Source organism: Gallinula chloropus (assembly GCF_964237585.1).
Source record: "Gallinula chloropus genome assembly, chromosome: 8".
In the NCBI taxonomy this organism is placed as follows: domain Eukaryota; kingdom Metazoa; phylum Chordata; class Aves; order Gruiformes; family Rallidae; genus Gallinula; species Gallinula chloropus.
Window position 1 is genome coordinate 23,741,881 of NC_140093.1, and position 144,179 is coordinate 23,886,059.

The following is a 144,179-nucleotide window of genomic DNA, read 5'->3' on the forward strand; positions in this document are numbered from 1 at the left end:
TCAAGACAATGCAGAGAAAGGCTGTGGTTTTCTATTAGATTATATAGGACTCTGCCTTAAAAGCAGAAGGACTATAAATCAATTTGTCAGTAAGATGGATATTGTTAACAGAAAGAAAATCCCACACATGCTACACTCAGTATCAAGTGAATATTCAGAAAATATTAAAAATTAAACCTTCTTGGGGAAAAGCTACAAAATGTATTGCAACTGACACAGCTCTAATAAGAATAATTGCCTGAAGCAGCAATCTCGAGTTGCTTTCCAATAACACTGAAGAAAAACAAAAAAATCCAACAAGCTTCCTGAATCACAGAACCCTGCAAATACCTGAAACACAGAGCAAACTTCAAGTAAAAACTAAAGGGAAAAGCAAACTTCAACCAAGCTAAGAGGTAAATAAGTACTTGCACTAAGATTGATTTCTGAGAGTCTGAAAAAAACATAATTCATAATCTTATAAGAGGTGTCTACCTACCTTTTATGATCAACAGAAGTCAGAAAGAAAAGAAAAACATACTGGGATGAAGTACTGGTGTTACCAAAAGGATTTCACACACAATCTCCTGATTCCTCAGCAACTGCACTTCTCTCTGCCCACTACAACTACACTTTTTTAAGGACTATAAGCAGCAGAAGAAGAATCTTTAAAAAATGCACATGAAAACTAAGAAAGTGTTTCTTATTTGCAAATAGCTAGTTTGGAAGGCAAGGAAGAGAAGCTGCATTGCATTGCATGCAGAAAGGTGATGACAGATGTCTGGGTGCAACAGTCTATAGGCTAGAGAGATGAAAGCAACACAGAAGTCTTTTTGAAGATTCAGTATATCTGCACATAAGATGAATGTTTCCTCCCTTTATGCTGCTTCTTAAGATGTGGTTGCATCTTCAACTTGAATCCACACTTCTGTCTGCATGCTCCTGCCCTTTTTTCCCTTTTTTGTGTCACCACCAGCAATCTTTGGTACGTGGCAAGTCAGACCAACTCGCTGATACAGCTGGAAGTTAATTTGTTTTCATCCTCTGCTGCTGCCTGCATGGCCACACAACTGCTAGCACCAACACAGGGAAGGCAGTGAACAATCATCTCTGTGGATGAGAAGAAAAGATTGGATTGCCCTTTTCAGCAGCAGCTACAGGTTCTTATGAGGTGATTTATGACAGTAAACCTAGGAATGCAAGATCACAGAATAGCCACTTTTTTCTAATCTTTCCTATTACTCTGAATGATGAGAAACCTAAAACACCCAGCTGCAATGAAGTACAGCACAAGCCACCTAGCATCAAGAGGCAATCTTCCAACAGAATCAGTTCAGTGCATTCACAAACTTACTGTGCTAAAGTGCCAAATATAGGCTGTATTTCACTCTTTGGAATTAATTAAACAACAGACATAACAGGACATAAATCATTGTGTGAATAGGGTATTATAAAACATGAATCCAAATACAGAATTTTGATGCAATTAGGCAAAAGCTAGTAAGACATAATTATGCTAACATAGCCTTTTAAGTGAAATTGGAAAAGCACACCATAATTTTAAAAAAAGAAAATCCCAAATATGTGCCAGTCTGCCTGAGTAGGCTTTGCTAGGTTGTTAGAATTGCTGACAGCTAGTGCTGTGCACCAACACAGGTTATATGCCCTCTGTATTAACTGATGAGCTCATGGCCTCTTGCCATACTGTACAATCTCTTCAGGTTTTATGGAGATCCAATCCAATCCAATTTGGATTCCTGGTCTTATATATGTACCTTTAGACATGTCAGAAAAATACAGCAATAACATAAAGTTTACCAAAATAACTGCCCCATTTTACACTCCTCTACAATGCATTTAACACCAGAAGCAGTTGAGCGGGTAAGTTAAACACAGCAGTAGAAAAAGACTGATGAAAGCCATGCCTGGCCTAAGGAGTAGAGAATGACTTTGCAATTCCCACTTCCATTCTGACTTGCACTGGACACGGGTGACCAGACTGAAGAGATGAATTATGCCTAAAATTTCAGTTTATGCTACTCGAGACATCGTTCAGCTGAACCCTTCCTGCAGCTCAGGATAGGCCATCAAACCCACCATGCAGTTACTCAGACAGGCCAAACATCACCAAGCACATTATGGGGCTTCTGCATCCCCCCAGCTTGGCCTTTTGAGTGGGAGAGGTGGCCTCTCACCTCACTACTACTGCCCTGAGAAGAGGGACCCATTCTCACCTCAGAAGTGTCTGCAGTGTTACTCTTTGCTGGGAAAACATTTATTTCCCCTCTTCATTATAAAAGCTCTGTTTACCTACCTGGTATATGTGTTGTACTCACACTGCCCCTCTGGTGCCATCTGGCATTTTGGGGGGACTCCCTCTAACTGGGGGTTTGTGCTTCGCAAGATTCAGGCCCAATTTCTTCCCCACTACCTGGGCCACCTCCCCTGGCCCCACAGAGACACAACTAAATCAAACCCCACCCTTCTTTCCTTCCCGCCTTTTACCTCACCCAGCTTTCCCTCCTCTGGAGAAAAAAAAACCCTCACTCAAACAAATGCAAAACACATTTGAGTGCTGGCCTGCAGCCCCATGGCCGATCCCCCCACCTCAGGTCAGCAGCCCAGTCATCTACTCTGCAGGTGGATGATGGCCTCCCGCCATTACTGACCCAGCCGGCCCTGTGGGGAAGCGCCAAGTGCCCCTGCCAGGCAGGCCGTGCCAGCAGGTGGGGAGCTCCATTTCACCACCCTTCCTAAATCTGAGTATGGACACACTGAATCTACACAGCCTGATAAACTCCACTGTGGTTTGGTCACTACCACAGAGCATCCTCCCACTAATACCTCCAAAGATGAGGAGTTACTTGTCAGGAAGCTCTCTGGCCTGTCTTTCCTCAGGTGGGTCCCAGGCCGGGTGCGGAAGGCAGCCATACCAGAGGCCGCTCTGGCAGGCAGGGGATAGCGCAGCTGTGGGTGTAGCTCCTGCAGGCCCCACTGCCCTATGGCTCCAGCACCTTTGCAGCCCAGGTTTCAAGCTATGGTTTCTCCTCATCACATTTTACGTTTGACTGAAAGGCCCACAGAGACATGGCTGCTGCTCAGTCTGATCTTTGCGAGCCTGTGTTGCTCTACCTTAGGGCTAGAGAATAGTCCTTGACTCAGTATTTCATAGCCTACATACACACCCAAGGAGAAAAGGGCCCAAGGGACAGCCCACATTTGTGATCCTGAGCCACTAGGCCAGCAAATAAGGCAAACACAATCTAAAACAGACCTAGAAATGGGGCTGTACTGAGCCCTAATGGAACTTCTGCAGAGCCCTGTGCCCAAGAAGGGCTGTGAGGGGAGCAGATACTTGCTCAGGATGGCAAATGTCTCCTGTCAGCAAAGCAGGCAAGGGGCAGCCATCACCGCCACCACGGGAAAGCTACGCAGCAGAACACTCACTCTTTGGCCTAGAAACAAAGGGTGCGTAGGCCCAATATGAATGCATTTTGTAAGCTTTAACACGCAGATTTTAGTTTTTACAGCATTTTACTATATGACATGGAGGCCAGAACCAAAAATTCACGAGAGGTAAGAGCTTCGTAACCTTACGGGTTGGTACTGAGATAGCTGAAAGCTTTACCTAGTGAACTCCCTCACTTCAGTGATTCTTTTAGTAACATCATCAAGTGAAAGAAATAAAATATAAAACAAAACTAAACAGAAACTAATTCAGAACAGACCTACTTTTTAAGCTAATCCCTAAAGAGATGAAAAACAGTCTAAGAGCTAGTAAGGATAACAATGGTTTTTATTTTGTTTTCCACTTCCTGATAGGTTTAAGAGTGGTTATATGTGACTGGAAATAAAGCTAATATAGTGCTATACAGAAAGGGCAGGGAGCAACCAGGGTCTTTTCAGAGGCTTCACTTGTAAGTGCTGTGGAGAGGCTTATAATCACAGGCCCTATGAGAGGCAGGAATGAGTGCTTGCCAGGGAGCTTGCAAGGCCAGCAGGTTTTCACAGAGCATAGCTCCTTGAGCCCTCCCTCATCACATGTGCTGAGCCAAAATTCACCGGGTCAAGCATGTAAGCAGCACAAAAGGAAAAGAAGCATTAGGTAACCCTGCCAAGCTGCTACAATACATCACCTTCTTTCCTGGACAAATACGTGCGAGGCTGCTAAGCTGTAAGAAATAAGCATCTCCCAAGAACCTGTGTGCACAGAAGTCAGTCCTAGCATCCTACCAGTAAACTCAGATGATAGTGTCATAAATCCATTAGCATGGTAGGATCACCCTCCATAGGAAAATGAAACTGATGCTTAATGCAGCAGTGCTTTGTAATCTCAAGTGCCTCGTTACCTTGTTCACCAGCCATCCTTTTATCTTTCAATGTACTTTTGGGGCACAACATGTTGGTACACCTGTAGATAAACTACTTTCACCTATTTGTTCCTTGGCAATAGTGACTGCATATAAACAATTCTAAATGCAGGAGTGGTCAGGGTACAGGCTTGTGCTAGATACAAAAAGTCTGTGACAAAACTAGAAAATGAACTTGCCTCACTGTGTTTTTAGCAAGCAATTATGTTTTCTGTAGGACACGCACTGTAGGAACTGCTTTTCAGTCCAGCACCTTGCCTTTTGAGGAAACCACTTGTAATGCATTAACTCTCTACAACCATCCTTCTAACCTGCAATACCCTCTACGTATTTGATAATTTGAGATATGAGAAAGATGGGACAAAATTAAGAGTACTAACCCTCTGGTGTAGGGCTTGTAAATATATTCACAAAATACAGCGAAATGGAAGTGAACTGACCATGACTAAATGTTTTAGTAAGAAAGTACACACACAAATAGAAATCAATACAATCAACAATTGCAGAGTGTACAGTAACACCGAGATCATCATTTAAATAAAATTTGTAAAAATCAAACTGCAAGGAAACAAAAATTTTTAATTTGCCATTTCATCTTGAAGAATCTGCTCAAGATTTTTCAGAGAGTCATAATCGGAGTGGCATAACTCCTAACTGGGTAGAGTGTTAGCTGGATATCCATGCCCAAAGACTTGTGGAGAATGGAATTCTCAGCATTATTGTTATGCACAATTGGAACAAGCCATAAGAAATGATGAATGAGAAACATTTACTGTCTCCTAGCTTAGTCAAATGTAAGAGTTTTTACTTGCTGAAGTGAGATGTTATCACCTACTTTATAAAACTATTAAATGAGCTAAACAGCTTTTTCTAGTCTTAAAAATCTGAAAAAAATCACATTTCTTTTCCTCTTTTATTCTCATGTGGGTACTATGGGAAAAAAAACCCTCTTCTCAAGAAGATCTTCCCTCCCTTCATCAGCAAGGGCAAGCAGCTCAGCTTGCCAATGAAACACAAATTTTCTTTGCACTGCTTAATGTGTATTGCAGATAAAGACATTCTGGGACCTCCTTGCTCTGCTTGTGCTGCAGAAACAGAGCAAACATCTGGCACAGGGACCTTGGGAGAGCTACAGGTGGCCAAGAGCAGCTTTGCTTGCCTAGAATTTCTTGAGTAAGAACCACTGACAGCTGAAAATCTGCTTCGAGTTTGACAGAGGAACTCAGAGACGTGTGCTGGAGCTGTGTTTCCCATGCATTGCTCCACAATTCCTGTTAAGAGTGAAATTGGACTTTTGATCCAACTTGGCCTGCCAAGACATGTAGGTTTTGTGATTTGAAGAACCCATTATAAATTCCGATTTATTTGCATTCTCCTTACCATTCCACACTCTTCCTGCTAATAGAGGGAGCAGCACTTCCAGATAAGCCCAGAGGCAACAGTTTCACACTGCTTTCTCGCAGAAAATGAATGGTTAGAGAAAAGGAGTTTCTCCAGGAGTTTCTCCAGAACAAAAGAAACTAAATCATTGAGAAATAAGTTAAATCTCGAGGCACTGGCAGCATAAGAAAGGAACACAAGGGGCATAATTCTGTGCCAGGAAACAGTTTCTGACTAAAAGATGTTGGAGAAAAAAATCTGCAACTTGAAATAAAAGCTTTGATATGCAAATATCAGGGCACCCTAAACACTCCAGTTTAAACCAATAAAGAAAAAAACCCCTAACCCTATTCATAGTTGATGATGGAAAGGAAACAGAGGCCTGGAAATACACCTAAGTTTTCTTTTGTTTTGTCTGCCTCTATAAAGTAACTTTTGAGAAACCCTTGCTAAACCCATGGAAAGCCTGCTTTCCATATTGCATGTTCTAATGAACAACTGTAAACCTAGAAGTACTGCCCAGGTGAACTTCTGGAACGGGTTAGAAGTGACCTGCAGTCAGCGAGGACCTGTAGGCAGTGAACTTCCATTTCCATTACAGACCAACAGGGAGAGCGTTCACCAAGGAACACAGTCACAGATTGATGGCAGGCCAAGGGAAGCTACAACTTCAGACTGTGCTTTAGCAACAAGAAGACTAACTGCTATGTAAAAATGCACCTTTAACCAACTGCTTTTAAATCTGGGGGCAAACCAGAGAGCTCTGTGTCAGGCAAACTGGAACTTTTTGGATGGGATGGCTAGTTGAATAGGAAATAAACCTATTGCACCCAAATTCTAAGTTCACTTTTTGCTGCTAAAAACAGAAGAATAATTTTGCTTTGACTGCTTTCTCCTCGCTTCTATTTAAGAGAGCCCTTTGGAAGTCTTTCTTCTCTTTACTCCATGATAGAAATTCATAGCAAGCTCCTGCCATGTTTTTCCATGAGAGCAGATTACGTATAGGCCTAGGAAAACATTCAAAAGGGAGCTCTGTGCAAACAGCAGAGAATTTAAATTCTCAGAACTCATTTAGCTTTGTTTTCCTTAAAAAGGAAAATCATGAAAGGGAAAGATCTTGATTAAATATATGACATCTGCTCTTTTTAGTTATCGCCTGTGTAGCAGCGATGGTGTGAATGTGGGCATGATTTCTGCAGGATACAAACAGAAGCACATTTACAAAGATAGTATCTTTAATAAGACTAATGCCATACACTAAAAAACAGGCCAGCTTTCAGGATATGCAGGCTGAAGCTTTGATCCTCAAAGCAAAACACAATTTTAAACTAGTGATACAAGTTTAACTTATGCAAGTTAATCAATTATATCATCAAAGAAGTTTGTACCTGCAACTATGAAGGGGGTGGAACACTGGAGAGAAGAAATTCAGTAAGCCATTAGTTCCTCTTACTGAGGGAAAGGCAGGCTCATCAGAAAAAAGAGGAACTGCTGGTGGTTCAGGAATGTGACAAATTATAATGGAGCACAGAACCAACACATTTATTGACTCTAAAATTTACATCTAGCAGAATCAAGTTTAATTCATAATCTGAATTTATCTTTGAAAACTGGCATTTGAGTTCAGTAGGGAAGAAAAAGCTGTGCCTGAAAGTGTCTCTTCTTTTGAATTTCAATGGGTTGGTCTCATAAAAGACATAACTTGTCCCTCTGGATTCTTTAATTATAACAAGACCACAAAAACAAAGAGAAGCTCACAAAATAAAGAAAAGTATTTTTATATTTCTACAAGTAAATTCCAAAGCCAGAAAGCAAACAAAACTTTAAAGCCTTAATTAAAAATCAAAGAAATAAAAAAGAGGGCATGATCCAATATATCCTTCCTATTACCAAGGCAAAAAGATTCCCTGATTGAAAAGGCTAGTATTTCAAAATGATTAGGAACATCTCTTTATGCTCAGCGAAATGCACATTTTTTGAAGAGAAATGTTTAGGGAATCTCTCTGGAGAGATCAAGCTTTTGAAAAAATAAAAAACCCTGATTTCAGCTTTCAGCGGAGAATACACAACACCCTAAACAAGCTTTCTATCACTGCTGCCCATTTATCACCCAACATGTGACAACTAAATGTTTGTTGCCCGTTCTGTGGGTGATGGGAAAACCAAGTAATGCCAGAAACCATATCTCAGATCTCAGTTTTCCAGGTCAGACTCAGCAGGAAGCTGGAGGTCATGGATCTCGAGAGGAGGAAGTTTCTGAATTACAACTGCAGATTTATTTCTCTTGTTTTTATGCCGGAGTGATCACAGACAGTAAAGTTCTGCACAGCATTCCTTACTGAGATGTGACAGGAACTAAGGTGGGATTTTAAACTCCAACAATAAGCAGCTCATTTATTAAAATTCAAATTTACTCCAATCTTCTGCAATGCTTTTGGACAGATCAAAGAATTTTGATTTAAAACAAATAAATATTACTTGAAATACTGCTGATCCTTATAAGAAAGCAAATTCAACTAAGCTCACTACAAGTTAAAGCACCCACAGTGTTTTTCCCCATAGTGAGGTCCCAGAGAACCAAGAGAAGTTGCATATAACAGGCAAACAAGATCCAAGAGACAAAGGACGTATTAACTGCACACAGACCAGCAGCTGTCTTTTGTGTATTTGCATGTATGTGCAGAATGAGTCCGTTTGGGGGCACTGGACTTAAATGCACAGTTACTAAATTAAAAACAGATGAGGTCAGTTTAACAAAAAGCCACTAATGTGACTTGTGTCTCAGCATACTTCTGAGTAGACTCTTGGGGTCATGAACAGTTAAGTTTGACAGTAAAGATGCTCTCCCCAGTGTGGATGGTGGGGGAAAGAATGAAATTCCAAGGTAGAAAAATCAAAATAATAATAATAATAATAATAATTTTAAAAATCCCTTCTTTCAGGCATGACATGGCACACACTGCCACTGGGTAACATCAAACATTTTACAAGAAATTATATTTTCATGAGGCTCAGCTAGGGAAACACAGTCTGATTCCCAAATATCAGTGAAGTAAAAAAATGCAGCAAGGTTAAAAATAATGAATAAATTCCTTGGATGAAGCCATGTTTCAGTGTTTACACTATTCTTATTATTCTTATTATTACTACTCTGTAATATACAGACTAGGAGGCAGCTGGCAGATTAAATTGCATCTATTGACAAAAGAGACCCAACTCTTCTCTCTGTAGGGTAACGTACTGGATAGCATCAGGGTTCCTGCATTACACCTGTGGAAACTAAATTGGGTTATGGGCAGCACTGGTTTCTTGCAGACAAATCCACTTGCTCTATGGTGAAAGTTTTCTGAAAGAGCCAACTATGATGCCCACAGTTCAGCACTGCTACCCATGAGTTAGCCAAGACCAGCCACAAGCCTGCTCCAACATAGCAACTGTCACAGAAAGAGAAGTCCTTGCTCTGCTATGCCAGCCACAAATACACCAACAGCTTTGTAGCTGTTTGGTGCCAGTGACTATGCAAATGGAGATGTTATTTGCATTACAGCAGCACTGCAGAAGGAACTAGATATAAACCAACAGTCCTACAACAGCATCAGAACCTGCACAGGCACTAGCTACTCAAGATTGAAGAAAAATTACTTCTGTTTTAGACATACATAAGGAAGTGACTAAAAAAAGACAAATCATCAAGGTCATAGAGTTGCTGGCAGAACCAAGATTTCAACCTAGATCTCTTTGAGACCAATTTAATACTCAAAACTGCCTTTCCTTTTTCAGAGGGCTTTTTTGAATGGAGGTTTATCTATGTAATTAGATGGTAGGACTTGGGAAAGATTTTAATAGCAGCAGCACTTGATGCCAGCCTAGGTATATACAGGTAACCTAATTTCTGGAAGAGTTTGGCTTTGATTTGTTCCATCTCTAGGTGCTTAGTGCAGGAGGATCCATGTCCTATTAATTCCCAAGAATGACATGCAGTTAAAATTTATCTATAAAAAAGGTAAAACTCCAATGCCCAGAATAATGATACAGACACTTCTACTGTGCTTGAGAAGTCACTTCCACATGTGTGCAATGAAACTCTGTCCCTGTGCCTTAGAGCCACTCACATTTTGCTGCACAAGGAGCAGCGCTTTGCCAGACTGATCTTCTTTGTGAAAAGAGCTGAAGTATTTTGCCATTAAAAACACGCCTTAGTTTCCCAGGTACAGGAGGAGCTGTTACTTGTGTCTCTGCTAATAAAGCTTTAACCTTCTGTTCTCAAAAAGACTGAATTTTTAAGTGGAGCTTGCAATCTGAATATGCTTAATAGCTTTTGCTTTTTAAAAAATAAATCTGGAGGAAACTGATCCAGGCACCACTGAACAGATGCTGACCTCAACGAAGTGCCTCAGTGGCTTATGACTGGTATTTGAAACTGTCAGTAGAATTTGTTGAACATGAGGACTGTCAGAAACATCAGCTCATTTTTGTGCTTTGTTTGCTCTTCCTTAAAAGTCTGAAGGCACCTGCCTTCTGTGCTGCAGGTTTCAAAGGCCACAGAAACAATACATTAACACCAAGAACATACCTGTCTCAACTCTAAGTATTGCCCAATATGTTAAAGTTATTAAAAACATGAGCTCTACTGTCACCTGGCGAGATGAGAGGCTACATAACTTGCAAGTCTTCACAGCTAAACAAATGAAACTAGACGTAGCTGATCCTGACACCTATTTTAAACAGGATTTGCAAGGACAACTCCAAATTGAAATGTAGACCCTTTTAAGCTCAGCTCTTTATGAATCGCTTGAGATATGCTGACACTGCTGTCTCACTGCTGCTTGGCACAATAAACTGCCCCACACTGAGCTCTGTTCCGCCAGCCACCAGGCCTCTATTTGGCTAGTACATAAGCTGGCTTGGGTACCCCTATACGTTACTGCAGTCTTAGCAAAACTGACAGAGCAGCTCTGCTCTTTGCCTAGCAGTTAATTCATTCAGTTCCATGGGGACAATACGTGGATACAGAGTGCTCCTTCATACAATTGCAGGACCTGGGGTCCTTCAGAAGAGTGTGAAGCACAGGCAGTCAGTGGTGGAGCTCTGGGATGCTGAGGCACTGCAGCAGGAGTTTAGTGGGGGAAAAGACACTCACAATTGTTTAAACTTTAAACATCAACACTAAACACACTGTGCAGCAGTGGAAATATAAACCTTTTTTTTCACCCACACCCTCCCTCCCCTAAATTTACTTGTACTTTATAACAGGGACTTAAAAAAATAGAAAAAAGGTAGAATAAGGTAAATGCTATTCTCTAGAGCTCTGGTCCTTTGTTCTCTGCCCCCACCATAATATATTCAAATTTGCTTCTATATACCTTCAGTGGGGTGTTCAAAAGCTTTCTATTTTAGAAACTGCCTGCAGAACACACCGAGTTCTTCTCTGAAGGAACAGCTGCAATCTCAAGGAAAAAAAAGAAAGTAGGGGGGACACAAAAGACATTCAAGCTGATGTCTGTTGTGTATTTCTCATGTCTCTATGTCTACAGGGAACACTTTCCAAGGAGGAAGGAGGTTTTTTGGTGTCTTTGAATCAAGCAAACAAAGGATTTCCACTTTGTGATCATCAGGCATTCTTTTATGAGATAAACAGGAATGGATAAAGACCCTACATTCCTTTAAGTATACAGAATAAAAACCACTGTGAAGATTTTAAAGATTTATAAACTAGAAAAATCATGATCAAGGAGCCAAACTGCCTAGCTTCCCCTTTGAATATCGCTCCCAGCCTCAACTAGACGCATTTTTTTCATTCAACTTTCTCACAACATTTACCTAGCTACACTTGCCAGCATGTCTTGCCAAATTAGAAAAACTGCTGCAGAAACCATCTGCTTGACATTGCTTACGTATCATAAAGAATCGCTCAACAGAGTGTATTGGAAATGTTTGGAGATCTTTACATGGGAACTAAAAGCAGCAGTGCTGACTCAGGCAGATCTCCTGCTGATGTCAGTGGGAACTGTACCTGAGTAAGTACTGCTGGATCGGAGACAAAGCTTGCTGCGCAGCGATCACCGCTGACTGACATGAGAACATATGGTTATAGTTTAACAATAACAACTGTAATGGAGATGAGAAGGAAATTTTATAGCATTTCTGGCTCGTTGCTCTTTTGTAACTATCAGAAACATTAAAATGATTTCTATGGATCTGTTTTTCCCAGGGAAGAATGAACAGAGAAACTTGTAAAGTTAAATCCTACCCTCAAGAAGAACAGCTCAAATCAATCTGTTCGGACAAAAACTAAATAAGACTTCGCAATTTCCCTACAGGTTGTACCACATTACCTCTGGATGAGAATGCAGACACTTCACAGCATTTCCCTTGGTCCAGTCTGAAGCAGAGACAAAGCCGTCAGTCTGGGAGGAGGGACATCTGTGTGACAACCGCTATACCAAAGTAGAAGGGCTTCTCAAGTTTGACCCCAAATGTAGGTGGTGTAAAATTACAGCTTTACTAAGTCTAAAAGCTACAGGTTTCCCCAAGGTTATAGCTCTTGGGAATCTTGATCACAGAAGCACACCTCTAAGTGGATAAATCAAGTCCCCTCCCTCTAAAGAGCTGCAGAAGGATGAAGAATGGTGAATGTCAGTAGTGCAAAAAAAATGATGAGAAGCTATGATGCATGCACAAATCTTAACACAGTTTTAACAGAAGGAATTCTGCATCCTCAATACTTCCCAGGAAAGGGCCACATTAAAGACCCAAAGCCCAGAGTAGATTAAATACTTCCTATTGCAACCAACTAATTCGCATGCACCCATAACAAATGTAGCTTCCAGGAATGTAGCCTATTCCTTGAAATACCACTCCCACGTTTTGCTATAAAGAGCTTCTATTAGGATTAGTTTACCAGCCATGGGACCACTTCCAGATCATGTCTAGAGAAGCCTTACTCCTGCTCAGAGACACAAAAGCTGAAAACCATTGTGTCTATTGCCTCTGGTTCTTCACGTGAAGAAAGCCAACAGTGGCTGTAAATTAAAAATACAGATGCAAGACAGACTTTGCTGCAATTCTTGAAGCAGCACAGCTTTGTAGTAAGCAATCATCCTGACCGAGAGTGCACTTCTGGGTAGGTATCTTGCTGCATTTAGGCTTCCAGGATACAGAGCCTGAGAAGCTTCAACTGCAGTGGCTGAAGAATGACTGTAACTTAGTGTTTGACCTCTGCTTTGGGCAGAAGCCAATGCATCACCACCTTATAAATTACTGCTCAATTCACTCCTGAAGCAGACAGTAAACAATATTTGTGTTCCAGTAAAGAGAATCGATGTAAGGAATGTACCACCCAGGCTGGAGTTTGGCGAGAGAAAAGAATATTGTGGGGTGAGGGGTGTATCCATTCTGGGAGGAAGTTCTCTGACTACTTGTTTAGCCTCAATAATTGAGTTAATTAACCTCCTAGAAGATAATCTTCAGCAGGAAAACTGCTGTGTATCATTAATATTCTCCATGGCACATCCTCCTTACAAAACTTCCATAGACCACGAAAAGTATCTCCAAAAAGACTCTGACCCCCCAAACCAGGGGGGTATCCAAACCAGGGGTGTATCCATCCACAGTATGCCAGCACACAATTAGGGAACAGTAAGACTAAAGCTATCATTCCTGTAAAACCAGCCCTCCTGGAAGACAACTAAATCTTAAGGAGGAGGGGAACCAAACACGTTTGAAATTTAAAATAAGGACGTTTGTTGAAAGGAATCATCCCAGAAGGGGCCCCAACTGCAAAATAATTAGGTTAATTAACATATAGAGGCAGCATTAATTTGTCTCATTATCAGTTCCCACTTTACTGTTAACAATCTGCCTTCTCTATTCCTTCACCTGACCCAGGCTGACAACACATAACACAATTGTATCTCTGCAGCTACTCAGAGGAACATGAAGTCAAGTTGCACAGAATAAAAGATTAATTTTAGGAAATGCTTACCAAAAACAGGCTTCAGTGGTGGGAAAATCTACCAGGATTACTATGCTGCCCTTGAACAGCTGCTTACCTTGCTTACAAGAGATCACTTGACACACATATTTTCCCTTTTGAGAGGGTTGTTATACTTTGCTATCTCCTTCTTCCTACGTACCTATTGAGACAAAAGGGTTGAATTAAGTAAGTGAGAAAAGTAAGAAATACCAATCAGAGCTGTAATTTCTTCCCTTTTGCAAGACTAAGGTAAGGAATACACCATGTACCTCTTGCCTTAAGTGACTGCAAGTCCAAAGTAAGCATCACCTTACACAGTTAGGCCCAGAAAGGTGAATACTTGTTACTGAATTTTTGGCATCCCTGTGTTACCTTGCCCTTGACATTTCCACTTCTGCTCATGTCGTTGTATCTTGTTTATCTCACATTTCTCTTCCCCAGCTGGAACTGTAACTCTGTTCCTCGGGGTGACCGAGAGAAGGGCAGCCACTTGTGGGGCTGTGGTTTTTCCTGCATCATCAGTCCACAGCCGTCAAGCTCCAACCTACCTCAAAACCACAGAGTCTCAAAGTGCAGCTTGGCTCAATCCTGAGGCTTCATTTAGAGAAATCTGGCCAGAATTGTGTTAAAAGCAAGAGTACAGCTATATTCAGAGCAAGCAAGATAAATCAGGCATAGGACATGACATTGCCTGCAATGCCTCTCACGCATGAACCCAACGCAGCAGCTCCAAAGAAGTGCTGAACAGGAACATTTGCACAGCTGCAGGAGGAACTGGACCTAAATCTTAGTTAACACTTAATCAAAGGAGACACGACTTTTATTTTGGACAGTAGACTTTATTAGAAATTTTCTCCTCATTCATCAGTAAATTCACATTAAAATATGCTGAAGGCAGCTCAGTCTAAACATCTGACATTCTGCCATAACAACAACTTCCAGTTTAAAAACTAGATAACTGATCAGGCAAATAACTTGAAACATGTAAGAAATGCAAACAGAAAGCAGCATCTTAAAAAATGGGATGAGCCTGAAAAATTAATACATTTCAGATGGAGTTGGAGGAAAAACCAAAAATCAGTCACCCCAAGATGGGAAACAATTAAATGAGAACTCCACAGACTCTAAACAGATAAATAAACATAACCACACATACATTAGAAAGAGAACCAAGTACTTAAGAGTTCATACCACATAAAAATTATAACTTTGTTCAAATAAAAAAAGTGACAAGCTTTCTAAAATACAAATATCCTAAATTCTTGGGATCGTGAACACTTTGTTATAAACTGCAGAACTTGGGAGGGACTAGATTTGGTCTTGAAAACAACGACTGCATCTTTCTGTTACCAAGTCCAAAAATTAATCCGACACATACACCAGATTCTTTCCTATTTTTTTTTTTTTTAAATCACATACTCTTTTTTTAGGCAATAATCTGCTTTTTTAAAGTATTAGAACTTGTAGATATTACAGGCCTGATTATGTTGAGTGCTGAACACTCAAAACTCTCAACAACCCCGGATACCGAAGTCAAGGTTTAAGTATTTTTCAGAAGTCAAATATTTTTCCTCTGCTAATTTATTTTTTCCTAATGGGTTGAGGTGTAGCACAGAGAAAGGGGGAAACAATTAAAAATCACATTATTGCAGAATGCTCTGTCCTGCACGACAGCAGACCTTGCAGGTCAGATTTTCTATTGGCATTTACCAGAGGCAACAAAGACAAACCAATATACTGCGAGATGAGAATAATGGCCTTCAGGACTGTAAACACAACAGGCAACAGATAACACATGAATCTCGATCAAATCAATGTTTTCACATTCTTTAGTAGTCCCCCACAGTGATCTGCTTTCACTGGTTCAAAAAAATATATTAAAAATTAAATAACACTTAAGTGTCCATCACGAAGATTTATATTTTGCTGTAAACAATTTTCTGCCATTTGCATTGATGTAGTCCAATGTGAGGCCAGAGGGTTCTAGACATCTTATTGGTACTGTAAATAATTTTTCAGAGACAGAGGCAAAGGTAGAATTTCTATGTCATGCAGGCGGTCTCTGCCAAGAGCAAAACGAATTGATCTTCGGCACAAGTCCATTAAAGGCAGGGGTTCCGCTGGAAAAAATAGAAGAAAGAAAATGAGGACTTACTTTCTCAGCATCTCCATTTACAGACAATGTTTTATTTATTAACATAGATTCTGTATTGTATTAAACAGTCATAGGGATAGTAATGGTACTGTGAAAAACACGACAACCAGGAGGCAATTAAGATAATCAATAGAAACCAAGATGAAATTCTATTCATTTCACCCACAGTAAGCGACTGTGAAGTTTCAGACTGAACTTCCTTATCTGTAATGCTTAAAATAATCATCCATAACCACTTTTCAGGCTTATCAAGTTGCAGAAGTTATCACATTTCCAGATTTCTAACAAGACCAAGAGCTTCTACTCTGTTTTTAACACAGCATTCCTCGTGTCATCTTAGCAGGAACTACACTGGCAACTTCTGACCTTTACATACCAACTCCTCCTTCATCCTAGAAACTGGATAAGATACTGAAGAGTAACAAAACTTTTCGTCAAGCGCTGCATTTCCTGCAACACTCACTTACCCTTTCTTTCTAGGAAGTTCGCTGGAAGGAAAAAAAAAAAAGCCTTCAAAAATGTAGCAGATATTTAACCTTTTCCTCCATGGAAAATTAGGGGAGGAGGATTCAGCTAACTACAAGGCAGGCTGTGTTTTTTCATACATATATAAACAAACACCCCACAAATAAACAAACTACATCTGCAGATGCTCTTAGCCTTATTTAACAGAAGAGAATTAAGTATCTGTCAGAAATGCCTGGCTGATAGCAGTTAAGATTGGAGACCGAAACGTTGACTTGCAGCTCCTCAAGGCACCTCAGCCCTGTATCCCGTCCTGGCCTGCACGACCCGCAGAACTGCGGGAACACCATAGAATTTCCACCGAAGAGAAGCAAGACGGGCTGCTACCACTGCAGAGCCTGCAGCAGAAGTGCTTTTGCAGCAGGAACTGGAATAAAGCTGTAAAGTCGTTACCCACATACAGCTACCTTCAAGAACAACTTTAACCAAATGGAATTGATTGAACATGTTGATTTCAACAGGTAAGAGCTGGTAAGACTGGTACTTTCTAATTGAGAAAAAAAAGGTTATGTGCCTAGATTATAGTTATAACCTTTTATAAACTGGAGAGATTATTTACAAGTGCTCAACGTTCATTGTACAGTGGTTTACTACCAATTCTTTAACTGACACTGTTCTAAAACCTACTAAAAAAAACCCAAAACAAGACAACATTATAAAGCACAAAACATCCAATTTAAGGATTGGTTTTATGTGCTGTAACTGTCTGCTCCAATGCTCCAGTGACACATCGCTGACTTAATGGATTTGCCATGATTTATCCTAGGATATTTGATTTGTATAGTCCACAGTCCACTATGGAGTTTCCCCAAAGTGTCTAGGGAAAAAGCTCAGAACGCAGTCTGTTGTACGCTTAAAGAGTGAAAAGCTTATTTAACTGTATAACCACTGCCGTCACTCACACATGGAGTCTACTTCTCTTTTAAAATCCATTTAATCTATACTTTTGTCTATTAAAAGATTAGGAGCCCTCACAATCCAGTAATAAAGTATATTTTCTGTACATCTGTGATCTTAGTAATTCTGGTTAATGAATTTTACAGCTTCATCCCTTAAGAATTAAGGTTCATAATTCTGCTATGTAAAAACTAATACTAAGTAGGAGCAAAAATAGCTCATGGATTCCAGGACACAGAATACAACACATCTTACAAGCCTTACATGGTAAACAACAGTTTTCTGAGTATCTCTGAGTATCTTCCCAGTGTCTCTGAGGTCCCATTAAGAAGATGTAAAATAAAGACTAAGAGTGTTTAAAGCCATTAACTGACCACACGGTCTCTTTTTTTTCCTAGACAAAGGAATAATGAAAACGCAGCCACCTGTACAGCCAGCCAGAGTTAATTCCAAACTTCAAGACACAATTTAAGGAAAGGTTAAAATATTTTTTCCAAGCTTGAAATGCTAAATGAACATCTCCTGTCTCACTTCTACAGGGAATTTCCAAATGCTAAAGAAAAGTGTTTGCAACAGCTGCCAGATTACACATACTGAATGAGCATGTGCACCTTGAAAATTTAACTACCTTCTTTTTATTCTCCATTCTATCCAACAGCAGTTGAAACCTACAACAAAAAAGAATACATTTGTCTTACAATCCTAAATAAAAGTGTTATTTTCAGGTATGCTGGCTGTAAGAACTTGAAGAAAAATCATAATAATAGCATTTAAAGTAAAAACCTTTTGCAGCTGTAAATAGCCCTAATTGATCAAAAATTAAATTCAGGAAAAGAAATAATCTTCGTTTTCAAACAGTTTAATGGGACAAATGTAATGCTGTTTAGAATTAAAGATCAACAATTTTGGGGCATCTTAACCCAACAGAACCATTATGAAACACCTGAAAGGTACCTTAATAGAAGCCTTTTCCCATCCATCTCAACTCATCTCACAATTTTACTATGAATTTTCCAAAGGAGGATCATTTTGGGGAGAGCCTGGGTTTGAAGAAGCACGAGTCAGGTCCTGAAAGCCACGCGAGTTCCAGGGGAAGGCATCTGTACTCATGCCGAGGAGGCAGAAGAAAGCTTGTATGAAGAGTGTGCAGAGCTTTGATCCTGTGCTTCTTGCTCCCAGCACCCAGGCACATCCCTCAGCAGCACCCTGCCCCAAAGCCGACACAACAGGCTCAGCCTTGCACCTTCTCCAGCACACCAGGCCCTGGGCTAGCTGGGTGCCACCATGTGCCCCAGCAGGTCCCCACCTTGGCAACTGGCAGAGAGCGCATCGGCAATGCCAGAGCAGCGCTGCCCTGCAGCACAGACCTAAGCAAGCGGTAATGTCGGAGATGCTCTAACAGTCATCATGTGCCAGTGTCTGCAGTGCAGCCTGGCTCCAGTATCTGGGCTCAGGCCAGGTGCCAAGTCCTAGCTGCAAGGTGCTTCCTGCACTGGAATCCCAGGGAAAGGTAAATGCGATGACAGCACAGCACAGCAGCAAGGAAATGGACCACTGCAAAGAGGTTGCTCATCATTGGCTGTAACAGATGAACTCACACACACATGCAAATACCAAAAGTGCCTCCGATTTTCAGGAAAATTCAGTCAGAAGTAAGTAACTTGGACCTTGCAGAAAGGAAAGGAAAAGGTCAACCATCCTAAGAATATACTGTGAAGCACACCCTGCCTAAAATACACCAAGTTTATCTGTGTGTATCCAAACGACGCAACAGCACATTCAAATGTTCAAACAGCATTCCCAAAATGCTATTTCCATTTGAGATCATACAAATGATGATGAGAATATTCTAATCATGCAAGAGATGGGAAGATAAATATTCCAAAGCCACATGATTAGCTGTAGGTTTGGCTACTCTTTCACAACATTAGATATTTACCTTCGAAAACCTTAAATTTAAGGATATTAACCCACTGTCAGAACATCTCACTACTTAGCCCACCTAACATGCATTATGTTTTATCTTGCCATATCTCACAATAGGATGGAACTGGAGCAATCAAACCACCACCCCCCCCCAGAACACAAACCAACCGTTTTTCCAAAGTTACATGAACTCCAGTAATGTTCTTGCCATTAGGAAAAGGAGGAATAAATTGCCGAGCTGGAATGCGAAATTGTAAAGAAAACATGATTCACAAGAATGGCTCTTTGTATTAAATTCCCAACCAGGCTAAGAAACTCAAAGCGAGACACTTGAGGGCAAGGGAGCAAGCTCTGCACAGGAAACCCGGTGCTTCCTCCCAGGCTCCAGCAGAGCTCAGGGAGAAAAGGGCAGCCACATCTCACTGGGTAACACATGCACTGAGCTCAGGCAGCTCCTGTCACCTGCCTAAACGCATTTTAAGGAATCATCTTCTCATTTAAAGTTTATTATGAAACCTCTACACTCAAAAGGTTGCTCCTCATAACTGTCCCATTACAGAGAACTATTTTCAAGAGGGAAAAAAAAAACCAGTGGAAAAAAACCAACTGTTCATTTATGTGCCATAGCTTAGCTCTCACGCCTCCCAGACCTGCACCGGTAGTTTACAAGAAGGCCCATTAAAAATCCCAGCTAGAAAAAGATGTTTGCTTCTGCTCCTCAGAAGTGTATCTGCAACTGGGTCACGGTACAGGGTGCTCCACCACAAACACCCCGTCCCCCTCGCTGCAGCTCCAGGCACACCGACACCTGGGAGCTGGGGTACGGCCCACAACTGTCCCCCTCCTCCCGCAGAGCTGCATCTCACCACATGGTGCACAAAATCGCTTACATGGCTATTTGATGGAACAGCTAATCACTTAAAAATAGCTTAAATGGCTATCCAGTAAGCTAGCTAAATAAAAAATAGCTATTTAGTATCTGTTTAGCTATTAATAACAAGAAATAGCTGTGTTTAGAGATCTAGATACATTCCTTCTAATGGCACACTGACAGTTTAAGGACAAAGGCAAAGCAACATTTGCAGCTAGAAACAACTGCGTGCTCATGAGGTCTCCCTGATATATGCATCTGTGATAGCAATTTGCACATCATTACCAGCTGAAAAGTTCATTTAGTTTTGGCAACCTGTAGTTATTTAACAATCTGGCACTCCAACAAGACTGCCTCATCTTTGTAAACAGGCTTTTTTAGTTGAGATACTGAAGTCTTTTAGCATCCAATAACACTAAATGTTATTAACTGCGACATTACATAAGGCTCATACAAAAGAGCAGCTTTTACCACACAACAGTTATTTGCCAAATGACAATACTCAGTTCTAAAAGAAATTTTTCAAGCTCTAACAGCACATAATGTTCATGGCTTACTCTAGGAAGAACATATTTTTATCTCACTTGACAAAATCAGAGCTGTCTGGGGAAAAAAAAAAATCCACAAAGTTAAGAAACAAAGGATGCTTTTCTGAGAAGCATCATCACCAAACATTAGATATTTTTAAATTATAGGTCTAATTAAGATACCAAATTATCTTGTATTTCAGTATTTTGGCCTTAAACGTCTTTAAAATCACTTCTATTCAGTGATTCACACTACTGTTACCAACTGCTGCAAGTCAACTTCGATTGAAAAAGCCCATATAAGTATAGTGTTGTAAGACAGAGCTGCAATCACATGTCGCGCACAAGTGGATGACACCTCCCCAGTCCCACCTTTGCTGTGCTAACAGCAGTGCTGCAAGGGATGAGCCAGCTCAGGGACCAGGCAGTAGCAGCACAGCCCTTCTGCCCAAGAACACCCATCACCTGGCAGAGGAAGAGGTGAAGTGGCACCAGCTCTTGAACAGGAAAGTAACCAACCTCCTGCAAAAGGAACACATGCCTGGTCTCGGAAGCCAGGAAAAGGCGTGGTGCCTCTGTACTATCCTAACCGGCCATAAGGTTTTCTACGTGTGTCACACGCTCCGCGGCTGCTGCCCAGTTCCCCTCCCTGCCCCCTCCTCGCTGCCACCGTCACTCAGGTTCCTGCCTTGCACTTCTCTTAACCACTCAATTCTCATTGCAGGCTTTGCCAAGATCAACAATCATTATCACTGTCAGAGGGATGATGTCCCCAAAAGTGTAACCCTTTGTCATGGAAAGGGGATCCCACAGGACATCAGATGACATCCCTGGACTGTCCCCGTTCTGGTGGGCCTCGCCCATTATCCAAGCGGGAAGGGAAAGCTCTCTCCAGCGCTTGTCACCACTCTGCTCCCCAACACTAACCTGTTTGGATGGACAATCTCCTGTCCCTCATGAGCACTCCTGAGTACCTGCCCTACTCCAGATTGCTGCAGACTTTCTAAAAATTCTACTGCTTGAATTTCTCCCCTTCCTCCAGATATTAAACCACCTGCTAAGGGCTAACATGGCTTAAGTGTTTCCATTAGGCTGATTTAAGATTACAGAAATTTGTAACCACCATTTAATTCTCACATATAATAAACACAAAAATATAAGTGAGCCAGCAGTTTTCCTTCCAATCTTTCTGCCAAAGCTTAATTATTGTTTTAATTTTGCACAGTACAGACCAAATTCTTTCCGCCACATAATACGGTACATAAATACACTCCCTGTGATATATTTATGGTTTCCCTGATGCAACTGATGGAAAATTTGAGTTGTGCTCCTTAAATGGCACAATCTAGAGAAAGGAAATTGCAGACAATATATTAAAGAACATGAGCTACGACCAGTCATAAAAAATGCTAATAAATCTCCTAACAGCAATGAAAATTCAGTCAAAGGATAACAGGATAAAAGAAATCGCTTATCTGTTTTTCCCACAGATGTCTTTAAGCTCTGCAGCCTAACCCAGCACACCCTACAAACGCACCACCTTTGAACATCACGATTTAATTACAGCTCAGGCGATCCAGAGGAATCGCCACTCTCAAGAATCCCGTGACTGGAAAGGGAACCCGGTGGTTTTTTCAGAGAACCCTGCTGGTTTTCTCTAGCTCCCACATTTATCTATTCGAGAGCACCAGGCTCTGGCACCCGGCTGCCAAACTCATGCTGGCTTTGCAGCAGTTGCACACTATGAAGCCATGAGCTCCCGCGTGGCAGCCGACGCTGGTGCCACAGGCAGAGCCCACGCACACACCATCCTTCGGCCCCTCTGCCGCCGCCCTCCCACCCGTGCAGCTTGTTCGCCTACAGCTGGAAGCCATCGCGCTCGCTTCTTCAAAAGCCTAACGGGCAGCAGATGGTGAGATTTGTGTTATCAGCCAAGGCTGATAAACAGCCACTGTCTCCAGCAGTTGTCTACTAGGACAAACAAAGCTCTATGTTGCACCGCATCAGCACCTTGCGTTCAGCGGACAGGGTGGGGAAGTAAAAATACAAAACACAGACACCCCTCTGTATCTGAGCGAGCCCACAGCCCACAAAAATTCAGTATTTGAAATTAAATACATTCAAGGGAGAAAGGAAGGCAAGAAAGCTGGAATAGGGGAAGGACACAGTGGTAAGCCTCCCCCCACTCCTCAGCTGCGTGGCCTGTGCTGGGCAGGGGGAGTGTGCATGTGTTTTACAAATACCCTTGGTTTTTAAGTGTTAAATGCAGTTAAGCACAGTTTAAAACTTCAGTCAGGCACAATTTTGCAGAATTAAGCTGAAAAGGCAGCAATGAACAAGCAAGATATTCTGCAGCATCATTTGTTTTGAGTTAATGCTCTCCAGCTGTGCTTTCTCGAGAGGAAAAGAGTTGAAAAGCAGAACAGAATGAAAACAAACCAAAACCAATCCCAAAATCCAGTGGCCTCTTGTTAGGGGTTGGATAAAGAATCTGCCGCTCACACACAAGCAGTACCTCCCTGCCATTTCTTTCTGCTTTTCAGCCTCCACAGGCTCCTACAAAGACACAGGACTTCAGCAGTGGGTCCTGGCTCCTGGCACCAGCGCACACACCTAAACCACATGAGTTCAGCGCAGGCTGAAAATCTATTCCTAAACACTTCCATTTAGCAGGCTGATGCATATGCTTAAACACTTCTTTTACTAAAAATCATATTGGTTATAGGAGTGGTTTGTTTAGATGAGTAACTGCTCCATGTTCGTTTGAAGGAAGGCTGTATTTATAGTCATATACACAGACAGCTGTAGCACAACTCCCTTCTGAGCAGCTCAGTGTGCTCTACAGCTCTTACCCTCGAGGTAGGCTTAGGATCCACCTAAAAAGGGCTCAAGATCACGCACATTTAGTATCTAGAACAGGAGTAATACAAAGCCTGGCCCGGGCCAAATCTACAAACTTACTTCACTGTGGAAACTTTCCTGAAAAGCTTCATTTTCCGAAATACAGCAGCTAATTTAAATGTACATATATATTGTAAAAATTCAGTTTCCAGTAGCAAAAAGAAATTAAATCACAAACATGCTTTATATTTGAAAGCATTTTAACACAGGTTCTTCAATTCACAGATTACTAAATTGTACATTATTACTAACTGTACATTATCCAGAAGCTGCAGAGTCAGATAATAATAAATTTTATGAGCAAACAAGCGGCTTTGTAAAAAAAGAGCGAAGCCATGTAATAAGCAGTTTGTGTTACAGCTAGACAGATTCACACGCTGCCAGAGAGCACCAACAAGAGCAGTGGTCACTTCCCCTCTGAAAGAGGAACAGTACATATGATTTCATTCCCTGTGCCTTTGGGAAAATGCAAATAGGAAGGATGAGATGGCAAGATTTGCTTTCTGATCTTGATTTACTGGTTGTTCTCCTCCCATGAGGCACTTTCACATAACAGCTCTTCTCTTTGTTCCTGAGCACAGTACGAAGGTAAATCTGAGAGTTATTTCAATGATACGTCAAATAAATACATGCTCTTTTAAAAGCAACAACAACAAATAGAAATGAAATGTTTGATGTTAGACATGAGCCCAAGCTACAACTGTTGGGCCCTAAGCTCCTCCCAGCTCAAACTTCCCCAAGTTTAACACACTAGGAATGAGGATTTGGCTTAGATTAATCTCTAATGTGTACTTTATAACTTTTACTCTTAGAAGGACATTCATCACCATTAAATTCAGCTTGTGTGCCAGGCTATAAAGAGAGAAGTTAAAATATATCCAAGGTGAGACAAGATTAAAGCTTGGATGAGAATACCACCGAGTAGATGCATTGGAGTTCAAAGACAATGCTGTTCAGAGGTTACAGACAGATTTATAGGCAAAGTAACAACTGAGAAAGTTGAAGGAAAGTTCAGGTTCCAAGGATGAACCACCCCAGCGACTACTGCAACGCGAATTCACACTCTGCAAACAATATGCGATAGGACTGACAGGATGAAACCATCTCTTGCATTTTATCTTCATGAGAAGTGCTTCAGAAACAGGCAAAGAAACAACCTGTGCACAGGTACAGACCTGTAACCACCTTTACAGCTGGGAACAAGTCTCTATTGTTGGGGTTGGAATCAGGGAGATATTTCAGGCGAGTCTTTTCCTATCCCTCCACTCATGGGCACATTTCTGCCTTAGCCATATTACAGCAGACTATGAGGTGTCTTGCTGGGAAACCTGATCATACCAATTAGAATATTCTAAAATTCAAACCTAAGTTTTCACCGCTATTCTTAAGCACATTTGTCATTCTGGGTTAAGCTAACCAAGTACACTATTTTAGGACAGACAAAAGGACAAAATGTTGGCATTAACATGCTGGACCAGGTGGGTACCTGGTCACCTGCCTGCCCCATCAGCCCTTCTCCCACTGGCCTGTTTTATCTACCTGCTGCATTCAGTGTGACACACTCACTGTGTGTGGCATGAAGTACAGCCCGTTGCCTTTTCTTGCACTGTGCCCAGCACTGCTGGAGCCTCATGAGACATTCCAAGTCCTGCCACTCTAAAAATAAGAGATGCTTATTCAAGACTCTCATTGCTTACAGCTAATTCTCAGCCGGAACTGATCACAGGAGCTTTCTGTATGACTGTTTAGCATTATACTAAATAACAAAGTCATTTACACTAGTTAGCAATTGAAGTGATTCAAAGCATCTTCTGCATCACATCGCCGCTTTCTCACCACTATGACAGGACAACAGAACTGATGACTCTCCTACTTAAAATTTAACACAAATTGTGCTGAGCTGTTTAAGACAATAAATATTTGACTACATACTCCTCCTGTCATTGTTACACGACATTTCCTCCGCTGCTTCAATTTAAATTACCCGCAGGCTCCAACATATGCAGATTTCCTCAAACTGAGCAAAAACAATGGCAGCAGCGTGTCACTGAAATTCTAATGCAACCGTGTACGAGCTAATGATCTCTAGGGGAGATGTGCAAACAACAGACCTGACTCATCACTCTAGTTCTGATATTAACAGAATTACATTGGAACAAACCTAGAGCAATGAAATTGCAATTAGGCTCAATATAATGAATTTGATCCTGTTAATTTAGTGCCATTTATATTTTCGATTTCTTGAAAGTAACTTTATTCTTGAGTGCCATCATCGTTAGCAGCAGAAAACAAGTGCTGGAGACAGTCTGAATTATTTTCGTAGTGAATTTAGGATTCCTCATCATTCCTGGTAGGCAAACCCAGCCAATGCTCTTTGAAGACCATAGGTAGAGCCTGCTGGGCCACCTTCACTCACCATCGCTCAGCTCTTCTCATCACAAGCTCCTGTTACCATCTTTCAAACTCGGCAAAGCTCTGCCTGATATTTCACACCACTGTGCCTACCGCCTATAACCGGCACTCCTGCCACGTGGTCTTACAAGTGGTTCAGGTAATTTGTAAGAAAGAGCATGGAAAGAGGATTTCCATTCTACACACTCATACTGCCACTGCATGGGTGGGGTGTGTCGATCAGCCTCGAGCCTAAAAGCCACTGGTGGGAGGGAGAGGTGAAGGGGTAGGCGGGCTAGGGAGAGTGGCTTGCTGATAAAGTGTCTTTTCTGTTCCTGGGCAGAGGAGGGGATCCAACATGACAACGAACAATTAAAACTCACGAATAAAAAACTCTGGTGTTTCACATGGGGTTGCTGGAGTCTCATAGCTAACTCAAGCTCTGCTCACACTGAATTTTTTTTACCTCTAGAGCCAGCATCACTGGGAGAAACTTTCCTACAGCTGGTCTCACTGGATACACTGACAGCTGGAGCCCTCTCTGAGCTGTCTTTTCTGGGCTGAACAGCTGAAAAGGGAGGTGGCAGCATCCTACCCCTCACAAGACTACTCGATACATTTCAAGAACTAGGTCTGCGGCTGCATAACACTCATGGCCCCACCCTCTTCCCACTCACCAGACCCAGGTAACACTTTTTCTCTGGACCTCTCAAACTACACACAACAGCTCTTCCACCAACGGTGCTCGCTTGCTGTTCCAGTGCATTCAGACACAAAGGAGAGGACTGCAAGAAGTGACTGGGGAGCTTTTACCTCAGCCCTCTCCTCCTCACACACCTCCCAGCTTCACACGTGGTTCTTCTGTCCTCACGCTTTGCGCTACCCGCTTGCGGCTTCACGACCGCCATCTGCCCAGGACATCGCTGATGTCCAACAAGATGAGGAGAAAACCGAGCACAGCTGAACCACCAGGCAGCGTGGCTGTCTTCTGGAAGGAGCTATAAAACACCACAAAGGGTCTGGGTTTATTGCTGCTCACGATTCATTATCAAATGCGCTTTGTCCATAAACAGCCTTTTCCAGCGCTCTCCGCCCCCGGCTGCCAGCTGGCTAATGCACTCGCACAGGTGTACATGAAAGCATCATTTACTCTACAGAAAAGCTATTAGGAACAAAGATTTATCTAGATTTTCAGATCCCCAAGTCAATCTGTAAGGCCAGCAATTACAAATTTGCATCTGGGAACAACAAAGCGAAACTGAGCGATTCACTCCCCTCTTTAACACACTCTCACGCCTGGTTCCTGCAGGAAGGGGCATCCCAGCAGCCCACTCCCACAGCTGATTTCAAACAGTGGAACAGAACGAATCGGATCGGCACCAAAATCCTCAGAGCATTTTTTAAGTGTTAGTACTTCCAGATACCTACAGCAATCCAGGCAGCAGCTTGAGGTACTCAGCGCACCACTGCATGTGTGCACCTATGTACACCTGTGTCCGTGTGTGCACAAACACCTCTCTGTGTGAGTATAAACATACACAAGAACATAACCTAGGAGTACAAAGGAAACATTTGAACCATCCTCTCCTTCCTACACACACACTTTACTTATTCTACATGGCAGTAAAACACCATAGAGTCTGGTGACAAAACCACTACAGTGATAAAATTTTAAATTTGAACCAAAGGAAGGAGGCAATAGGGCCAAAGCTCTGAGCTGGAAATAATATTATTCCTCTTCTATTAAGAACAAAGCTGTGATTAATAGCACAGAAAAATACTTCTAGAACTCTATGCTTGGGGCAGCTGTACAGTAATTTCTCAGTACAAAACAAACTCATTCCAACCCTGTTTCTGCACAAGAGGATACATTTTCCTATTTAGGCCTTGGTAAATCTTCAGGTTAACCCTTCCAAGTAGAAGTGAGAGTTCATGCCAGCCTGCACTCAGACACCACAGTAAATGACAGGATTCATCATGGCGTGAAGCAGGCAGCAGAGCTTACTGAGCACAGTAAGGCCATTTCAAGCCCACAAAAAGGGGTGGCATTTTTGGTCCATTTTGCCTTTGATATTTTGCTTAGTTTGGTATATGACAACGTCAAAATTACGTATTAAATTCTTTACTGGGAAAAATTGGGGGAGGGGGGGTGTTGGGTTTTTCTTATTAGTGGAATACCAGTTTGATGCTAAATTCCCATTATGTTTTAACAGATTGTGGCCAGACACCTTTAGTTTCACCCTGTGCTCCTACTCTCAAAGCAGTGTACCTCAGTGAACTGGGGTTTAAAAATGAATATCCCTTCTACTTGTGGATTGGCAAACATCAGGCACAGTATAGTTTGACTTTCTTAATCTAAAATCTAGGTGATGTCAGTGCAACAGATGAAATGCTAAATTATCAAAACACATTCTTTAACTCAGCATTTAATTCCAAGTACGAATCCCCGAAATATTAAAAGCAGATTTGGAGCTACACAAGGCACAAGAGAACACTTCCCACCAAATTCCTTCTGCTCCCTGTTGACTCAGCTTTTTTCACTCCACCAGCATTGTCAGCAAAGCCAAAGGGAATTTTGCCAGGGTAAACACTGCTAAATGGGGTCCCCCATCCATAGATATTTCACTTCTCCCCTGCTGCCAAGTCATTTGCAATGTCAATCTGCCTGCACGATGAGATGGATTTCCTCCCTCTCCCCCCCCAAGTACTCACAGTTTTGAAACAAACAGTGACACCTTGGACACAAGAATAGGCCCATATCATTTTGATGTCTTGGATAGGTCTTAATTAAGTTAATCATGTAAACAATGACAGCCTCCCAAAAAAAAAATCACTCCTGGTAGGGGTGGGAACAGCCATCCAGACCAGACTTCCTAGGAAGCACTCAATTTAACCCATCCTCTAAAACCCATTGCATTAGTTGTTCACTGTGGTTATGCTTCTACTCCCCTATGCAGGTGAGATCCAGACCTTGTCATTGTTTTAAATCATATTCAACCACCTGCAGAATCAAAACCACACCCAGAGAAGCCTGTAGTCAAACACTAAGGGAAAGAAAGTTTAAAGAGTTCCGGGTAACGTGACCCAATCATATATCCCAATGCCCAACATGCTCATACTTCACAGACTGGTTTGGGTTGGAAGGGACCTCAAAGCCCATCTGGTTCCTACCCATACATTCTCCACTAGCCCAGGTTGCCCAAAGCCCCATCTACCCTGGCCTTACACACTGCCAGGTATCCAGGGGTAGGCACAGCTTCTCTGGGCATCACCACTCTCAAAGAATTTCTTCCTAACATATAATCTAAATCTACCCTCCTTCGTTCTTGTCTTGTCCTTTAAAAAAAACAAATCAGAAAAACATCTTCAAAAAGCAGGGTTAATCAGGGTTAGTAAGTCAAGGAAGATGCCTTCCTTCACAGTTGAGACAGAACCAGAGAATGAAGACCTGAGGCATCACAGCAACAAAAAACAGACTGACTTTATCCTTCCAGGCATCTCCCACCTGCTCAGTGAGGGGAGAGGGGCAGTGACCAGCCAGAGCACTTCTCTGGGAACCCAAAAGTGCAGCTCCTCTATGTGCTGCTCTCTCAGTACACCCACACTGCTAGTGATGGAACAGAGACCTGGAGCACCTCCTGGCTTCCTCTGCAGACATTCCCAGGGCTGCAGACAGGGATGGAGGCAGGGCATGCTCCCTCCTGCCAACTGCCTGCCTGGGAAAATTGGGACATCAGGAGACTAAAGAAAACATTAAAAATTGACAAAGACAAAAGCAACTTGGGAGTGGTAAGCACTACACCAAGATCAGTGGAAAGCCGTTGATGAACAGAGGAAAAGGAAAAATACAGGTGTGTTCCTTCTGTAATGCAGTTTAGTGTTTGATTTTCAATACACACATTATACTTTACATCATCTCCGCTATTAATGACATTTGTATGTTGATGTCATGCATTTCATATTCTGAAGGAAATGCTTTTATAATATGTACTTTAATTTTATTTACTGACGCAATATCAGAACCCTGAGCTTTTTGATATGCATTTCCCTCTAACGTAGGCATTTCATTCATTGCCTGTCCTAGGAAAAGCTGAGCTTCAGAGAAAATTAAGGCAAACATCACCACATGGAGAGTCCTCAGAGCAATGCCAAATTATTGGCTGAAAGACAGCCACACTGACAACTGCTGTGCTCGGGCTTTCCTATGTTCCCAAAACACCTCCTGGGGAACACGACACATTAGACATAAAACAATAACAACAAAGATGGGCACAAATACTCTGCTACTATACAGCTAAACCCTTTGCTACACAGATGAAACATCCATAAGAAATTTGCAAGTCATCGTTAAAACTTGATGTCCCAACTAACTGTATTTATATGCACAAAGTAATCCAGAGCCCCCGAAGACAGGAAGATGAATCAACGACACAGAACACAAAAAGAAAACAAACCAGCAGCTTTTGAAGCCTCTGACTCTTTTCAGGATCCCTGAAAACTGCCTCTCACTCTGTGCAGGATCGCTCTGCAGACTTGATGTAGTGTGTGGTCTTAATCCTGCAGAGCCTCAGCAAAGCTCTACCTACCACAGCATTAAACTAGCTTTGGGAAGCTCTGCTCAAAAGGAAGTATAACTAGGAGCTGTTATCAGAAATCCCAATAATAATGATTCCCCCAAGCACCATAAACAATTCACAATGCTGAAAATTCAGTGCTTTTTAAAAACTGTAACAGTTTTGATGCCCCCCTGCATCTGCCACTCAAGAGAACTGAGGCTATCACTTCCAAAACCTGGCGTTCATCTGCTAAGAGCCAAACAGCACTGCTCATGCAAGGACACGGCACTGGAAATCTTAAGCAAGCCTTTAACCTTGGCTTCCAGAAAAGAGAACGTAAGTCTGTAGCTGCACCTATGTGACCCCATTCTCTCCAGCAGAAAAGGGCTGCTTCTTACTGCTGGGCTGGAGCTTTCAGCCGCGCAGGGAGCCCCAGTCGGGCAGCGGTGCCAGCTGCTGCTGCCAGCCAGCCGTGGCTCCCTTCCCACAGGCACCAGCCACCCTCAGCAGGGTAAGCGCACAGCCTGCATTCTGCACCGGCACGCTGCCTGTGCTGCAAACCAGGCTGCTCTGTAAGCCTGCCTTCAGAAAGCACCCTCAGGAGCCCAGATCAGCTTCTTCCTCCTTGAAATATCTCTTTTCCTTCTTGAGATGTTGAAAGCGACAGGCCGCAGCTCCGTAGCAGTAAGCATCTGCCAAGAAATCTTAAGCTTGCTATTTCTTCCTATACTATAAATCACTCTGGGGAAGCACCATGGACTCTGAATGTTTAACTTAAGTTTCTGAATGGTAAGCCACCAAGCTTTACCAGCCTTTTTGAAATACAATAGTGTTCTATCTGCAGAAACAAATTATATATTGCTTTTTCTATATTAATTATGCTATACAGATTAAAGGTGATACTAACAGAAGTTAAACTAGCCTTTATTATGGAAAACTTATATTTGAAACAGAACCACTAACACAAGGGTTAAAGTTTTAGGGAATGCATTAAAATGCTATGCAGAGATTAGCTCACTGGGCTCCAAAATGGCTTGTCAAATAACAGCAATTTTTAATTTTTTTTTTTTAATTGGAATATAAGAAGAGCTGACCTGTGGTCAGACAGCAGACATGCCTTCTCCTCTGCCAGAGCTTCCAATTTTGGCTTGTGATTCATTCCTTTGTTAATAATCTCCTAATCAATTGTTTTGTTCCAGGAAGGCCACTGTAGGTTAAGAATAACACATTAAAATGGTTTCACAGTATTTATAGAAAGATGCAGCAGAAAGGAAGGAACAGTTTAAATATAACGGAGACTGTGCATCACTAATGGCAGTTTCTGCAGGAGCTGAGCATCTGGACATCAGCCTGGGAGCTGAGACACAAAGAGGTACCAGCCAGCAATACAGGCTTTCACCTGGCATCAAATGATGGACTCGCTTGCTTTACCACCAAGGGATGATTTACACATCCAAGGGGCATTTCAGTTTCCTCTAAATGGTGACAGAAATCAGGAAAACAACTTACAAGCAGTGAAAGGGCAGAGTGCCACCTTCACTCGGGTGATTGTTCTATTCACACTTCAGCAAACGTTTAGGTATCCAATTTTAGATATTAGATGTATAATGAAGTAGCACTGAACACAGGCCTTTGTTGAAAACCAAACCACAGCACGTGTGAAGACACGGCAATCGCAGAGGACATATTCCTACCTCCAACACAGTTCTGACCTGATGCTGGCCAGACCACTTCAGTTCGTACAACAGAGTCAGCCCCACTGCACAGACAGGAGCTCAGTCCATCACGCTGCACAGCAACACTGAGACATTTTTGAACTGACATATTGGTGCTGCACGTAGATCTGACACATGTCTGGAGGGTCTCCTGCCTGGAACTTTAGCATTCTTCTCAAGTAGGTTAAAAGGACTCAGCCAAGTGCCAGCAACTCCTGCAAATAAGCCCAGAGATGAGGCTACTCACTCATTAGCACCAAGAGCTAGCCTGAGTACTGCTGGCAAAATTTTACTGCTAAATTAGTAGCAGAAATTTCTGCCAAAGCAATTATTCGTAATACTCTCCTCTTAGTTTGGTTTATCATGACAAGCATGAAAAGTATCACAGTGGCTGTTCATGCAGGCAGGAACAACACTGGAGCACTCCGGTTTGGATGTGCCCAGCCTAGTTCCATTATTAAACCATCCAGTCTTGAGGAGTGAAGCCAGGCACCACTCATTCATTCAGTCATACTTAAGGACCAAAAAAGAAAAAAAATCATCTCTTCCTTCAGCAGCTTTCAGCACAGTTGAACAAAACTGACCATGAAATATACGGAGATCCTAAGGGGTGGCTTGTTCTGAAAGCAGGCAGAACTTGTCAATGGGATGGGCACAGAAAGTGTCTTTCAGCAGTGAATTATGGAGTGTGAGTGTAAGGCAAAGCTCAGCCATACCCCTAGCTCCAACAGGAAGAAAAAACAGCCTTCAATTTTTATGATTCGGCATAAAATGAAATCCCTAATCAAGCTTCCTAGTGCAGAACTACTAAATCCTAGTATACGAATGGACTACACTAGTACATTTCTAGTGTCCTAACATCTGCACGCAGTAATTCAATATTTAAACCTGATTTAAGATTGACTGAATTTAGCTTGGAAAGAAAGATTAAGAGAACTCACACCACAGAACTAGTTACAGTGAAAGCAGTAATGAAGAGATGATGGGACAGACAAAAATCAGATGTCACAGCTCTCAGCATAAAAAGCAACTGCTTAGGAAACTACACAACTCTGGAAACAAAAGGGGTCCAAGATGAGTATCAGAAATGCACTGTGGAATAACCTCCCGAGCCAGAGTTTCATCATCTGAGTCTTGCCGAACAGGAAGGGTGTGTGTGGGAAAGATGTTAAAACCACTCTGCCCGGAACAACAAAGTCTTCTGGCAGATGAACAGAAGCCATTTACGCAAACAAACAAACAAACAAAAGACTGGATAGCCGAGTTTACTACCTCACTACTGTAAATGCAATATAGACTACTGCATTAATGACCCTTCCCTTACAGCAGCCCAAATTTCTTTCCCCAGTAACAAGTATTAGAAAGAGCATAAGAGGCTCATCCCTGACATACGTAACTACACTGGGTAAATGGGAAAAGGTGTAAGCAAAAAAATTCAATTTTCTATCCTTTTGTTATTCAAACAGGCACTGGAAAATGAATCATTAGATATACAACTATCATGTGAAGAGAAACACTGTCTGACCGTGATTTCTGCAGTAAGTTTCTGGTTAGCTTCTGCTCAAAGTCTATTTACACTGGTTTTGAAAAGATTGCTGATGATCAGTGGACCTAATCAAACACACCTTTTTAATTAGTTTCTTTTCTTTTGAATTTACTTCTGTTGTAGAAGTACCAGCTTTTACCATGGACCGATGCAAAACGTGCCTGTTCCGTGTCATGTTCGGGTTGGCAGCAGCACCTGGGCACACTGACCAGAGCACAAGCGGGGTGCTGGGCCCAAGGCAGAGCAGGGTGGGTGACAAAAGGCTGCCCAGAGGGGCAGCTCCTCTTCCCACCCAGATTCAACCCTTTCCCCTGGCTCTTAAAGCTTATCAGTGAGTGACTACCTCCAAAATTAAAGCTTGCCACTACCCCACCCATTCCAGACAAGAAAGGTGGTCCAAAGGCAGCGAGCATCAAGGTATAAACTGGTTTTCCTGGGAACCCTTCAGAAATCGCCTGGTCGGTTACACAAAACTACAGCCCTTGGTTTAAATTTTGCCTCAAGAGAACAATTCTTTTCCTCTGAAGCGTGAGGCTGCAGGAGCAGGGTGATGGATGACAGCACAGTGCACGGCCCAGCCAGCAGCCCCTGCCCGCACCGGGGCTGCAGAGCGATGCCCTAACCCCAGCGCAGCAGAGGCTGCAGCTACAAACTGTGGCTGGCACAGCTGTGAAGCAGCACTGTTCTGCCCAAGCATGGGGAGGCCAGTGTCAGGACACTTTCCATCCTCCTGGAAGTCTTCTGTGCAGGAGGAAAACAGGAGGAAGAGGCCCCAGGCTTCTACATGTGCAGAGCAGCACACGTGCATGTGCTCCGAGTCATCTCAGTGGCTGCAGCAACTGGTAATTACCATGTTTCAGAAATGGCTTGATTTCAAGTTGATAACACGCTTGTAACTATTAGCTTCTTCCATTACCAGATGGGCTGTATAACGTGAAAAATAAATTACAAAAACACTTCCCAGGGTTGCTTAAATGACTGATTTGTAGCTGCAGGCATCTAGCAAGTCGTGAATGATTATTGATGTAAAAGAGCAATTCTACTGGGGACAACAGTAATTAGTCTTTACAAAATGTAGTCGAACATCAGGGAGTAGAACAAGAAACATAATCTATACATCACAATTAAACAATTGTTAGAACTTGCAAATATCTAAACCAGACAAATACAGCATATAACATGCAGCACCTATAGATTTATAATCTTATCTGATGATGCCACTTTTCTTCTATGAGAAAGTATCAATTAAGTTGAGTCTAGCAAATCACACAATTTTGTCAGCCTAAATTACAGCTTCTACCACCATCACTGTCTCCAATCTTTCTCCTGTGCTATGAAAGAACGTAAGTTTCTCACGGTACCTATGGCAATGCTTAATGAAGTGAGCCAGGCAGCCAAGGAATAAACCAGCTATGTACTTGCTGTAATTTCTTGCATTTACATGCTTTCTGCGTGATAGCAACGAGTATTACAAAGTGACTGAATTATATACACATTTAGAAACTTTAATAACTGAGATACATATACACACAGGCACATATATGTATACATTGGAAAACATACAAATGACTGGGCAATTGTCAGCTTCCAGGAGAGAAACAGATCAATGTTTTTGAAGTTCAACAGGAAGCGAGCCTGGAAAGAAGCATGACTGTTTCCAACCTGGAAAACAACGACCCAAGGAATCCCACAGCACAGTCCCATTTCAGTGGGTTATCACACCTGCTTTCCGTGGGGCTTTCTGCCAGCACAGCCCCCTGGCCCCGCAGAGTTGGGGGCAGTTTGAGCAGTGCATCCACCCCATCCACTGCTCTCAATAACCACCTGTGTGCACTCTGGATGTTACCTGCCCTTTCAGCATGGAGCAATGGCTATAAATACCTCTTTGAGAGCACACCAGGTATTTGATTTTGGAGGCAATAGAAACATGTCAGGGGAAGGGAAGGCAGCACTGCTGCAGGTAGAGAACAGTTTCTTAGCAAGAGAACTATTCAGAGTGATGGGATGCAGCAGAGGGGGTTTGCCTATGTGGCAGTAAATGCCTTGGTTTTACTGCCTAAGCATTTGTTGCAGCACTGCCATCAAGCCAAAGCTGGGTTGGCTCTTGCAGACCAGTAGAGAATCCAGCCCTCCAGCTCTGGCCTGCCAACAACAGTAATAACAATGAATCGATGCAATACAGTATGTAACAAACAAATCCAAAAGATCCAGCACTGAGCTTTTCACGTGTTACACTGATAAATCTCACCTACTCCCAACTATTTTGGGGCTGGTCATAAATGTCACTGGATACCACAAAAAATGTCAGCGTTCCAGTCCAGCTACAGCTTCTCATGAATCACAAACAATTTTGTTAGGGTTCAGCTGTTCTTTATGGGGGTCAGCAGATGAAGTTAACCAGCTGAGAAACTGCTGAATATAACACCTTGAGAAAAAGCACAACATGTCACGACCTGGTTCACCTCCTGCTATCCAGATAGGCTTAGGCTTACTCAGCTATCATCACACACTTCATAGCCTGCCAACCAAAGTATTTCCTTTTAAAATAAACATCTGAATTACAGATTATAAAGAGCTGTCTGTTTCAGCAGATGCACTATCAATCCTTGCCGTTTTTAAAGTTCTGCCTTAGCCTACTTGTCGTGGCTTAACCCGGCAGGCAGCTAAAACAACCACACAGCCATTTGCTCATTGCTCCCGTAGTGGGATGGGGGACAGCATCGGGCAGAAGGTAAAACTTGGGGGTTGAGATAAAGACAATTTTACAGAAGAGACTAAGAAGACTAAAAGAATAAAAGAAATCAGCTACGAACAGTACAATTACCCACCCTCTGCAGACAACTGATGCTCAGCTAGTTTCTGAGCCGTGGTTACAGACCCAACCAGCTACACCCCCAGTTATATCCAGATCATGACATCGTGCAGTATGGAGTATCCCACTGGTCAGTCACAGTCAGCTGTGCTGGCCATGTCCTCTCCAAACTTCCCATGCACTCCCCAGCCCCTCAGTGGCACAGCAGGATGAGAAACTGAGAAGTACTTGATTTGGTATAAACATTGCCTGGCAACAACCACATCATCAGTGTGTTATCAACAGTATTCTCACCTAAATCCAAACCACAGGACTCTACTCACTACTAGGAAGAGAATTAACTCTATCCCAGTTGAAACCAAGACACTACTCAATGTTGAGAGTGTATGTTGCTAAAATTAACAGAGCAAGCCAAAAATCTCTCCCAGCTGTGCTGGATAGAGCAAAGAAGAACAGATTTAAGCTTTAATTAAGACATTCAAAAGGATATTCCATCTGGATAAACAAATACAGAAGGGCAAGTCTCTATTACCCAGCCATCCTGGGAAGGGTGCATGCATCAGTGTTTTAACAGTCTTCTGACCTTCAGAAATGCTATCAAGTACATGAAATGCAAATACAGGAAGGACTGCTAACAGTAGCCCTGCCCACACCTCTGCACCATGCTACTGGCAGGGACAGGCCTGAGTGGTGGCACATGTGGAACCAGCTGCAGATGTTTCCAAAGATGTCACCTGAACAAGATGTGCATCTCCCATGTTCTGTCCCACCTGCTGTGCCTGGAGATATTCACTCAGTCCAGAGAGAGAGATCTCTGCTTAAGAATCTGAACAGTGGAGCTGCTTTATCCATGCAATGTAACCGTCTCCTTAATTCACCACCATTTGTAGACCTGTGGTTAATCCACCCCCTTCAAACAGCATGGCAGCTAAGTAATAACAGGGGGAGAAAGACTCTCTAAAGGCCAAGAGAGGTAACTGTACCTTACTACAGCTAGTAAGGTCATGCGTTATTCCCGCATGGAGGACAGGAGTACACTCATCATCCGGGAGAGCTACTGGGAACTCTGAATCTCTCCCAGTCTGTAGCCAGTAAAAAGGCCAGCTGCACTCCTTTATCTGAACGCAAGTGAGAGTAAAGCGCTGCCACACGTAGGCAGAGGGATGGCTCCCAGGGCTCAGACTGCTGCAGCTGCCGCTGCAGAGCTCCCACCGGAACCCGACTGCTCTGCCCTGGGCACAAAGGACTCAGCAATGTTTAAGCCAACTGATAGTCCTAAACACAAGAAAGACTTTCTGCGTTACTAAGAGAAGGCAGAGCACGTGGCTGCTCTGCAGCATGCTTTCATGTGCCCTAATGCGCCCATCAGCACTTCATGCCAGCTCATACACAATATTTTAAATTAGTAAAATCACAGAAAACAGCTACCTTGTAGTAAAAGCAGCCCTTTTCACTTAAACTATTTACATCCACCCTCACACCGCATGTTTGCGACCTTCTTTCTAAAAATACACTTTTATAGTACGGTAGCTATTATTTCTCTACAGTATAATCATGGAAACTGCCTGACTGCATTGCTTCTGGCCCATATGTGTTAAATAAGTGAGCTCATTTTGTAGAATATTTCACACCCCAGCCTGAAATCTGCCTAATGCGGTATTTACTTTTCACTTGGGCTGTAAACTATTAAAACCACAAGGCCAAATCCTGCAGACAAAACTCACATTCACCAAAAGCCTGATTGAAAACCACAGAAATGTTGGGCAATGCTGTTCATGGTGAAGACAGTGTTGGTGAAGGAGGGCCAATCAACCTCAAAGAATTATTTCGTAGTTGTCATTAATGGGGTGCCTTCCCCTAAGACAGGCTTTGCAAGCTGCCTACCCTTAGCGTCTACTTGTCCTTTATTCTTTTCAGCTTACTGACACGAACATGAACAATGACTCCAGTAAAATATTCGTGTGTTAACCAACCACCTCTCACAAGCCCTGTCTCCAGACCTGATGAACTATTGATCTTTTTTCCCATTCTTCTCTACAAACCTAATGAACTATTGATTCGTTCCTCCTTCCCCTATTTCTGCTTCAGCTATGCACACCCCTCCTTCATGGTCTCAATTTCCTCTTCTGTACAGCCTCAGGCAGGGCACAAGCTCATCCTTCTCCATTTCAGCCATGCCTTTTTCTGTACCTGGAGAGCTGCTGTCTGAGGGAGCTGGTACACCCCAGAGAAAGCCCAGCTGCTGTGCAGAGTTTCATCCCAGTTCCTGCTTGTTTTGCCAGGCAGTGGAAGTATTTACTGTGCTCCACAAATAAACTCCCAAGTGATTTTTCCTATTCTTTAAAAAGCAAAAACTATAAGCCCAATCCCTTCCAATGAGGAAAATACTTATTGCTCACACACTGAAGCTGTCCAAACCTCTCTGCATGTTCATCCTTCTATCCATAACAGCCCCCTTCTGCTATGAAGGCAGCCAGGGTGCTGGGAGTTAGTTCCCAGCAGCTCCAGTCCCACACACCATCCTGCTCAGCACAGCCACACCGAGGCATAACCCAGCCTGCCACCAGCCCAGGCTGGGGGATGGCTTTAACCTCCAGAACCTCGTGACAAAGGCAGAGAGGTATGTCTAGTTTCACTGTTTACAAGAGATTTAGCTGTACTTTTCCCCCTGCCTCTCCCCGAATCCTTCCCTTGACTGTTGACAGCTGCTCTGCAGGCAGGGAAAGCAAGGAGCAAATGCCCCCAGCCTCACACAGCACAGAGGAGTGCATGGAGAAGACCAATCTGCTTGGCTGTTCCACACAGATCTGCCTTAACAGAAGTTTAACTAAGACCAAAAAAGTGAAGACTTCGTTTTGAAGAAAACTTCTTCTATTATTCTCTAAATGTATGGAAAAGCTGCGTTTGCCACCTGCCAGACACCTCAGCCACGAGCTCCCACCTCACACCCGCTCTTGGCCACCAGGCCGATGAATTCCTCCTTCACTGCAGCACCACTAGATCTCTTCACAGCTCTATGCAGCCCACTTTCCCTCCACAAATCCCTACCCTACCCTCCTCTCCAGAGGCTACAGATATTAAATCCCACAACAAAGCTCTGCTTTGAGCTCATTAGCAATTGTGACCTCAGACGAATGCCTGACTTGCAGTATCTTTGTAATATTTGTCATAATCCAACTGAAGCCAAGTGCTTCATCACATGAATGCACCAGTTCTGCCAGTCTCACATAGTTGGGGTAAATCCTTTATCTTTGGCTTGTTATTCTATTTACAGAAATAATAAAGAGTTTAAACATGAAACAAGAAGTTGCTATGGTTGATGACACAAGCATTATTTTTCCAACTGTATTCTAATTTTCAAAAACTACTTGATCCTTAATACTTGGAAACTTAATATGATTAAGGAAAGAATATGTTCTATATAAACTCAGAGTAACACCTCAAGCCCAAAGATTGGTAACCAAGCTTGGAAACAAACACACAAAAAACCCCAAACCAAAAACTCCTCTATTTTTGGAGGAATGAAAATTGTAACTGGTTCCTCACTAGAATCTTTTCTCTCAAAAAGAACTGCTGCCATCACAATGCAAGTATAAACACCGGTCATTCCTAAGCTGTGTTTGTTACTTACTGTGAAATACTTTCAAAGGGTTTGGTTTTTTTTTTAGCTCTGGTGTTATCCCATGATAATACCATGTGCTAGCATGGTCCCACCAAAGTGATAATGAAGCCAGACTGGAAATGGAGTAAATAGCTACAGATACATCGCTGTCATCTTTACCTCTGGATAAAGCTTAATGGTCACACAGTGTATGGCTTAGCAGGCAGTGTATTCCCATCCTTTGTGAAAGGAAATACAACTACATCCTCATCTCGTCCTGCTTAGATCTCAAGTTTTTCTTGGATGCCTGTTCTGTTTCTTTTGTTAAAAGGAGTTGAAAGACAGTATAGCATATTCTAAACTGAACAGCTATTCTAAATGTTCAGTTTTAATGGAAAGTTTCTCTTCCATTGCTATTTAGAAAAAAAAATTTTAAGAAAAAATTCTTCAATTTATTTCAGGAAAAAGCAGTTGCACTACCAAAGTACTGGGCTGTATGAGAGCACAGCAAGATACGCAGCATGCGAAAGAGAAAAAAAGTCTTACATAAAACAAAACAAAGGGATAAATTATAGTCTCACAATAACTCCCACAGAGCATAACAGTATGAGGACTTAATCTGGGCATGTTTCAGATAGAACCCAGAAGTTCCCCCTCCACTAGGAATGTTAATTTTGAAACTACATGGATCAAACTCTTGGACAGGAACACTAGGAAACAAATATTTCGGTAAAAAATGTTTCTAGAACTTAATCCTGAAGTAAGGACCCCAGAAAAACTAATTTGTAAAGCCTTATTTTGTCAGCACAAACTAGAACAAGACAATGTTAAAGAAAGAAATTTGGTTCCCATAGGTAAAACCATTCAAATTAAGAAGTTTGTGAAGAAACCTCCTCTGGTAGTGAAGGTCCTTGCTTTTTGCTAATCACCTTGGCAGTTTTATCACCCGTTGTACCTTCTTGGCTTTTGGTAAAATCCGCTCAGCCTTCACCATGAAACCATTATTTGTCTGGTTCAGCTTTGTTAAAAACATTTAAATGTGGCCATCTTATTGGCTGCTTAAAGCCAAATTGAAGTACAGCAAGTTTAAATGAACATGAAAAAAGAAATCTGTCACTAAGCCCTGGGCCATGCAGGCACAGACTGCCCCCTCCCTTAACACTTTCCATGGTCTGCTTTTGTACCCTACTTTTTGGTACCTAGAGGTACTAAACCCTTGTGCTTAACTGGGGAAAAAAGTCAGCAAACTTGGCTGCATAGCACATGTATGGGATACATTAATATCAATATATGAACATTAACAAGCAATAGACTCAAGCTTTAGAGTTTGTTTCCAAACTACACGCCCCCCCCCCCCCAAATTCTGAAACAGTTTTAAGAGCTCATGTTATTATGAATCATTTACCCAGCATATTATTTCCCACCCAGAACACCATTTGACTTGGTATTCTTGTCAATTTCTATGTGAGTACTTCAGATCTGCTACTATTAAATCATTTAATCAGCATGTGTCTCCAAACCTGGCTGCGGTAGCAGACCAAGTGAGAGAACCGACTGCGAAAAACAACAGTTGAATCATAAGCTACCAGAAATGAGAGGCAGGAAGAGCTCTACTTCATCAGCCCTATTTCTATAGTTCACCCAAATCCCAATTCCCACTCATTAAGGAGACCACAAACAGCTCCAGAGAATTATTTCCTCTATGCAGTTTGATTTTCATTGTGAAAGAGTTGCTCAAATTTTCCTTAACAGGCAACACCTCACTGTATCAGCAGCATCCACCAAAGGGTGACAGGAAACATGTAGACAGTGATGAGCTACTACCCAAAACTAACTTTCACACAACCTCCTCCTCTCCCGAAATACATGGTGCAACAAAAGCCTCACTGCTGTGGCTCAAACCCAAAGCATGCAGATGCTCACCAGATGCTGCCAGACTGGGAAGCAACGTAGGAAACGGAGCTTCAGCTGTTACAGCTGCTGTTGAAGTCAGCACAACGCCACTGTATTTCAGGACAGTACACACTTACTAGCAAAGATTGATGCTCTACAGATAACTATCCCAAATGCCCTTAAAAAATCCTCTCTGGAAAGTGGCCTCACCTTTCTACCACTTCTCAGGCTTAGGAGATGCACGGAGCAGCTTACCTTGCTCTGCCCAACGTGAGATGTCCTCTCTGTCAAGGCCAGTACAAGACACACAGATCACTCCTAAAAGACTGCTCACTGTGTAATGGGCAGAAAAAACGCCTCATTTTCTGAACTATGACTCTCATTTCTTTCTCTGTGGATATAAGTATTTCTGCAGATGTAGGTATCACTTACAATCATCCATCTATGCACATTCCAAAGTGTATTGTTTCAGTCTGAGGCTAATGATGTTGTAATAAATGTTTTAACTTGAAAAACTAACAAATCTATTATATCCCGTTACAAAAAAACTCAAACCATGGAAACCACTCCCCATGGAAAACACTCTTCACCTCAAGACACATCAGTGGTAGAGCCTATTCCAGAGTTCGTGGCACTTAGCTCTGCTAGGACACAACCCATCCTTTGGGATATACCTGGGCAGGCAACAGCCTTCAGCACATTTTACAAGAGGAGCCTTTGGTGTCTATGTCTCTGACTTGTTCCAGCATGGAAGAATACAGTACTACAAACTCTGAAGGAAAGCAACATGCTGCTTTTTTGAACACTCATCCCCATTCTTGCAGCAGAACAGTCAGAACGTTCATTAAATGCTGATGATCAAACAATCCTCCTCAGAGCCATGCAAAGTCTGCACGTCAGGAGCTCATCACGTGAAACAACCAAAAGAAATCTGACATTTGACAATATGAGGGAAGTGTATTTATTCCTGGAGCTGTGTTCCTTTGCTATCTAAATAGCATTTACAGTTTTATTTATGGCGCCTGATGCTTGCTAACCAAATCACTGAACAGATTGTTGATCACCCCATTTCAATAGCAATATAGGGAATTTAGACATGCATCAACTTTAAATTGCACCCTGAAAGCCCAATTTGCACTGCTGGGCAACCTAGCACCATTTCTTCTGATGGTTTGCAAATAAACCCCAAAACAAATGAACACGGCATAGTCATAAAACTGGTACAACTGCTACCATGTATTGCACGACTGAAAGTACTGTAATCACATCTTCTGCCATAAACACACCTAATGCCTTGACAAACACAGAGCTGACCTGCTGCCCATGGTGTTAGGAGGATTTATCAGCCTCTCCGGGTTGGCCAAGCGCTTTGCCTGGGCCCAGGGCTCAGCGTAGCGCAGGCAGAGTCCAGCACAAGTCTCTGCCAGCGGATTGACTGTGCTTGTTTGAGCTTGTTTGAGCTTGTTTGACAAAGGATACCTTAACATTAACGGTCAGAACAAAAAGAGTCAGAACCACCGTCTTTTGTCTTTTAAAAAAAAGACGTTGAAGCATGAATAAGAGTTGGGACAGTCAAAGAGCTAGTTGTGTGTGGCAGGCTGCAACCATCAGACAGGCAACTCCCGTTCCTCTCCTCTTTTCCTCCTCCCAGATTCCAAGAAACTCTGTGATAAATGTAGTTAATAAAAGCCTATTTCTGATGCATTAAAAGAGTATCTGACTGATTTAAAAAGAACAAACTTCCCTGCCCCTCAAAAATTTTAAATACATCTTGGCTACACAGACACACAAAAGAGAAGACGACACAGTGGGGAGAGGAGGGGGAGAAAGGGATTTTTTTAATCTCTTCTTTCACATGACTATGACATCCTTTGTGACCTTTAGATGACTGAGAATGCCACAGCTCTCTTACCAGTAAGAGCTGCTCCCTTGTAAGCTATGCAAGGGCTGGGAAGACTTTTCTGACAGTACAGCATCTCTTCTGGGGGCACTGCTGGACATCACTGCTCATCCTGTGCCTCAAAGCTTGACGATATTGACACTGAGAGGTCGTGTGTTTGTACACATGCACACCTAGACTCATGAGGTGCTTGGGAAGGCACACAAAGGCAGTGAATGGTCAGTTACAAAATAGCACCTGATTCTCTGCTTCTAAACATGTCACACCACTTCAGATCTCAGCACAGGTACAGGAGCAGGGAAGAGACACACCATGTTGTGTGAAAAGCATCCCCTAAGCACAACTTCCCACAGGCGGCCAAATATCAGCTCCTGGGAAATCCAGGCCAACTGTGGCAGCAGACACAGATGTTCTGACCTGCTGCCTCTCTCCCTGCTGCATTTTGCTAGGGAGCAGTGACCCCAAGGAGCTGACCAGCGTTGATCCTGGCTGGTGGATCCAACCTGGGACTTCTTTCAAATGAAATAAACCAAAAGTTAGCAGCCATCTGAGCTTATACAAATGACACTAACAAGAAGTTGCACAACCCTCATAGGGATACCTACAGCCTCAGAACATCATCTTCAGGCATTTTAACAGGAGAAAAAGAGATACAGGAAGAAAACGTGACACATTTCAGAAGCATGCTCCCCTTGATTACATAGAAATAACTGTGTTTTTATTAGATTTCATAAAATCTTAAAATGCTGTAGGTTTGGTTTTTCTTAATTTCATGCAATCATTCTGCAAGCAAAACAGCCACTGGACTGACAAAGCGAAAGTTGGGAAAAGACTGACCCCAAAAGACTACAGAGTCAGTTGTTCCTCAGTATTTCCAGTCCAAAAATAAGTTTTAAAGGGCTTATCAGTACCACCAGTCTTCCAAGCTCTTACTAAATCAGGACCTTCTGAAGTCCGGCCTTCCTGCCAGTGGCAGTTCAGCCCACAAGAGCAGCTTCACAACTTGCAACATGAAGCCTTTCACAATTTGGCAATTTTCTCTGCTGTGGCACTTCAAAAATCAGATTCAAGAAAGGGAAATATACACAATTATTCACTTTAAAACCCTATGGGGCTTTTTGTCCCCTAGAGATGCTGGGAAGACAGAAGCAGGCAGTGTCCAGCGCAGTGTGGGCAAGCTGCTGCACCCTGCAGTGTCAGAGAAAAGCAAGCAGGGACCCATGGCATCAAACACTTGCACACATGACCTATGCTGCCTCTTGAAGCAGGCAAAGAAACTCAGATACTGAGCTGCAATGAGGAGCCTCTGGTAACTTTCCATTTCTCAGTCCTCGCAGTCCAAGTACTGCCTGTGTTTATCCTAAAGCAGATCTGTGAGTTCACACACAGGGTCCTGACCACGCTGTGTTAACAGCGGGGGCCGGGAGCCGATACTACCGGTCCCAACCAGCAGCTGCTCCAGGATTATCACTTCCTTGAAAAGCAACAGGTGTTCACTCAGAAAAAAGTGGATTTACTCTCTGAGACCATCTTTCCGAAGGACCACTATCCATAGATAGGCACCTGGCCTGGATTCCATTCCTTCTCATACTCACATTCCCAGGATTTTAAGAAAAAAGTCTGATACTCTGCAACCATATGCTGATGGGCTGGCACCATCTTGGATCACAACCAGCCAGGGATGGACCCAACACCACCACTTGCACTGGAAAACAGCAGGTCTTCTCCACACAGACTGTGCCTGCAGTGCAATCTAAACACATACCGCGTATATTACATGCACAGAATTGCACAGGGACATCAAACTAAACACTAGACACATTAACACAAGCTGCTTCATCATAAATTTCAAAACCTACAACAATTAAATGTGAAGTTGTCAATAAAAATCTTACAGTGATAAATTGGTTTTTAATAAAAGACAAAAAAGCTGGAGACGTGGTTCAAAAAACATCCCGTAAATCCTAATCTGATAATTTCTCTAAAATTGCAGGATAATAGAATTTCAAGTTTCTGAACTTGTTTCCTTGGCTAGCAGAAGGATGAAAGTTACCCACAGCTATGGCAACACACCTGGAGAACTACAACACAACCAGTACTCCGGACACAAGGAGCTACAACGCATCAGCTGAAACCAAGAGATCGAGGGGTTGGAAATGTTAAGGAAAAGGGCATCGTGCCCTCAAGGAAAAGGAAATGCCAGACCCAGAGCCAGTGAAATAACTAATGGAAGCAGTTTTCAAACAAGTCAACTGCACTTCCTGCAAATCCTACTGACGCCAAGGGGAGCAGGATTACCTCCTGCACTACAGCACTAGGAATCCAAACCACACAAGGTTTGCTTTCGAATGTAACTCATACCCAGATGTTTAGAACAACAAGATGACCACAATACAGTACAACAGTTATCTCAACCCAGAAAAAGAAATACAAATTAGAAAAATAATTGCCTGTTCCAATGTGTATAAAGTTGTTCACAGTAACTTTTTGCACATTCCCCATTATCTTCACTATATTCAATAGCAGTCATGTCAAAGCTTTTTCCCAAGCTGAAATGAGACGTTGATGCAAGAATACCAATTTATCAACAGCCACAAGAAGCCCACACCACGACACCACTTGTGCTGGCAATTCAAGCTGATGCATGAATTACTGGAAAAGACAAAGAAACACTAAGCTCTTGATCTCCTCCTGGTTCTGACCTTTCTTAGCAGTAACGCCTGCCATACACCCCACTGAAATTTCATCGCTACAAGTATATGAAGTATGTTTCTGTTTGTTTGGTTTTACACAAAGAGAGACACCAATGCTCTCGAAAAATTATTCTGCACTGGCTTCGTGGACTCCATCCCATAAACATTGCATTAATTCATTCAGGCCAGTCACCAAAGACACAGATATCTCTGCAGCAGAGACTGAGAACACTATCAGCTTGTTCTGAATCAGCAGAGAAGCTGGCAGACCTTCAAGTCATCTGAAAAAAATTAGGTAGCTGCAAAAAGAATAAACTTCAAAGTGCTTGTTCAGAATTCCCTCTGGGAAATAGCACACACTTTGCACCAGCTAATTCCAACAATTAACTCGTAGGCATTGCTAATTTATAAACTAAATAAAATTTTATTTGCTTTTTAAAATGTATGTAAAATACTAAGACCTTACAGAAAGATACCATATTTATGCCATACTGCACAGAAGTAGGTTCACTGCTTTTCAGCTGCATCAAAGGATCCCCAAGAGGATGATTCAGCAGTTAACACAGTTCAACATTAAACTGCTGAATCTCTTTCCTCAGACCACACACAGTCTCCACCTTCCTCTTATCTTTATATTTCTGATTGCCTGAAAAACACTTAGTCACAATTCAAAAGAGGAAACCTCTTATTATTTTTACTTTGTGTATTAGAGTGGACTGATGCTCTGTCTGGTTTCAGTCCTATTCTTTAACAGTGTTGTGCTGGCCACAGTCACCTGTACATTGTCCCCAGCAGCATCATGTACAGCAGGGCTGCCTCAGACCTGCTCCCACTTCGAGGAGCGACACACTCTGTAATACCTAGAATGACATCCTACAGTATTAGGTTCCAAAAACGGAGTAAAATGAGGAAGCAAACCCCCAACAGTAGCACTGTTTGACCCATACCTCCTCCCACAGAGACACTATTTCCAGGACATTAAGGATTTCAAAACCCCAGTCTAGGCCCTCAGTCTCCATGCGCAGTACTTGGTGCCCAGGGCTGTCAGCATCGTACACCGAGTCCCTGGGACTGTGAACGCAGGGGAACCTTGGGAGCCGCCCGCCAGGCTTTCCAGCCCACCTGCTTCTAGACCCACATGCACAGCTCCTACAGCACATACATTTCATGTGAACATTTTAAACAGTTGTTAAGCAGAATTATAGACTTCTATTTTAATTTGAGAAGTTTCTAACAGAAGCAACAACTCTTTGAACAGGGACTACATACAGCAGCTTGAAAGAGAGGAAGAGGATTTGGTGGTTTTGTTATTTTAATACCTTGCACGTCATCCCTGCCTCCCGCAGCAGCACTAGCAAGACTATCAGAGACCCATATGAAAGCAACATCTTTGTTTCCATTTCAAAGCAGCAAAACCTAGACAGGATTTCTCAAATCTCATTTCCATACGCCAAGCAGAGAAATAACCTGCTGCTTCCAACCTACAGACCCAGTTGATAAAGGCATAAAAACAAAGTATACATATGCTCCCTGGGGCTTTTTGCTAAAGAGTTGATTTGCATGAGGCATTGCAAATTAGCCTTTTTCAAATTAATGCAAAATACCTAATTTACTCTGTGCACATATTTAACAGCCAATAAAGTTCATAATATCAGATTAAAAAAAAATTATTAATTGTAACAGCTGTTTTGGACAGGATTATTATGGCATGACCCCAGCCATACTAGTTGCTGCAGAAGGAAAAAGGGGTTCAATAAGCTCACGCTGTTAAAATGCTCCTGAAAAGCCACAGCTGGCCATCGGTAAACTGAGAGAGTGCAAGCTCCTCTTCATTCAGCCTACCCTGGATATCTGTTGTTGTGCAGCCAGACAGAAAATCACATCAAACTTTCATGCTATTCCTCACGTTTGGCCACGTTTCTGCCTTTGGGAGCTGGTATGTTGCTTTGACACCCTGGTAGATTTTAGCACTCCAAATAAACGAATGCACACACAGTGTGCAGGGGAAACTGCTCCAGTCCACACACTCGCACTTATTCCAAAGTTCAAATGAAGACACGTAATTCATAAGCCTTTAACCACAGAAATACAAATGCCATGCCTGTAAAAATTAAATACACATCCTAATTCAGACACATCTTTCTCAAGTATTTTTGCTAAACTTAAGTTAATGTCAGCCCAAGTTGTCTACAACTAACTAAAGCACTATGAGAACCCCGTTCCCCAGGCCACGAGTTTAGTCCCAGCCACAGAAACTGCTGTACCCTCATGCTTAGATTTCTGTTATTATTTTTTACAAGAAAGTGGTATTAAGACACTAGCCTAGAGGAACAGTCTGCAAGTTAATAGCTCCCGTACCGTTTGTGAAGGCAACAAACAGCACAGGAACACACACAGAGCCTGCACAAGAAAGGAGTATTACTCTTCGCTGTTGCAGCCATTAATCCCTTCCCTCCACCCCCTTCTCCCCCAGCTCTTTTCCAGAGAGACGGGTTCAGTTACCCTGTGTGATGTCAACGGTTATTTTGTGCTGATTACTGGAATCAAATCTCCAGACAGGATATATTTACAGCTGTCTACACTGTCTTACAATAAGCTGATGGATGACTCATCCTTCCCCCCTCTCCCCACCCCCAGCTGAATTCAGGAAGAGATGGAGGCAGCGACAGCCAGCAGGAAGCTAGGATACCTTCCCCTCCAGCCAGGGGACACTCCTCCATGAGGACAGGTGAGCTGCAAAGCTCTTGCTCTAAGTCTTTGCCCATGTATGCAATGACAAAAAAGTAATCCTAGAACATGTGTCATTTTTCACAGTTCAGCTAAACCCCCCGGTAAACAGGCGTTTATTGCAAGGGCTCGGTACCTGTGTGCGTGTGAGGGCTAACATCCCAGCATCAGGACAGCGCATCCCCTTGTCGTGACCACTGATGTTTAAGTTCTTGGCTTCTGTTTAATGGTCATAAATGTAAACACATCACAGGAAGATTAAGTGTCAGTAGAAGCACAACTAGACTTTTTCCATCAACTATGTAGATGGTACAGACTCGCCACTGGAATAAAAATATGACCAGATGACAGGCTGATAGCACAGACCGAGTGACAGAGACTGTCAACTCAGCAGGTCTGCAGGCAAAGAGCACGTCTGCTCTTCGTGTCAAGGGGGAAGGATGGGAGTTTTTGTTATTGCAGACAAATTTAAGAGAGGGTAAGTGTATTCATAGCATGCCTGCCTCTCATTTCTGTCAGCATCAGCAAAGTAAAATAACATTTGATGAAAGACTGAAAAAAGTTTGTGGTTGTTTTTTGTTTTAAACCGGGTAACTCAGTTTATAATCACAACTGATTATCTTAATGTGTGGTGTACCAACAGAAAAGTGAGTCTTTCCTAAGCCCTGACAGTACTTCTGGATCAGCTGGCTCACTGCAACATGTCTGTAGCCAACTGTTGCCACTGTTAGGTCTGCCTCTTCTAGAGATTTGGGCTAGGCACCAGGAATTCCTCCAGTCCAGTTAAGCATGTGTCTGCCAGCCACTGTCACCAAAGGAATCTGAGAACACCTTTGAAGATATTACTAGAGATGGTGCCCTGAACTGGGACCGGTGCTCAGCACAACCACAGCATCAGCACTTCCAGCTTCTCACAACATCCAAACATGCCTTTGCTGAACTCAACATAACACTGAAGTTCAACTTCTGGACTACCCTGGTGCCCCCAGACTGGGGGAATAAGCTGAGGTGTAAACATACAAATAATTTCCATATGAATCTCTTGAGCAATACAAGGAAGCCCTGCAGTGGTTTGTAACCTAACATGGAACTAGAATCCTCAAAAACCAAATAAAACATAATATTGTGTGCTACCTAAAAGGCATCCAACACACACATACTGACTGCATGGTTCTTCAGTTATAAAATTTGCTTGTTTATGGTTCAAGCTGTTGTCTGAAGTCAAGATGGAGCTGCTAAGCTACTCCATCAAAACACAAGATTTAGCTTACCAAAAAACACGCTCTTGAAATGAGGGATGGGAGAGGTGTTTAGCACTGAATGGCTTTCCTCATTTCTTGGAACCCCATTTCCCAGTTTAGGGCAACAGAAAACAACATGGAAGAGAAACCTCCCTCACCTTTATCACATAGCCATATAGAAAGAAAAAGCTGCAAGATATTTAATCTGGAAATGCTACCTGAAGCATACCTTCCAGTAACAAAATGGGAGTTCAAGCACATTCTTAGCCATTTCACGTTCTTTCACACACTTCACGGTGACCTGCTGACAACGCTACGCTCATATTTCATCATTCGTGGGAACCCTACCATGTAATAACTGCAGAACTGATAAATAATCATTGCCTCAGTCAGCCTAGAAGCCCAAAATAAAAGATTTTAGATGTGTTACTTTCCTTGAAAGCGTGTGTGGGGAAACATTTTTATCAAAATTAATAAACTGAAGAGAACAAGTGTCCAAAGAGCTTATTTTAGGCAGTTTTAGGTGAAGACCACATCTATAAATCCTTATCTTTCCTGTACAAATTATTATCCAATTTGTTACAAATACCAACATCCAGATTAATCTGTATTACAACCATGGATTAGCAGTAACAGCAGTAACACTTTTGAGGCATTTCCTGAAGAGCAATGCTGCATCTCAATCAGAAAGCTTCCAGTGTCATAAAGACGAGAAAAAGCTTCACCTGAAATATTTTTCTTTTTTAAAAAGCAGTGGAATCATATGCTAAGAAACCCAGCTCTTGTACATCATCTCCCCAACTGCACGTTCGCTACAAACGTCTGAACAGGTATTTAGAGCACGCAAAAGAAAACAAGAGGAGAGTTGCAGGTACACACACATCAACGCTGTGTTTTCAGTGCTTGATATCCAGGGTAAACAAACCCCAGCAGGTGTATGCAAAATCCAGACTGTGAAATTCTGCATACTGAATTAAACACTTACTGCCAGCCTTTAGGGGAAGTTTTGTCAACCAAAACTGAAGTTTATAAAGTCCATTCCTTCCTTCCTTCCCAGTGGCAAACATTCCCAGTGCTCCCTATAGCGACACAGAACCGCCACCTCCTTCTGACAGTGCTCCTGACTCGGACAGCGTTTCTGCTAAGTCACGGCCTTCCCTTGCCATCTGCAGAGGTGCAGGAAAGCTAAAATTATTCCTTCTTTCTGAAGGCAGCTTAGAGGGCTCCATTGATCCTCTCAAAGGACACAGCTAAGCTGTCACTAGCAAACAAAAGCGCTGATTTTCCCTAACCAACGGAGCCCAGGTGTGGAAATAGCACATAAAAGAACTAACAATTCTTCTTACAGGCCACCCCAGAAATAAAAGCAACCAACAACCTAGTTTCCAGACACCATAAAATACTGATATTACAACCCATTTAGCATAGTGATACAACCAGTCTAGCCCTGAGTACTAACCTGTCTTTGCGGTACAACTTGCTTTGCTCCAGGGAATACTGATTTTGTTGCATGACTATCATTTAGCAAGTCACCCAAAGTAATTATAAAATTTTACTAATTAGCAGCCTTGCTTCTCGATGTCACTTCAAGGTCAAACTAGAACCTACATCAAACTAGAATTACTAAAGGAAATCTCTTACTGACCAGGAGTTAAATTATCTTTCTGCCTCCCTCCCCAAACAAAAAAAGAAAATCAATTCTTTATGCAGCCCATATTTCATTATTGATTCAGAGATGACAGAAAATATCCTTAATTCCATTAGCTGCCATCTAAAAAGAAATGTTAGTAGGGACACGGTGCTTAGTGATAAAAAAAAGCAAAAAGAAGACAAGAATCCCACGGTGCCGCTCTGGGGCTGAGTCCACTCCCAAAGCCAGCCCCTGTTCCTGACAAGGAGTCTATTAAACCAGCCGTCCTCTGCCAGCCATGCATTATTCAAAGACCTCAGAGGCTCTGCAGACCAAAAAACTGTCACAGCTTTTCTGCCTTATCCAGCCAACCATGTAAATCACACAGCATTAAACGCTACTTTGCAACATATGTTCCTGAAAACCTTTAGCTTCAAGATCTCACAGGGAGACTTGTGATGCCTCACAGTGCCCAAGAGCCAGCAGAACACCTGCCCGCACCCATTCTCCACCCCCAAGATGGAGAATGCAATAGCCACATTATGTTCTTTGTCAGAGTTAGAAACCTGCTCTGAGTCACAACAGGCCCTTCACGTGGTGGGTGGCATTTTCAGAGGTACTCAACTGCACTCCCACTGAAAATCAGGGGCAGACCTGCCCTGGCAGTGGCAGAACAAAGCCAACGTTTGCTTCTGCTGAGACTGAATGGATCTCAGCAGCTCCCTTTCAGCTAGAAAAATCAGAATTGCCCAACTTCAACCCTGCACAGCAGCACCCAGACTCCACCCCCTTCAGATTCCATAAACCAAATGCAGTTCAATTAAGGTAGCTGGCAATTTCAGTTAAAAAAAAACGGGCCACAGCATATCTAGGGGAACCTTTTGCATGGCCTCGATGAAGTGTTGCAAAGGATGTGTCACCCTCACTGTTAACACACACAACTTCCAGTTCGTGTTTTCCTTCTAAGAAGCAGATGTCACCATACCCTGCACACATTACCTGAAACAGCTCTTCACCACCTTCTTCTCCTTGAAGACAGGCACCTCACCCAGGGCACAGCTCCGGGCTGAAGGAGCATTCGGTGGGAAGCAAACAGTGCAGGGAAGGGAGCGAAGCAGCTGACAGCTGCAGGGCAGGGGGCAACCTCCTCTCAGGTCTTCCAAGGTAAAGAACCTGGCTTTATTTACTCATTTATCTCCATATAGGTACCTACACATATGGAGAGAGAAAAAAAATCTGATACAGAAGTTGGGGTGGAGTTTTCTGAGTAACAAACCTTTCTAAGCAAAACACTTGCTGCTCAGCAGTGAAAGTTTGTTGCAAAAGCAACTAAACACTGCTGCAAAAGCAACAATTCCTTGTTACAAATGTAACAACTTTCCTAAACAAACCCAACAGTGCCCCTGTGTACATAATCTCAAGTAAGTTTCAATAAGGATTTCTGGTTTGGGTTGGTTTACACCAAGGCACACATGTAAATCACGATGCGTTCTCCATCCTCTCTGCTCACAGCAAACAGCAATTCTGCGCTGGTCAGGCCCCACCTGGAGTGTTGTGTCCAGTTCTGGGCTCCCTGGTATAAAAAAAGACAGGGATCTCCTGGAGAGTGTCCAGAGAAGGGCTACAAAGATGATTAAGGGCCTGCAGCATCTCCCCTATGAGGAAAGGCTGAGTGAGCTGGGACTGTTTGGCCTGGAGAAAAGAAGACTAAGGGGGGACCTTATTAATGTTTATAAATATCTTAAATACGGGATGCAGGGGGAATCAGCCAGCCCCTTTTCAGTGGTCTGTGGAGACAGGACAAGGGGCAATGGCCTCAAGTTGTAGCACAGGAAGTTCCACACCAACATGCGGAACAACTTTTCCCCAGTGAGGGTGAGGGAGCCCTGGGACAGGCTGCCCAGGGGGTGTGGAGTCTCCTTCTCTGGAGAGATTCAAGACCTGTCTGGATGCCAACCTGTGCAATATGAGCTGGGGAGCTGCTTTGGCAGGGGGGTTGGACCTGACGATCTCTTGAGGTCCGTTCCAACCCCTGTGATTCTGTGATTCTCTCACCAGGAACTGTGTGCCGAGGGAGGGGCGGTAAAAGGTCTCTTTAAAGTGTCAAAGCACAGGATTTTCTTTTCTCCCCAGACAAACTCAATGTATTTGTTCTACAGCATGATGGGATCCACGCTGCCTGCAAGCAAAGCCTGAGCATGATATGGATCCCAAGGAACCCCAACAGCTGAAGGAGAGAGATGCAAACCCAGAGAGGCGCTGGTGTTGGGTTTGGCCGCATCCCAACACAAGATTTTTAGCTGAAAGAAGTGCCAAGCTTTTTCCCTTGCCTTATGAACCTTCTAGGAGCATGTGCCTATGTTAACTCTACAGTAATCATAGCTACCTGAAGCAAGACTGACACAAGCATTTTCTCCACAAAATGTTTCTTTGTAATAAAGCAACACCAAGCAGAAAGTGAAATAGTAACAGTCTGTGTTTCTAATACAGTACTACTACAGTCAAACAATTTCTGTAACAAAATTTAATAGCAAATAAAAATTTACACCAACAGACAAATGTGTCAAAAATACTTTAAAAGTACAGGAACACACAACAACAGAAATAAGGATCTGATAGAACTTACACAGAGGTCTCTTCAGTCCATTTCCTGTGTTTCTTACAGAACTTCAGTTTTAAAATATGCTGATGCCCATCTGAACAGGAGCCATTCCCAACACGAAGCTCCAGTAGTTTCTGTACTGAGATTACCTTTAAAAAGGCTATCCTCAAAATCATCCTATACTCAAAAGGGCCCAGAGTGTTCTTACTCTTCTCTCATCAGCCCAGCACAGTTTCAGTAAAATATCAGACATTACACTATCCCAGTACTTCAGCACAAGAGCTTTTTAAGTAAGGCAAAGAATGACATCGGGCAGTTTTACATGCTCTTCCTGTCCCCTGAAGCCTAAGCATGTTCCAGGCAGCATCAGTAACTAAACTTGGCCCCTACGCACAGTAAGCAGTGTAGTCAAGTATTAAATGTCATTGGACAACACTGACCCAGCAAGTCTCTCATCTTGCAACTGCAATCCATGTTAGCTTGCTTTCAACGTTTTCACTTTCCTTAGGGGAAGCAAATTCTATGTCTGTGAGATATGAAAGACACCAACTATGGCTAAAACACCAAAACTGACACCAAAGTACATGTAACTCAGATGTGGAGGGGGGAGGATGAGAGAAACATGAGGAACATCACCCTTTCCTTCAAATACACCCTTCTTGCGCTTTTCAACCCAGACCACTACAGATGTTCACTCAGGCAACTCAACACAAACCCAAGAGATCTACATTACAATGAAAGCAATGCTTTCCACGGTCAAGTCGTTTGTATGATGTACACAACACCTTACCAATTCCCTTCCGTGGTATTTTCAGCACTTCAATGCAACCTTAGCGTCAGGAAAGAACACAAATTGGCTCAAAGCTCTAACACCATCACATATAATTTCTGAAGAGGTCAGTTTAATCAGTGAGACAGCAGCAGGGAACGTATGAGGAAGACTGCCCAGACCATACTGCCAAATCATACTACATGTTTAAAATAAATGCTCTTTTCTACCACATACTGAGACACAAAAATAAAATACAAAAGCTAAGGAGTTCAGGAACTCCTTTAGAAGGGCATACACTTGACTCCAAAATATATTTGTAATTCTGAAATTTAGAGTTACACCCAACAGTGTAGAAGCCAGAAGGGTGACCCAGATAACAAGCAGAATTTGTCTTGCTGTACTGGCCTATATAATGCTCTGCAAACCTCAGCAAATAGACAAACTGGTCAGAGAGGACAGACAGCTGCTCAAATTCTCACCTAAGACAGGCTGGCCCACTGCACTGGCTGTATCAGCACCACACCCATTTACAGCAACTGAGGGGGTGGCTCACTGCTTCTTTATCTCAGAAACAGAAAACCTCCAAAGTGAAAGTGAACAGAGCACTGAATTTAAAATAAATAAAATACCAAGCATCTCACATGGTATTAAATGGTTACACAGAAGCTTCTGCAAGTTTTCCTGCTCAATACATTAAAAGGCAGTTTTTAAATCTTTTCAAAGAACTTCTCACTAGGTGCCAAGAGCAGCCCCAGTTCACTCAGCCTCTCACAAAAAAACCCGAAACATTAAAGAGGCACAGTACTTGCACATGTCATTTAAGACCTTCACTGTGCCTCTGAAATCAATTGCACTTTTTTTTAATGGATCGATTGCTGACTGTCCAACACCAGAGGCCCAAGAGGCTTGCTCAAAACATAAGCTTGTTGGACACCTGGTGCTAGTGAAGGATAAAAGATGGAAGCAACAAGGCAGGTAGTGTCACTCTGAGCTAGGAGAAGCCTTGGGTACTTAATGTAAGTACTTGCCCAAGTTGAGCAATTTGGGATCTTAAACTCCAATTCAGCAAATAACAAGAAAGTGACCTTCTTTAATGGCCTGGATCAATGCATGACAAATAGATGAAGCATGCTGGCAAGTTAAGTCAGTCTGCAAATGAACTACTCCAAGGTTCAAGCTATCGTTAACTTTTTTTAAACTTGATTATCCTTTTAAATAAAGTTATGAGGGTTTATATATATATATTTTTCTTTTTAAATGAATACTTTCTTCTTCTTTTATTTTAGCAAAGTGTTTCTATCAGACAGCTTGACTGGGACACTAGTTTGCGGGTGTATTTCAGTGATGTTTTGGGGAAGTTCAGATTTGCAGAGTCATACCAGCTTTGTTGACTGGCAAAAAGGTGTCCCAATGCTTTCCTCCATGCCTTCAGATTCAGTAGTAATTATGTTCCACAACCAGCCCACTGCTACCAAACTCGTACCCACACTTAAGAGTAGCAGCAGAGGCAGGTTTGCCACATGCTGTGTAACGCCTCCAGGATATATTACACCCCATCGATCTCCCACTGTTGGCAGACACAAGACAGAACAGGCTACTGTCAGCCACCAAATGTTTAGGCTATAAATACACAATATTTAAAAATAATCGATCCACATCGATATGTACAGTGGAAGGAAACCAGAAAGGGCACATTTACCAAGAACTTGGACAAACTCAAAGCAAGCCATTCCAAGGGTACACATTACCAGTCTCAGCACTGACTGGTTTCACCCACTTTCTGAATACACCTCCTATTCCAGGTACTGTACCAGTTACTTGAGGAACGCTAAAATAACTCTCAAAGTTCTGTCTAATCAAGCAGACATGAAAGGAGTCAGGAGGTGGTATCTGCTTCCCTTGCTGGCTGAAGGCAGAGTAATTGCTGCTTTTCCCCAGCAGGAAGGTTTCACATTTACAATCTGTTTGTGATGACCAGCTCTGAGTGAATGATCAGTGAGTGGCTCCAAGGATACCTGCAAACAACACATACAGTTCCTTCCAGGTTTAAAGGTTACCTAAATATGAACAGATGCCCATATTCAACTCAAGAAAAAAAGGTGGAATTAATTCCACTATCAAGCAGCCGCAGGAATTCTGCCATGGACTAATCTTTATTGAGGGCAGTTTTTAAGCTTACCTATAATAATCCCTTTTAAGCTGTTTCCATTTTAAGTTGTTGAAACTATTTTATAAACTGCGTCTGACAAAAGCTTGTTTTTAGTCTCCTGTAACTATTTTAAACATTTAGCTGGTAATGGAAAACACATGTGAGAACCAGTATCAAATAAGTCTAACAGTTGTATTTCCATATTTTATTTTAATCGTATTTATAGAGGCAAAGTGGAAACAAAATTCACCTCATAAGACCAGACAAACCAATCCTGTAACCCCTGCTGCAACTCCTAACAGCTTTAGCGCTCTTCAAAAATTACTTGACATTTTACTAAAAATCAAGTTACTCTCCCCTATCATAGATCATTCTATGTAGAGCTACAAATTTGCTTCTGATACCTTCTGGCATTTTAGTTTCAATAAGCATATAGCTAAATCTCATACTTATTTAATAGGCAAGGAAGCACCATATGAAATGACAACTTTTTTCATGAGCAGGTAATTTCATTATGTTTTACTCAACACTACTTCTTCATTTTCTGACAGCCCCTGTGCTGCAGGATGCAATGGGACTGTCACCTTCATCTGTTATCAGCAGATTGTTTATGAATGTATTTAAAGTGTAAATGGGTTTGAAAAGGGATTGATTTCCACATAAACTCACTGCAATGACTCACAGAACTGATTTGTTTAATGTGTGACTTTTTTAAAGGCACCTGATATTTCACTGGAACACCTCTGTCATCAGATTTTGACACAAGACCTTCCCCTAACCAATTTTTCAGTGCCATTTATGAATGGACAGGCTCCTTCTTTATGTTCTCTACAGCTAATTTTTTTTTTTCCAGGCTGAAGAGTTAGGCCAAAACAAACCAAAGGAGGTGGTTTGTCACGTAACACGTGTAAGCTGCCACAGCATGCTCGGGATGTAAAAAGCTTACACAGCTCTACAAAAGGAGAGTAGAGTTTAGGAACCTATCATGGGTTAGCAACTGCATGTGCATCTGGCTGGGTCAGTCACTGAAACCCAGATGATCAGAGGCTAAGGGATCACTCAGTCAAAATAAGCTTCATGGGAATCAGGGAAAGAACAGGTAATCACCATATAAGCTCACTCACTTGCCATAGTCTCCCTCAGCCAGCAGTTAACTGGTGTCCAGTCTTCAATAACAACAAAGTGAGGTGGACCATTGATCAGATACAGATTTATTTATTCTTTTCTTGTGCAGAAGCCACACTTTCCTTCTTAACCAACCTATTAAGTTCTACTATTTATTTAGTTTTTATTTACTTACTTCTACAGCTGGGGAGAAGGGGTAGAGGAGTAGGGGTACACACAATAAAAATCACACAGGAACCATGATACAAGCTGGCCACAAGAACACAGCCAGGCTTCCTGTTCTGTTCCAGTTCACATCACCATGTTTGCCCTTTGGATTACTCATTATCAGTATTTTCATATTATGCACAATGCCTCCAAAATCTCTTTTCCAGCCTGGATCAAAGAGAAGCAAAAACTATATGAGTTTCCCTCTGTAATGGAATCTGTTTTATATAATGTTGAGCAGATAACTGAAAATACATTTTTTTTCTCAACTGGAACACGTAGATAAGTTGAAAAGCACAACAGAAGTAAGTCTGAGGCCTCAATGGGAGCACCATGGAAGTTTCTGCAGTCTGAGCACAAAAATGCCAGCTGAAAAGCTGCAGTCACTATTCCAACAGTGGAAGTTTTAGATTCATACACTTTTTAATAAGAGACTGAACTCAAATTGCACTGGCTGAAGAGACACCTAAATCCCTCTATATGAAGAGTCTAAATAGGCATTCATCAAGACCACCACTGCTGCCAGTTCTTTTGTTCAGCACTGTCATCCGAGTACAAAGTTCAGCAGCACAGAAGCAGTAAAAAAAATCCCCAGTCTCTCAATAGCCAAAAGGTCAATTTACCACCACTGCTTCAGGACCAAGAGCTAAGGAAGTCTGCCCTGCAGAGCCTGTGAGAGCTGGGCATTACACAGCCCCTGTGTTTCTGTAGCTGCACTGAACTCAGAGGCTCAGCTGGCTGAACAGCAAGGAAAAGCAGAGGCTGAGTGTGACTCGGCCAGTGGTGTGCCGGGAGGTTCAACAGTCAGAGCCACAGCCAGCACCAAGTGCTACAGACGGCCAGGCACTGCAGGTTGGTGCACGTCTGAGAAGGCAAAGAGATACCCACATACCCTCTCAGCCTGAGCAGCAAACCCCTGGGCACACACAACTATAAGGGGCATCCAGGAAAAGACCATAGAGACATGGCACTTAATGACTACAGCTTGTAATGCACTTCAGGGCATGCATCTTTGTCTGCCTAATTAAAACCAGAAATCATTTACTACTCACTGGTTCTCCTGTGAGGGAGGAAACAACTGCAGACTGATGGCAAGAGAAGTGCCCCAGAGGGCACTGAATTCCCTGCTACAATTACCTAGCAAAAAGGTTAGTAACATCTTTGGAGACTGCTGTCTGCACCACACAATTACGTGTTTAATGAAGCAGTTGGTTTCACTTTTTCAAAATAGTTGGTTGTGTTTTATGGTAAATTCAAGACGGGCTCTAAAATGGGAAGAAATGAAGTATATGCATTAATTCACCTTGGATGGCCCGTATGGGGAATAGATACTTCAGCTCTGTCTGCAGAAGCTGATTTACAAAATCATAATGCAGCCAAAGGTAGAAGTCATTACCTAAAACCAGATAAGGATCTGGAAAAAACCACAGGTCTAATCCTGCTTAATCCAGATCATTTTGTTCCTCAAAAGTGTCGTGTAATACAGAACATTAGCCTTTATGTGAAAAAGGCTCCACTTGCTTACCTATTTATTGCACTCTAGGTGAGGCAGAGAAGCAAGCTGCCAAACCAAGTCAAAGAGCCCTTAAGAAACCCTGTGACTGAGACAAGCTTTGACACAGAAACAGCAGCACAACAGGCCCTTCCCAGGACCAGCATGTTCTTACGTCCCGAAGGGCCTGGGCCTTCAGTCTGTGCCTCCACACCTATGAAGTAAAAACCCATCTCTTTGACAGCTTCTTATTCTGCAAAGTTAAAGGAACACTCTACAGCTGAGCCAATTTCACTGTGATCATAGATTTACAGAATCTCCTGAGCTGGAAGCGACCCATAAGGATCATCTGAGTTCAAATCCTGGCTCTGCACAGGGCCAGCAAAGCCAGAGCATGGGACTGAGCACATTGTCCAGATGCTTTTCGAACTCAGTCCAGCTCGGTGCTGTGACCACTTCCCTGGGGATTCTGTTCCAGTGCCTGACCACACTCTCGGTAAAGAGGCCCCATCCAACCTAAACCTCCCCATCGCAGCTTCATATCGTTCTGCTGGATTCTATCACTGGCCACCAAAGGGAGAGCAGCACCTGCCTCTTCATTCCCTCTTGCCAGGAAGCCACAGACTGCAGTGAGGTCTCCCTTCAGCCGCCTTCTCCAGGCTGAACAAACCAAGGGACTTCCGCCTCTTCTCGTAAGACTTCCCTTCAGACCCTTCTCCATCCTCACTGCCTTTCTCTAGATGCTCTCCAATAGTTTCATGTCCCTCTTGTACTGTGGCACCTAAAACCACGCTCAGTACTCAAGGTGAGACCGCACCAGAACAGTGTGCATCAGGTGATTTTTTTTACATTCAACAAGACTAATCACTTGTTGACAAAGAAAACTTTTATTTTTTAGAAAAAAAATTTAAATTAGAGTCTATTAAGGGATGAATTCCAATTTACCTGTGTTCAAGACATCTAGACAGCTTTGCACAACCGCATCTTTATAACTCACTTGGCTTGCCCCAAATTCTTTAAGAGTAGTTTTTCATTTTTTACTTCAAAAGATAATTTGTAAATACTCTTTCTGCAAAACCACTGGCAGGATCAGCTGAGCAGAGCCCATTTTTTTCAAATCTGTAAGAACAGAGACAGATTAAAGGAAAAAAGAACAAGTAGAAGATCGTTTACAGCCATTCACTCAGGAAAGGACAACGCAGCACTCTGCCTCCTGTAAAAAAACAGTACTTAAACACTCACTACAGAGTAACTAGAGTAACAACACTACTACTAGCAGGAGGCACTCCTCCATCACCAGCTAAATCAACAGAGAAGGCTTTCTGCACAAGGAGATACCATTTACCGGCAGCCCCTGGATTTCAGACAGGCACGCAGCATTAGTGAGCTCCACAGAGGATCAGAATGCTACTGTCAGATTAGCATTGGGAAATGGATTTACCATCTGTCTTTTTGGCTCAAAATATTAATCCTAAAAGCTTGAACAACAAGTTTGTTTGGGGGTTAGGGAGGTGGGCTTTGTTTATTTGGGGGTTTTCTACTTTATTTTTTTACAGTTCAGGTTTGTTCTCATACTGGCTTAATAAATGTGGTTTTCTTATCTTAGCACTGGGCAACCTCACAAGTAGAATATTTGCTTACCATTTCCACCTGTCTAATAGCCAGTCGGTTACTATCAAAACATCTACTTTCATGTATTACTTCAAATCCTAAGCACATCGAGTTAGACAAAAGCTCTAGTTCAAAAGACTAACACCTTTTCTAGAAATGAACACTGCAAAGGCAGTGGAGCACTAAATTGATGGGGTTTAGATCTACAGCTTGTCCTGTTCATAAGGGCAACTAAACAGAGAGCAGGGGAAAACCAGCAAACAACGACATTTATTACTGTAAGTAGTTGTCTACAATGGAAAACCAAGCAACTGCACAAAATGTTAATTCAGTTCCCTCCTGCCTAATGATTATTCACATGCTGTTTCTATTTTCAGAAGTAATCTTCCTCCACCTGCAAAGGACTTCACCCTCACAAAACTACCAAAAATCCTTACAGCCAGAATGCTATCTGTGGGTCACACTGTTTCCATGAGTACAAGAACACACACATGTAAATGCAACGTGATGGTAGAGCTCAGAGTTCTGAATTTTTACATTTTGCAAGTAAGTTCTTCTCTTCAGAGCACATGAAGGAAGACTGACAGCAATACTTGATGCTGCACTTTATTATTTACTCTCAGTGGAAAGCAAGCCCTTTCCCTGTTTCATGTAAAATGCTTACTGTAACAGTTTCTTAAGCAGGTACCATTTAGGTTTAACAGAAACTAACTTTAAGGAAAGTAATTCAGAACAATGAGGAACAAGTGGCTCAGTATGCTATGGTAACAGTACATTTAGGTTTTATGCTCACTCATGTTTCATACACAAGGCGTTGCTTCATACTTGCACTTTAAGGAAGTTTCTATCAACGCCAAAATCTGGGGAACAGAAAGCAGATGGTGGTTCCAGACAACAAGTCTGATGAGAAGTTACTTTGAGCTCTGGGATTTGTTGACTGGCATGTCCTACTGGGTTGCTGAGGAACCCATCCATCACAACAGTGGGATGGCTTTTCTTTCTCTGAAATGATGGGCCACTTGAACACCAGGATATTCCCCAACAGAAAACCCCTACCACAACAACAAACACTGCAGGAGACGCCCCCTAAGCAGACACACACCTCCCTGTCCCAAAAGCCAGGCTTTTCTAGGCAGTTTTGAAAACAGTCTGTAGTCAGTTTGTACAACAATTTCTCAGCCCTGAGCTTCCATCACCTAACTACTCACATGTGCAGCATCTCACCTACACCTCAAACAGGTTCTCACACACAGTATCTCAGCACCATCCCAGACCCTGGATGCCCGGAGAACATCAGCAGCAGCGTGTAGGTGAGGAGCACAAGTCCAGAACTGCTGCTGACAACAGAGCCCCCTTGGGTGAAAACTCCAAAGCATCCTTCTGGTTTGTTCCATCTCCATTCTGTTTGAAAGATACTTATTCTCATTAATATTTCAATATTTTAAGTAATATATGCATTATTTATTAAAGGTGTTAGGACAAAGAAGACAGAGGAAGCCTAGAAATTCCTCTCTAAGTGATTCAGGAAAAAAGGCATTCTTAGGAAGCTGGTCTTTGCATACAGATACTTGCATTGATCATACTGCAAATTTATCAGAGTTGCATTTTGGAAGTGTTGCCCAGGATGATGATAAAAGGCTATAAATCCAGAATTTCAAATACATCAAGTTACATGCTGGATTTTGAAAAAACTTTGCACCACACAGGATTGAACTTCTGCTTTATTCTTGGTCAAGTGAAGTATAAAATCTGAAAGTTAGTAAAATTGAATGGATAAGAGCTCTCTTATGTAAAAGTAAGAGTTAAATTTCTAGTAAACCTTCAGAAAATTAAGAAAAAAATTCAGAAACATGAAAGTCCATCAGAAGTTAATTAAGATTATTTCAAGAAAAATCTGCAGGGTTAATGCAGGCTCTCTGATACAGAAATACTAACAGTTCACTCATTTCTACTTGAACTGAAAAGTTCAGCTGAAAATAACACAAGTGACAGAAGACCCTGGGAGATGTCAATAGCATCACAGCAATTCCTGTGAAGTTCATACTGAAAACACACCAAACACTTGCCAAGTTCCTTGACTTAGGCTGTTAGCTTGGCTTACAAAACCAAGCAGTTACCAGCAGTGAGGGAAGCCCAGCACGGTGGGAGGAACCAGATGAATTTTCACTCCCTCCCTGGGAGGTGGGGGGTTGGAACCTGAGGCCCTGCTAGAAGAACTGCAGTAAAAGTAAAGAAAGTAGAGTAGGGATGTTTGGTCAGTCTGGAGCTTGGAGTCATGACCTTTGTTTTCTGTGTGCTACTTGGGTTACTACATCAAAGCTTACTTCCTTCTGTCAAAATCTCAACATCTTTCCCTTTTTAGCCCTCTTCCCATACTTCTCTGCCTTCACTCCTCCTTCTAATGCCTTCTTCACATTTGCTCTTGTAAATCTATTTTCCTAGATCTTTCTGTCACTTCTCATTTTACCTCTTACTATTCCTCCTCTCTCAACACTCCTCTCTCCACGTTTGCCTGTGGATCACCTGTCTCACACTGTGGCTCATTCTTCACGCACTACAGCCCTGTTCCCAATGGTGTGCCCCCACAACTTTACCAGCTAAATCTCGTGTTAGCATTACTCCCCTTCCTGAGACAGGAAAATACAACTGAAGCTGATTTCTTAACATAAACCCGATGCAATTACATTCCCCAAAGTCTCTGTGCACCAGGTGAAGCTAACCTCCTTTCCCAAATGTGTCATGAACAAATTATTTCAAAGTACAAAAGGACTGGCTGTAACCAAACACTAACGTACACTTAATGGACTGCAGATTTCACAGGATGTTTAAAGTTCCCCCTCTGATCTCTCTGAACTTTGGCCTTCATTTGTTTATCCAGGCAGAGGCCAATGGGTCATACCACTAAAATCAGCAAATTGTTTACACATATGGCAAGCACGCATGGAGCTGTAATGTAGTCATGGCTACAACCATACACAGCACATTAATGCAACGGCTTTGGTTAAAATAACAAAGACACAGTGAGTCCATATACACCATGGGGAGAGCCCTTCCACAGCAGAGAAGCTCGTGAGCTAAGAAATTAATTGGCATTTCTTAAGCTAATGCACACATTCCAGGCCAGCACAGCCCATGTCACTCACTGCACCAGTGCTTTTTTCATAAGAAGTGGCAGCCTTTGACATCATCAGCATCAAAATTTTACAAATCTGGAAGTCCAAGTGTTACTTCAGTGCAAGGAACGTGCAAGCTTACAGAGCAGGGCTGGAAGCGAAGCTGTCGCTGGAGGTACATTCACCCCAAGCACGCTGCTGGGCTTGGTGCCTCTGGCTGGATGAAGAATTTCAGCAGCAGCAACCCATGGGGGAGAAGGTTCTTTACTCCGTGAAAATACATTCTTTTCATAATACTTACACTAGTTTTAAAATTAAAATTTGCTATTAAAAAATTAAGTACTTAAACTAATTCCTAAGCCTTTAAAAGTTACTTTAACCTTCACAGAGAAAGATCTTTTAAAGAACCTCTCCAAACAGCATATTTTACATAATAAGAATTACTTGGAAATGAGGCATCTTCAGAAGCATAAAGCATTTCAGTTTTGAAAGTGTGAACTGAGTACTAATATACCCCAACACTCTGTTCTCTTTTGATGGACAGTGGAATGTGTCTTTGAGAGCAATGACAGGATCTCTGTTTAAAAGCATGCCAAGAAGCAAAAGGTAAACACTACAAGAGCTGAGGAAAAAGCACCAGGATCTGCAAGAACCTCACTGCTTTGCCTTGGTTTGATACACTGCAGTTGTCAAGCTTGCTGAAACCATAGGGAAGAGGAAGCAATTTATCTATTTTTAGCTTCCCGGTGCTGCAATCAAGTCTTTGGGGCCTAGTCAGTGACATTGACTAGGTACACAGGTATGTGACATGCACAAGAACATTATGAAACACTTAGTTTCTTTTTCTTGAAAAGCAGAAGTAGAAGGTACATCACCTTTAAGTTTCATATACCAACAATACACGCAGACATGAATTCTCATTTGCAATGGAGATGCAGCTACTGTAGAAACAAACATGTCTGTAAGGAGAAAATGCAACCATCGATCTCAAAAACTCTCCTTTTCCCTGTAACCTACTTCCTTGCTCAAAATACATTCTGGTTTCATAGAAATCACTTCTCTGGAGTAAGATAATTCGATTGGCAAGGCACTGATAAGAAATTTGCTGAGGTGGAGCCAGTAAGTAATCTTCTCTAAGAGGAAAAAGGAGCCCAAAAATATGCCAGGTCTGGAAGTTCATTACTTTGAGAAAGTGTTCACATAAGGCAGGGAGGTACTCTTACCTTGTAATTTATCATGAGTTTGACAGGTTAACAGAGTTTGTGTTTTCTTAGGCATGTCCACAGAAAATGCAGGAATAGCTCCGACTAACCCATCCAAGGTAACAGCAGCCATCTGCTTGGCTCAGTTACTGCCTGCCAAGTCCTCTCAGAACAAGCATTACCAAGAGTATTTTATCCAACACTCCTAGTGAATGCCCTTCCCACTGCAACAGGCACTCCTAGCTGAAGACCTGCAACTCCAACCAGCCATGCAGAACCCAGCCAAGGTACAGAAGGCCATATGAAATGCTCTCTTTGTTTTAAAATCACCAACAGAAATTCACTTAGGAGTGTCATCATTTTAACTTCTGTATTTCACCACCAACTAACATTTAAAAATAATCTATAAACAACTGAAAGAATCCTTATAGTTCTCCTAGAGGTAGCTTGCTTGTGTCAGTAACTTCTAAAATAACATCTCCTCTGCTCCAAACCCGAGTTTCAGTGCTGAAGATGGAAATGCCCCATCTCACACTTCTAATGGTGGAGGCTTTTCAGCAGAAATCAGCTTTGATAACAGGCCTGAAGACAGATTTGATCATCAGTCCTATCCCAAAACAGTTTAAAGTGAAAGATTAAGTTATTTAAATTCTCTATATATGCACAAATCAAACAAGATGAGGGTCAACTTTGATCCTCACTAGCTGGGCTTTTCATTTGTTATCTTCAAAGGGCAACACAAAACTGAACCTGAGAACACTGGGACTGTCGTGGTCCATCAGGTTTCCCCGGCTGCTATCCCCAGGAATCTACAAAATACACCAGCTCAGGCACAGAGAGCTGGGGAGAGAAGACACCAGCAGCAAAGGGGCTCAGAAGGATGACTTGCAGCAGAACTTGCCACCTTTTACAAGTGAAACACCAGGAGAAAGTGGGACACAGCACAGTCAACCTCAGAATTACAGCTGCAAAAGCAAATCCCATTCTGCCACTTGCCAGCTTCCCAGTGTTTGACTCCACAGCCTCAGTACTATTTAACACCACACAGTGTTACTGCTGGGGCAGCTTTCCTCTCAGGTTACACAGGCAGGCAGACGGCACCATGGCTACTTTCAGTGCAAGTCACCTGCAGAACACAGCAGCGTTTCTGGATGGGCTCGTTTCCAGGCACGCTGCCTGTAGATTTACCATTAAAGTACAGTTTTTGCTATAATCTGAAGACTGCTATATAAGTTGCCACTCACCACAACACACTTCAGGAAGCTCAGGGTCTTCTCATGTTGATCTTTTTGAAGCAGACTTTACTCTGAGCCCCAACTAGCAGTTAGGTTGCTGCCTGCCTCTCCTAATAGAGGAGCTACACTGTCTTTAAGGGAAGAAAAAGATGCCATCTGCAGAGAGGGCTTGTGATTAGAAGAGGGAAGAAATTTCCATGGCTGGAGAGACAAATAAAGTAGTATCTTGAGGAGACATGTAGCTTATGAAGAAACTTGTATGAAGCCATAGTCAAAATTGACAAAACCCACACATTTTTGGCAATGAAGGAAATCCATCACTGGATACCATATTGCAAAAGCATAATTATTTGCATCAAAGCTTGGATTTATGCTGTACGATGCCCAACAACACAGACAGAGCAATATCAAAATATAAATACCCTTCACAACTTTCTACTTTCAGTACAAGCCTGTGAGGCCTGGGCAATTCCAACACTGTAGCTCAAACTCACAAAAGGATGAAGGCTATCAAATTTCTAATTGCTGTTTTAGAATAAACACAATATTCAAAGCATAACTCTATTACAGCATTCACTTCAATTCTGAGAACAGGTGTAGCCATTGCCCTTCAAGGTTCTCATTTCTCAAAAACGGTGTGTTGGGGATCAGTGGAAACATGATCAGACCACACCAACACGGCACCTCTGCCAACCAGAGCAGGATGCAAGTAAACCCACAGCTGGGGACTACTGATGCTTGTTCTTATGCCTGAGGGGCTGGTGTAAGTACACCAGCATCTTCTCACGTTTTAGGTCAATAACAGCTGGAGTCTCTGCTAAATAACCTGGACTAGATTGTAAGGGGGAAATAAACCTTTTATCTGTAAGCCTAATGAGTGCCTTAGATTGACTGACTACCACTGGAGTCAAGGCTAATCATACAAGTGTAGGGTTAGGGTTAGGCTCCAGAAACTCCTTCTAGCTGTGTACTTTCATAAGCATCCATTTACTACCAGCCTGAAGTAATCAGATGGTTCTTGGCATGCTTACAATTAACATATACAAATGAAAAGGGATTCAACATTCACCCAAGGAGACCATTAACAGACACCATTCATTGTTATAGCTGAAGTCAAACCCTTCCATCTGTAATGTCTTTCCTCTGGCAGGGGGACACTGCACCTGATGTTCTACTGCTGCCAGTAACAAAGTCTACTCTATCTGAAGTTAGGAACGAGATAATAAAACGTTAGGAAGAACTTCTTATGAATAAGAGTGTAATAACATAAAAGAAACTCATCTGGAATGAGAGGAAAGCAGCAGGAGGGTTGGGGGGGGGGGTAAGTATCTGGGAGAGAGATGTAAAACAGAGACTACCAGGAAGGAACAAAAAGCCAACTAACCAAGAGGCACATAAACGGTTTCAACCTGCTGAGAAAAGCCCAAGAATTATTAAGAGAGCATCAGTAAATTAAAATACAAGAAATGTACTTAACCCAGGGAAGGTGGGTGCATGTGGAGGAAGAAAAAAACCCCAACAATTCCTGAAGTAGGAAGTGAAAACGCCGTTTCCTGTTAAATTTTCACAAAAGCTAAAGATTGCTTCTTCACAGCCCTAGCTGCTTAATTACTATTGCTTCATCCTCTGATTGCATGTTGGTAGGGAAAATTCTTCCGACGGTTTAGCAATACTGGATTTTCAGAGTACATCAGTTCCATCACTACCTCCAGAGTAATACATTATATAAATATGATGAACAAACAGGGTCACATAAACAAAAACACATAGTCACTTAATTTTAATTGAAAACCATCTTGGGGGGAAAAAAAGGATCTGAGGAAAGATTATATATTTCACCTGATAGTTACCAACTATGCAATTTTTACTTGGATTTCCTTACAAGTAAAAAGGCCTCCAAGGGGAAGTGTCAGTATTACAATCAGCATTTATGGTATGTTAGAGACACACCAAAGTAAATTGAGATAAATTGACAACAGCAGGAAAGAGGAAAGAAGCTGTGCCTAGTTCTATAGCTCAGCATTAGTTATTTTAGCTTAGGAACATCATACTTGTTTCACAGTGTTACACACATGCAACTTAAGGTCAGAAAGGGATTCAAGGGTTAAGTTGTGGTCTTCCCCAAGGCTAAGAACAAAGGGCAATAAGGTCAAAGAGACCTCATGTCCCAAAACTTTTGTGGCTGTACCAGCAGACTGAGACCCATCCTCACTCCTTTCTCACACCTGCAATGCAGAACCACCCCAAGGCTTCTTCCTGGTGGGCTCCAGATGCACAGGCAGCATAAGCTGTCAAACTTTGGAGAGGCAGAAGTCAAGCAGATCACCCTTCCCTCAGCCAACCTGGGGCAGAGAGGGAGCACAGGATCCAGCAAGACAGGCCTCTATGCAGGAGCAGATACCTAACAATTAGACTTTTTCCAAAATGTTTCAAGACTACACAAGGTCTAGTGCAACAAATATGCTTTTGCACCTGAGCAGACAAAAAACCCCATAAATACCAAGCAAAAGGAAATAAATGGTATGTTTGTGAATATTTCAAAGGATTTGCACTATTACATAAAAGGGAAACGGAAAGTTACCCTTTTGAAATCAACATCCCTAATTTTAGGGGAAAGAGATTGAAGCATAAAGATCCGTCAGCATCCCAAATGTCTCAAATATAATTCTTGAGTCTAAGAAATCATCAGTTTAAGACAGGACAGCTAAATTCTGAACAGAGGAAAGTAAGGAAGCTAATTGGGGATACTATTGTTTATCTTTAAGATCTTAAAGTCTGTTTGCAACCAAACCAGGAGTTAATTCTTTCTGGTACTTAAGGCAGCAAAAGAGATTCTAAGACTAAGATTCCAAACATCAGACACTAGACAGAAGAGTTGGTTGGGTGGCATTACCCCAAAAATCTTGCCTAATTTCCTCACATATAATAGCTTTGGGATTTATAACCAGAAACATATTAATTTGTGGTAGTGGGAAGCCATTTTTTTAAATCTTATTATTGTAGTCTACTCAATACATCATAATAGAGAATTCTGAGTCCTTTGACATGCAGTTTCAAAGTATTTAGAGCCCATTTAAACACTGACTTATCCTTCTTTCATACAAATGCACAACAGTCAAGAATTAGGCAAGACCTTGGCAACTCCCAGCTTTCTCTGACACTGTCCAATTAGGACACATCCCAACTAGATGCTTCACTCAGAGGCAACAGCTGTGGTATCCAGCACGGCACTTTCAGAGAGCATACATGTTACAGGATGAAGGTTTCTGAAAGGGCCAGCAGCAGGCATTTTTAGAGATGGCCAGAACAACAGTGCTCATGCACACAGTTGTTCCCCCATGACACTAACAAGACCTATGCACATGGGACAGGTCCCAAGACTAGCAGAGCCCCACAAGCCCTCCTGCCAGCACTCCTCTCAACTCCACACTATCACTCAAGGCTGACAGACTGGGCAATCTTTCTGTAGCCTCCTTCTGCCTTCTCCCTGCCTAGGAAGATATTCAATTCTAAATTTTTTACCTGTAAGCTACATTCTTAAACTCTATGTCTGTGGATCCCATATTATTATATACAGAATACAAACCATCTGCTTTGCTCTTCTACACCAATTCAGAACAGGGCAGAGTCGGACCTGTCAAAATACTGATGATTCTGTCAAGCATTTTTAAGGGTCAAAATAAATCACTGCATTCAGCTCACCTACTCAATGACCCAGTTTTTGAGCACAGCACTGTTATGTTGTCCTCCCACCGCTTTGTTTAAACATACACTGTAGTAAAGTATCAGTCATGGTCTGCAATGTGCATTTATACAGAAGTGTTTTGATACATCTCCGTTCCAGTCTATAAATACTCTTCAGGACTCACCATCAAAAAACAGCTATAAATAGCTGTTTTGTTTTTTAAAAATGTATGCACATGCCCTGATGAGAAGAGCATCTGAAAAACAACATACTGCATTTATGTTATTTGGGGGTTTTAATTATTGCAATAGGCAATGAGTCAGAAGCCTGATACAAAAATTTTGAAGCCCTGTGGCTAAATTTTACACAACTCAGGCATCAGAGTAGTAAACACTGATAACATTTCAAAAAACTTTGTCCTGGGAAGAACTCAATGTGCTTATGAGCAGCTGTCCCTCTGCCTTCCCTCTGAAACCCTGACAAGCATTTGCAACTCTTGAGTCTCTCAGATGTGAGTGAAAAGCAGCCTTGTGAAAGTCACAGCACATCAGCATGTGATGTTCAAAGTAGCTTCTGAAAGCAGGATACTTTGGGTATCAGTTGCAGCTGGAAGAACTATGATTGATTCTGACCACAGCATTATTCTAGGAGCAATAGCCAGAGTCTAGAGGGCACGCAGGTTCTTGATCTTTGAACTGTAACCTTATCCTTCCATGGCTCTGCCATCTATGTGGTAATTAACATACTTCAAAGCCTGCATCATCTCTATACCACTACGACATATGGTTAAGTTCACTGCAGCTGCACAAGCTCATCGTTTGGTCCTTTCACTCTTCCATTCCTGCAAGCCTTTTGCTCTTTGCCAGGCAACTCAAATACATGGGCCTTTGAGGCATTCCGAGGTCTTCTTTTTAAACAGCAAGTATTGAAAACACTGGAAATCCCTGCAGTCAAGGACTCCATTTGCTCTGTAAGACACCACACAAACAACCATTGCAAGCTGTGGTACACATTCTGAGAGGTAACAATCAATCACTAAATAGCAAGTTACAATTCACAGCAGTTTCAAGAACAGCTACGTTACTATTGCCAGATCTACTAAAAGCTGCAATCAGCGCTACAAGATACTTCCAGGCAAAAGGGAATGAGGAGAAAAAAAAAAGAGAAATTTTAAGGTTAAACAGCAAGCAAACAGAAAAATTCCATGCTCATACTAGTATTTAGACTCATGAATGCAACACAAGCATCTTGCTGTTCTTCTAAATCTACTCCAATTTTCACAAGAACAAACAATCATAAAACTATGTAAGACTGAAGTACATTGGAGAGTGCCATGACCAAACACACCCTACTGCCCCAGGGCTGGCTGCATAGACACACTTTTAGCAGAGAGGAAGAGGCCTCTGCTTTAAAGCACCAGCTAAACGAGCTACTCTGGCTTCTTGAATGCTGTTTTCATTGTAGAACAGTAATGGATCAGTGAACATGTGATAACAAATTATGTGATTCCAGGATGTCAAAGTGCCCCAAAGCACAGCGGCTTTAAACTTCCTCCTCACATGATCAGATTAACACTCAGGCCTACATAAAAGTTCAGTTTATGAGTTTACTTTTAGCTATGGGTTCACACTTCAAAAAAAGCCACCAAAGCCACCTCCTTTGACTTTCTCTGGGATAGTTTAGAAAGCTATCCTGCCTCTTCCAGCAGAATTATCCCATGAGAAACCGGATGGGAATTTTTCTCTCTGCCATCTCACAGACCACAGCTATGCTTCTTCACTTAGCCCCTTTTATTTTATCATTTCTATCCAACTCATTCATATCCTCCTCCTCGGTTTTCATCTTTCTAGAGCTCCCTTGAGCAGCCCTATGAAGGATACAAAAGGAATGCAGAACGATTCCTTGTGTGGATATGGTGGACCAAGCCAAGCTGTACTTTGCTTAGTCTAGCAAATATTCCCAGTATTATAAAAACTGGCTTTGCACACCAAATACTCAGTTTGCAAGAGGATCTCTTCCCCACCACCCAAAAAAAAAAAAAAAAGGAAAAAAGAAAAAGCTGTCAGTGTACCACTTTTTCCATGTCTGACTAACTGCAAAATACTTCTGATCCTCCGATTCTCCTCCGTAGCAGCACTCAGGAAGCTGTAATAACCCGTAGGGCTTCCATGGATAAAGACTCTTTCCCGTAGTGCTTACTACAGATGCTTATGAAAAGGTAATCTTAAACAGGGTTAATATATTTAATTATATTTCTACTTGCTATGTCAGGCATAAGGCTGATGAGAAGAGAATTAATTTTTCACAGAAAAAAATTAGACCACCACATGTTAACCGAAAAGAATAGTAAATTCCTTTAGAAATTACTAATTGAAAAGCAGGTGTTGCAGACTTGCTATTATTCTCTTTTTAGAACACCAAGTTCCATTCATAAAGCCCAAAACCCACAAAAATGTTCAGTCATCTGTTTTCGTTATATATATTTTTTCACTGTTCCTCCTACAGCTCAGATAATAGAGTTTTAAACAAGAAAAAAATTCCACTTACTACCTGGTTCAGCCCTCTACCCTCCAACCTGCAGTATCTGGGAAGCTGATTGTAGGTAACTGGGCACAACTGAGTATATGCTGATCTGCATACGGACCTGGTGGAATGCACATCTTCCTGTGCAGCAACAAGAACTGGACAAGACCCAGTTCTGCAACTTATTTTCTGGTGGGCTAATGGTTCAGGGTCACAGCAGCAACATGCTGCTCCTTACTACGCAATGATTTCTTTCGCTATTACCCCTTTAGATCAAAAATAGCTAATGTTTATCCAAAACCCCATGTTTCTGGAGAAGAAAATACCCTCAGAGAGCACCTTCTGAAACAAACACAGCTCTCTCAGAAAAACTGCTGAAAGCTGTATTTGACCCGAGCTCCCAGATTCTTGGGGAGCCACAGCTGCTTCTGAGGGTCCTGGAAAAGGCAACCGTGGAAAGAAAGCCTACTGGCCTGAATTCAAGTATGTTTATGCACACCACGTAAGAGTTCCCACTACTACAGGAAATTTCTACAGGATCCACAAATCCTATTTGAAAACCACAGATTTAAAACATATCCTCCAGTAAACAAGCTTTTTACTGTTAACTATACCCAGGAAGTTTCAAGATCTCCTTTCTCAATGTTCGTGTTCTTTGAACACAGATTTCTTGCTACTCGCCAAAAGGCACTGTAACCTCATTACAGACACAACTGACAGACACTAATTGTGGGCAGTAACTACGGGATCAATCCACTCACAGCGGACAGGCCCTTTTCCCCCAGCACACTGTTCACAGCAAAAGGATAAGGGAAAACAATCCATATGAGAAAAGCTGAAAGACAGCGTAATGAAGAAAGTGGTAACACTTACGGTCAAGTCCATTGATGTATCTCATGGTAATTTCACAGTGCCCCCAAACTGCACTGACTATGGGGTAAAGTTTTTTCCCTTTTAGTCCCCTGAAGGCCACTCCAAGATACTGTCCGTCTACCATGAAGCTAAGCGTCCCTTCATCCATATCCAAAACCACCAGTAAGGAGTCTGGGAGTACAAAAGACTCATCCGGTTCCAAAAAGACAGGATACGTGACCCCAGGCTGGTTTTTACAGTTGTGGTATAGTTTGTTGCGTCCGAGATCCCAGCCCCACGATTCACTGTTGCTACCAACCAACGACGTGTATCCCACCGAGTGCAGGGGGGCTTCAGCCGTGGAGACGCCCACCACCGCGTGGGTTCCCCGCTGCCTTGTGGGCCAGTGGATTTGCCAGACGTGCAGGCCTCTCGTGTAGCCAACTTTGCCCCGGATGCAATCTGTGCTTTGGGCAACTGGGTGTCTATGGAAAGTCAGTTTATCGTCTTCCTTTACAAATATATTTAAGGAGCGATCTTCATTGTTCCAAGCATGTTTATACTGAACCTCCAGCTTGGCAGGGGGCATATCCAACAGCATGTCCAGTCGCGCTGGCTTGCAAAAATCCGGGCCTCTCAGCTCTCGTTTAACAGGTCTGTAAGGAGGCTCCCTCACATCCACAGACTTTATGCTCCCTGAGATTTTCTGGCCCATCGCTTGGCTGCAGATTTACAAAGGAGAAAGAAAAGTTGACTTTGGCCCAACGTTACCTCATGAAAGCACTTTTACACTGAGCCAGCGACCTGACAAGCTGACTGGATTTACTTCTCCCGTTTGGAGCTTTTTAGCAGCAATGTTTTCAGAGGAAAAACACTCCTGAAAGAAAGCAGAAAGTTTCCAGTTAGTTTAAGAAGCCCAACAGAAAACCCACAGCATATTTTTAAAGAACTTCTCCTCATCCCTGCTAGTTACTTTGAACACCAAAGCTGACAACTGGCCACTTTTGTTCAGTATTCCGCAGCACTAACCAGCCTGCCAGCAGGATACTCCGAGCCCACCAGTGCAGAGTGCAGACAGTCATTTCCTCCAATTCATAATAGGATGCAGACATTCCCACCTTCTGCCCTTCCACCCATTTTGTCTGGCCAAGTTCACAACAGACCTGAAGGCATACGTTACTCCCCAGCAACAGTGATAAACTTTATGTTGGGCGGCAGCTTCGCTTTCACTTGCACTTTTGTTTCAGAGTCTTAGAAACACACACTATGCCAGACTCTCCTTTCCAGCTGTCCTCTCCCCTGGGCCCCGGCAACACAGAGCTTCAGCTTCTGCACTGTTCTTAAAGCCAATGCAGCCAACAGCAAATAGTTACAAGTTTTTAACGTTTACTTTTAACATACCATGTTCCTTAAATAAAGTTTTTACAAATCCCAAACTTCAAAAAGCTTTAGGGTTTTTTAAAAGGTGCCTAAATTTAAATATATATATATACACACACAGAGAAGGACGAGGAGGCATGGAAGGACCAATCAAGATTGGCATTTTCAGTTCTTCAGCAAACTTCTCTATATGAGAACCTACTTCAATCAGGTATTTCTTCATGCTACTGGACAGCACGCTAACCAATGTTTTCTACATTGCAGTACCAGGCTGATGCAAAGGAGTGGAACTCAGTAAGACATGCATTATGGGGTATACAGATTATGAAACGGATTCTTTCTGCACTTCCATAGACAAATGTGGTAACGTAGCTGAAAAGTGGTCAAAAGCACCCAGGAAAAATACTGTGCGGCCTGGATATGTTAAATTCACCCACCTCTTCGAGCTCAGGTAGAGTGCAACGGAACGCCAAGAACCTCTGAAGGTACTAAAGACAAAAATGAAAGCAAAGTCCTATAAACTCAAGTAGATGATTGACACAGGATCAAATATGTATCTGCACCAGCAGACATACTTCTCTTTTAGCAAAAAAAGTGGCAAGTCCAGGAATGCTCAAATATAACTGCAGAGACCCACTGTTTATTTACTGACAGAGTGATGAAGCATTTCAAGAAGCAGAAAAAAAAAAAAATCATCACCAGACTGCCAAAAGCCTGCAGCACCCAAGTGACAGCTGGTTTCACACAGTGCCAAGCAGCAGGCATGGGCAGACAGGTCTTGCAGAAACGTCTTGCAAGGCTTTACTCGCTAGGTTACAAGTCCACGTTCCTCCTCTTAAAGGCCTTCTAACCCTGATATACTGCCCCATGGCAAAGATCATTTCTGAAAGACGACACATAAGAAATGCACACTCACAGTGACAGGAAACGAAAAAAGTCTGGGAAAATACCATCCAGCCTTGTTCCAGGAGTGAACGAAGCCCTTACATTATTTACAACAGCCAGTACCACGTAAGTGTTTTCTGTGTGTATCAAATACAGAAGTGGAGCAACACCAGCGCCACGTGAGAACTTTTGTACTATTTTGTTTTGAAAATCTCACTTTTCCAATCCATGTGACAGTTACTGAATAAAAACACGAATTTTCTGGTTACTGGTTGCACATAGATATATGTACACATATTAATATAAATGAACTACCTCTTTGAACCTAATTTTAATCTCTAAAATCAAAATTACATGTAAGCTTCCAAGCCCCTTATATCACTCTTACAGGAAGATTCAGAATGACTCACAGGAGCTGCCTCTCACTGAAACAGAGCAACTGCAGAATTACACCAAAGGACTTCAGCTCGAACAAATGCTTTACTCGTTTCCAAACCACATAAAAAGATTCTGAAAGTTTAAACAATTTCACATTTAACTTGCTGCTTGACATTTCAACGATGGCAGAAGCACTCACAGGTTGTTTCAAAGGTGCAATGGCAAACTGTACCCACCAAGAAAAAGTTCAACTCTTGTTTCTGCACTGCTAATCCCAGCGAGAAACCAAATACTGATGGTGATATACACACAGGGAAGCAACAGGGAGTACATGTCATCAGGTAAGCAAGCTTTCCTAGGACACGTGATCAGGGACTGGGCAATTCCTTTAAAAAAACAAAGGTACATGATGATTTTGAGCGTAAAAGGAGGATATGAAAAGGGAAAATGTCAGCTATTGAAAGGAAACTTCAGCTATTTCCCTATGTGATTTTGCTTCACATGCCTTTGAAAATTTCTTCTTTAAAGCACAATTACGTTGTTCCTGTCAGACTGCCCAGGGGAGGTGGCTGGGGAAGTCCTCAGCGCATCATCCCGTATCACTTCCTGATCACATGCGAAACTGAACTTGGCAGAGATTTACCTGGCAAAACACCAAGAGATTCTAAACACCACAGTGACTCACTTGGCAAGCCACAGGCAAACACTCTTCATAATGTACCCAAACTGTAACAAAAATAGGCCACTAATAGATAGATTGGTAATTCAGAGGAGTAAAATGCATGATTATAAGTACCTGGACACATGCACAACTGTGCCTTGGCTCTGGGACGTGCTTAGTACTTACTTCGGTTTGAAACTGTCTTCTCCAGTGTTAGGCCTGCCTTCATAAATGGACATTACCAGATAACTACACTAACATTTTGCAAAATAGCTTTGTATGGACCGAACAGTTTACTGATGTGTCCGAGATGCTGCAGCTCCTAAGCAGCAGTACAGCTCAAAAGCTCCCTTTCATCAAACGCTTTCTCCCACCCACTTCAACATACGACACTCTCCCGCATCCTAGTTCTGCCTAACTGGCAACTGTTCTCAGCTTCTGTATGAGGGCCAACCACAGCCACATCGATCCCATTCAACTATCAGTGGATATGAACAAATAAATGCAAAATAAAAAGTCACCATTCAATCATTTGTACCAGTAGAACAATATAGGTGTAACCCCATGCTGGCTGTGACTGAACAACTCTGACTGCTGGAGGTTAGTAGCAGCTGACAAAAACTTTATGTGAGGAGGCAGCAAGAGGTTGCATGGCATGGCATGCCTCCTGCTCACAACCCATACAGCATTAACATCAGCTCTACAAGGAACAACTCATGCAGAAAGTCCTCCTGGCAGTTCACAACAATTGCTTGCAGGAACAACCTGTCTGAGCCAACGCTCTCTGTTCCCTTTTCTTGTCTGCACACAGTCCACTTACACCAAATGGACAGCACAGACTCCCATGGATGTGAGGAGCAGTAGCAGAGGCATCACCTTCCCCTTCACCCCACCCCAAGTTGCTGTTGCAGCAGCAGAGCTCACTGAGGCCTGGCATGTTTCTACTGACAAACTTTCCTTCCCTGCTTCCACAGGTCATGTCCTACACCCAACACCACAGCCTTGGAAATGTCATACCCGCACCATGACTCTCAGGATCTGCTGGCAGCTTCTCCCCAGGGAGGTACACAACCCTCATGCAGCAGTGGTCACAGGGAAAGTCAACCAGCGTTGGCAATGGGAAGCCGAGTGGCTGACAATTCACCTGGCAGTGGTGCTACAAACTAGCTTCCTGTCTTCAGGACTGGATGGCTACACCAAATAGAATCAGTAAAAGCTATGGGTCAACAGGAAAGGATGGATTATTATTTCTTCCAGATAATGTATTATTCAATTCATTTACAGAAACACTTGGTGGTAAAACCTTCTTACCACCTCCTTAATTAATAAAAACTAGCAAAGCACAGCATGATCCTTCAACTCTAGAAACTTCAGACTTTCTTGCATGTATCTTCTCACTAGATAAGAAAGCCTTCTGAAGTTAAAAGAGTGTACCTTTTCACCGTATAGAGTTGGTTTGCACTTTTTCCCCAAGCTTTGCTCTATCCAGTAATATTAAGCCACTGCAAGAGTTAGGAAATAAATATTTCTATCTGTCTTCGTATATGACCTCTCCATTTTACCTGTTTAGTAACTACAACTGAAACACCGAACTTCATCAGTTTTCCCTGTGATAAAAGGAAAAGAACGACCATAGAATAGTACATTCCTGCAGCAAGTGGAAATCTCTGGTTGTGAACAGCTTTAGTTTCTGTAACCTTAATTATTTCTGTCTGTTTCACACTCATGCCACGCTTCATCAGGATATCATGATTAGATTAGACACACTGTACTAGACCAAGCCAACTCCAAACAGGAAGAGTGTCTCAACGTCACCTAGCAGTGTCCTCATGCAGACTGCCAAAATGCTTAGGGAAATTATTCACAACAAAAATACCTGCTATCCTTACCAGAGAAAGGCTTGCTGGGACACCACCTCGCTGCAATTACATAGGGTGCGTTTAACAAGTCGGTACGTCGGCATCAGTAGAACACAAGTGCTGATAAAAGGAACGTGCCTTCTGCAAAGTCAGCTCTCAGCATTCACTGTAATATCTCCCTCTGGGTTACCACGAACCAGACATGCAGCAAGCTTGAAAAGCACGCATGAGAAATTGCGCCACACAAGTAATTCAGAAGTACAGTAAGAACATGCTAATGCTGAGATTAATTCTGCTAAATTGACAGTCACAAAAAAGCCAGCAGCTGCTGAGTACCAACACACAACGCCAATCAGTGAACTTGTCTCTCAGGAAAAGCAGGGAAGGTGTTCAAGCTTCTACACAGCAGTTCCCAATCTTGTTACTGTCGACCCAGTTGGGTTCTTTCCTTTCTGCAGCCAGACCTCACTGCCACCTCCCTGGGCTGACCTGGGCTTGGTCACCAGCAAGCAAGGACTCCTGAACGCTGAGAGTCATAGCAGGAGGCTCTGAAGCAAGGCCTCTTCTCCATGGGCAACAAAATTGTTCCTTCCCTGGATGCCCAAACAGAAATGATTCCTTAAGTGTTTGACTCCCCTGAGTCATACCTTGGTCCTAACATCTCTACAGGAGGAAGAGGAAGAAGAAAATCACCAGCTCTGCAGGACAAGTTGATGAAGAAGGGTTTATAAGTTCAAGGACATTTACCTCCACCCAGACAATGTAAAGGCATGAGGCTCAGAGGGTATCAACCACATTCCCAGTGTGCAAACAGCTACAGGGCCATGACAACATTGTTTTGAGGGTGACAATGAATTAAGCACATTTTTGGCACCTTAAACAGCCTGTCCAGCTTGGACTCGACTGTAAATCCTGATACTCAACATTGTTCAAAATGGGCAGTAAGTCAACAATGTTGGCTTTCTTTGTCAAACTGGGACTATGCAGTAACAATACAACCAGCCAGAAAAGCTCAGATACTCTTAAATTATCCTGTGCTGCAGATAAAGTTTATACTGCGTGCACACTTGGCAAATGACATTTAACATGTGGGATGAACAATGCAGCAGCAAGTCATGACTTCTTCAATGCCTGAAAGGAATGCAAATCCTGAAAATCCCGTGGACATTCCTCCCTGAAGGGTAACTTGTTTTCTAATGTTACAAAAATGTAATTGTTTCAAAATTCATGATAAGCTTGTTATTAAAATAGACTGTGCATTTAGCTGCTTGGAATTAGAATAATCTGAAATACCACACCATCTGTACCACCACAGTTAAAAGCAGTTTAGTCATATGATGAAGTATTCTGAAAGAATCTTGAGTAGCTAAGAATACAGCTGAATATATATTTTTAAATACTTCCATCTACTGTACTTTGGAACTAGGCTGATTTGAGGTTTTGGGTTATTTTTATACCTTCCATCTCTCTGCATGTGTTTCTGGAATTTGCCTCTCTGGTACTCAAAGCTGGGTTTAAATGCAAACATATTCTGAAGAAACATGAAAGATGACAAAACCCCACTTCTCAGTAAACACCTTTGTGTATAATGACTGCTCAGTTAGAATACAGCAATGTAATTTGAAAAACAAATACAGTAACATGATACAACACAAAATGCCTTTTTTCTCCTATGGAAGAACTTTTTAAAACAGCAGCATTCTAGTTCTAAAGTTACTGAAAGGAAACATTTGCTTTCTTTCAGGGTATTTAACAGGAATACCCATGTGATTCCACAATTACCATAAACTTACAGATGTTCAAGCGGCTCCATCCCTTGTACCACCCCTTGCTATTCATTCTTCCCTTTTGTCTTGCAACCACCTGCCTTCAAATGCCAGTAAAATCTGATATTTTATTTTGCCAGGTCATTTGCAGGTGGGTAAACCCTCTGATCTGGCACATCAGACAGTCACATAAACACTTGCTCTAGACAAAGGAACAGAGAGAAAAAATAAAATCAGAAGTTGAAATGCAGAAGCATCTATTCAAGCAGCAGCCCAAATCGTGGAGTGACTTTCCACAAGTTGCCCTAAGGGGCACAGTGAACTTCAGGGCTACGTTCAGTAGAGTCACAAGCTTCTGCTTATATCCTCCTCACCCTTCTGGCATGAAATGATGCATCTCTCATCCTTCAGCCACCCCTCTGTTACAGTAAATACCTTCCTGTCTTTCCTGAACACCTGACCCAGCTGTCATGAATATTCAAGTGTCAGGGTTATAATAAAAGAGCAAACAAACACATGAAAAAAGGTTTGACACTGAATTGAGAACTGTGGCTTTGGATCTACTTTGCCATTTACAGATTCATTTGCAATGTTATGTTTCTACTCAGCTGTGCTTCATCAATAAGTAATACTTGCTAATATATAAATACACTAAATGTGTCAGACAACATGAGATTTGAAGCCCAAGGAATAATTAAGTTCTAATATTGCAATTTCTCTCTAGTCACCACTACTTTTCACTACCCTAAAGCTTTTTAGACAATTTATTTTACTCTCACCTCGACAGCTTTGCAAAGGATCGATACCCCTACAGCTTCAATTTCAAAACCAGTTCATTAAATGACCACGAGGGCTGAACACCTTCCCAGGACCTTTCTTTCGCTGTAATGTACAGAAGAGCCAGTTGGACTTCAAAATGAAAGAGAAGTTAGAAAGTCAGTAGAAGAGAAAGACTTCTAGAAAGTATCATTCCTTAATGTAGCCAGCAGCAAATCCCAGGGATGATCCTTAAGCAGACTGAGGGGAGGCCCAAAGATGGTTGGAAGTGACAATCACACAAACAAGCTCCTCTAGCTTAACACAATTGTTCACCAGAACTTTATTGCAACTGCAGAAACTGCAGTAACACGTTCTGGTGAAAATCTGGCCCTTTTGCTCAAGGTTCAGTCACACTATTACATATAAAAACGTATTCCAATCCTGGTGGGTCTCTAACTCATGACTGAGTCTAGGTTAACAACTGGTTGTCTAGGGGCAGCATCATGATGAGGACAGGGCATGGAGAAACACCCACTAACAGCAGCATTTCCTTTTTAATCACAAGGCTGCTGTAGACTTCACAGATTCTACAAGAGACAGCTCCACTCTCACAGTGCCTGTCAGTGGATGCATTGACTGCTCAGCCCTTCTACCTTTCTGTCTACAAAGACATTCCCTAGCAGCTTAAACTTTGCAATGGCCTTGGAATGGCTGAGTTACTTTTGTCAGCTTTTGCTTTTGAGTCTGACTTGGCTTAACTCTCAGTTGAAGTGACTTTATACAAACAATCCCTTTCAGATGGTCTCACCAGTTTTGGGAGAGATGCAGCTCCCTCAGACGCTCCAGCAGAACCTGCCCATCAAAGGCAGTTCCTGATCTGACCCTGATGGCTTCAATACTCTAACAGTGCTGCCAAAATCATATTGTTCCTCTGATAAACACAACAGGCAAGAGTTGAAGATGTTGTCCCCACTGCATCAAGTCGTACAGATTCAGAAGATGATGCCCAAAAAAGGCTGTGTGGGACAAAGAGCAGCAGGGGGATCTGTTGTAGGGAGCCACAGATGCCCACAGGGCGCAGGCCTGCGTTGGGAGAGGGGGAGGGTAGGGCTGGAGGGAGCCCAGCCATTGTGCTCGCACAAACACGTAGAAGATGAATACACAAGAGCAAGTTCGATCGGAACAAAAGGGTATTCTTTTGTTTAATAGGAAAATAGGCTTACACAATCACACCATCTGCATCCCTCTAACCCTTCCTCCTTCACTAATTCAGGCAATAGCCACTATCAGACACAGTTGACACTACCACAGCAGGCTCAAAGATAACACTGTCCCTAAAGAAGGGGCAGCTGGGGAGAGGACAGACATTTTTGAAGCAACCCCATGGAAGAGCAGGCTGGCTGCAAGAGTCCACATCTTGCCAAGGAACCCAGAAGAGAATGAGTTCACTTCAAAGCAGTAACTGCAGGCACAACATCTTAAGATTCCAAGTTAAGTCAGCCACAAGACAAATCCAGGAAGCAATGCTTCATTAGGTCTGCACTTTCTGAAGTGACTTAAAGAACAGAAATGAAGCAAACAGACTTTACATAACTTACAGAAGCATCATCACGAAGTCAGATTTTGCAGGTGACATGGTATTTCCCAGATAAGGTGACAAATGAAGTCACATAGAGCTTTTAAGCACTAACAAAAAGGCAAACCAACTTCCTGTTAAGTGTTTTCTCAAAAAAAGTGGACATTTTTTAAGCAACAGCAATGAATTTCAGCTGTCTTAACCACACGCCTCTGCTAAAGCCCATCTGTCAGGGGAGAACAATTGCACAGATAAATGATGGAGAAAGTAATATGATAGAAACAAACCGCCTGAGGTCCAAGCAACAAAATTGCTTTTCCTTACACAAATAAAAGCTTTCCCATTTCACAGAGCAGTATTTTCCTTTGTGTTTGCTATTAATTTAGGAAATGGGACACTTGGCAATGCAGGAGAGGCAGGGAAAAGCCACAGGAGTTTAAGGAGTTAAAGATTTACAGCCAGTTACTTCCCCACATCAAGAGTCTGTGACTCCTCCTGAAGACACATGGGACACTTTGCTGAGCACACAGGATGGGTCTCAAGCAGCAAAGGCCATGTGGGATCCTATTTTCGCTCTTTCATTGTCTTCGAGCTGGATTAAGGGGAAAGGCTGCCTTTCCAAACAAATACTGGTTTACACAGAAAGAGCATCCCAGGCTGTTCCAGTGTTAAAAATCAGAGAGGGTCTCCAACTACAAAAACCCATCCTGAAAGAAGTTGCTACTCTGAGTAGCATTTACATCTCTTCAGTACTGACCTATCAGTGTACATCCTACAAGAATTTCATGCTACAAGTGCCAACAACTCCAGGTATTTTTGACCACAGGGAAGTACTTAAAAAAAAAATAATCCACCCTTGACTTAAATAGAGGAACAGATAAAAATACATCAGCTTTGTGCCCACTGACAGGAGCCTTGCAACAGACTTAAGTTCTGTAAGCTCAAACACAAGGTCTGTATTTCTCAAAATACCTTTACACTGAAGTTACACAGAGAAGTCAGACTTTTTCAAGTGGCATTTTATTTGCAACAATTAATTGCCAATCATATTTCATTCTTCAGTGCAACGGAAGGAAAGGGGAAAAAGATGAAAATACATAAAGCTGGAATTAATCTCATACCTCCAAAAGCAACATAATTCATTTAATATTCCCATCATAATCAACATTTAGAAAGGGGGAGAAAACGCTGGTGTAAGACCACCAAAAAACACTCAGCCATTCTTCTAATATTTGAGTGCCTTTTTCAGACATTTACCTCCAACTCCACTGCAAAGGTTCTTAAGGCTAGTTCAGCCCCCTGGCATTCCTGGGAAGAGAAAGATCACACAAGCACACTCAACCACCGCCTTTCATTAGGTAGCAGATGCCTGTAGCGTCACCAGTAACTACCAAAACGTTTATATCATGATTTTGCTTAGCACGGTATAACAAAGGATAGGAGACAAGGTTGCAATATCATCAGGGTCATCTTGGAATTGTGGAGAAACACCAGTTATGAACACAGGTCCCCATTTCCAAAGGTATTGTATGGACTTAAAGACAACTTTTGTAAGAGACTACTGCTTCTAATACTGCAAAAACAATTGTCTCTATTCAGAAAGCCATTCAAAATAATCTGTGGCCAGGCAGCAGTGGAACTGAGGGCATGTTCCTGCTGCAATGGCAAGCCAGAACCAGATGCAAAGACCTACAGTTTGGAAACAAAAAATTTGTTGGGCCAGCACACTGAAAACATGGAAGAGCAGCCACACAGAGTTCCAGGCTACCACAATGCCCACAAGTCAACTGTTTGCACTGCACTAATTAACGACAAGTGAGTTCTCTGGTCCCATCAGCTTTCATCTCAGGCCAATTTTCTGTGCCCTTCAAATGCTGTAACTAGAACACAGCATACAGTGTTCTTGGACAAAGAACCCCGGCCATAAAGTCTTTTCAGTCACTGCTTTGGCCAGGCTCTACCATAGATAGACCAGGTATACCGGTAGCTCACGTTTCAGAGGATAGCATTTGGAGCTAACCTTGCACCATAAAACACAGCTCAGAGATAGCAGAAGACAAAGGGGAAAAAGGACACACTCTCCTCTGTTGGGGAGGGATTCATAGTGATCTATGCAGGGGGAATTTTCAATACAAATAAAAATAAGGCAGCCAGCCTCCATTCAACTGCATTGTACAGAAATCACCAACTCATAACTTCTGCCCAAATCCATCTGCAGAGGACAAAACCTCAGCCCTGCGAGTGCCCTTCATATATCATGTCATGCCTCTGCAAGACACAGGAGCAACCAAGGCTGCCTGCTTTGCCCAGACAAAATATTAAAGGAATTAATTCCTAAAGCAATGGGAGTATACCACATGGGAGAACTTCCAAGTCACAAATTCTCCTTTTTCTAAGGTAAGCTGCTTAATCAAGTTAATTGAAGGACTTAAGAAAGCATCTGGAGAAGCACACATTCCCCAAGCAGTCTTTAGCCATTCCTGACCCTGTGTTACTCTGTCTGGGTGCAAGTTTCCCTGCTGGCACAGTACAATCTATTATCAGCCATTACACTGATTACCATCCATTAGTTTTGCTAAGAGTAGGCATGAAATTTAAACCTGCTTTTGTTATTTATTTACAAGCCATTCACGTACTAGGTATGAAGCAACTATGTAACAGCTCATATTAACAATATAAGTGTAGCTGAAAATTATGAGTTGCACTTTAAAAAAGACCAACAGAAGTAATAATTCTCTTGTTTGGTAAGAGAAGCAGAACAGAAGCTTACTCTCTTTAAAAATACAGCTGATTAATACACAGTGAAGGAACGGGTAAGAACCCATGAGAATGACAAATTTTAAGTATCAGTCCCATAAATATAAAATTCAATTAAAATGTCATTCTAGAAAACACTGAGAACAGAGTTGGGACTCTTACAAAATGGTGATTTTTCTTCCCTGCTATTAAGGCAGAGTGATTAAAGCAGAAGATAGTCCTCTTTATTTCAAAAGCTAATTATTACACGTAATAAAAATTTCTTCTTGCACCAGAAGAGACTAAATGCAAGAACTGAATTGAACCAAGACCATCAACCCACACATCTTTGCTGTGATACAGTAACTGCTTGAGCCTTCCCCTACAATAGGCTATCAGGCTCAGCTTTGATTTCAACATACCACATCTCTTACCACTTCGGAAACCAAAGAGAACAGCTGTGGAAGCAGAAACCACTATATGCAAATGCTCTGATCAAAACAAAGTACAAGCAGAAAATCCATTGTGAAGACCACTTCTGCAGGAGCTCTGTGCTAAAAGCTGTATTAAAATGCCAGTTATGCCATGGTGTAAGCATATCCCCCACCTCGTTTTTCACAAGGGGTGTGAGGAGCTGCCTGCTCTGCACAGTGTAAAGGCCTGAATGAGTTAAGTGCCCAAGATGCCTCCACTGCCAGCCTTGCTCTAGAGGAACTGAGCTGCTTGCTATGCTCACTACTATGTTTCCTGCATTGCTAATTCAGACATCTAAATTTAGATGCCAGATTTAGGCAGTGTTTTTCCCCACTCTTTCCAACACCCAAAAGGAAAAGAAAAATATTTCTGCATGAATTCACTATCTTCATCTTTTTGCAGAGGCAAACAGGATGTCAGGCCTCCACACACCAGAACTGCATTACACCAGCAATCAATCTCAGCAACCTCTAGCTACAAAGAGAACCAAGTCACCCCCCTCATCTCCTGAATAACTGCACACCAGGCAGTGTTCACCAGTAAGTCACACTTCTGCCCAACCTCAGGCACATCTTCCTCAACATCCAAACTGTTTTACCACAGGGAAAACATAACATCTAAAAACACAGGGAGTCAAGTGTTGGTTCCTGCTCTCTTTGGAGGATGTGGATGGAGTAGAGCAGTAAAAGCCAGCTCACTGGTCAGTCTCACATCCCTAGCATGTTGAAGCACTTCAGCTTGAACTTCCCTTTGGTATCTTCTTCCAGCAGCTAAACTGAGATGGCCTGGCACACATAGATTTTCTTCTTCTCTTGCACTCTCCTTCAACACTGCTAGAAAGAAGCACCCAGGTATAAAAATAAACTGGACGTTCTTGTTACAGGGTTAAGAGTAGGAAATGCAAGCCAGTAACCAATGCTGTAGGTAGGTCACAAAAGAAGAAAAAAAAGAAAAAAAAAAAAAGAGAGAGAGAGACCCTAAACTAACGGACCATTGTTGTATCTCCAGACACGAGATCAAGGCAGCAGCCTCATGCACTTCCTCCCATTCCAGTGCAGCTGAGGCAAGGGAAGGTGCATTACCACATCAACACTATCTTCTCACAGGAGTTTGAGCACCACAGAAGTATCCTGCAGCAACTCCAGGTTTCACCTGTGTACCCTGCCTATGAAGGCTATTTTCACTCCCTGTTTCATTTGTAAATAATGACAAATACTTCAGCTTAGTCCCTTTGACAAAGCGACCACCGTTTGTCCATGTGCACATCCAAGAACTCGTACTGCTGAGTATTTCCCTCCACCCGCTACATCCACAGCCCTGTACACAGCTACTGGGAGAGCGACTGCGCAGGCCAGCCCCTCCTCCCTCCTCTCCACCCACACCTTTCGCTCCACATACCGCTAACGTGAACACTGAGAAACTTAACAAGCAGCACATACTCCCGGTCTCATGCTCAGGCTTGTGTTATGTATCCTGTTATATTTAAACCTCAAAGGATATGATACATGTTGTAACAAATCCTTCCTGAGCACATTCTCACATCTTTGGTAGATGATGACTGCGCTAACAACACCGCATCTCAGTCTAAACAAGTGATCAATGAACTACCAGTGAGATTCTCTAGACCACTGGAAACACACCAGCACTGACCAAAGTACAAAGGAACTTCTTTATGTTAGTTTTCCATCATTTTCAATAATCAGCAGCCTCAATGCACTATTTGCCTTTGAATACCAGAGATGATGAAAACACACCCTTTTTATCTTGCAACATCAAAACGACGGAGTGTATAAATATTTAGCGAACAATCAGCACGCTCTGAATCAGAAGTGAGCACATCACAGTGAGTATTACCCAGACCTTACCGGCACCAGAGACCAGCAGCGCTGACACAGAGGGACACCCTCGGTGGCTGGCACAAGCTGGGTGTTACACTAATACACAGCCACGCAGCCAAAATGAGGTTGGGATGGCAACGGTCGCTGTCTTTTACACGCTTTGGTGTCATCTCTAGTTGAAACAACTTCTGTCATCTCTGACATGCTTGACAACGAAGAAAAGAGTCTCTTGGGCTTCCTCTTGCTACATAGAGCAAGACAACATAATGCACCTAAACCTCCCCGCAGGGTCATCCCCCCAAAGTAACCACCCAGCCGCTGTGCTCCACAGACAGGGACTTGCCTAAAGCGTGGGATGGGACCAGCAACTCTGAATTTAATTTATAAGCCCTCTCAGGTTTCACACGTGCCCAAGGGCACGCTGCTGCTTCTTTCCTTTTCAAAGGATAAAGTAATGACCCTGCTGGAATGAACAAACTGGAGCCCCACAGTGTTCAGTGCCTTGAAAGAGTTCAGCGTTGGCTACCGTCACACACCGAGATCCCCAACTGAAGTCTAAGTAGACCAGTGACAAACCATGGCAAGCAGATGCTCAATTCCTCATACAATTATGTTACACACATCTGAAAAAAATCCTACAAATTCATCTTTTTATAGGTTAAATAAGGATAAACTCTGAAGATAATCAAGTGTAGTTGAATTTTAATGGGCTTCTTTTTCCCACCTCACTTAAGTGTTCCTTTCAGCTAGAAAAGCAAATACTACAACACAAGCAATGCCATAAAGACAGTATTTCAATTTCAACTCTTATATCACCAGACTGACCAGGCTGGGATCATTTTTAACTTGAGCCAACAATTCACATTAATCAAAATATAGGGTACACTGCAAAAATGCATGAAATGACATCACTGAGCAAGGTATACTAGTAGGAACTTATTAATATTTGAACTTCATTTTGAAGCTGCTATTCACTTCAAAACACTACAGTGATCCTGCTGCCAAAAGTGCATGACAACCTCTGCTGAGGAACACAGCAAAGCTTAATGTGGAAACAGAGTCTAAAATATTTAACTTGGAAATCAAAGTTTCGGAAGTACCAGTACTGGTACTACTCTGTATGTCCTTGAAGTAATTCTCAAAGGAAGCCTTTGTAATTTAGCCAGTAACTTATGAAATAGTTAAAGCTCAGAATTCCCTTTATCCAACCATTAATCCAATTATTTCCTTGGCTACACATAGGACCGTCACAGCATTTTCTCACCTGAGAAGTAACACAGTTGACATGGACAAAAACCTGCACTGTGACCTCTCAAAAACAGTTCAGCTATGAAGTAAATTCAAAATTTTGGGGAATATGTCAGTGCTCAAAGATAACACCAGCCAACTTCCTTCCAAGTCAGTTCTGGCCCTCCTTGGTAAAACTATTTTTTCAGAATACTTTTAAGAAAAATCAAAAAACAAACTCCCAGATGACAACCATGTCTCCAATCACCACTCTGGGATTTCCGTGGACAGCACTTTCTCAGTACAAACTGTACCGCTAATGTAAACACTTTGTGCCCCAAGGCTTTCTTAAGACCACTGGTATCTAATGGAAAACTTAGCCCTCCACTGAAGCAAGTGTATTGCCACATGAATTGAAGAAAAAAATGGAGGAGAAGCAGTAAAAATTAAGCGACAATTGCCTACCAAAACATTTTGGCAGTTTTGGAAGACCCCACCTTGTTCCAGGCCCAAAGCTGTGGAAGCAATTCACACCCCATTCTAAGCAAGCCATATTTAAATATTCAAGAAACTACATTTAACAAAGGCTACTGAAATTAAAAGGATATGGAAATAGCTCAGGAATGGAATTGCTCAGACTACTGACTTCAGCAGTCTAACCAGGAGAACAGCTGACAGTGGCAGGTAGCTGCCAGTGGTAGGTGGGGATGTTTTGGGAGACAGAGCTATTGCAGTTCAGACCCTGGTGAGGCTCCAGGGCATGGACCTGCTTCTCCAAGAAGGAAATCCTCCTTCTTCTGATGAGGCTGTAAACACAGGCAACCTCTTCTCTCTCAAAAGCCCTCTGTGAGGTCGTCTTTGGGAATTAACACAGGAAGGGACAGCGCAGTCTAACCAAAGACGAGGACATGCCAGGCTTTGGCCAGTGGGTAAAACGAGAACTGCAGCATTAGAACTAGTGTTTGGAAATGCACCCTTTAGTTGAGTTTGCTTTCTTGACTTAGCAAGTCTGCTGCACAGCTCAGAGAATTAGTTTGCAATCAGCTCCAAGACGGATTTCGTACAGTGCTGCGCGCTGTGCCACACACCAGAACACACTTGTCATTTCAGCCCCTGACAAATCCTCAAAGATAAAGTTGCTAAGTCACCCATGCTCTGCACTGCAACACAATAAAACCTGTCATCTGACACCAGTTGTGAGCATGCTTAATCAGTGATGTTCAACCCAGAGATGCATAGAACAAGCAGAGAGATGCAGAAAAATTAAGCAAAGTACAGCTCAGCATTGCTCTAAGTTCAAGTGACTTCAGTACGAACAGATTTAGGTCAAAGCTGAGCACCCACATTTAGCCCAGGTACTTCCACTGAAGAAAGAAAAAACAGATGGCTTCCTTTTTTGTTTTTCCTTTTCTGCTGTGGACAAAACACAAATTGCATTATATTTCTGCATTTCAATCCCTACAGACATTAGGAGCCTCTGAGGCAAAGACAACATTCCTTTAAAAAAAAAAAAACCAACAAACACACCCCCAAATCTAAATACATATGTGTATATCTAAACAGCCAGTATCTGTCACTGCTCCATTTTCAATCCAAAACGTACCAATGGAAGGAAAGAAGCAAGCTCTACCCAACACGCCTGATGGGCTGGCCCAGTCTGTAATAGAGCAGAGGAAGCTAAAATACTGCCACCAGCTTTTAATCAAATATTGCCAGTCAAATTGCAACTGCAGTTCTCAGCTCAAAGTCAGTCAACCCCTGAGCACCCTTTTCTCCTACACAGCACTGCTCCCAAAATATAAGCCATGTTTTTCTTGCTCTCCTCTTCAATGCACCATGCTGCCACCAAGGCCACCTACCAGGGCACTGACAGCTTTCCACACACAAATAAAACCCAAACCCCAATTTTACCATTACACCATCTAAAGCTCTGTGGGCTGCAAAGCAGTGCAAGCAGCTGAGGCTTACCTGGAGGGAGCACAAATCTCAAGCAATAGTGATTCTGTTACACTGTTCAACCTACTTTCTCAACACTAAAGCACAGCAGTTGATTGTTCGTTACTAGCAGCCTCTGCATTCGCCCTTCTGGGGTGACGCAGTTTAGTGTATTTGTAGGGTACGGTCTGTCAACCATCTTCGTGACACACACACCCCTTTTCAAAGCAAAAAAGCAAATAAGCAAAACATCCCAACCAACCAGCCCTCACAAACAACCTGAGCATACGCTGAGTAAAAGTAAAGAAGTCTGAAGACCTAAACCACTCTCCCATGAAGAGTGTGATGCATTAACATCTTACCCTGCGTCAGCTAACAGTTCTCAGTCACCTAAACTGCATGTCAACAAGACAGCTTTTAAGGCATCCCTGAAGGATGTGTGCACTGCTCAGAGTGACACAGATTCACCAGCATCTACACAATCCCATGAGAGATACACATGGGTGAGGCAGCTATCTGCTCGGGCAAGTTTCAATCCACAGCACATGTTGACTTTCAAACAGTTAAATCCTACAACAGTAGCTTCCAGAATTATTAGCAAATATTTCGCTACACCTAGCAATCTTACACTGAGTTTTGACTTAAATAAAAAAATCAGTTACCTGTTCAATGGGCAGTCTTAATCATTGCCTTCAACACAGAAAATGCTTTAATAAATACTTTAAGGCTTCAGGACAACATACACACTGCATATCTGTTAGCCTTGAGTTGCATACTGCATTACACCACTCAGCAAGCCTACACTACAGTAGCAGCATCCATTGAAACAGCATTTTCCCGGCACTGAGCCCTTCACTGCTCAAGTCACGAGCCCAGGTTTGCTTCCTGGATGGCATCAGGACTGCAGGCACTCCCCTGACACCAGCCACCGCTCCTCACTGCCATCCGTCTTGCCTTGGCCTTAAGCCAGGCTTTATGAAGTCCAACAACATTTACATCAAAACTCTATCTTTGGAAACCTGCTAAAATGAGCACACATCTAGATTTCCTTTATGCAAGTATTCTATTAAGAAGAATGCATTTATCCTCACTAACCGAGGCAGGAAATGGAAGTGAGTATCAAGGCCACTCTGCATTACCATTATTCAAACTGGGATTCACCGTGCCTGGAAGCGCTCTGAAAGCCTCAAATTTGCACTGAAGTGACGTTGCCCCAGCACAAAAAGAATCAAGTGGAAGATGTCAGTGCAGCAGTAGTAAGCAGCCAAGCAAGCTAAAGAGGGAAGACAGCCAAGATGCAGCTTACAGAACTTGAATCTGGTAAGGGCATCCCCCCCTCTTCTTGGCCAAGAATTATGGGGATGGGACAGCTGAGTATAAAACATGATGTTGCTAATAACTCTTGACAAATATTTTTAACAATTAGTATCTAAGAAAATTATGTTCTACTTTCTTCCTTGATTACTGTCACTATGCCTCAAATGCAGAGGCTCCTTAAAGGAAAATTCTCCAGCTGCCAAATCAAGAAAAGTCAACTCAAAGTAACCATCAGAGTCCTGCGACATGGCATCAGGTTCCACTGAGAAAATTATTCTCCTTCCTCATAAAAAGGAGGCAGCAACCTATACACTGAAAAGGGGGCAAACAACGATTGTGAAGGAAATTCAGGCAAAAATAGCTTACTTGATTTTTTTTTGGCACATGGAAAACCCATTCCCGAAGTTTAAACAGCAATAATGAAGCCCAACAAGTTCGTAAGTTGCTGCTTGTAGAGTCTCAGGAGACATGGCCCATCATTCAGACCCCTACGCTGCACAAACACGAGGCACTTAGGTCAAACCAAAAATCTTAAGTTCCAGCTCTTTTGAGAGGCAAAATCCTCGATTAATACCTCACTAGAGTTTGTGCTCTCATGCAAAAAATTATCTCACAACTCGGAGAAGCTCCTTGCAGAAAGGTGGCACTGCTTTATTACTGCCAAACCCAACCAAAGCCTGTCGAACAGGAAGCCTGGTGTTTCAAAGCTGGAGGAAGGGACACGTGCAAAGGATGGTCGGGTGCGAGCACAGGGCTCTCCAGCCATCCAGCACCAGCACGTACGTCCAGAGCAACACCCACAGGAGGGCCCCAGCAAGCACGAGCTGTGAAGTTTTATCATCCTTATGACGCAGGGAAGTACCGGGCTTCCCTTCAGCCCTGGCAGGGACACGGAGGCACAGGATGGTCATCCAAGGACATCCAGAGTCAGCTGCAAGACACTGAGGCATATTAGCTACCAAGAAAACCAGTTTTCCATTACCAGGGCCAGTTATAAAACTTCTCCTTGTTGTGAAGGGAACAGACGGTATCTGGCATTCCTCTGTCAGCAGCACCAAATAACCTACCGGCAATTTGATATTTACGCTCCTGACAAGCTGTTTTAGTTACAGAAACAGCATTAAAAATGTAGCATCCTTTGAGGTACACTCAGCGAGCCAGGCCGGTTTCAGCCACAAGCACCGAGAGTAACTCCGGGCCTGTTTTTTCCCCAGAGGACAAGCTCTTTCGTAGGTGGAAACATCCTACCAGGGGCCGCTTCTGTCACCGAAGGCAAACAGAGCACCGCAAAAACACCAGTTACGGCTGAAGCACCGGAGGGCTGCGGCCAACATCGAACCAGCGACCGAAGCGGTAGCTGCTGCCTCTCCCTATGGGAGGCTTTCCCCCCTGCAGCCCCGAGCACCAGAGAGATCATACTGACGTGCTGCCAGCACGGACACCGCTACATCGGCACCCCCGGCCCCCCGAAGCCCCCCGGGAGGAAGGAGGGGGCCAGGGCGGGCAGCGCTCGGCCCCCAGCCCCCGGGCCTGCTGCAGGCACCGCGACCTACCGCGGGCAGCAGCCCGAGCGGGAGCTCTCACAAGTAACGCGAGGGCAGCTCCACTCAAACCTCTCTTTGTTGAGACCCAAGTCTCGCATATAAATTCGGGCTTGCGATGACAAAGGTTCGGCTCGCCTCTTACCCGCGCTGGGAGGAGGGTTCGGCATTTCTAGCCCGCCTAAACAGCCGGCGCTGGCTTTCGCTGCCGGAAAACGCGCCGAGTTACCACTCTCAAGTAGGAGCTTGTGGCCATCGTTAGGCAAGAGGCTTCGCTTTCACTAGCGCGGAGTACAACAAACCCAGTTTGTAACAAACGCCAGTCTTCAGCTACCTAGCATCTAGAAACAATTCTTCTTCACAGCTCAGAACACTGATTTCTATTGTAAAGCGCCGCACTGTTAAACAGAACGCGTTTCGGAACTTTAAACACCAGCGTGAAAGCCAGCGCTGCTTAAAAAAACCCACCCAAAACACTCGCCTCCACGTATCGTACGACACACGGAACTCCCACCGCGAGAAGAAACCAGGAACGCCGCAAACTCACCATAAACCCCCCGCCAAAGCACCTCTATCGATCCGTTACACGAGCAGGACGAGTGTCCGGAGGGAGAGACGCGAAGCACAAGTAAACAAAACTCCGAAGCCCAGGCGCCGTGACTGGCGGGGCAGGAGTGCCCCCTCCACACGGCACTCTCCGCGGGAGGGAGACCGAGCCCAGCCGCCGACTTCCAGCAACTGCCGCCGCGCCAGGGCGAGCCGCTGCCCCGGGGAGGCGGGGGTGAGGGGGAGCCGGGAGGCGCCGAGGCCCGGCACTGAGGCGGGCGCCGCACCCGAGGGGCTGCGGGAGGCTCCGGGGCTCGGGGCGGCACGGCACAACCCCGCACGGCTCGCCTCCGCTCGGCTGGGCCGGGCCGGGCCGCCCGGGAGCCCCGCCCGGTGCCCGAAGGCGGCGGCGAGGCGGGAGGCGGCCTGTGGCGGCTACCGGGCTTTGTGCGCGCTGCCTCCCCCTGGGCCGCCCGCCACCGCCTCATGCGAGAGCCGGCGCAGCTGGGGAGCGCGGCGAGCGCCGAGCCCCCTCACGAAAGCCGATCCCGCTGATCTCATCACCGCGGGTTACTAATCCAATGACCGGGGAATTAACAACAGATGGCGACGCCCCTTCCCCCCGCCCCGACCCGGCCCCCGCGGACACAGCGCGGCGGAGGAGCCGGCACCCGCCGCCCCTCGAGCCGGGCGGTTCCCGCCCGCTCCCCGCCGGGCCGCCCGGCCGCCCCCCCCGCCGTCCACGCGTGGAACTCGCCCTCGGGCACCTACAAACTTTTCTTAAAAGCCAGCCCGCGAGAGGCAGCGGGAGCGGCGCGGCCGGAGGGTGCTGGGCTCCGCCAGGAACAGACCACGGCAGGCAGCCCTCCGGCGCGCCGGGCTGGCCGGGAAGCAGCAGGGAAATGCCCGAAATCCTGCCGGGCAGGATCCCCGCTTGCTGCCGGGGACCGCCGGAGCTGGGCAGCGGGCAGCGGTGGCAGAGGGGCTCAAACACAAGTGCGAATGTTCTCGGGGTTTTGCATCGTTTGATCTCTAGGCCACATACACGCACATGTGAAGCTCTAATCATACTTTCGAAGCCAAATCACAGCACACTTCCAGGCAAGCTTCTGCTCTCTGTGCGGGTGAATTTTCTTTCTAGTAGCAGGTACGGTGCTGTGGTTTGGATTCAGTATGAGAATGATGCTGATGGCTTTAGTTGTCGCTGGGTAGTTGTAGTGTCTACACTAATTCAGGGACTTTTCCCCTCCTTGCGCCCTGCCATGGGCACGAGAAGCTGGGAGAGCAGAGCCAGGACAGCTGCCCCAGCCTGGCCAAAGGGATGTTCCCCACCTTGTCACTGGGGAGGCGAGCTGGGAGGAGGGTTTGCTGCTCAGATTGGGCATGGGTTGTTGGGGTTTTTTTGCCTTCCACACATGCTGAGCAATTGCATTTGTGCCTCACTTGTTCTATCGTTGTTATTACTATTATTATTCTCTTTCTTTGTTATCCTATCTCAACCCATGAGTTTTTTCCCCACCCCTTGAAGGGAAGGTGTCAGGGAGCAGCTGCATGGTGCTCAGGTACTGGCAGGCATTAAACAACAGCATGCTTCTACAAGGCTACAGGCAAGGCAAGTCCTGTCAAACCACTGCAGGTTATAAGAGTCAAAAGGCAAAATCAGAAAATACCAACCTGAAAACTAGCATTTTGTAATCCTAAAAATCGCTGTCTCTAAATGCCCCACCCCAGGAGCACCAGCATAGGTTTACACAGATGTTGTGTTTTCCCTCTCACACACAGTGCCTGGGTCAGAGCTCAGGACAAGAAATGTCAGATGTTGCTGCTCCTCACACTGTCTATGCACCTCCTACCTGAAAACTAGATTAACTTTTCTCAGGAACTTTAGAGCAGACCATAAAGGTGACATAAAATAACTGACTCTTGCAGGACAAGACAATAAAACTTACAAAAGTGAAGGACTTAAATTAGGAGGTGTTTTTCCTTAAATGCTGTTGTTCTACATATGCTGTATACTTCTGGGGACACAGAGGGCAAGATTTTTCCACCCTGGTCTTTCATGGTGATATTTATTTCTACATTATTTCTTTTACTAAAATCTTCAGACAGGCTTGTAGCAAAGAACTGAGCCAGACAACAGAAATACCCACGCTTAGACCATAAAAAAACCCGGAGAGGAAATTCTGCAAATTCTTTGCGAGTCTTCGGTCAAGAAATCCTCAGTACAAGCTGCAGGGAAACTGGCTGCGTGTTTCACACGTGCCGTGGGGGCAGAAAAAGTGTCAGGTAACAGCAGCGACCCTTCTGTGGGGACCTAGAGGTGCCTCCAGGACATGGGTGCTCCAGAACCCTGCGGAAATATTTTAGGAAGTGCACTAAACTGGAGTTCCTCTCGATGCCCTGCATGCACACCTGTCTCCCCCAGCCTTTGGGATAACCGGTAGCCGTAAATAGAAAACAAAGGATGAGTGGGAGTTTGCTATACGCCTCACAGTTGTTTAAGCCTAGAAAAGGCTTTCTACAGCTTCCCATTCCCTCAGGCGGGCTTTGTCTGCTTTATATAGACACATATGTAAGTCTTGAAATGAGTAGTCGCTGTGCTCTTCACCAGCAGACAAGCTACTGAATTTAAAGCCTTCTCTTGGATGCCCAGCTACTATTTGTTCCACTACACTCATTTTGGAAAGGAGCCCTTGAACAGAGTGGGGCAAGCCTGTGCCCTGAAGGATCTTCTGCTTTCTTTTCCTCAGTTTTTACCAGACTTATTTCTCTTATACTCTTTCCCAAAGCAGCAGTGTCTCCTAACGCTTCTTCTGGCAGCGAGCAGTATGTTTCCCCGTGTAAGATGGGATGTGGTCCTTCGAGCACCTGTGCCAAGCCTGATGCAAAACGCAAACTTGGACAGACTTTCTTCATAGTTTGTAATACTAGTTCTACAAAAGAAGATTAAAGAAATCACATTAGAAGTCAACTTTTGTATCTTTTCAGCCAGCTTTAGACACATAGGTCTGAAAACTGAACAATGCAGAGATCAATCAGGCAGCACAGAGTTTTGGGAACACACTTCATGTGCAAATGTGGAAACACTTGAGGGTGTAGAAAGTGTCATTTTGATTAATGAGGGCTAGAACATGCTACTTGTATATAGATGAGAATGTACATACATGTCTCCACAGGGCTTAATAACAGAACACAAAGCAATCACATTTTAAAATATTAACAACATTTTAAACTAGAATTCGAGCATGGTCCAGGTACAGCGGGTTCTTTGGAGCAGAACTCACACAACACCTGAGGAGGTGAGGAAGAGGCACACATTTGTGAACCATACAAAAGGAACTATTTGGTAGAGTTCATGGAACCACATGCCATGAAGGACAGAACCCAGGCTGTGTTATAAGCACTGCGTGTTACTCTCTGGTTCCCCACCTCTTCCACTGGTTTGATTTACCTCACAAAATACAAATCACAGAAAGATGAAACAATATTAGGTATTTCTCTATGTGACTGGGAAACACTACCTTTAGGTGGTGAGGGGCAGGTGAGAAATCTTCTGCCTCTCCTATCTGCTTGAAATTGCTGGGCAGAGAGCTGAGAGTAAAAGCTGCCCACTGCTGCCCATGACAGAGCAGGGGCAGTTAAAAAAAAATATGAGGAAAAAGAGAGTCGATTTAGATCAAGAGAGGGAAGGCAAGAACCTACTTTCTGCTTGTATCACACAGGAGAATGGTAGTTTGAAGTTGTATGTTGGCAAACAGACCAAAAAGAATTGACTCCCCAGATTTGTTCTTCCCATGCATGCTGACCTTTCAAGGTAAGTTCCATGTTTACCACATGGTGAACCTTCATCCAACCTGAAGTCTGCTCAGAAATAACTGGGAAACATTTCCTACACACATGCAGCAAGTACTGAGCCCCGACCCTGCAATCCATCTAAATAACAAATCAATTGCTACTGGTTTATCCAATTGGTTTCTGGGTATTGGTGTCCTCAGCATGTTGACACATGCTCTGGATTTTAGGTGCAGGCTGAAGTGCCTCACTGCACCCCACAGCCACCCAGCTTGCCAGTCAGGGCTGCCTCGCAGCACAGTCACCAGGAGCTCGCAACAAAAGACCATTTAGGTGCTGCTTTAATACCCCGTGTACCTACATCCCTGGAACTGTTCCTGTTTGGGTTTTAAGCAAGCTCCAGATAAGGGCAGGGAGTTGAGTGAGGCCATAGACAAAGGGTTATAGGGGACAATGTGGACAAAGCCCACCTTGGAGTCCACAAGCCAGCACAGATTCACAGCTGACATTTAAGGATTGTTAAGAACTATGTTCATATTTCCCATTTAAGGTGCTTAAGCAACATGTATTATTTCTAGCAGCCCTCTTGGGCACGGCAATACTACAATCTGATTCATCGGGAAGAATGATAAGTTGAGAATTATGATGAAAAATCTTTGTTTTCACACACTGGAGACATCTCCATGACAAGACACGACCTCAGCTGTAGTTACCTGAAGTTCACAAAATTCCTACGCAAGATGTTTAAATCGTAACAAGACTCCAGCCCCAAAGCTGCTTCCACGAACACCGGGCATCTGTATCCAAGGATCCAGAGCAAGGCAGAAGCACACACCTTCCTCGAAGCATTCCAAGCACTACCTAGGGACAAAGCTTCCCTACATGGCTGCTTTCATCCTGCCCTGGCCTGGTACTTGTAGCAGTGAATTCAGACTTTGCCACTGCTGCTTGGAGCCTACAAAACAATTAGCCATGAAGCCTGGATACGTGCATCTCTTAACTGATTGCCAAATTGCTTATGAGACTTGCTCCCATAGGCCACTGGGCAGAAGGTAAAATTTACCTTCTTAGAGAACGTCCCCCTTCAGCCACAGCAAGGAAAACCCACCCGGGTTACGAAATCAGCACTTGCTTAAATGTTTCATCAGTTCAAAGATTTTAAACAGAGGATAAAGGTTCTGCACAGCCTGTTGGAGAAGTAAGGATGACATTCAGAAACACTGAACAAGGCAGATGTAGCTTGTTTCAAAATGTCAAAAGCCTGCCTAACGAAAAGCAGAGCTCCCCACGCTCCCAAGTGTGTTTCCAAAGCTTACTATGGACTTCATGTCCTATAACATAGTCAAGTCTCTTCCCCAAACACATGGGATAAGGGAAAAAAATACTCAGACAATACGCACACAATACTTTCAGGTAAGAAGAAAGCAGCTTATAGTCCCTTTTGTTTTGCTTGTGTATTATCTTCAGAGCTCACGGTCTGAAGGACTCTCTGAAGTAACCGCTCTGTGGAGTTGGTATTCAAGTCTTTCCTTTGTGCAAAATTTACTTGAACATAGATAGCCCAAAGTTTCCACCAACACAGAAACAAGACAGTCCAAGGATTTTAGGGAATGTGTTTTTCTTAAACACTGTAATGACTGCTTGGTGTGTGCCACAGCAAACAAGATAGGGACATCTCAGAGGACACAACAAAATTAATTGACAAATGACGGCGAGTTATGATGGTACTGAAAACAATCCAAACCTCCTTCTGCTGACGTATTTTGGGTTCTGCACAACCTAAAGGGCAAATTCCAGTGGTTAAATTCCCACACAGAAACCTCTGTCTGAGAGTGATCTCTGAAGAGGTAGTTCCTGTTTGGGGAGCCCAGAGAGCCCATAGCTCCACTGGCTGCTGCTGTCCAATAAAGGAGCATTTTCTTAGAACTTGCTTTGAAACTACATTAGACCCTTTCAAGTCATTACAATGCCACAAACCCCACCAGAACCTGACTGGCAGCAAGTTCACATCACAAGACTCCAGCATTGTGGTCTCCGCTTTGAAATCTAATAATGCTGGTAATCACATTTTGCACAAGCTTTAATTTTCAAGTACTACCTAGCACTGCCCAGAGTACATTACAGCAATCAGATGCAACTACAGGAAGTTCCATTTCAGGAGAGAAGTCAAATGCAAACCTTTCAGTGGGAACAGATGGATACAGAGCCTGGCACGGTGGACGTCGCTGGAACACCTCAAAGCAACTCGGTATGCAAGGGTGCTGACACTGCAGTACATAGTGTGCTTGCGTTGCAAAAGGACAGTGACACTGATGAGTTTGGGGTGCAAATGGATCCTCATTAGCTTACTTAAGAGTCCTCAATGCATCAATATCATCTTGGCTTGGTATAAACTGCATCATGACTGATACAACCCCCTGGATTAGTCACCTTGTGTTCACTCTGTTACGTCAGCTACTACGCATGTGAAGGAAATTCACTTATCTCAGATTCAAATATCTAACTCAGATATTACTGATGCTTTTGATAATATTGGTCCTTGTCCAGTGAACCAGTCAAGAAGGATAACAGGTCTTTATGACCTCCTATGAGAAATGTTTTGCCTTTATAGTTGGCAAGAAGTGACTGACTTGCCTGCCTTTTAATATGACTACAACATCCCAAAATAAGTACTTGTGGAAAGCCACAAGATGCATACTTTGGATCACAGGCTCCTTGAGCATGCAAAACCGTAGCACATGAGATATTATTTCAATTCCTGTCATGAGGAACTGCCGTGGATAGGTCTGTCACCCAGATTTCCCCACAATGTATTTGTAGAAACGTAAGTAACAATATATCACTCATACACAATTGCCAGAATTTTTTAAACTGAAACAGGCTGGGTTTTCTTTCAAAACTGCTTTCCTCAACTACTTAGTGGATAATTTCCACAAGATTTCAAAATGTAACTACCAAATAAATGAAGAGGTAGGTCCAAAAAAGATCCTTTGCTTTCAAAAGGCAGAATTTACCCTGTATTCTGCCTTGCATCTGGAAGAAAAATCCTGCCTTTTCCAAACTCGTGGAAACTGTATCAAAGGTGGTTTTATTCACATCCTCCCTATAAAGATATGCTACTGCTGTTACCCAGCATGTTCCGGGCATTTACCTTTGTATAATAGGGGGTTTTTTTTAAATATATACATGTATAAATATTCCAGGAATATATATCAGAGAGTTTTAATGTTTCATCATATTACCTTCTATGTTTAAAAAAAGTCCAGTGCTAATTACTACTACTAAATGTATAATAACCCTACTTAGTTGTTAAAAAACATGTTTTAGCAACGTGCCTCAGAGAGCTTAAAAAACCTCCAAAAATATAAAGAACATTGGTACATTTTTCATCATGTTAATACCCAACCAACCAAGAAAGCAACAGCCAAACCCCACACAAATAACTTTGTTTTCCCAACCCTGGGATACTTACTCAAAGATACCACCTAATCCTGACGTAATATCCGCGTGGACTCTTTTTTGCTCAGAGTGATAACCAACACCTGAAACTCCAGGAAACTCCATCTGAACCTCTCAGATGTGTCACATTTTTCTGTTCCCTGATTTGAAGGGCAGAAGGGAGGGGAGGGAGCCTCAAAGGCTTTCAGTTATTGCCAGTGCAAACTTCTGGGAATACTCTAGCAACTGTAAAGTCATCTTCTTGAAAGCATTTTGTTTCAGCAAAAATAAACCACACAATATTCCAGGTGTCAAACATGGGCTGTGTGAACTCAGAACGTACAAAACAGTCTGTGTTAGTGGCTCAGCTGCAATAATCTAGACAGCAGTATTTAACAGATACTCTACTAATTCTACCATCTTTTCTGGGCTTTCTTTAACTTCTGCCACGCTTGTTTCTTCAGCAAACCCTGTAAGTAGTTGTAATTTATTCAGCTTGTGCCCCCACCCCCCCTTCAAGGTTTACACTGATACGTATCTTCAGCAATTTTCCCCAGGAGAACTTCTGTTTCTTCAACTCAAAAACATCCATTCACATCAAAAGCAAAGTCAGTACAGTTTATTATCCATTAGACAATTTGAATATGATTCTTCTCCTGAAGGCTGTGACTGCAGGCAACCATCTGGGGTCCGGACACACAAAAGGCTGTTCATAAGGGTGTGAGCACAAAGGCGCCATGGGGATATGGAAGTGTGTACGGTACAAAGGCACCCGATTGTCTTTGGTTTTCTGGGGGTTTTTTGAGGGTGCCATAAGCATCTAATCAGAGAATTAAGCATCAGGGAGGCAGCACTCAGATGGCAGACGTCAGCTCCAGCAAGGACAGATGGTGAACAAAGGTGAAAAGCACACAATACATATGGGCCACAAGGAAGCATTCCACTCCTCAGTTAAACTGTGTTACAACTCTCCCGATGGCCTGTGCTGTGAGCTGAAAATGTATCATTTTCTTTCTGGGACTGTCACACCTACAGGGACACTTTCCAGCAATCTACAGTACGTGCAGACTGTAATATTTCCTCTACAGTATTACCTACCCTACCCTCTCACAAGAGAGACACAATCTCTCGTCAGGAAAACACCGTGGACTGTAGGAGATGTACTGGTCTGGCATGGTTGCATACCAAGGGGAACACATCTCACTGACAGTCTTTTAGAATAGAAACTCACAGTCTACATCTCATCATTTAACTCATTTTTAAAAAATGCACCTGAAAAACATTATTCACTTATTTTTAAATCTGTTATGATTTATTTAAAAATAGGATTCAAAAAATAACAAGTTGCCCTCCAACAGAGCTTCTTCTTATGGTATGTGCAGTTCATGTGCTGTGAGATACACTGCGGCATACATCCCACTGTAACTCAACTCTGACAGACTGAGCACACTTCTAGCCCATTCTGTACTTCTCCAGAATTTCCAAAACCAGAGGATAAATAGCTGCACATCATATTTAAACAGCAAGGACATAGTGACTTTCCACACAACAAAGCCTAAATATTTAAATAAAGAGCAGGATGTCAGAAGGAAAACTGAAAAGTCTAAGGGATCATAGGTCAACACCAACAAGCATTAGTCTCCTGATATGACACAATCCTTGCTGAACTTGTATAATACTTTAAACTATTGCAGTTACTGCTGTCCAGGAGAGGAGAATAAGTCCTGTTTTCCTTTTGTAATATTTTTCTCTCTTAAAAATAGAATGAAATAAAAAAATGCTGAGCACTTGCATAATGGGGTGTGTAAAACAATCTTGTAATTAAAATAAAAATTACCATGGTCTGTCTTTCTTCCTATTTACTGAGAGGAATATGTAAAAGTCTTGAAAGAATTCTCTTGTTTTGTGGAACATTGCCCAGGCATGGCCATGTTCAGCATCTTTGGGAAGGCTGTCAGTTGTTCACTTTAGACTCTCTGAAAATTGATCCATGAACAAATAGTGGCTCTTTGTGGATAAGCCCATCTGCCTTCCAGATGGGGGAAAAGGTAGTATCATAGTAACAGCTGCTCCGACAAGTCCAGCAGGTCACAGAAGAGTAAGGATGAGGGGTAGAGCAAGGAGAGCCAATATTCAGCAACTGTGTGAAATCTGAATGAGATTGAGATGGAGCAAATGCAGAAACGTGGCATTGCCGCATCAGCACAGAGAAGAGGCAATGCAAGTCTAAAGGTGTAAGAAAGAAACCAAAAAAGACTATGTTAATTTATTTAGGGAAAGAAGGAGAAGCTATTCAGGACTAATATAGAGTCCCCTTCATTATCAGCAATTTTGGTGTAAAAGCCCCTAAACCTCGAATCCCAGGATTTCTTTTGTATCTCTATCACAATAGACCTCCAGCCCTCAGAAATGAAAATGAAGTGTGTGTGCAGATATACTTTGTTTTCCCACCTTTGGAGTTATACATGAAGTCATAAATCAAACTGTCCTATTCATATCGATGTAGCTTAGAGCTAGGCAGAATTTCCATTATATCACTAATTTTTCCATAGGAGTTAATGGTATTGTATATTTTGTCTCTAAGGTGAGCCTGCTTCCCAAATGTAAGCCTGAATTTAGCCTGAGAAAAAAACTGAACTTCCTACAAACACCATTCTACACGCTAGTTAGGAGCCTGAGTTTCCTTGAATTCACTGGGAGAAAAGGATATTTAATGGAAACTGTGGAGAGTGAGAGAGGAAAAGATAACATATTCCTGTGCCAGAGCTTAAGCAAGGACTTCATAAACTGCAATTTTCTTCTTCTTTCCCCCCTCCCCCAGGTAGCTGGATCAACACATCCGGAGTCTGGAACACAGCATTCCTATCTACAAACGATTCACCTCTAATAGATCTCTTCCTGGATGCCACAACCCAAACATTTTAACAGGAGAACCACTTGTTTGGAAGAAGTGAACACACCTCGTTTGGTGACACCAAGCAGCACAGCCAGTACGTGACACTGGATATGCCAAGAACTCCTTCCCTTTGAAAGCTTGACTGGTTTGTACCTAAAACAAATGCATTTCAACATTTCCTCGCTTTTCTCTTTTTTTTTTTTAGAGAAAGCCACTTCCTTCTTGCCTTCCTTCTTTCCTGCCTGCCTTCCTGTCTTCCTTCTTTCCTGCCTGCCTTCCTTCCTGCCTGCCTTCCTGAAACCTATCAAAAGACATCCTTAATGGAAACAAATTAGTCATTGTTTAACTCTATCAATAAATTATATTCCTCAGGGTATACTCCAAAATATATTATAAAATACCATATGCATTCGGTATACGTGTTATGAGATGGGACAGATTGTTCTGTCAAGAAAAAAGGGGATGTTTGAACAGCAACTTCTTCCCAATTCTGTCATAGGACAGGAGAACAATTTGTCCAGGAAAGAAAAAGAAAATCTAACAGCAATCTTAGCTTGTGCCCTGTCTGAGCTGAGAAAGTTAACAGGTAATAATAGCATATTCAAGCAGTCAGACATACCAGTAGTTTGCAGGACAGTAAAACCTGCCTTGAAGAAAGGCAGAATACTAAAACTCATCAGAATCGCCTTCCAAAAAAGCAAACTCACCCATTGTGCAACTATCTGGGATAAGTGATACTGTTTACAGGGTCCCCCTCAGTTTTATTGGAGGCCTATGAAGTACCATTTAGAAGAAAATCAGCACAAGGAATACCATATGCTCCTAAAGGCTCGTTTGCTGAGTTTTGACCTAAACAGAGCAAGCAACAATTCCATGACACAGAGGGTGCTGACTTACCTGGCTCTGCCCTGTCCTGCCATCGTACGACACACCCCTCTCAGACAGCGAGGCCATGTTCACCTCTTACATGAGCTACTCACCTTATCATGTACTCTGAAAACAAGCCAGCAGCTCTTTCAAAGACTGCATTCCTTACAAACGAGCGACACGCTCTATTCCCAGAGTACGAAAACCAGGACTGAGTGCTTGATGAGAAAAGACATAGGCCCCAAAACGTTCAGTGTGAAACACATATGGAAAAACAATCCTCTTTGTTCAGAAAAAGGGAAGGCAGGCTTGTCATGTTGTCCTCTCTCCTTGTTTCCACACAACAGATTGAACACCATCAACATGAGCCAAATCAAATTACACATCCCGTATGTTACTGGAGATCATACACTTCACTATTTTTACCACAGAATTTTCACATGAAGAAAGCACTAAAGACATCTCTTTCTATCATGGGTCAGGAAAGTAAAGTTTAGCATTATCCCTCTCATATCCTGCAGCAATCAGTCCAATCCCAAACCACACATTTAGAGAGCTTCCAGGACCCTAAATTTCAGACGATGCTCAGAGGTCTACTACATAGGCACTTAATCACCAAATCAGCTCGTGTTTCAATCTGACTTGGCATAATCATGTTCAGCAGCATAACATGAGACGTCAGAGACAATCTGAGGGAATGGCCTAGCAGAACATCCTCAGTATTTATGATACTGGCTGGGCATGAGCTCCCTGGAACGTGCAGGGGCCTCCAGCGGGAGCAGGCACAATGGGACACTTGCTTCTGATGAGACACTAACCTCCAGTGAGTTTTGGCAAGTCACCGCAGCTCCTCTGTTCCACTGGCTCAGAGAAAGCAGAGCAGGAAGGAAAACCAATCTTGTCATCCTCCCCACAAGCACCTCGTCAGGTGGCTGGTACTCAAGAGAGGAGCACAAAACCGCATTCACCACCCACCTATTCCTAGAGGGGGGATGACCTCATGTGGATGGCCCTTCCCTCAGCTATGCAGGAGGGAAGCAAGGCACAGCTTCAGCACACAGCCACAGGAGCCAATGGTGGAGGGTGCGGAGGAAGATTTCACAGTGGTCAGTTCACTGCAAAACTTCAGGGTTCCCTGTTAAAACCTGACATAACAGAGCAGGGGATGGATATTCAATCTTTCCCTCCAGAAATAATTCAAGAACATGCACCTTCCCCTCCCCCCACTTCCTCACCCAGTATTTTGCAGTGGGATGCTATAGAGAGCCATGCCCACAGCATGTCAGCCCTCTCTGGGGCAGTCATCCACAAAAGCAGAGCTGGGGATGGAACAGGCTGCTCAAGAAGCTTTAATTGCATGCTAGTTAAATTGTAAGTCAGCAGCTCTATCATTAAACTGTAATGATATTGCTATGATGCAGAAAGCTCGATTCAGAGATGGAGTTAAATAGTATGTTGCCAAAATATGTTCACGTTGGCAAATAAATGAATTCTATTTCAAATTAAACTTCCCTTGATCATACCACAATATTACCACATAGTTAATTAGAGGCTTTTTTAAATTAAAAAAAATATTTAATGGACAAGAGAGCAGGCTTTTTGAAGTTATATATATGCAGCTATTTATTATATAGTTCTGATCTCTCAGGCATATAAATTGCTGCTGCAGTTGCTGCACACTTCAAAAAGCTTATAGCTTGAGTTCTTTAGATCAACACAAAGAAATCAACTTTGACAAGATTCTTCACAGTTTTCTTACGCTAACACACAAGATGCATAACTTTTTTTTAACTTTTCTTAAACAAACACAAATCACAGTCAAAAATGGATCAAAAATCTAGAAGATGAAAGGCAGAGGATGCTACAGAAAATCTAAAACCAAAAGACATATTCAGTAGAGAAGGCATTCACCAAAGAACATTTATTTAAAGTGAACGCTATAAACATAACTGCATTGTTCAACTGGTGAGCTTGGAATCATCTTTCACTTCAGCAGACTCCTAAGGCACTAACTCATTTTCCTCCAAAGAGGCTGCTTCTGGATTTGGGATTTTGCAGGGGGGAGATGGATTTTCTTTGCTTTTGGCTTTTCAGGAGCAGGTGTTTGTTTTATTATTTAAATAAGTGCTTGTTTGCTTCTGAAACATTTGAAATCCTGCTATTGAGGCATAGTTCCATGTGAATGCGTTTTGCTCTCTGGACTGGTAGTCACACTCGACTCTGAATAAGGAACTTCTGAGAGGATTCTCAAGTTCTTTTTCTGACAGTGAATCCAGGTAATTGAAAAAAAATCAGTGCAATTCAAGCAACATTTAAAAATGTAAACTCAACTATATACACTTACAGGTTTTCAGTACTGCAAAAAAGTTTGTTCGCTACACAAAAGAAACATTAATATTTCTCCTTGTTAAAAAAGAAATATTATCTTAAGAACAGAAACAGAAAATTCTAAGAAAAAACCTAATTCAAATCTACAGCCTATTACAAACAAGATAAGAGAAACATTTTTGATTCTTTAATGAGATTACCAGAAATGAAGATACTAAACATAGCTATTAACAATTAAATAATTTTAAGATGCCATTTATTATTAGGATCTTATTTAATTGACACTGAGACCACGAGACACATGGCTTAAAATGTTGATGGGAAATAATTAAAAAGCATTCAGCGTAGGACCAATTTGAGCCATAACAAACAGAAAAAGAGCCAAGCCATATGCATAACAAAATTTCAACCACCCTTTAGCCAAATAAGGCATCAACTTTATTTTCATTATGAGATAGCAAAACACAGGTTCTAGAAAACAACTATCTGGAGGAAAGAAGATTGGCTGATAACATTAATTCATGCTGCTGACAACCCAACGTCTGATTTGCATTAGTGTTGCTTTGCAATTAAAAAATATAAATAAGAACCGAGATTTGGTACAGGTACCTGAAATACATTATGAAGCTGACTACAACCCAAATGTATTTTTAGGGCCTCTCTAGCTATTTGAAGCTAAACCTAATAGAACTGCAGACAGCTGTGCGGAGCGCTGTCTCACCGTAAAGGTACAGCTCAGGAAAGACACTTGTGAAAATCCAGCTGATAGGGAAATTCGACTATTGCTCACTTCTTAGAAATGATTAATACCTGCCAGTTGTGTTAGTAAAATGGCAGGATTCACTACTCTTCAAGACAATGCACTCAACTTATGTAAAACTCCAGTGGAATAGGTGTGGAGTTCCTGAAGAGCGGCTCTAACAGCTGTGCAGTTCCAGCTCGGATCTCCCCATCTTCCACTCGCCAGCACCAACCACAGCTCCGGCTCCAGCCCAACGCCTCTGCAAGGTCAGCGTGGGAAGGGACAGAGGAGGAGAAATCCTCAGGGAGCCTAAGTAACAAATGCAGTCTGCCATCCTATAAACCATGAATCTAACAGCCAGCTATTTAGCTAAGGTTGAATGTTGCTCCTCCACACTTTTAAGGACAACCCCCTTTTTAAGCACTACTTCCAAGGGCAACAGACAACAAAGACATTTCCAGAAGTGTGTTCTCATTACTGCTGTGCTTCAAGCGAGCCAGGAAAGTCGCTGCTGACCTTGAGCCAACGGAGAGGAGAAAGTCTTGTAAGGGAAAAACCATCTTAACAAAACAACCCAGAGGAAGCCCTCCCCATTTCCTTTGCAGTCTGTCCCTCCAGACCTCTTCTGCAAAGTGAAGTTCTGCTCTAAGTAAGGAAATTGTCCTGGAATTGGTTAAATACACAATTAGGTTCTCTTCAGAAGAAAGTAATCCTCAATGTATGAGTAAACTACAATTCTTTACACAACTCACCACATAGATTTTCTTACAGAAGACTAAACAAGATGAATTTACTAAAGCATTTGTAGTGAGCCTACTTTGAAATAGATTAATTTTAGTAATATGCAGGAAAACCTCCCTCTTAGATTAGGCTGTGTTAAGTTTCATTTCTTATTGAAAAAGATAGGTTAACGTGCATTTTCACACACCCATCACACAACCATACATCCAGATTAAACACTTTACGGATGCCTTATTCAAGTATTCCCTGTAAAATTTTCAAGTCTTGGTGAAAATTTACAAAACTATTACAAACTGTCAGAAGAGGTATGTTTAAAACTATTTCCTTAATTACACCTAGACTTGTTTTATAAGTAGGTTCACCTTGAAATGAGTGGCAGATGTGCCACGAATATGAGGCACATTTGTTTGCACGAGTGTTGCCCTTTAATCATGATGTGAAGAAAACTCTACTATGCAGAAAACAGAAGTTAATCGTAACTCACTACACACAGGACAACCAACAGCCAGTGAATAAACAAAATCTGTATTAAAGGATGTCATTCAGATTAAAATCTTGTATGGAGCAACCTTTCCACATCAACAGGTTCTCAGATTGTCCTGATTCAGAGGCGTTAACAAGTATGTTTATAAAATGAGATCATCAAAAGCTCTGAAAGCCTGAAGAAGCCTAAATGCCAAGGTGTGGTTACAATCCAGAGCCCACAATGTTTGAGTGTGTTCAAAATCAGGACAGTCAGCCCTCCCGTCCTTTTACTGAGCACTCGCCCACAGAAAACAGTGCATAATAGGCAAGCCTGTGAATTCACAGCCTGTGAGCTGATTTGTGTGCCTCTGTGTGGTCACACCCATGAGGCACAAAGGGGGATGGTCAGTCAGTGCTTATTTCAGATGTTTAACTTCAGGTACCTAAGCTAGAACCACAGAATGGCTTGGGCTGGAAGGGACCTCAGAGCCCATCTAGGCCCAACCCCTGCCACAGGCAGGGACACCCTCTGCTAGGCCAGGGTGCCCAAAGCCCCATCCAGCCTGGCCTTGAATACTGCCAGGGATCCCAGGGGCAGCCACAGCTTCTCTGGGCACCCTGTGCCAGGGCCTCACCACCCTCATTATGAAGAGTTTTTTTCCTAATATCTAACATAAATCTCCCTTCTTTCAGTTTAAACCCATTCTCCCTTGTCCTATGACTACAGTCCCTGAAGAAGAGTCCCTCCACATCCCTCCTGTAGGCCCCTTGAGCTACTGGAAGGGTACCTTTAGGTACTAGGATCCTCCTCTCCTCACAGCCCATACACCAAGACACGTGTAGGGTGGCTCCTGTATGAATATGGGCATACTCCTCTTGAGAGTCATGTTATAATTAGAGCTTTGTTATAAATCACCTGCTGGGGGTACCTATGTCTTACTTTTAGCTATATAGGGAATCCTCAGCGCCTCAATTAGGAGTCTAAAGACAAAAGGTCTGTACAACAGCATGAATACGCTGTAATTTCACCCTCAACCTATGGAACACTCATTTCCCCAAATCAGACAATGTCCCAAAATGCACTGCCACCTCTGCAGATACCAAAGAGCTGAAATCCATAACCCAGAGAGCTTTTTGCCTTAGTAATCTTTAACGCTTTTCACAGACACCGATTAAACTTGAATGCCCAAAAATAGAACTATTTCCTGAGAGGCTGAACAGACCGAAGCCACTACATGAAAGCTTTCAAGTACTTACATATTCTTCCAAAATATGGTAAAATTATCCAGCTACTGTATTACATGACATTGCACAACTGAGCAAAACGTGCCAAATGGCTGTAATCCACACTTCACACTCTGGGAAGTTCTCATCCGAATTTTTGCCAGTTTTAGATTATTTACACATGATCATCAGGAATTTGGTTCTCTCCTTCCTGGTTTAAAAAAAAAAAATAAAGCTGCATTTCTTGTTTTCAAACCATCACCACAGCAGCCACAACGCTGCCAAATTGTATTTTTAAATTAACCACTAAAAAGAACAGAAGCTTCTGAATCAAAAGGACGTTATGGTTCATCAATACCTTGAAGTTTTTAAAAAGAAAGCAAGCTGCAGAAGTACAGTGCTCTTTTTCTATCTTTTATTTTATTCTTATAAAAATATCCAACTATAAATATATAAACCAGCCAAGAAAGATATTTTGGTCTCCAGCTCATCTTGGTGATAAATGAAGATCTCTGGTAAATACTTCTGTTTACAAACATGCTTTCCCAGATTTTCTGCATTGGTTTCACCTCATTTGAACTACCAGAGCAGTGATGAACAAATACCTTACTTGCATCCAAGTCAATGACACAACTCTGTCCTGGTCCTTGTTACTTCACACAGATTAAGATCATTATCACCTCTTATCACTTCACCATTAATTCTGAAAGCTGCAAATTAGATTGCAACACTCATTTTACAGTCAAGATAATGAATTGCAACATCAGCCCTTAGATTCATGCACAGAGCACTAGAAGGACTAGACATCCTCACAGGTCTTTAAACAATAAAATACAAGGAGACATATTATTCTTTAATTAAAAAGACATTAAAAATTGTCAATATCATTTTTTAAAATCAGAACTGTGTCTATATGTCAGGGATTGTTTCAATAGCAAAAGGCATTTCAGTTATGCAATATCATGTAACCTGCTAATTCAGTTTAAGGACTGATCTGAACATTTTACTGATAACAAGTTTTAAAGAAATTCTCTTTGACTTTGTGCTGAAATCTCCAAGAGCCAACAGCCAGGATTCTCTGCATATACCCCAGTCTACACCAGTTATTTCCCTGGTATGAGACAGTATCGGACTGAGAATCATCAGGCTCATCGCTTGAGGCATTTCAGATGTGCCCTGCTACCCAGCCCTGAGCATGACTGTTCAGCAGGCACCAGACTCTGCTTATTCACATACTCTGCTGTACGCTTCTCAAGAGCAAGACAACAAAACTCTTTCATTATGCTAGCAGCACACTGACTCAAAGCTGTGTATGATGAAACCACGAGCCTTTTACCTGTAACCTTCTCCTCAGAACAAATTCTACAGCTGAGTGAAATCAAAACTCTACCCTCACAATGAAGAAATCCAACCCCATGCCCAGTCTCCACACTCTGCCACCAACACCTTCTCTCTTCACCACCACTGATGCTTTCCATACCTGGAGAGAAGCCAAAACAGACTTTCCAAAAATTATGCCCTGGGAGGTTTCAAATTCCACTCAATTCTTTCAGAAATGCAGATTATTAGGATCTTGGGACATGTATTTGAATGCCTTGCTCATAAGCACATAGTTATAGCATGGCACCTCTGCAGAAGAGCTGGAGATTCATAGGGCATCTCATTCATGTGTTACCACTTACAACAGTGGAACATCCTCTCAAATTCCTTTAACTCTGTGTTTACTACACCTAGAAAGGCAGACTGCTCATGTTAATGACAGCACTCTGCTGCATAAGCTACTGAAACATACTCTCCACTGTGGTTTCATCTGGGAGACAAGGAGGGGGAAATTCTGAAACAAGCTTAGGAATTTGCGTTCAAAATCTGCTTGATTTAACACAGAGTCTCAAATCTGGGTCTTTTTTGCTACAAAAATAGGTTTCAAATTTATTTATTTTAGGAGGAGCACTCAATTTACCCGGAACAAAGACATCTGTGTTGCTGGGTTTCTAAAACAAAGCTTGGCTTATAAAATGTGATTAAAATTTCTAAGTGCTAAGAACTACCCTTTGACTTTAAACTTTCTCATGCTTTTCTTTAAGGCAGCCTGACACAAAGACTAGACTGTTGTAACATTTTCTTTTGAAACCCTCTTTATGTGTAAAGCACCATGGAGATCTTTTTTTCAGAGATGACAGGAAGTGAAATTGTAAAAGAAAGAAAAGTCTTTCTTAAGAAAAAAAAAAGCCAAAATATATAAAAATTATTTGGTTCCGTGGTTTGGGGTTTTTTTGGTGGGTTTTTTTTTTTTTGTTTTGTATTGACTAAGTGAAAATTGAAGTCAGTGTCAGCAAATTACAGTTTTGCCTCAAATCCTTTTCAACTGTACTTATCGTGCAGATCGCAACATCAGACCAACTTCAGACCACGGGCTGTGATCTGGGGCCAAATCACTGCCAAGCTTGGTGAAGACCAAATCCCAACACTGAGCACCAGCAGGTACTAAGGGGAACACCAATAGGATAATCAGCTCAGGAAAAGCAAACAAAAAACAAACAAACAAAAAAACCCCACACGAAAAAACCCCACACAACTAAAACAACCAACAAACAAAAAAAACCCCTATAAATCTGAAGGGTTCTCCAGATATTCCCAGTTGTGATTGCCTGGAAATCACACTATTCTGCGCGTGGTGCAACACTGAAGAAATTCAGAGTTACCAGGCCCAGCTTTTGCCCCACTCCTCTCCCTTCTGCCTTTGCACATGAAAGACTTTCTATGCTTGACAAAGCTTCAATACCTGAAGCAGATAGTTAGGTCAAAATAAGACCACATTCATAGTTATCCTTTTTGCCTAACAAGATCACAGAAGCAATTATTAATTCCCACTTTTAGGCTTTAATTTTCACTGGAAGACAAGACTGAGGACAACCAATATCATTTAAAAATTGGAAATATTTTTCCTCCTCGTTGCTCAGGCTAATTCTGTTCTCCAGTGATCATTTCAACTTTTCTACTACTGTATATTCCCCTTAAGCAGGTTTCCCACCTCAATGCCACACAGTGCTAAGTAATGTTTCCTACCTTCTCCACTCACTGTTGGAAATCGGTTTTTCTATCAGTAAATCCCTGCAATCAAATACACCCCAGGAATGCTAACTGGAAAAAAAAAACCTTCCCCCAAAAAAAGACTGAACTTTTAGCATCCTGGTGTTCCATATCTTGCATTCTTTCTCACCTCCCCAGTGCTACTCTCTTGATGGCTTTGTAAATCGACCACTTTCCAACACTGTCTTTGTAGAAAGCATCTCAGATGTGTGAAGCTGCTAAGTTTTTGTCCCACCCCACTATGAAACACATCAGTGAAAAAGTATAGTAGTGCAAGTTTTAGCTCACATGGTCTAGGCAGAATTGACCATGGAAAAATACAGTCAGCCGTGCTGGAACATTTTATGATCCCCCTCTTCCCATACTAAAACTACAATGAATATACCAACCTACTCCTACTAGAAGCATCTTACATGTTAGAATAGCCCAGTAGTAAGTACCTAATGGCTGTTCTTGTCAAGACTAGATTTTCATCTACAAAAATAATCTAAGAATGGGAAAATTCTCCCACGAACTTATCTCAGAGCAGCAAGAATCATTTCTCCCCTTCCCCTTCTTCTGAGCGAGGTGGTTCAATACAAGCCCCACCCTGGCAGCCAGATAATAAATCTGCAAATAACTTATTCTGATCAAAGCCCCATCTGCTTGGCAGCAGCAATTCAACTGCACTTGTGGTTTTTGTATGGCTGCAGCTTCTGAATTGAATGCTCCTTTCATTTAGATGGAAGTTTCAACAAAATATGGTAATTAGCATCAACCACTGTGGCTTTCATGGCTACTGTCTACAAAGACATCTCTAATAAAAGGACTTTCCTGCTTTCCCATCTAATTACACAACATTGTTGGACAATACAATTTAAATTTAAATCAGGCAGCTCTTTTTCTTTAAGTCAGTTAACAGATTTCCTGCCTCCCACTACCTATCGGATGGCAGAGACTAAGGTTAAAAACAAGAATTCCCATCCCACTGAATTTTATTTCACCTTCCCCTGAGGGATATGGTGGTGGCTGGTAACACTCAGCACTAACCTGGCCCCTCCAAACCTACCCATCTACCTTGTGAGAGGAAAGCAGGATTTGGCTTCATACCACGGCAGGGTGAAAAATCAGACATTATGTAGCGTTGCAGTTTTATGACATAATAAAAGGTGCCAGCGTGCCATGATGAATGCTTTTAATGAGACATCCACAATGCTGCAGTCGATAAAAGTCTTTATGGGCGCAATCCTCAGCGAAATAAACAAGAAGAAAATAAGTTTATTTTAACCACTACCAGGTTGTGTTTAGGCACTATAATCCCTCGGTACAATAAAAATCGATAGTGGAAAATTCAGTCGTATAAAGAAAAAAAAAAAGAATAAAAAGAGTATTTTGGGGAAACAGTACATTACAGACACCCAATCACATACTGGGCTGGACATCCGCAACCTGACCTTGCAGCAAAGCCAAGGTGGGCCTGCTTAGCCCTTGGGTTGAAAGAGAAACCCCTGGGGTGTAACAACAGGTGCTGGAGGAAAAAAGCCAGTGGCACAGTGTGAAACACTTAGTAAACATTAGCCCACAAAACCTGATTGAATGGAAATACTTAATCTGGCCCCATCACTGCTGACGAGCTGATAGGCAGGAATAAAATACTGGTTTAAAGCCTCTGGCTGGGGCAGGGATTTGGACACCTGAATTCCCTTAGGCTGCTCTGACTACTCCAATCTAAAGATTTATCCTAAAGACTTTTTCTTACCACCTTCTATCTGCCAAGGGAAACTAAAAGGGCAGGCAGACGAAATACATCTGAGGGAGCCACATACTTTAGTAGCATGAGTTATAATTGGAGGGAACAGTTTTACTGTGTATATAATAAGTCTGACATGTTTGTGAAACTCATTTTTAGATACGTAATTGGAAGGGAAGGCTCCAGACGGGTACGCAGCATCCTCCTTTAGTTCCAAAACAACGAGAGTAACGCCAGGCACCAAAAGAGGAAAACTTTCTATTTAAATAACATCATCTACTGTACGTTCCCCAAACAGCTAAATCCCGAACAGATTGGGAACTGGAATACAGACAGACAGCATTCCTCACTTACATCCTGTTAAAGAGCTGAACAGTGAAACAGAGCAAGTTAAAATAGCAACTCTGTGTTAAATCCAACTCAACAGACCCAGCTTTTAATAAACGTTCCAAGGAAGTGAAGCGGTCTCCCACCCAAACACCTTGGCAGACCAACTTGGAAGCCCCTCTTGTCCCACCCTGCAGTACAGCTACTCTCATCAAGCAATTATTTCCTTCTCTTCTCTGCCACCCCAGTCTCCCCAGCAGGAGGCCCCTTCTCCAGGTTTGTTGCCCATGAAGAGGACGTGTGGAATCTTCTCCCCTGAAACGTAGAAAGCAGCTCATCTACCAATCCACCTAACCTAGCAACGAAACACAAGCACTCGCCTGCTTTCCTCTAAAAATAAATAAATAATTAAAATATAACATACTGACAAATTTGGAGAGAAGTGGCAGCAAGGATGGAACCTGAAAATGCTGCTCAAGAGACATTGAGCTGTCCTCTAAGCAGGGTGAGCTCACAGCATCCTTACAGCCTGCAGCAGACAAAACCAGGAATTCTCACCATAAATTGCGGCCGCCTTCGGCGTTGTTTTGCCTCTGTCTTCCTATTAATATATTAAGGTACATTTAGAAATAGTCAATACAGGATTCATGAATGATTAATAAGCTTTTGTGTTATGAGATACTGATGGTTATCTCCACGTTAGGGGAAAACATTTTACACAAGATGCAATAGGGCATCAGAAACAGCAGGGACTTTTCAATTCCCCTTTGAACATCTGGAATTTCTTTGTATCTCTTTCCTCCTATGTAACAAAACCTCTTGCATGGCACCTTTGTGTTTGACAGGGAGAACCAAGAAGTTTGTGTCTGGGAATAGTTTCCAAAGGTACATTCTAAAGTTACAATTTTGTCCAACTTGTGATCCAAATACATATTTGATTTTTTTTTTTTAAACCATCTTCTGAGTTGTAATTCTGAGCAGGAATGCTGCTAAATATTATGCCTTTGATTTTTGCAAGTAGAAAACTGCATTAACTTGAAAATTATGCGTCATGTGCACATTACCGAAAAATGACCTTCTGGGCAGAGGAAGAGTATTTGCCAGCTGCACAGCTCCTGTCATGCCAGGATAAACCACCGGGGATTTCATTATGATACAGCAATTTTGTTTGGAATTTAACTCGAACCTTTCAGCAAAGGGTATTTGCTAAACTGAAAGTTCTAAGCAAACTGAAATATCCCCAAAAAAGGAAAACCACCCCCACTGCCATGGTTACAGCCACACAGGCTCTGAGCTCCAGCACAGGCAGGAACGCACACATGTGCCATACAACAGCGTCCACACACGCACACACAAACCCACACACCCCTGGGGAGAGATTCCCAGGGCAGGACTGGTACCAGTGGTCCTGCTTCTGCACCACCGACTCAGCCTGTGCCCCTGCAGCAGACACTGCCCTCACAGCACAGCTCCTGCTTCAGGACACACAGGCTGTTGCTCTGACTGGTCTGAAAAGTTTGGGAAACTGAGACCCACTGTTTCCTCCAGAGCTCTGGCATTATCAGAGATACATACTGACTCTAACAGGAATTTGCTAGTCACATTGCTGTGTAACTTCTTTTTTAGTTTCTCTTTATGTCAGAACCAAATGTCAAGCAAGGGAAACATTCAGCTGCTCGGAACTTCGCAGGCTGCTTCAACAAGCCCTGACAGTAACAGGTATCTTTGCAGAGAGCAGTGGTGATATGATGCAGCCAGTCTTTATCAGAGGGTGTGGAATGCAGGGGAGTTTATGGGAAGTGACTGATAAAACCAAAGACACATACTGAGCTCACATCAGCAGGTCTGGGACTAAAGGATGAGTCCTGAAGACCTGAGTACAGGTAAACATTTCACAGTATCCATCCTCTTGAAAAAGACTTCTGGAACCCAGTGAGCATGCCAGCTGCTTAGCAACATCTCAGTTGTCAGATGTTGCTCTTTGCATCATCTGGAAAAAGTTTTTAATCCTTAGGAAAGGAGAATCTCGTGAAATCACATTTCTGCTGACAAGCAGCAAGGACAGACTCATACCCACCACAGGTATATGTATGTAGTCGAGATTCTTCCAAAGGAAGCTTTACTTTAGTCAGTATTTTTGAAACGTGTGCCTCCCCATCAGATTAAGTCAACATCCTGTCTAATGCCAGTCTCCCACTGATGGGCGAGCCACAACCAGGCACTGATACACTCCCATCTACTAGTCTGGGAGGCAACTCGATGGAAACTCTAGGCAACGGCTCTCACAGGAAGGGTGAATACACATGCTGCAGTAAGACTGCCCACAAGATATCTGTTTAGGGTACCATGTTTACATGAAATGTAGTTGCAATTATACAAAACCATTATTGTTTTTTTCCCAATAAATGTCATAACTTGACAGAACCATGTATCTCATTCCAGTACACACAAGTAGAGTCTTGCTTCTAAAACCAAGCACAGAAAACTTTTCAATAGAATGTAAATGTAATTTTATAAGATGATGAATATATTTTTACAGTGGGAAGCAGAAACAGGCTCACCCTTCCCTCCCATTCTCCATCAGCACCATTCATTTATCAGTGAACCCACCAACCAAGCTGTCCCTCAAAGGACTTGTCAAAATTCACCACTGCTTGTCAATACACAGAGGACTGCGCCCACATGCCTGTTTGGACCTGGATGAGAACTGCACACTTTTTGTATTTCCATTGGTTATTGTTCCACCCCTGTCTCCCATTTGTCTCTCCTGTTATATTCCAGCTCAGGAAGCCAGACCAGATGACCTGCAGAAGTTCCTTCTAACATGAATTTTTCTATGATTCCACAAATGTTTGTACTGCAGGTTCTCTGGGGGGAAAAACACTTTGTGCAGAGAACAAAGTGCCACGATTGAGGGATGGGACGCAGCTCGATGCAAGCCCTTCCCCACAACAAACCAAAACCAAACCGTTTTATTTCACACCATAAAAACATTAACTCTGGGCCTGGCGATGAATATGTAGAGTTATTAGTGGACGTGTCAACGGTTTCCTGACTCTGTAGGTACACACCCAGTCAGCTGTCAGGCTCTGTGCAGAGCAGCACTCTCAGATGCAGCGTGCCCATGTGTGCATTAACACACAGGTGGCTGCACTCTGCCCAGGCGCCTGTGTGCGTTCTAACCCTTGTGTGAGGACTGGCAGGTCCCAGTGGATTAGGGCGGGTAGCAGGGATAGGCAGCATTTCAGTTTGGCCACGGGATAATAAATCTGCTTCTTGCAAAATGTCATTAACACACCTTACAGGAAGATCTATTCTCTATCCGCAAACGCAAACTTCACATTCAAAGGCGACTCCAGTGTCACGTTATCACCTGCAACACTCATCTGAAAGTGCACTACTGTGTGGTCTTCTCACCTTTGAAATGCCTGCTTAACATCGACAGAAAGATACTCCAGCAGGGAATTTAAAGGATTACTGCAGTTTTTTCAGCAACTCAAGTCACTTGCCTTTGGCCTGATGCCTTACAACCCAGCACAGGAATACAATAATCCTTCAGAAAGGCACTGCCTGTCATGTCTTATTATTTAAATATTGAAAGGCAGATAAGTATCCCACTTAAAAGAGACAGGGCTTAATCTGTAAGCACTTCAAAGGGATCTCTAATGATTTGGCTTTAACTCATCTTTCCTCATTTTAACTGCCGCTTTGATGTTCTCCCTAATCTTCATTTAACCCCCTGCTCAAGAACACAGAATCGCACACAAGTTTTTGAGAATATATCATGTACAACTGACATGCTGAATGAAAGTCACAGGTTGGTTAGACCTGGCAACCTAGTCCTCTTCACTTGAGAAGTAAATGAGAGCTCTGTGTGGCACTTCGTGCTGACAGATGCTGCTCACACCCGGGGCCGAATCTGTATCAACACCAAAAGAGGAGAAAACAAACAAGTTCCAGGGTATTCAGCCACACCTGGTGATGACAACACAAGCTGTAGGCAAGGGAAGCTCCTGCAGAGGCCACTGACCGACGTTTCACCATCATGATGTTGTGAACTCGTCACAGGCAGGTATCTGTGATTCCCCCAGAATCTACCCACGTTACTCTACTGGCAGAGTTTGTATCTGCAGTATACACCACTAACTGGGCATTTCTAGCAGCCTGAAGGGTTGGGGGTTTTTAATGCAAAGTGAGCCCCAAGGAAGCTCATTTCCGTAATACCAAGACAGACATAGAAAGAGGATTACTTTCACTGCAAAGGTGTGTCTTCTAACCCGATGCTACTGCCGTGCCATGTGGAATGGAAAATTTGTGACTCTCTTACTCTCCAGAGAAGCACTTGCCAGTGTAAACACGTTTCATAAACTTGACTTCTGATCACGTATTAAATATCTGTACCATAAAATACAGCACACATACACCAAGACTGTACAGCTAAATACCAGCAGGTAGTAGTACTAACTGTTAAGTACTGACCACTAAGCCTCTATGTAACCAGATAATACTCTAACACGTTACCATGATGTTTCATTTTAGGGAAGCAAATTTCCTACCTGTGGGCAAGGGCAAGTGTCTGAGATGAAAGATTTAATGGCTGCTTTGTCGAGCAGATGAGTCTAAAGGGCAGAGCAAAAGACCAGCTGAACCACGAGTGTCTGCTTTGCCTCTGATAGTGATCTTCCAGTGAGTCATGCCTGTGATTTAACATCTGTGCGAGTGCTGACACTCCTGATTTCTCAGATGTTTAGAAAGCGAAGGACGCTTTGCAGAGGCATTAACCAGTTTCTTTCAGTTCTCAGAAATGTGAACTTTTTCCTACTTTGCATGCAAACTGCTATCAGTAACACCCCAAATACAAGCATGAAACCTAGAGTAGCTGTGCAAGGGGAGATACCAAGCAAAGGCTACCTGACCGCTGGTTGCTTGAGAAAGGCAAACATGTGGTGCAGCTGTATGGCAGCTTAGGCAGTACAACAAATAGCATGCCATCTCTGCAGAGCATAGTCAGAGTACAATTCAGAGCAAGTTACACAGCCGCCTACACAGTGAAAACATGCTGTCAGTAAAATGCTCTGTATCAGCCAATCTCTGAGTATAGGGTGGAAAAGTCTAAGAATAGTTTCAAAGGAGTGAGACACCGAAGTCACCGCCAGACGCACGGAATCCTTTTCCTCACTTGCCGTGTCACGCCTGACCATGTCAGGGCCCATGTCAAGTCCCACTGCGGAATAACTCAAGCACTTGCCTACCACCATCTCCCCAGTGGGTGGACTATAGTGCCTCCACTGAGTTAGGAGACTTCATCTAAGCACTGGAGGGGGGTCACTTCTTTATTCCCTGGGAATTCAGATGGCTTTTGAAAGTGGTGACAAGTTGACAAAAACCTTAAACCAAAAAGAAGCCAACTATGTCTTAATTGACCCTCCTGCAAAGAAGGAAAAAAAACAACATTGTATTTAAATCATATTTTTCTATCTAAAAAGTGAATGAAACTCCTCTGCTTCAAGCAGAAGGATAATCAAAATGTTCAATACATATTCCTGAAAGAGGGAAAACCCATTGATCATCTGCCCCATTGGCTACAGAAAAAAAAAAGAAATCTATTGATTAGAAGTACAGTACAGAACATAGATTGTAATACTTATTAAAGCTTCATCAAGCTGTAGAAACTCTTTCCTTCCCCCTCTAAATTCCCAAACACACATCAGGAACTGTGAAATAAGAAGCATTATGTTACACCACCTGTAGTATCACCTGCCCCACTCTCTGCTGACATGCAGGGTAAAATCAGTGCCACAGTGATGCCAATGTTTCCTTTGCTATTTCTAAATAGAAAATTGTCAGAAAAAAAGGTCTGTGAGAAGATTTCTGTAGGTATATAGGGGGATATATAGGTTTATAAGGTACCATAACATACATTAAAATATACCTCAATTCTGACAGTTTTTGGATATTAATTTCAGTTTCTATTCTCACTTCACTAAATTTTCACATAAGAGCACATTGTGGTTTAACCCATCAGGCAACTAAAACAACCATCCCACCATTTGTTCACTTCCCCCATTGGTGGGGTGGGAGAGAGAATTGAAAAAAGGTAAAAACTCCTGGGTTGAAATTTAGTAAGACAAAAAAGGAAGAGAATAAAATACTAATGGTAATAAACCCAACAAAACAAGTGATGCACAACAGCTCACCACTTGCTGACCGATGCCCAGCTAGTTCCCAGGCCACAGCACTCCCTGGCCAACTCCCCCACAGTTATATACAGAGTATGACATCATATGGTATGGAATATCCCTCTGGCCAGTTGGGGCCAGCTGTTCTGGCCACATCCCCTCCCAGCTTCTCACGCACTCCCAGCAAAAAGCTCACACCTCCCCACTGACAGAGCCCAGGAAGCTGAAAAAGTCCTTCACTTACTTGCAAATGCTGCTTAGGAACAACTAAAGCATTAAGGTATTACCAACCTTGTTTTCATACTGAATCCAAAACACAGCACTATACCAGCTACTAGGAAGAAAATTAGCTCTACCCCAGCAGAAACCAGAGCACAACATTAAACTAAACAGGATCCTATACATTTGAAACACATTGTGGAACAGAATCACAAGCCATCATAAAACCAACAGCAAGTTTTCACAACAAGGGGCCCCAGTGATTTGCTGAAATAACCTGTGGATAACAAACAAAACCCAAAATAAACAACAAAGTTCTCCACAATCTGTTTGAGAACAATGCATAAAAAAGAAAGATAAAAAAGCCACAACTCATTCACCAATTCACAAATAGCAATTTCTTCACTGAGCAACAATGGCATTTTAATCTGAAAAGCAAATACTGGTGGTTGCCATTACGTAGATTTCGAATACAGTACTCAAGCAGATGGCTGTAGGGGGTTGGATCATTTTTGTGTTTCCTTCTTCCACTCTCTAGTAGTTTTAAAATTTGGACCAGTTCTGAGCACAGAAATACAACTAGATAAGGGATTCTCAGCTGCAATTCAGCACAAATAACAGTGCCCATATTTATGTCATACAGTCATTGGCATAAGCACCAAACCCAATAAAAGCTGTGGATTTTAAAGTTACATATCCCTGCATTATGCCTTAGCTGGCATGTCGGTGAACTCAAGTTCCTGTAAAATATAAGACAGATAAAAAAATAGAAAACCAAATAGTTTTAGAATGAGCCAGTGCCTTGAAGGACAGTTGAGACACTGGTCTGAGCACACAGCTAAACTGGTGGCGTTACCTTCCAGATGAAGTTCATGTGGGGTGCCCATCTTGGTTACCTACAGCGACAGCGATGGCAGCAGCTGCTGTTTCCATGCTGGGCTGCAAGGATGTGTCAGTGGAGCAGCACCTCTGGCCAGCTCACAAGGGCCAACACGAACATGGCCAGGTCCAGGCCTGCACTATGCATCTCCAGGGTTGGAAGCAATGTTCAGTGAGTCCAGCAGCGCATCCTCCTTCCCTGTCTCCTTGGGGGAGCCACTATGAGCTGGAGTCAGGAGATGCGGCTGGCACTGTGTCGATGGCACAGAAACGGGATGACAGACACAAGCCACTGTGATGGGTGAAACACCTGCTCAAACAGCATCTTTCACAGTGCAGGAATCATGGAAATGAAGAACGTGCAGCTACGTGGGAATGCTAAAAATAACTCCTCTCGCTCTTGACTTACTAAGAAACCCAAACGAAGACTTTTCAGGGAACAGTTTCTCTACCTGTTCCCAGGCTAGGGAGAAGTTTGGACATTTGCTTACTTTCTCGCTTTTACTTTAACCACAAGAAGATTCAGGGAACTATTCGCACCGGGGTGGTGGTGAGTAGCATGCACCACAAAGTCCTGCTGTAAAATTAGGAACCAATTTCAGATAGCTATTTTGGACAAAAGGAGAAGGGGGAGCCAGGGGGAAATTGGGTTCAACTAAGACTGAGCAAAATGCGATTGGATTTTTTTTTTACATTCATTTTGTATGCTAATATTAAGAGATTTTACTTCATGGAGCCTGAACCATGGCACAGACAGACTTCTGAATTTCAATCCTCAGAGAACTGAATTTCATAGAATCATAGAATGTGTAAGGTTGGAAGGGACCATTAGAGGTCATTTAGTCCAATCCCCCTGCAGTGAGCAGGGACATCTTCACTAGATCAGGTTGCTCAGAGCCCCATCAAGCCTGACCTTGAATGTCTCCAGGGATGGGCCCTCCACCACCTCTCTGGGCAACCTGCTCCAGTGATCTACCACCCTCATATGGAAGAACCTTTTCCTAATATCCAACCTAAATCTCCCCTTTTCTAGTTTAAAACTGTTACCCCCTGTCCTACTGCTTCATGGCCTCATGAACTGTTCTTCCCCAGCTTTCTTATAGGCACCTTTCAGGTACTGGAAAAGTCTCTCTGGAGCCTTGTCTTCTCCAAGCATGTTTCTGCATGTTTCACTACCTATGAGTATCTACAAACATTGGATGAGAAAAACATTTATTTTTAATTATAACTTAAGACTCCACTTGGAGATGCTTAATTCATCCATTTCACATACCACTGAATGCGGCTGTGGACAGCAGAGTCACCTTGTGGGAGTTCTGAAGGTGAAAAAAGCCACAAAGGGAAGAAAAACAGTTCTGTCAGCATCAGGGTACAATCAATAGCATCCCAGATTAGACAATCAGTGCCACAGTATATCATTCCCAATTTTTAAAGCAGCATTTTAAGTTGAAGTCTTAAATAATTTAAAGATGTCTACTTCATATTACAAAAAAAAAGGCCATTAAGGAAGCGCTTTGCAAGACCCACAACTTTCATCACCTTCAGCTGAGCTGAGTGGAACAAAGCCTGAACTTTCAACATTTGTATAAACAAACTGAAAAGCCTATAGCATAAAGACAGATTTACAAAACACATATATTAAATACATCGTGTAAGTATATACCCACAGTTTCACAAGTTCAACATCCACGGTGGGAAAAACCCCCAAACAAAACCCAAACCACTGGAAGTAACTTGTTTTCCCCTTCTGTTGTGTTTTTCATACACTAACATTAACCTGAGAAACTCTACACACATGAATTTCCAGGGGGACTCGAGTGCACAGGCATCTACAGAACCCTTCCTTTCTGTTAACGTCAGTTCAAACCACGGCTGAAGCGAATGCTCCTGCACTGCTGCTTTCACTAGAAGGCAGGGAAGGCAGTAGATGCTGAACTGAATTCCAAAGACAAGCAGGCCATCAGTCACACACTAGGTTAATTTTGAATTTTCTTGATTTTTCAGTAGAAAACCCTAGAGGGTTGTATGCTATCAAAACTTAATAAATATAGTAGAGTAGAGTAGTTTTAATGCTTTAACTTAACAATTACCCTATAGAATGTAATAGGATTCTGTTGCATGAATGCATTTTCCTCAGAAAAGTTTAAAATTTCTAGGAGAGAACACCACTTGTTCTAAATTCATAAGACATGCCTACCAACTGTCAATCCCATTATAATGATTTTAGTAAAAACCCCCAATTGCTGTAGGACTCCTCTGAAAGACACTTGCATAAGAATTAGTTTCCCATGGCATAACTCATCATCTGACACACAATCAATCAACCAACCCATGAAGATAAAGGAATTAAGAAGGAAACTGAGAACACATGTACCACCTAAGCACAATAACTAGGAGTATAAAAATTTGTACTGCAGGATCTACATATTAGCAGTTTTAATATTTCAAACATTATTTAATCTGTGGTGTTTTCTGCTAAGAATTACTAGAAAAATTCATAGGAACATCATATGTTTACCATAAAATGTATTCTCAAGTCATTTTGGAAAGCAAGAAGCCCAGTGATGGCACTAACTGTTCATAATTAAACACCTTTTTTTCTATTTTAAATGTGTAATGAAGAACATGTGGCCATTAATGAGTTTAGAGTCCCTTTAAATGCACTGTCAATCAGTTGCAGATTCCACAGCCAACTGCAATTATGCATTTACAGCAATTAGATTTTCCAAGTAATTTAACATGAAGATTTAAAACTCTTTCAGGGAGAATTTCTATTTATTCTCCATGTTTGCAAAAGTATTATTGAAAGCAATCTTAGATTTGTCCCTAGTGTTTATTTCCAATTAATATGTGGTTCACAAGCATAAAAGGCTATTAAGATGTTAGAAAAAGGAGGTAAAAAAAGAAGAAAAAAGCATCACTTTCTCTGAGTTTCTTCTGCATGGAAGATTCAGCACCCAGTGCTCAGTAAACTGTTGGGGGTGTGTGTGTGTGTGCGCAGCTAGAACCCCTCTGGACTAACCAGCCAGGGAGAATCATTTGGAAGTCATTATTCACCACTACAGGCACTATGTCTGATGGACAAAAGCATTATAAACAAGGCATGTCCTATCTGATCTCCAGGCTGGTGTAAACAACCACCAAAGCACCCACCTGGCCAGTCCAGGAAAAGCATCTGAACATACACAGCTCCTTACAGCTTAGTTTTTTACCTGGCCAGTAAGATTTCAGCTGCAGGGCTGCACAGTGCATCTCTCACCAACATCTTGATTCCTGCAGCACAACATGTCACTGATGAGCATAAAAAACTGCTCACAACAAGAATATCTAGCAAGAAACGAGTAAACAGTTTGTACACCCCAAAAAAACATTTTTTTCCTTACTTAAAGAATTCTCACCTTCTCTTCACTTCTTCATGGTTTATATATGTCATGACTAGAACTGCAAGTAAAACTTTCTGGGAAGTAAAAGTTGCAGACCCTGTGAAGGACTCAAAATCTCCTTACATACTGCTAAGAGAAAAACCTGTAACTCTGAAAACTTTCCATTTGTCGTGGTTTAACCATCCTGACCAAAACCAGGACACCATTAAACATATAAACATTTTCCTATGACACAGGAGCAGTCAGTCCCTGGTAGAGTCCCCTCAGTGACCAGCGAGCAGCTGAAGATAATGGCATAGGGACAGGCAATTTCCTAACTACTCATGCTGCACCACTAGCAGGGATCTGCAGGTGTATCACATGGAGAGTGGGATGAGCAATTAAGATGATTGGCTTTAATACGGATGGTTGCATTTTGCTACTTTATCACCTTGCAAGGTTAGAACCATGAAAAGAAGGGAATAAAAAAATACCAACTGTCGGGCTCTGCCAAAACACCAACACCACTTAATTCTGCTCCACAGGTTTTAATCTAAATAAACCTAGCCTTAGCCACTTAAATTTCTACCAACTTGCCCAGTAGAGGTCTGCAGGTTGTCTCTCTGCTGTGATTTCTCAGCTTGGGTGTCTCAGCCACCCTTGAAGCCTGTCAACAAGAGCTGGGAGGATGCTGACCCCCTTCCCTGTCTCTCCGCTATCTGGATCAGACTAACAGGGAGGTGTGGATGCCTACAGCTCATGTGTGGCCTGGTCAAAGCTCTTTTCTTAACCCTTTCTCTTCCCTCCCCAGCATCTCCTTTGCCAGTTCTGAGAGCAGAACCTACACTCTGCTAAATATACAAATAAAATATATATAGAGAGAAAATGAAGACACAGAGGCCACTGCCACAGCTGTTGAGGAGCACCACCGTTGTTTCCAGACACGGGACAAAATGACTTCTCACAGAAGGTGAAAAGATACATAGATCAAACTGTCTGTATGGTAAGGCTGTAACTCCCATGGGGCTCTCAAAGAGCAATTGATAAGAACTAATCTGTAGTTTACAGAATTTAATTGTTCCTCCTGATTGTATCCCAGCCCAGTGAAAGGTCACGCACAGGGTAGCCAGCCTGGCTTAACCTACAAGAGACTGCACATCAGAATGGTTAAGGTACAAATCGGGAACTGGGGTGTGTGTGTGTGTGTGTGTGCGTGTGTCTGAATTTGCTCTCCATTGAAAAAACAGCAAAAGAGTGTCAGAAGTTGTACAGCTATAAATGAAAATATAAGTATAAACTAGACATGAAAAAGAACAGCACAAGAAAAAACATCGAATAACATTTCTCATCTGCTCTGTGTGTTTCCATGAACTAAAATGTTTGAAATATTTGCTATCAGTAAGATCATATTGTCTTCTAGGAAGGAGAGCTCATCCTTTATTCAGCTCCTTACTAATCTGAGCATTGCTGGAGGATTTCCATGGAGTGGCAATATGCACCCTGATACTAAATGTCGTAAAGGGGAGCAAGAACACTGCTCATAACCTAAAACTGCTTACATTGGGTTTAGCCTTTTCTGAGATCAATGTCTATTAGAAAGAGAGACCGGTGCTGTTTTCACCAAGACCCACTGTGGGCTCAAGAGTTTCCTGACCACTTTCTTCACCACTACAAAAGGCAATGATAAAATCTATATGTGGAGTGTAATTAAAATGAAGACTTTATGGGGTTTACTTTGTTTTTCTCATCTGTCATCTTTTTATTAGCTGACCAGTTCTGGGTGATGCAGTACTACCAAATCCAAGCGTTCAAAGTCAGGCCACAAACTCCAGGAGACCTCAGAGAGAAATGACCAAGTCGGACTTTTTATTTTACTTTTATTTTCTATCATCTGTTTTTTATTTAAAGTTAAGGTCCACATATTCTTAATAGCCTGGAGCTTTGTTTTGTTTCGTTTTCTGGAAAAGTATGTAAATTCTTCAGGCTTGCAAGCAAAGGAGATACAAATGCCCAACACTGAGTTAAGAGGAAATAACTGAATTGAAGAAACTGTTGAGATTGTGCTGACATAAGAAATACAGATATTGAGAGCATAGAAAAAAAGGAAACCTTTGTCCATTGTAGAATGTAATGGAACTAGCAAAATCAGTGGGAATTCTGCCTTTGACTTCAAGTTTCAAGATTTGTTTTCTGTATAGTTAAAAAATGAAAGTGCTACTATCATCCCAGCATTTAGACAGATTTAAAAAGCAAAAAAAAAACCCCAAATAATCCCAGTAAACAAGACCAAATTAAAAGCCACACCACAATCCACCTTCCTACCTTTCGTAGGCTCTGTTTGTTTGACTGTTGGGGTTTTGGTGGTGTTTTGTTGTTGCTGTGGGTTGGTCTCGGGGTTCATTGTTTTAAGGACTGGAGGCATAGTAAAGAATACCTAAACGTGCTGTGTGTAAGTAATGCCCTGTAAAAAAATAACCCTTCAAAACAATACACATCATCCATGCACATTTTCTTAAAACCCAGGGGGACCACGTTAATTACTGCTGCAACACGTAGTCCTTGCCTGTCCACCGCAGAATCTGTTCTCTCACAGGGAGCTGGGTGTAGGATCAGCATCTAAATTACTGCAAGGGAACCTGCTGTCATGACTGCCAGCCCCAGCCTGCACCGAGCTGAGGACGTCTCTCCTGAACGGCCACACTATGCCACATGGATTTGTCAGGCCAGGATGCCTCCTCCCTTGGCACAACACAGTCTCTCTGGAAGGAACTGAAATCAATCAATTCACCACTGAGCTTTTCGGGCACCCAGGGCTCTGCCCCGTGCTCTTTAGCAATGGAAGTGGTAAAGGAAGCCGTTTCCTAATGAAACTTGTGATGCCTGTTTAAAGAGGATGAAAGCAGAGAAGACCCAAGAACCTGGCTAAATCCAGCTGGAGAGAAGATTCAGCACTAGAGGGTAACTGGAAGAGTTTCTGCAGTGTAATGACTAGTCTGGGCAGATCTGCTATCATTAGGAGTGAGGAATAACTTCAGCAAACTGCTGGCACACGTTGAATTTACTGGTGTCCACGTTGCTTAATGGGCCAGCACAACACCGGTGGGGTTTTTCTGCTCCGTTTTAGGACAGACATCAAGGCTGGAAAATGAAAGACCTCTAAAGGGCAACCACTACATAAATATGAAATTAGAAGAGAGGAGCTCTTCCCTGGGCTCACCCTGACGTAGGAAAGAGGATCAAGAGCCACACAGGCAGATTTTTTAGACGAGTGGTGACACTAAGCTGACGGTGTGGCAGAACCCACAAGGGCTGATCAAGAGAAAGGAAAAATGCCATTATGCCACACTGTAGGTACCGGCTTCATACTGTACTGCCATCTCTGAACCTCTCTAAAAGGAGCTTTTTGTAGGGCCTCTGCCAGAGCAGGTACATAAAGACGCTTTAACAGCGAGAAGCTAAAACAAGCGACTCCGGAGAAATAAAATGTCTTCATTAAAAGTAACGAATTAGCACAGAAGAGCCTCAGATTCAGGTAAAACTGAGCAGACTTCAATAAAAGGAGTCAAAGGTACATAGGAGTTTAAGTACCCTGGTCAACAGTTCAATATTGTTTTAGTTTCTTTGCTGAAAAAGCAACATAAAGAAGTTAAACCAGGCTAGGATGTGCAGAGAATGCAAAACAAACCGCCCCGATCTCAGCACAGTTCTTCACATTTATCCTTAGAAATGCAAATGAGCTTTGTCCTTGTTAAGAGGTGCTAACTAACTAGCAAGGCACCACGCTGCGCTCAGATGTGTTGGGATGAGCAGATGCCTTTATGCATTTCTGGCGGTAGCCTTAGGAAAAATGTCACACGTGGAAAAAAAACCCGAAGATCAAACGCTCCCCAAAGCTGATGGACAGATTTCAAAATGTAAAGCCAGTGATGGGGTTGAGAATCAACACCACCATCCTGAAAGAGGACACTGCCATTGTACATCATTTGTATTACTATGCCTGGGGTTCAACTGTGTGAGAGTTTGTGTGCCTACACAACTTGAATTTTTGAGGCTTTCCTTTCAGCCAGGCTAGATTCACTTGTACCTTTCTATCAACACTTGATTATTCTATCACGCTGATATAAATTTGGAATAACTTTATAGAAACAAAGAGACAAGTGACCCAGGACACTTCTTACCCTCGTACAGATTCTCTGAGTTTCTGAGTGCTGTGGGTATTTTACACTCCCCATCACAATCACCAGGGTGAGACAGGAGAAAGCTGTTTTTATTTCACAGACAGAACACCAGTGGGATAATCCACAAAAAATCCAGCAGAACAGGGCCAGGCACTCTGGTAAGTGTCTATGTTCAGGTAGGCAGAGACATATGTAACACATGTCACTATCTGCGGGCTTTAAATTCCCACAGAATGACCAAGTAGGTGTGCAAGTAGGCACCTATATATATGTATGAGCTGACCTAAGGTTCTTTATAAACCTTGTCCCATGTAATACACGCTGTCTTTCAAAGAATGACAGCTACGCCCTTCGCGTGGCCCCACTGATGTGTGTGAACCAAGAGGTGCTCAGCCCTTCTCACAGTGCTGCGTGTGGTACAGCAGAGAGAGAAGGACCAGAGAGACTTGATGGATCACAGAATGAGGTTTGCAGGTCTGGGATCCCGGACTACCACCCTGAGCTGAGTTCCTCCATTCTGCAGGCTATATTCACCAGCTAGTTCAGGAATCTGGGCAAACTAAAGGAACATTTTATATACCATTTTGTGTGAAACTCCACGAGATTAAATTAATCCTGCCCTAGGGCAGGGAAGTAGATTAGATGACCTCACAAATCTTGTACAGCCTGTTCCCATGATTCTTCTATTGCTCAGGACTGCTGCCCGCTCTGTTCCCAACCTGCCCCAGTGCCATTCAGATGACACCCTCATCTTTCTGCATTAACCACCTGAAAATATTTTAAAAAATATTTTAAAACCAGCCAGTTACCAATATGGAGTATTGACCAACATAGTCACAAAATACCTGTGTTCATGTGAAAAATATTTTAACTTAATTTCATCCACGCTATTTGTTGCAAAACTTTCCAGGAAGGAAACAACTGTCAGTGGCATTCCTGTCCCAGTTTTGTCTGCAACCTGTCCCCATCACTGCTTAGTTAAGAGGGCCCAGCTCACAAAATCTGTGTGCATTACCATAAACAACCCCAGTTGGATGATGCTCAGCAGAGAAACGGATGCTTTAAAGGGATACTGAAATAGAAGCCCCAGCCAGACATAGGTGACTCAGATGTGAGAGACTGGGCCTTACAGCAGATCTTTCTCATTTGTTGTGCTCTTTCCTGTATCAGCCATTGGAAAGTACCAAGTCATTCTCTGCTCTGGAAATTCATTATCTGCAACTTGGTTCTAACAGGACTCATAGATAATTCAGCTCTTGACAGTGAAATAAACACTGCAATGGAAGGAAAGATACTCCAAGGTCAAATATTGCTTGGTCATTCACCGAGCTCCACACAACACCGTTGTTTTCTGCTTTCCTTGGTTAGATTCTAGAGAGATGACTAAGGCAAGGGAAAAATTTTCAAGTTAATGGGACAACAATATAGCTTTTAAATGAGCTGAGAACTGTGCAGCTGGGGAATTGACATTTTAAAAGGTTATTGATTGTATAATTAACATAGATAATCAATAAAATTTAGTTAACGTTTATGTAGACATTAAATAGAGTATGAAATCTGACTGTGAACATCTGACAAGCATTTCCACTAGGAATTTAATGACACATTTGAAGAGAGATGCTTTCCTACAACCCTAAAACGTGTAATAAATTTGAAGAAAAACCTCTGCTAGACTCATTTAGTAAACTGATCTTTCTGCAACTGTTTATATGCACTAATAAATTCCTTAGCACCCAAAGCAAGTACCCAGGCAGTATCACAGCATGGATTTGTCATTAATCACGTTTGTAAGTGCCTTTTCTTTCCTCCAGAAAGGCCAGTTCCCCCACAGCTCCAAGCACGCTGTTCCTCAGCAGAGCTGCAAAACCAGCACAAAAGAAAAAGTACTCAGCAAGCATCAGGTACAGGTTTTAGGGGTATTCCAAACCCCGTCTTTTAGTCAGACTGTGCTCATTTGAGGGGTGGGGAGAGGAGAAAGGGGAGAAAGAACCTTTATCTTGGCACACACCCATCTCAAAGAGGTTTTGTGGGAAAGATTTGTCATGACTGGGCTCTGTTTTCCCTTCAGAGTCACCAGTAGGCACGTGGTTGGAGATTGCAGATGAGAGTTGAGCAGAAAACCTACCCAGTGGTTACTGGCTATTTTGGACTCTGTCATTTCATCGCTGGCGAGTTTGTTTTCAGGTGCTCAGAAGGTCTGTTTCGCTTCTGCAGCAGAAAAGGAAACATGGCACTTTGCAGAAGAGAATCTGGATTTCTAATTAGGCTGTAATTGCATTCTTTCCTTCCCTACCTCACCCAGGCTCTAGGTGGGCTGCTTCACAGACCACCCAACCGAGGAACCTCACAGCCTCTGAGTGCTTCCCACACCTCTCCAGAGGCTTTCCCTAAAATACCCGAGGTACTGCTCAACTGCCCTCAGCTTCCTCTCCTTCTAAAGAAAGGCAACTGTCTGCGTCTCTTCCCTGCAATGGAAAATGAGTTTGGGTAAAACAGCAACAGATAACCCAGAGATTCTGTGAGAGTTAATCAGAGAAACATTCATTTTTGTGTATATTATCAGCAGATCTAATTAAACAAAGCAACGGTGGAAACAAAGTGAGTGGGAACAGGAGAGTTATCATAACTTTTTCTTTCAGTATAACCCCAAAAAAGTTAAAACCTGCAAACTTGTTCTGTGTTGTTTATAAATCATTCATTCAAATAAGGCAATCTCAGCAGAACCAAAATAGCCATGCTGAAGAGCTGGGATAATTCTCAGTGAGAAGTAGATGGATGGAGAATGTGCACTGCCAAGATAGGAGAACAAGGAGAATATTTATGTTTGTTGATTTTTGTTTTTAGAAGGACACATTGTTTCTTTAATAAAACCAAAACACAAAACCTACCTCAGCCATCACAAGCACAGAACTAAATGTATACATACACAGAAGTGAAACACAAAGAAAGCACTAACCTTCAGGTAATTATTTTGCCACAACATGTCTAGACTGCCCAAACTGACTTCAAACAGCTGTCATAAAAACTACAGTTGTTTTGTTGTTATGTGTGTGTGTGTTTAATACCGATTTTCCAAATGAATTCTCCATATAAATGTTACACATTTCCTTTGTGCAGAGCAGCTTGTGCAGGTTTACTGCTATCAGGGTAATGAGCTATCCAAGCACAGTGATCCCGAAGATCCAAATTCCATCTCCTGTTTCAGATGCTCTCATCCACACCGTAAAGAATGAAATACAACACTGAGATAAATGAAGGCAGGAAGATGAAAAGTTGTCAGCGGTGAAGTGATTCCTCACAGGTACTAAATGCTCCTTCCATCTCCTGGCATTCCTGCCATCGGCAGCCTCTGCTGAAGGGGCAAACAGACCCCAAGAGCACAAGGCAGCAGCTGCTCAAATCACTATAGCAGAGTTTAAAAAAAGTTCCTCCAAAGCTACCAATACCAATAACCAAGAAAATTCTGCCCATGGGTGCTTACAACACGGATCATGCTCAAAGAGGGAAATGCCTTTTAAGTTAACACTCCAACTAAGTCTCTCATAATCAATACTTTGCCTGCTTCCAGTGTCTGCATCTGAGGGGGAAATGGTACTTTCATCACAGGAAGCAGACCATCAATGAGCAACAAACCTTAATGTAAAGATTTGCAACAGAGACATTAAGATCTGTCTGAATGAAGCACAAATGGAAACCTCTGTCAGTAAAAGCACCAGAAGAAACAACAGGAGTCAGAACAGTGATGATGACCTGACTGACAGCAGTCAAACTGGTAAGCACCCAGTGTGTTGTTTCCACCAAGATCAGATGTCTGTGCCATTTCTCTTCCTCTTGCCCCAACAGAAGGTCACAGTGCAGCCATACAGTTTCCATAAATCAGAGCAACAGAGCAAATGGGTGGCTCAGGAGGCATCCAGGAGAAAGTCAGCAAGACTGCGGCAAGTCCCACACCATAACTGCTGACACCCAAAGAACTTGAAAGACTTGTCCAAAAGTCATCTCATCACCACAATCCAAGTGAAACCCAGAAGATACAGTTAGGATTCTGCACACAGCACCCCTGTCCTGTAGGCTGTACACAAGGATCCTGGCCAGACCCCTTGGGCACACATAGTTTGGTGCTGGTGTTCTCTCAATATCCTACGAGGCTGAAAACAGAGCAGTTTTCCCATCTGTCACGAGAAACAGTGGGTGGTTATTTCCAGACCTCACAAACTAGCTCTTCTCTGGGGATGTGTCATCACAAGAGCTGCTCCTCCAAAAGTCCCTCTAAAAGTACCAGCAGATCATCAGAAAAGAGTACTTGGTTTCCTGAAGTGTGTTTCCCTGCTCCTGGTCCCTGGCTGGTTCCCCGCACACAACCGCGAGCTGTATGAAGGAAGCGAATGCTGCTCAGTTTTTCTGTCGCCACACTCCCGCACGCTGTCCCACACGCTGTTCAGGAGCACAGGGGCTCTCTGCTCTCCCAGCAACTCACATCACAAAAACAAATCAACGTCAGCCAGGCACATCATTTTGATACTTCCTTGTCAGCAGTTAAAAACGAAATAAATCAAAACAAACACACCTCCCTATAGAGGAAGAAAATGAAGGAAAATACAAGAATTAACAGTCCTGTCTCATGATAAAAATCCACCTTAAGCCTCAAGTAATAGTTCTGTACGCTATGGACTCATTCAGTCATAGCTACTGCATCACTGGTCTCTCTAAAGAGAATCAATAATGTAAGTTACGATCAAATGACACATCATTTACTTATCTGGAGCCAAAGTGAAAATATTTCTCTCATCTCTGTTATACTGGGGTTTTATGCTACACAAATTAAAAATAGTTTTGGGACATTTTCTCTAATTATTTGCCAAAAGTGGTCCTTTATATTTCAGCTGGGATTATTCAGAGTATAATACACTTTTATCCCTTTCCTCAAAACACACTTGTGCCCCAGGAAATTTAACTGCCTCTATCTAATCCCATGAAAGTCCTTTCTGAATCACTTGGGGATTGACCTCATGAATTTTTCATTGTTATTTCTTGGTGGGACTGTCAATCAGAGATGAAAAGGAGGAAAACAAAACACAGAGTGAAGTGGTTAGCTAGAAACATCACCTCAGCCAGCGCCAAAATTACATCAGATGACAGAAGGGAGAATTACTTTGAAGAAGCCGCATGGAAAAAAAAAAAGTGTCTATTTTGCGTCCTTTTCTCTCTGTTTTCCAGGGCTAATAGCTTATTTCCCCTTGGTGTTGGTTTGGGGGGTTTTCAGGCACACTCAGCCCTGCATTCTGTTTCCTGGGCACTCCACAGAAGTTTACAACAGAAGCTCAGCATCAGTTGTGTTTTAATCACTTTTCACCAAGTCATCCCCAAATCGAACACCACAGGGTTGTGCTTTCTCCACACGCCTACGCAGTTACATCCCCGGCAGTGACAGGGGTAGGGAAGGCACGGCTCGGGTCCCACATAACGTCTCATCACTACTGACAAGTTAAACAGGAGCACACAAAGCGTTGTCCTGCGGGCAGCCAAAGCCCAAACACTGTACGTATGTCACTCCCCACACCAGGCACGGACGCTGAGTATCAGCAGCCCAAACCCAGGATTATTCAGGAGTCCCAGGCACACAGTAAGACCCCACGGGTGCTTTCCAAATGCAGATCAGGAGGGCTGATCTTTCCCTCAAGTTTGGAATGCCATCATCTCTAGAGAACGGCAGAGACCTGTAGCAGTCATATAACTTTTGTAGACCTCTTCAGCTGGCCCTAGCCCTCTTCAGCTGGCCCTAAACAAACTTACTCTTTAAGAAGTATGTCCTTTTAAGTTGAAGGCTTTAAAAAAATATAAATCTTTTTGCATAAGAAAGACAAAAAAAAGAGTCATGAAAGAAAGGAGCCAAGAGAGCACTCCCAGCTCAGAAACCGAAGGCACTGGGCGATTCTCGCACCTGAAAGCTACAGATGTGCACAAGGCACTGGATCTGACCTGCTCAGGTAAAAACATGGGCAACGATATCACTTTGAAGATCAGGCTCTATTCTTCCTGATACAGAAAGGCAGTTTAGGTTCAGCTGCCTTCTGTGTTTCTATTGGTACAGTTCTACACTGGTGAGGCCTTCACTTCTTTGCAATGTAAGAACTGGTCCCATCCCAGCTCGAAGATGCAAAGATGTCAAGTATAGCCATATATGAGTAATAACTTGTGGGTTTTAGAAACACAGCGATCTGATCTCCTTCTTCAAAGCTGCTTCCTTAAACTCACAGGCAGGAGCTCTTTACGCACAGCATTGGCATGTCGCTGCATGGACTCAGGGATGCTACAGCACCAGCATGTAAGAAGGACCTATATATGCTGGAGATTGCCTGTTCCAGTACAGCAATCAGGGAACAGCTTCCCTCCCCCAACCACTGACATGAGTACTTCATTCTGGGAAAGGGCGCTTCATTCTGGGAAAACAGAAGTAAATTTTCATTTGGGAATAATGACTGTGCTCTGAGAGCAGATCAATTAGCCCAGAATAAAGGGTCAGCATGAGAATGGGCCAAAATAATTCCTGTCATAGCCAGACATAGACGTGACAGTCTGTGTCCCTGAGGAAAAATAAAACAAAACAAAAAACGACCAAAAAGCTCTGTGCAGCCCCTACACAGGTTTCAGATTTCCTTTTGCTGGTAACAAGGGTTTTTAACGCTGGATTTGAGCAACATGAGTGACTCTGAACCATGTGGGGCTGAGTCTGCTCAGCCATTGCAGAGAATTCAGAATATCCTTACAAATACTCAGGAGAGGCGGGTGAGATTTTCTTACATCAGTATAAATAAAAGGGTTACTTCTTATATGAAATACCTCAAAGCATATATATCTCACACAAGGGGCTCTACCTGGGAACCCCAACACTGTTTGGGGGGTACTCATGGAGCAACATGAAACTAGATTTGGTTTTTTGGGATGAATTTTGAGTTTGAGATTATATATATATCTGAAGATGCAAGTCTAGCTTGAAGTTAAACAAGAGATTTCTGAGTTGGAAAGGAGGACAGGTCTCCTCCAATCTTGCACCCTGTGTGGCGTGGCAGAGGTTAAGTCTCCACAGAGCCTCCCCTCTACCACTGCAACTGCTCTGGGTAGAACCAGCACCAAGAAAAGTAGTTTTGGTTTCAATTGCTCAATTCTGTTTGGATACTTGGTTTTGTGAGTTCATTGTTTTCAGGCTAAACTCGGGAGATGTAAACACCACTCTCTGTGATGTTACCCTCAACCCCTTTTCTACTACCAAATGCAGAGTTTTTCCCTATGAGAGAAGTTTAAAACAGGATTCCTCAACTCACCCGAGCTTAACTCCCCCAGCAGCAGCTGAATCAGGACAACTAAACAAAGGGTTAGTAGGAACTCGATGTCTCATAACGATCCGAGACATGTAATGCCTAAACTAACATCAGCCTTTAAACAAACCTTACTGGTAAGTAAAGTTTGATTTATTTCAGTTCTTTCCTTTGCTAAATACAAGCTAGGTAAATTAAGCCAGGTAAAGAAAATTCTGTTCACCACATGAATTTCATTTTGATGCTGTCCCTTCAGAAAAATAAATTAAAAAGAAATAATCCTGCTGTGAGTGTGTATGTATGTTTTCATTAACTAAAGACACTGGACAATTCTACCCAAGGGTGAGAAATGAGAAAGCTGCAGATTAAGTTTAGTGTGTTTTAACATAATTATTGCACTTTTCTAAAAGGTCTGAGAGCAAATTGGGGAATAGGCAGGTGTGGATTTTTTTTTAATGAAATTTTAAAAAGAAGCTAAGAATCAATTTATTTAAAGCCCTTTGCCACTTGATTACATCGTAAGGGAAGAAGTGGTATGTCTATAATTTTTTTTTTCTTGCCAATTTAAAGCTCAGTGAAGTCTCTCTGAACTGTCTTTGTGAAACTTAAATCACCAACTGGACTTCAAAAAGAAGTAATACAGTAATTACATTAAAAAGCAAAATAATTTGGGGAAGAGAAAGTCGTCAGACCAACAGAGAAAGGCTTGAACAGAACTCCAGTTAAGAAGCAGGGGAGAAAAGTCCGTATGAATAGAGAAGGATTTGTTTCCAAGCAAGCCAGGAAGTGATAAACGTTGAGAGTTAGAAACAAACCTTTCTACACTACTAAGGCCACATCCTTCCTAGGAAAGAGATGCTCTTTGCTTCCTTTCCTGTTCTGTAATCATCCTATCAGGCAATTCTATCTTCCATCTTTGACTTTGGTAATTCTTTACTTACCAGTTGCACAGTTCACCAGTGGAGGCAAACAGGGCACTGGTTTGGTATCAGCTGGCCTGTGTGGACACTCAAGTGTGTCCAAAGCATAAACACTTGAAATACTGTCTCTGTCTGCATTTGCAATGCTAAGGCATCACATGCAGCTACAGAAGAAATACATCTTACCAGGAACATGTACACTTTGGTGTCTACCCAGAGGCCCATTAACATATGCAATTTGTGGTGCTGGTGCCCACACTGTAGGTATCTGCAGCATGACACTGCTGCGTCTCCCGTTCTACACCCCCTCATGCCTGAAGCAGTACATTAGCAGATCTGCACCACAGACCTGGTGAAGGAGAGAAGAATCATAGAATAGAATCATAGAATCATACAATGGTTAGGGCTGGAAGGGACCTTAAAGATCATCAAGTTGCAGCCCCCTGCCATGGGCAGGGACACATCTCACTAGACCAGCTTACTCAAGGTCCCATCCAACCTGGGAGGGGGCATCCACCACTTTCCTGGGCAACCTATAGAGAAGAATTTCTTCCTAATATCCAATCTAAATCTAACCCCTTCCAATTGAAAACCATTCCTCCTCACCCTATCACTCCATGCCCTTCTAAAAAGTCCCTCCCAAGCTTTCCTGTAGGCCCCTTCAGGTATTGGAAGGTAATTATGACATCTCCCTGGAGCCTTCTCTTCTCCAGGCTGAGCAAGCCCAACTCTCTCAGCCTGTTTTCACAGGAGAGGTGCTCCAGCCCTCTGACCTTGTGGCCCTTCTCTGTACCTGTTCCAGCAGTTCCATGTCATTCTTATGTTGGGGACTCCAGAAGTGGACACAGTACTCTGGAAGGGGTCTCACGAGACCGGAGTAGAGGGGCAGAATTACCTCCCTTGGCCTGCTGGCCACACTCCTTTTGATGAAGCCCAGTATATGGTTGGCCTTCTGAGTTGTGAGTGCGCGCTACTGGCTCATGTCAAGCTTCTCATCCACCAGCACCCCTAAATCCTTCTCTGCAGGGCTGCTCTCTGGTACACAGAAATAAGAAAGCATGGGGAGAAAGACACTGCTCAAAGACAGCAGCAGTGCTGCCCAGCAGGAAACCAGTCAACACATGAGACTGTTCTCGGCTGTAGGTTTACTATTGCCTTCCACCAGTTCACACTAAGAGAAGCCCCAAGCCTGTCAGTGGTTACATGTGTGACACAGCCATGGTGTGGCAGGGTAAGTGGTCTGTACACACTTCAAATCCATCTTCATTCAGCATGTTTAACCCTAATGGAGGCTAAAGGACATTCTCTAAGAGTGCATACACAGGCATGTCTCAGTACGTCCTACATCAAGAGATGTTGCAGTGCATTCTACAAGTAACTGTCAAATCTCCCTTCTATTGAAATTCTGCACTCTTTTACCTTGAACAGGCCTCTACAGACATTTACAGGAAAAAATAGAAACAGCCTCAATGCATAAATGTAATTTCTGAGGCACATCCCAGAATATGTATTAGACATATTCATACAGTAAAAAAGGAGCCTCAAGTTATAATGTGCTGTCAAATAGCAAACAATTCTGAGACAGCTGCTTCTACATCTGATTAAATAAGAAAGAAAGGATGAAGACAACTGGTCTTTAAGGCAGGAAAAAGCAGAAAAGCTCCCAAGAATGGACAGCAGTAGAGGGAAGAAAGTGCCTGCGAGTTGTATTTTTAAAATAGATACAATTTCAACTGCTCATTCTACTGAGGTGTCTCAGACACAGCTTTGTTTTCAGAGATTTTGATTATGAACCCACTGTTTCATACTTAATATACATACATATTCCTTGCATATAAAACAGAGCAACTGGGTGACTTGTCACGATAATCACCCCAGAAGAAGCCTGAGGGACTTCTGGAAGTCTCCAGTCCTAACTGCTGTGCAAAGCAGGGCCAGCGATGTGGTCGTGTCAGGGTGCTCAAGGCTATTACAGTCCGGTCTTGAAACTCTCAAAGGACAGAGACCACGTAATCCCTCTAGGCAACCTGTTCCACTGCCTCACTGCCCGTTTATCCAATCTGAACCTGTTTTGTCTTAATTTCTACCTGCTGTCTCTCAGCCTTTCACAGTGAAAAGCCTGGCACCTCGGAAGGAATGGCATACTGTATTTCCTAGAAGTTTATGACTAGTTCGTAAAACACAAGAGAGATTTCCTTGGAAGTTATTCAATTGGGAAGAGAAACCATGAATAAAACCTACAACATTTGTAAAAATATCTCAAAGACGTCTCTGTAAACTGTATTTGCCTTACAGAAGGGCCAATTCCTCATTACATTTATGGCAAGTATAAGCATTTTGGAAGCGTGGAAAACTAAAAAACAGGCAGAGTAAAGAGGTTTCAATTTCATGGGCAAAACAAAGCAAAATATGTTGATCATTGAAATTTCAAGATCAAAATTAGGCAGCTTAGCTGGTTGGTTGTGACATAAACCACCGTTTTCCAATCACTGCCTAAGGCAAAAATGTCAGAGCAGAATTAAATTGCCTAGATTAGGAAGTTTAACTTGACATGTTTATTCTAACTGAAAGCCAGACAAATCTTTCCAACTTTCTAGTGTTTTCTTTGTCCATTTTCTTTTTTTAAAAAGCTAATCAACCCTTTGTAGCAATTCTTCGATAAGGAAGAAGCAAAATTACAAATGCATACATACAGATATATACACACAAATGTCCATAAAAGACAACACACATATTTCTTTATATATACATGTATCGATATATATATAAAACTATCCTATTTCTCACAAAAGCTTTCCTATTTGTTTTCTATTTTCCTAGATTTTCAGCAAAAGCTTTCCTATTTATCTATATATAGTTTATAATGGTCACCTTTAGCAGTCATAGCTAAGTGTACTTAGGATAATTAGAGATTAATTTCTCATAGAGCATAGCAAAAGTCAATCCAGTGTGGTAAGGATCAATTAATTTAGTTTCTGGGCATCAGTAGCCCTCTGTGCTGCTGTCACAGCTAGAGCTAGAGCAAGATCAGACTAGAGCAGGAAGGGAAAAGAGAGAAACAGGTTTTCAGAGAGCTGAAGCTGGCACAGTGCACAAGCGCTGGGTATGCCATCCTTTCACAGCAGGACACACAGCCACAGGACAGTGTACAAACACCCCATCAGAGCAAATTCCCCTGCAAACACAATTAGGCTCCATCCAGTACCTGTGTAGCCAGTTTAGGGCTACTGTGATCATCCCTGATTTATACTGCAACGCTAATACATCTTAAAACCAGTCGGTATCCTACCTCATACTCCAGGCAGAAGAAACTGTATTTGCCAAACTTCAGTACTTGGGAAGAGCCAGCAGGTACCTGGAAGGAAATTGAAATACAAGGAGCCATTATAAAGTGTCCCATGTGGATTACAAATGGTGCTTACACAAGCACATGATGCATTCTGATACATACACACGAGTGAAATGTGAGGTGACTCCTGAGAGAAAAGGTGTTCAAGCCTCTCAGGCATCGTAACTCAGGCACTACTGAAGACTCTTCTCCCCAGTTATAGAGAGTGTGGCGCTTTCCTGAGGCTTCACCCCTGGGGCTCAGTTTTGGAGGCTGCCTAAAAGTGGGACGCCCCATCCAGGACATGAGAATGCATTTCTGTCAGGACAGAGGAGGGACTTAATCAGAAGAGCTGCCCTCCTGTGTGCCTGAGCACAACCATGAGTATCTGCCTGATCTCACCCTAAAGACACTTTTACTGAAAGGGACAATCTACTTTGACAAAAGAAACAAACTGCCCCCCCAATCAAATTATTTTTTATGTTTAGCAAGCAGAGCATCA

The 144,179-nt window shown here is 42.7% G+C and overlaps 1 protein-coding gene across 1 annotated transcript; it reads right to left on the reverse strand.

Moving 5' to 3' along the window:
• Window positions 1-15,696: 15,696 nt before the first annotated feature.
• Window positions 15,697-75,494, reverse strand: SPSB4 (splA/ryanodine receptor domain and SOCS box containing 4; the record flags this gene model as incomplete). Its single annotated transcript, XM_084267430.1, has 2 exons — window positions 15,697-15,824; window positions 74,801-75,494. The coding sequence occupies 2 exons, from the start codon at window positions 75,492-75,494 to the stop codon at window positions 15,697-15,699; spliced, it is 822 nt and encodes a 273-aa protein (XP_084123556.1).
• Between the last annotated feature and the right edge of the window lie 68,685 nt (window positions 75,495-144,179).